The sequence below is a fragment of the Malaclemys terrapin genome, chromosome 4 (assembly GCF_027887155.1).
Source record: "Malaclemys terrapin pileata isolate rMalTer1 chromosome 4, rMalTer1.hap1, whole genome shotgun sequence".
Lineage (NCBI taxonomy): Eukaryota > Metazoa > Chordata > Testudines > Emydidae > Malaclemys > Malaclemys terrapin.
The window spans coordinates 31,658,646-31,787,725 of NC_071508.1; the positions used below are offsets into that span (position 1 = coordinate 31,658,646).

Consider the following 129,080-nt stretch of genomic DNA (forward strand, 5'->3'; position numbering starts at 1 on the left):
CGCGAGTGACATAGTTATACCGATCTAACTTCCTAATGCTGACCAGGCCTGATGTCAGAAAGGGACATGGTGATCACCTAGTCTGACCTCTTGCATAACATAGGCCAGAGAACTTCCTGGAAGTAATTCCTGTTTGAACTAGAGCAGAAAAAAACATTCCGTCTTGATTTAAAAAATGCTGGTGATGGACAATCCACCACAGCCCTCCGTAAGTTCTTCCAATGGTTCATTACCCTCACTGTTAAACATTTACACCTTACTTTCCAGTCTGGATTTGTCTAGCTTCAATTCCTAGATAGTGTAGGCAAAGGCACCAGTGGTCTCCTTGAACACTTTTTAGCTCAGTGTTTAGTATACCCTCTCCAGGATATGGGAGATACAGGTTCAATTCCTGCTTCTTCCTGATGTGGAGAAGGGCTCTGCACTTCGGTTGCCCACCTGGCAGCAGCATGCCCTAACCAGTGGGCTGTGCGCTAGTCTGACTGATGTCTTTGGACAGAAGTGTCACCATTCTGACAAGTGATGGGATGCTTTTCATCATGCACCCTGTTTGTTCTTTGCAGATTAGCCTGTGCAACTGAGCTGGTCAATTTCATTATTTTCCTAGTCAATTTCACTTCGGGCTGCTCCTGCTCTTAAACACATGCCATGGAGAGGTGAAATCAAAGCCAGGAATTTTAATTAATTTTTTTTAAAGGACAAAACTTAGTATTAACAAACACAGTCCAAATCTTTTGTCTCACCTACCTGAGAGCCTCTGTTTGAACTGTGATCAGTTTATATAATATAATATAAACTGTGATCAGTTTATATACACATTTTAAATCAGTGGCCAGACACATTTTGTATGTGAGAAGAAAACTGATATGGTTTAAAAGCTTGACATTTCCAAATAGAAGGTTGACCAGCTGTGCCTTTATCCTTAGATTGTAGCAATTTGGGGGGTAGATTCCAACTTTCCATTTCACATGTGTACGAGGCCTAGAACTATTTATTTGTTTATATCATAGTGGTGGCAGCTGTATATATTACAGATTCATAGATTTTTTTAAAGCCAGAAAAGACCACTGAGATCATCTAGTTTCACGTCCTGTATAACCCAGGCCAGAGCACTTCCCCCACTGTTTCCTGCATCAATACCAGAACTGGTGTTTGAGCTAGATCTTTTGGAAAGACACCCAATCTCGATTTAAAGACTCCAAGCGATGGAGGAATCTACCCTGTCCCTGGGTGAGTTGCTCTGGCCTCTCAAACAGAGCAGTGATTCTGGGCACTGTACATTCACACAATGACTCTCACTCCCTGCCCCAATGTGCTTACAATCTCGGGGTATGAGCTGAGATAACAAGGGCCCATGCCCAAGAAAGGGGGCTCATGGGCTGACAGACTTGATCAGTGTAGTAAGCCGCTCAGCTGCTCCCTAGACAATTTTTTTTTTTGCAGGCATCACAGCCAAGGGGGTCTCAAAGGAGAACAAAATATAAGGGCTTTGCAGGTTTTTATGAGGCACACCTTCCCAAAAGGGACGGGTCCCTGTTCCTTTCTTGGGGGCCTTTAGATGCTACTGTAAGTTCCCTCCTACTATCCCGCAGGTGTGCAGGCCGATTGGCTGGCAGGTGCATGCAGGGGGCCAGATAGGCATTCAGTTGTGCATGGGTGACACCTGACACACAGGCATGCTGGAACCTTGCTTCTGCCAACCTGCCCCCATTGGACGCACTGCGATCACAGGAGCCTAAAATGCAGTGTATGTGTGTGTGGGCGGGCGAAGGGCTAACACAAAACCTCCAGAGGGCAGCGTTCAATCTTTTGCTTCCCTTTTTCAGGGCAGTGTTGCTTTAAGCTGCAGCCGGAGAGAGACCCAAGCTAGCCTGTGCTGTAGCCAGTGTGGCGGCCAGGCAGGGCAGGAGGAAGCATTGTGGAACCAGTCGATCCTGCCTCTCTCTCTTTTCATGACCTGATACTTTATCGGATTGTTATTTTTTTGCGGTGGCTTTGGCACAGGTTTTTTTTCTTCCCCTATAACGCCCGTGCCCCTCTCCTGGCACTCCCCTCGGCTGGCCCTGCCCGCTGCTTGCACCAGCAGAGCCACACACAACTCAGAAAACAGAAGCAGTTGTCAAGGGGGTGGGAGACAAGCAAACCCTTAGCCGCATCCACTGCAAGGCAGGCCCGCCTCTCCTGCAAACACGCACAGCGCCTCAGAGAGGAAGGGGAGCCGCTAGCAGAGGAGGTGAAGCCGATCAGAAATAAGGAAGAAGTGGAAGGGGCTGTCGCCGCAAGGCATCATGTGGATCTGTTGGTGAAAGGGGTGGGGGAACAACACCCCCCTCTTTTTTCCCACCCCAATCCCCCCGGCATCTAGAGGGGCAGAGAGGGGGCTCGGTCGGCAGCTGAGGCCGGAGACTCAAAAAATTAATAATCTCTTAAGGTATTTAAAAAAAAAAAAAAAAAAAAGGAAAGGAGAAGAGAGAAGATTGCCTGGCAAGATGGCCGACCTGGAAGCAGTGCTAGCGGATGTGAGCTACTTGATGGCTATGGAGAAAAGCAAATCCACCCCTGCAGCCCGGGCCAGCAAGAAGATCCTGTTACCTGAGCCCAGGTGAGCTGGGGGCAGATGTGGGGCAGGCGGCTGGGCCTTGCTGGCCCTTTGGTTGGAAATGGACCTACTGCCCCCCCCCCCCACACACAGCTCCCTGCAAGGTGTCTTGACCTGAGCAGAGTGGGCACCCAGGTTGGGCATGGTGGGCAGCGAAGTGGCATGGTTCTGAGAGTCTGTGTTGGGGGGAGCTGTGTGTTACTGGGGAAGGCTGGCACACTCTGCCCTGTCCAGGTTGTGTCTTCCTGATTGTTTCCCCCTGTAGCCTGGATAGTTTCCCATTATTCTATTTTCTTCCAGGCTCCTGTGTCTTGCTTTCCAACACCAGGGAGATGGGAGAGGAGGGTCTTGAGTTGGCCCCCACCCCCTTTAAAACCCAGAGACCCTTCCCCACACCACCCTCTCCTCCTTTGTATCTGTCAGTTCCCAGCACCAGGGTTGTGATCTCCCTGCGCTTGGGAGGCTCTGAAGAACAGCCCCTGCGTGCCCAACATGATCCTGGCAAAACCTGTCATGGGCTAATCTGCACCGCTGGCTACATGCGGGCATGCATCAAACACAATGGTGCAGCAGGGCTGCACTAGCGCCTGTCTAATGGTTGTGAGACACACGCAGCAGGGTTCGAGATGCAATCTGTGCTGAGGATCATCTGTGCCCAGCACCCTACTTCCAACCCCATGCGCAATATCCATGCTATTTAACGAGCTAGTGGCACTTAACAAGTGCCCGGGGATCAGGGCAGCCTGTGGCACAACAGACATGTACGATGGCATGCATGGCACCTTTTTTTGGCCTTCGCCAATGCCGGGCATCAACCTGGCTTCGGGGAATGGGGCAGAGAAAGTCATCGAAATGCAGCTGACTCTGGGGTGGGAGGGGAGAGCTGCAGAGTGAAGAGCCCAGGGCCGATCCCCTCTCCTATTGGGTTGCTTTCCTGTTCTTATGGGCTGTAGATAGCACAGCCCCCTGCCCCAGCACAAAGCTCGACTCAGGGATGCTCCCATCCCCACCATCCATCTCCTGCCTGCTGAACTCCCTCTGCTCCCATGGCCTGGGGAGAGCAGGCCCTAGGACCAGCCAAGCTCCAGTCACCTGTCTCCAGCTTCTCCAAAGTGGGCAGGTGCCCATGGGGATGGTAGGGAGACCCTTTTGAGCTAGGAGTCCCTAGAAGCACCGGAGGCTGCCTGGACTCCAGATTTCTCTGTGCTGGGCCCATGGGGGGCCGTGGCTGGATAGGGCCCATGGGGGGCAATGGCTGGATGGGGCCCCCTGCCCTGCTCCCTGGAGCCAGGCCTGTCTGACCCCAGACCTCTACTTAACTGCAGATTCCCCCACCCCAACTACGCTGCCCCATGTCACTGTGTGGGAGCAGGGTAGGCCTTCTGGGGACTGGGCCTGTGTGCTGGGGTGCATTGGGGGCAGGGAGGGGCCAGGCCTGTGTCCTGGGGTGTAATGGGGTGGGGAGGGGCCAGGTCTGTGTGGTGGGGGGCGTGGGGAGCAGAGGCGTTTCCCGTAGCTATGATAAGATGTCTGGGATGGTAGCCTAGGGACCCCCGTCCTGGAGAGGGGTTACAGCTGTGCCTTACCCAGATGCCCCCTCTGGGGATGGCTGTGGACAGAGACTGCCGCTGAGTCTTGGCGCCGCAGGGAGCTGGCTCCCTGCACTCCCCTACCCCTACTATTGGGGGCTTCCTGTACTGCCCTACCCCTACATGGGATGGCCATCCCAGTGCTGCGTAGTGCCCTTACTGTGGGGGATGGACCTGGGGAGGTGCTGGGGGCTGACCACCTTTGTGCCCGAGGGAGCTTTAAGGGGTGGGGTGGGGAATGGATCTCTAGGGGAGATGTAGTCGTGGGGGTGATATCTCCTATGTGGAGGTGACCTTGGGTTTGTAAAGTGGATGGGGGGCTGGGTGAATGGGGGGTGGATTAGGGGCTAGGGGCCCCCTCCCTTTGATCCCCACAGCGCCCTCCTCTGTATTTTCCCTGGGAGCCTCTGGTGGCTCACACCTGGGCCAGCCCACCCCTCCTTCTCCCACATCCCACCAGCCAGGCTTGTGGGAAAGGCACTACCAGCTGCTGCCTCAGGCCTGGACCCTGAGGGGATGGTGCAGGGAGCCAGGGACTAGCAGGGGCGTGAGGGGCAGGGCCTGCTGCAGGGAAGGGCCATGATGGGGCCCTGCCATGCCGAACCAGCTGTGACTTCCATGGGGCCAGGAACTTGGTTGAGAGGGATGTGCTGCCTCACATCCGATCTGGCTGTGGGGTGGAGAAGTGGGTGCAGGGGCTTCTGTGTGACCCCCCCCACACACACACATCTGCACATGTCCGGTCACCTTACTCTGCTCCCCCACCCCTTTTGGGTTCGGGCTCACACTAGCCACAGAGGTGCTGGGCGGGGCGGGGGGAGGGTCGAGCCTCCTGCCCCCCAGGCACTCCTCCCCCACCGTAGGGCCCAGCCAGAGGGGTTCCTCTTTTTTGCCTGCCCCTCCGGATTGATTTGGAGAGGCTAGAGACTAAAATCCTGGAGCCAGAGCCAATCAGGGAAACAGAACCCTGCGCCATGCTGGCATTGCTCACAGCAGCTGCTGGCATGCAGCAGGGCACTGCCTGGTGTGTCTGGGCGGGAAGCCCAGGGTGAGGGTAGCAGGGGGCTGTAGGCTGGGATTGAGGGACATTGACAGAAATCAGGGAGGAGCCCAGAGCTGGGATAGCAGAGGGGCTGCGAGGTGGGATGGAGGGGCAGTGGCAGAGCCCAGGCCTCTGGATTGGGACCCTCCGTGTCATGCCAAGACTGAGGCCCTCCTCCATCATCGAGGGAACCTCTGCCCCCTGGCCCAGCCTTGGGGAAGGTTCCGCCCATCTTCCCATTGGCCTACAGGACAGAGGAGAGTTTTCGGTTCCAGGTTTTGGTGAATTCTCCCGAGACCTGGGAGGCTGGAAAGATGAGGGGCCGAGTCCCCCTGGATGTCCAGTAAGGGGGCAAGGCCAGAGGGCAGCAGTGCAGTTGATTGGGGCTGATCAGTGTTGGGGCCAGGTTTCCATTCTCTTTGGTGTCATCAAGAGCAGCCTCAGGGCTGCTCCAGTACCCCACAGGGCCTTGACACCAGCTCTGGCCACACCCTCAAAAACCCAGCAGGGAGACACACCACCCACCAACCCACGCCACCCCAGGCCAAAGGAGCCCTTGGCTGCCCCAGCACGAAAGGCCTGGCCAGGGCAAGCACCTGGTCTTAGTTCTTTGGCCCATGGTCTGTTAAAGGGTCAGAGTGCTGCTGCCCTTGGCAGGGCCAGGGGAGGATGGCACCTTCATGATCAGGGCTTCACGGGTCAGCAGGGACTTCAGAAAGGCCTGTAGCCATTCGGGCATGTCCAGAGCAGGGGCCCATCTAGCCTGGTATTCCATCTCCAACAATGCTCACGTCTGGCTGCTTCATGGGGAGGTGCAAGGAGCCTTCTAGTGGGCAGTTCTGGACCAGAGCTTTCACTTTTATCCCCCTCCCAGTAACCAACTGCAGCCAGGGCCCTGCTGTGCCAGGTGCTGCACGGACATTTGGTGAGAGAGCCTCTGCTCTGAAGCGTTCAGTCTGCATAGACCTGGCAGACCATGCCAGGGTAGTCATCCCCACTGTACCAATGGGGAATTCAGGCACCAAGAGACGACGGTCGCACGGAGTGTCTTCCACGGAGCCAGGAATAGAATCCCAGCCCACTCTACTCTAACCACTAGACCCCACTCCCCTTCCAGAGCTGGGAGAAAACCCAAGAGTCCTGGCTCTGAACCCCCCCAGCTCTAATGACTGGACCCCACACCCCTCCCAGAGAACCCAGGAGTCCTGCCCAGCTCAAGTTCTTCTCTTTGTCCTGAGCACTGTCAGGCCCTATTTGTGCACATCCCAGAGGAGTATGTTGCAAACTCCCACCCCTCCTGGTGGGTGGGAATGGAGGCAGCAGCTTCTCTCCATCTCCCCATTATCCACCAGACTTGACTTTCCTGCTGGTCTGAGATGTTCCTTGTGGCACAAGGCCTGGTGTCTTCCTGCTCAGGTCTGCCGGGTGCCAGCTGCTGTCTTGCAATGGTGTTCATGTCCCTTGGGGAGCTGCCCATGGATATGCTGGGCAGGTGGGATGTTCCCTAGGGTGAGATTTTGGCAGCCTGGTCAAGCATCGTAGAAGATCCCAGTGGGCTTTAAGACTTCAAGGCAGAGCTGCTGAGCCCCACAGGACTCCAGCCACTCTGACTGTCCCATGGCAGAGGTCTTTGGCCCAAGCCCTGCAGGGACTAGCTGGATTGAAGGACATTACACAGCCTGCAGGTCTGGCTTGGCTGGACTGGGCCTCATGTTGAACTCAAGGAACCCGCCCTGACTCAGTGGCCATGCCACTGAAAGAGGGAATGGCTCAGGTGTTAAGCTGGGGGGCAGGAGACCTGCTTTCAATTCCTTCCTCCTCCCTGTGTGATCTTGGGCACATCACTCAGCCGCTCTGCGCTTCAGTGTCCCCATCTGGAACATGAGGCTACCAGCACTTCCCTCCCTCCCAGGGGCATTGGGACACTAAATCCGTTAAAGATCACGAGGCTGTCACCTGGAGCAGCGATGGGGGCCAGATGAGCCTGAGACAGATGGAAAACGATGGAGTTATGCTGGAGACCCGGACCCAGTTTTGGCACTGCTCAAAAACAAACCATGATGCGGCCAGTTCACGTGTCAGCGTCAAGAGGCAGCGGGTGCCAGTGGGTGGGGCTGGGTGACCTTGGGCCAGTCCCTTCCTGTTTCTGTGACTCAGTTTCTGTTCCTGGCCTTTGTCCTGTGTAGCTGAATTGGGAGATCCTAAGGGTAGAAGCTATTTCTTTCAAGAGTGTACTGTGCCTGGCATGATGGGGCTCTGGTCTCAACTGGGGCCTTTGGATGACTACTTAATGGATGTGCTAGTGAGTGACTGATGCTGCCATGTGGCTGTTGTTTAAACAAACAAGGAAATTTTCACCCAAAAAACTTGGTGAAGCTGCAGCTGAAGGGAGGGAAGGGTCTTAAAGGGAGCTGAAATTTAACAAACCAATAAATATTGGAAAGTCAAAGAAGGTTCGGTTCAGGGGGAAAAGCAAATATTAAAATCCCCAACATGGGAAAGCCTGGGGTTCCGGCGGGGAGATGCCTGTTCCGACACCCCCAGGCATGTAGATCCAGAATCCAAATGGGCCCAGGTGGTTTATACTGGGGGAGGGAACAAGAGTGAGGGGTGGGTATCCCGATTAATCCCTTGTGTGCTGTGTGTCTTGCCAGCATCCGCAGTGTCATGCAGAAATACCTGGAGGACCGGGGCGAAGTGACCTTCGACAAGATCTTTTCTCAGAAGATCGGTGAGTGGAGGGGGTGGGGGTGAAGTGCTGCAGGGGATGCACAGACACACATACAGGTACACCCATGCATATCCCCCTCCTCCCAGGCCCTTGGTGTAACTGTGTGTCTGGGAGGGTTGGGATTGAGGGACAACAGCAGGATTGTGGGAGGGAGCCCAGCGCTGGTCTAACAGGGGGCTGCGGGTCAGGATTGAAGGGCACCACTAGAGCTGTGTTTCAGAGTAGTAGCCGTGTTAATCTGTATCCGCAGAAAGAAGAGGAGTACTTGTGGCACCTTAGAGACTAACAAATTTATTTGAGCATAAGCTTTCGTGGGCTACATCCAAAGAAGTGGGCTGTAGCCCACGAAAGCTTATGCTCAAATAAATTTGTTAGTCTCTAAGGTGCCACAAGTACTCCTGTTCTTTTTACTAGAGCTGTGGGGTCTCTGTGCTCACACCTGTCCCCAGGGCTGGCCGTGCTCCTCGCTGCACAGCTCCAGCTCTGGGGGAGGCAAGAGACTGGCTGTGAACACGGGTGGAGGGTGCTGAAGCGCAAGAGGAAATTCTCCTTCCTCTTTGTGTGGCTTGGGCAGTTCCTACCCTCCGCCCCCTCTCCACCTCCCCCCCCCCCCCAGGCCCAGATCCCTCTCCCGGGTCTCTGGCTGGGGCAGGGGGTGTGGATTGGAAAGGGGGGCACTTGGTGAGATTTTCCAGTTGGGGGGAGAATCCCAGGGTGGGGGTTGGAGGGAAGGGTCAGGTGGTGACCCCAATCAGGTGGTGAGCTGGGAGAAGGGTGGGTTTGGGATCGGGGGGTGGGTTTGTTGGGTGGGTAGAGCTGTGTGGCAGGGTTGGGGGTGTCATGTTTTGGTGGGGGATGGGAGGAGGCTGGGGTTCCCCAGTGGGTTTGGGTTTGGAGTTGGTGTTGGGGGCTGGGGTAGGGTGGGGTGGGGTTGGGTGAGGGTTAGGAATCCGGAGTCGTCCTGGTCAGTTGGGGCTTCCTGGGAGTGGAGGGTACCTGGTGGGTTGGGATCTTTGGGGTGGTAGTGTCAGGATTGGGAGGGGGGAGGAGTCCCAAGTGGGCTGGGTTTGGGAAGGGGATTGGAGTCAGGGGCTGGGGTCTCTGGTGGATGGGGATCCATGGGGGAAGGTCAGAAATGGGGATTGCCGGGGGCTTGGAGATAGGGGCCAAGATCCACCAGTCAGACAGGGGTTTCTAAGTGGCTGGGGGTCTCCAGTGGTTTTTTCCCCGGGCCCCCTGGCTGGCGTGGTGGGACACTTCCCCTTTCTGCCATTGGTAGCTAACGGCCTCCAGCAGGAAGCCCCTGTCACTTCCTTCCCCGCCCACGCTGGTGTTTGTGGTTTCCGCGCCAGTACGCCCCGTGCTCCCCTGCCTCCTCCCCTGTGCTCCCCTGCCTGCTCCGCACCGCCTGGCCTCTTGCCCAACTAACCCTGTGAACTGCAGCCTACCCAGCGGAGTGGGAGCTGGCAGCACCTGGAGCCGTTTAACCGCAGGGCCCCCAGTGCTAGGATGGAGACACCCAGAGAGCCTTGTGGCCCAGCCTGGCTCGGGAGAGGCCTGCTGCTACTGTCCCATTGTGGGGAATCAGCCCTCTCTGGCAGTGACCACACTAAGGGTGCTGGGCAGAAAATAGTCCACTGTTGCTACCACTGGTATAGACGGGAGCTGGATCTGAGGGAGTCAGGAGGGATTGCATGACTCGGGTGCAGGGAATGGGACATGGGGCCTTTGCCCTCTAGAGGGCACTGGCTACTATCCAGTCCCAGGATGGGGGGGCTGGCTGGCTCTGGAGATTAGGGGCCGGTTTCAGGGCTCTGGGGCCCTGACTCTCTCCCTGTTTCCCAGGGTACCTGCTGTTCCGGGATTTCTGCCTGAATCAGGTGGAGGAGGCCAAGCCGCTCGTGGAGTTCTATGAAGAGGTGAGGCCTTGTGGGGGCTGACACACCGGGGTTTCCCTATCCCCACCCAGCAGGGAGGGGAAGGGTAAATTCCCACCCTGTGGGGTGTTAGAGTGGTTGCTGGAAGGCTCCCCTGTCCTCTGGGGTGTTGGGGGCTCCCAGCCATGGCTTTGCAGCCTGCCTCACGGTGACACTGTGCCCCCTGCCTCCCAGATTAAGAAATATGAGAAGCTGGACTCAGAGGAGGATCGAGCTGCCAAGAGCCGCCAGATTTTTGACCAGTACATCATGAAGGAGCTGCTGTCCTGCTCCCACGTGAGTGCGCCACTCCGGGGGGGACCCAGAAACCACCATAGACCTTGCCGGGGGGAGACACCCCAAAAATCACCACAGACCTTGCCCGAGGGGGACCCCAGACCCTGCCCAGGGGGACCCCAGAAATCTCCAGAAGGGACCCCGAAGACCTTCAGGAACTCTGCCTCACAGGTGACCCTGAAGCAGTCACAGACCCTGCCCTGGATGGGGACCCTACACTGCTCCCCCAGCCCTCCCATCCTGGCCTGAGAGTTGGATTTCTCTTTGTTCATACAGTCCAGGGTCTCCCCTGGTGCCCCAGCCCTGCCCTGTGAGCTACCGTGGGATGGGGGTGGGGATAACCCAGCCCCCGGACCTGCCCTGACCACCCGAGAGGGGTTGTGAGGGCCACACAGGCTTTCATTTCTCCACTGCTTTCCCCGCAGCCCTTCTCCAAGAGCGCCACAGAGCATGTGCAGAGCCGGCTCAGCAAGAAGCAGGTGCCACCAGACCTATTCCAGGTGTGTGTTCCCACCCCCATCACCCTACCGTCCCCACAGGGACAGCCCCACAGGCCCTTGAGGTGCCAGGCCAGCCCTACGGGCCCCTCTAGCCCCAGGGACCCCTTTGGTGCTGAGCCAGCCCTATAGGCCCCTCTAGGGTAGCGCTACACCAATCAGTCCCATGGGTCCACCTAGCACAATATTTTCTCCTCAGCTGCACCAGATCAGAGCAATGAGCCCCTCTAGCCTGGTCTCCTGCCCCTTCCTGGTGCTGTGTGGGAGGGGGTTGCTGTCGGGGATGGGTAAGGTGGATGGGACTGCCCTGTCGGCCAGGGGAGGGAGAGATACTAAGAAGCTCTGATGCAGGGGAGAGCAGGGGGTTGACAGTCCCCAAGAGAAGGGTGTCCCATCCCACTTCCCCTGGGGGAGGATGCCCCAGTACAGGTAGGAGAGGGGAAAGGAATTTCCTGACATGGCCCATCCCACTGGGGGTGGGTGGGGTTCCCTGCTGATTCCTCTCTTCCCCGCGCTGACCCCCATGTCTCCCCAGCCGTACATTGAGGAGATCTGCCAGAACCTGCATGGGGCCATCTTCCAGAAATTCATCGAGAGGTGAGAGGAGCCACCTGCCGTGGGGGCTGGCTGTGGGCCTGTAGGTTCTCTTTCTGCAGGGACCATGGCAGGCGGGGAATGGGGAGGTCTCTGCACAGGGCTGAGGGAGTCTCTCTGGTTAGGGGGATGAGCAACCTCTCTCTGCAGGGGTCTCTCTGGGAGGAGGTATGGGGTGTCTCTCTGCAGAACTATGGGGGTCTTTCTGGGTGAGAGGGATGGGTGGTCTTGCTGCAGAGCTATGCAGGGGCGGTCTCTGCAGGCTGGGGTGATGGTGTCTCTGCAGGCCCATGGGTGGGTCTCTCTGTGGGGGCCTCTGTAGTTTTTTCTCCTCTTTCTGTTTTGTTATAGTGACAAATTCACCCGCTTCTGCCAGTGGAAGAATGTGGAGCTGAACATCCATGTGAGTGTCTCCCAGGGCATAAGAACGGCCAGACCAGTGGTCCATCTAGCCCATTATGATGTCTGCAGACAGTGGCCAGTGCCAGGTGCTTCAGAGAGAATGAACAGAACAGGGCAATTATCCAGTGAGCCATCCTCTGTCATCCAGTCCCAGCTTCTGGCAAACAGAGGTTTAGGGACATCCAGAGCAGGGGGTCTTGACTAATAACCACTGATGGACCTATATTATTGGCTGTCACAACATCCCCTGGCAAAGAGTTCCACAGGCTGACTGTGCGTTGTGTGAAGCACTTCCTTATGTTTTTTTAAACCTGCTGCCTAGTAATTTCACTGGGTGACCACTGGTTCTTGTGTTATATGAAGGGGTAAATAACGCTTCCTTATTCACTTTCTCCACACCAGTCATGATTTAATAGGCCACCAGCATATCCCCCCTTAGTCGTCTCTTTTCTAAGTTGAACAGTCCCAGTCATTTTAATCTCTCCTCAAATGGAAGCTTTTCCCGACCTCTCATCATTTTTGTTGCCCTTCTTTGAACTTTTTCCAGTTCTAACTTATAATTTTTGGATTGGGGTGACCAGAACTGCACTCAGTATTCAAAGTGTGGGTACACCATGCACTTATAGAGTGGCAGGTTCTATCTTGGGGGGGCCTGGCCTGAGCAAGGGCGGGGGCTGTAGTCCATCTTGGGGGGCTTGGCCTGGGAGGATTGGCGATTTGTATTTGGGATGTAAACTTGTCTGGAACTGCATCCCATTTCCATGTGCCCCTTGCCCAGCACAGTGACCCCCACTGCCCCTACCCCACCGCCCAGCTCCCTGTGGAGCTCCCGGGTCCCAACCTAACCCCACTGCTACCGAATCATCCCACCCCCTGGGGCTATGCTCGTTGTGGGGGAGACTGGGGAGGGCAGTAGCTGTGGGGCAGGGGCCTTAAACACATAGGGGAGGGAGGTGTCCCAGGGTGAAGGGATAAGTTTGGGGGGGTGCCACCCTTAAGACTATTCCCCAGTGCCCTCCTTTAACATCACCTCACCCTGGGATCTGTCCCACACCCTCCTATTCTGCTTGGCCCTGGGGGCAAGGGGTCTCCTCAGCCCTGCCACACTGCAAGCTGGGGCTCCCTGGCTCGTATTGTGCGAGCCCTAAAATTCAGATGCAGGTTGAGATCCAAGCCACCACTCCTCCTCCAGGGCTTAGGGGGAGCACGGGGTGGAGGGGAGGTTTCCCCTCAATTCTACAATGAAAGTGCTTGCATCGGTGGGAATGGCCAGGGAACAGGTGCTATTGTTTCGATGAATGGTTGTCATTGTGCTGGGTGCTCTGCATACATGCACACATAGAGAAAAGCTGGGTCTGGCTCCCCCACCCCCCGCGAATATACAATCCAGACATAGGACAGATTATTCTCCCTGCTTTGTATCTGAGGAAACCGAGGCACAAATGGGATGGCGGAAGGGAGAGTGACTTGCTCCACATCACCTAGGGAGTCAGTGGCAGAGCTGGGAACTGAATCCAGGAGTTCTAAGTCTGAGGCCTTAATGCCAAGCCCAGCCTCTCGCTCCCTGCCTAGGCATGGGGTGCTCTGAGAGCCCACGCTGCACTGTGCGATGTGCCATGAGTTTGCGGCAGTACAATACAATTAATGTCTGGATTCCTCCCCACCCTCACCCGCTCTCCCCATGCCGTGGGCCCAGCTGACCATGAACGACTTCAGTGTGCACCGGATCATCGGCCGCGGCGGCTTTGGAGAGGTGTATGGTTGTCGGAAAGCGGACACGGGCAAAATGTAATTAGCCAACACCAGGGGTGGGGCCCCGGGGAGCTGAACTGCGCGGGATATCTGCTGGGATTCCCCTGGGGGTGGGGTATTGTAGTCAGGATGTGGAGGGATATCTGCTAGGAATCTGGGGGGGACAAGGGGAGGGGTGGTATTATACTCGGGAGGTGGAAGGATATCTGCTGGGATTGTCTAGGCATTGGGGTGGGGGATATTATAGCCAGGAGGCGGAGGGATATCTGCTGGGAATCTGGGGAGTGTGTGTGTATTATAGCCGGGAGACAGAGGGATATCTGGTGGGGAGGGGTATTATAGCCAGGGGGTGGAGGGATATCTGTTGGGTTTCATGGGGGGAATATCTGCTGGGATTGGGGGGGGTGGCTGGAGCTGAGGGGGCTGGAGCTGTGAGAGTGAGGGAGGGTTGTTGTGGTCCTGGGGCAAGGGAGGATACCAGTGGTGCTGGTGTTGCCCTGGCCATGACAGGCGGAGGGATACCTTCAATGAGAAGGAGGGTACTGTGAAAGTAGGAGAGATGAAAGGATACTTGTCATTACTGAGGTTGCCATGACCATGGGAGAGACAGGGTTTTTTGTGCGGCAGGGGAGGGATTGCCATGGCCACAGGAGGTGGAGGGATACGGGGATTTGCTGTGGGAGGTGGAGGGATACCATGTGCAACAGGCATGGAGATTTGCCATGGGAGGCGGAAGGATACCGGGGTGAGGGAATTGCTGTGGGAGGCAGGGGCGGAGGGAAGAGGAGTGTGGAGATTTGCCTTGGGAATAGCAGCAGGGATTATTTTCTCTCTCTTGGGGCAGGTACGCCATGAAATGTCTGGACAAGAAGCGCATTAAGATGAAGCAGGGGGAGACGCTGGCCCTAAATGAGCGCATCATGCTGTCTCTCGTCAGCACCGGGGTGAGAATAGCTCTCCACAAGCCAGGCACCGCAGCCATGGGGCCTGCCTGACCAGGCCAGCCTCGCTACAGGGCATACATGGGGTGGGGGTGTGTCAGAACAGGGCAAGACCAATCTAAGGTAAAGAGGGGGCCTAGGTCTGGGGACAGCAGTGGAGGCGGTTAGCACAGGGGAGGGCAGGAGTGAGTGTGCTCAGAGCAAGTGGGGTGCAGATGAGCGGTCAGGAGCACATGAGGGGGACGGAGTTTGAGGGGGCAACATGTTAGGGGTGGGAGCACACAGAGAGGATTGAGGGGTGGGGCAGCGTGGAGGTTGGTGGGGGGCAGCCTGCAGGGGAGTATGCAGTAGGGCGGGGGCAGCACGTGGGGCAGTGTGGTGGGAGGGGGAATCTATGGGAGGGAAATGCAAGGGGGAATATAGGGGGCAGCATGTAGGGAGAAGTGTGGGGGAGGGATGGAGCATGTGGGGGGGGGAGCCTGTGGTGGTGCAGTTTGTGGGGTTCCCTCTTTTGGTGGGTGATCCATCTCGCCCTCTCGTCCCAGGACTGCCCCTTCATCGTGTGTATGTCCTACGCCTTCCACACCCCTGACAAACTCAGCTTCATCCTGGACCTGATGAATGGTGAGAACCCCCTGCTATCCTTGGGGAACACCCCAGCCCCCACACTGCCCCCCCTTACAATTAATAATACACCCGGTCTCAAGCTACGCGCCACTGTCCGGTGCTGCACATGCTTAGTGAGAGAGTGCATGCCCAAAGAGCTTGCTGACCACACAGACAAAGAGCGGGAGGGGAACCAGGGCATGGAGCGTGGATGTGATTTGCCCAAGGAGCCTGTGGTAGGGCTGGGGATTGAACCCAGGAGTTATAGCTCCCAGCCTGGTGTTCTAGCCACTAGGGAACACTGCCACCCCCTGCATGGCCCACGTTGTCTTTCCTGTGGGGCAGGGCCTTGTGTTGACCAGGATGTCGGCTGTCTCATGCAGGGGGCGACTTGCATTACCACCTGTCTCAGCACGGGGTCTTTTCTGAGGCCGAGATGCGCTTCTACGCTGCCGAGATCATCCTGGGCCTGGAGCACATGCACAACCGCTTCGTGGTGTACCGGGACCTCAAGGTAGCCCCACCCCCTCCCACCACGGAGGGGTGTCTCCCACCCTCCCACACCAGGACCTCAAGGTAATCCCATCCCCTCCTGGAGCCCTGCCCCATCCCACCATGGGTGTCCCCTCCTCCCACACTGGGATCTCAAGGTAACCCCTCCTCCTCCCACCTTGGTTGTCCATCCTCCCACACCAGAACCTTAGTGTCACGCTGACTGGAGTGGTTCACAGCCTCAGGGCAGAGACCCATGGGGGTGGGGATGTTCTATAATTATGTTTCACTAACCCCGTAAACAACTGTGAACTCCTAAAGCACTATACCAGTCTTACCATGGAGTCACAGCCAGTCCCCTTGGGCATGCCAGTCTATGTTGCCTCCAGGCCAGCTGGACTTAGTGATGGTTCGTTGCTATACACCAAAGCTCACAAAATATTCAGGTTCTTCTAGTCCCGAGAGATCAGACACTTCCCCCAAGTCAATCTGTACCTCAGATCTCACACCAAAGACAATGCCTGTAGCCAGTCCTATAGTAAACGAACTAAGGATTTATTAACTAGGAAAAAGAAATGAGTGAGTTACTTACAAATTAGAGCAGGCAAACATGTATACACCAATGAGTTGCAGTCTATGGTTCCAAAAGCTGACAGAGATGTAGTAATCTGTGAACTCTGAATGTCTTTTAGGGCTAACCCAGGTTGACCCTGGAGATCTCTGCTTCTGTTTCTTGGCTCCAGTCCTGTGAGAGGCCAAACAGCAAAGAGATCAAAAATTTTCATGTCTGCTATCTTTATTTTCTTCTTCCAGAATTCAAGCTGATGGGATGAGCCTTTTGCACATAGCTTGTGCAGGGGCAAGTAGCAGTCTTTGTATTGTGATGTCCCACAGTGAGTCATTTAGTTTTGATAGCCCTTCCTGATGGGCAAGAGGTAATGCCTTTCATAGCGATTTAGCATTTTGCACTAGGCAAAGTTTTGTTCTTGTCCGGTGAGTTACATAGTTCAGAGCAAAAATTTTATAGCTCTACAGCAAACACTTAAGTTTCACCTGACAACTTGGGATACAGACATTATAAACAGGATTAATACATGTAGCAACGTACAAGCATTTCATGAAGCCTAAATATATTGTTATAAGCCCGACACCTGTCTGACCCATACTGACACACAGGTGAGCTGGACAGGTTTCCAGCAATGAATATGTCTGTGCTTGGCTGAGGCCTAAAGCCTTGGCAAGAGCCGGCACCTGGTTTGCCAGCATCACACCCTTCTCCTCCCACCACTGGTATCTCCCATCCTCCCACACCTGGACCTTAAGGTAAACCCGCCCTGTCCCGGAGTCCCACCCCTTCCACCACGGGGGTTCTCCCATGCTAGGACCTCAGGGTAACCCTGTCTGCTCCCTCCTGGGGTTCCCATCTGCTCAGCCCCCATGGGGGGGTGCTTGGAGATCTCAGGGTGAGAGCAGAGCCCCCATTCCAGGACCCCACCTTCATGGTTGGTGAAGTTAAGGGGAGAAGGGCAGGAGTGAGGGACTGGCTTTGCCCAGCTCCCACCCACTGGCTTCCCTCCCATTCACAGAGCATTTCAGATGCTGCATTTCCCCACCATCCCCAACCTGGGTCTCCCTGTCCCATCACCCTGGCTCATGGGGCTGCTCTCCTCTCTCTGCAGCCAGCAAACATCCTGCTGGACGAGTTCGGTCACGTCAGGATCTCGGACCTGGGACTGGCCTGTGACTTTTCCAAGAAGAAACCTCATGCCAGTGTGTGAGTGTCCAGGAGCTCCCTTCACAGTCAGTGCCCCCTGCCCGCTCCCTACAGTGCCCCAGGCTGGGAGAGGCTGGGGCTGGAGTAGCTGGGAGCTCCCTTCACAGCCAGCACTCCTGCCCTGCCCCCTGCAGCACTCCCTGCTGGGAGAGGCTGGGTTTGTAGTGGTTCTGTGATGGCTCTTTGGCGCCCCCTGCAGGGAGAGTGTGGCACTTCAGCTCCTGGGCTGGGCCATGGCTCTGTTGTACTCTGAGCCCCTTCTCTGTCTATCTCTCTCCCCCCACATGCTCCCACAGTGGCACGCATGGGTACATGGCGCCGGAGGTGCTGCAGAAGGGTGTGGCATATGACAGCAGTGCTGACTGGTTCTCCCTGGGCTGCATGCTCTTCAAGCTGCTGCGGGGGTGAGTGAGCAAGCGATCTTGGGGGAAGGAGGGGGTGCATGTGGGACAGAGGCACCCATGGGGCAGAGGTATGGCATGGGCAGCGTGTGACCACCCTCTCCCCTCCCATCGCAGGCACAGCCCCTTCCGGCAGCACAAGACCAAGGACAAACATGAGATCGACCGCATGACCCTGACCATGGTGAGTGGGGGAGCTCTGGCGGGGGGGTCAGGCGCAGACAGGATCTCTGCCCTCTTCAGGGCTGCACGGAGAGGGGCCCCGACCCATCTGCACAAGCCAGTGCCCTGTCGCTCCAGGCCAGGAACAGCCCTGCTCTTCAGCTCTGAGCCCATTGTACCTGCCGCCCGTCCCTCTGGTCCTCAGCCAGGGCCCTGCCTAGCCCAACCATACACACCCCACTCCATGGACCCGAGCCTGGCCCCGCCCTTCAGCCGCTGGCTGGGATTGTGTGTGTGTGTGTACACAACTGCCCCCTGCTGGCTGGGTTTGGAACTGCAGTGTCCCTCCAGCCCCAGGAAGGGTCTGTCCTGCTCCCAGGGCTGGGAATTGGCCCCGCCCCATAAAATAATCCTCTCCCCTCCCCCACAGCCTGTAGAGTTGCCCGACTCCTTCTCGCCTCAGCTGCGCTCCCTACTGGAAGGGCTGCTCCAGAGAGACGTCAACCGGAGGCTGGGCTGCATGGGGCATGGGTGAGTCCGTGACTGGGGAGCAGGGGGGCTTTGCCACATCCTGGGGACCCAGCAAGCACGTGGCAGGAGCCAGCCCAGGAAGGATGGGTGCATTGGGCTACCGTCCCCCAACTGGAAGAGACCCATCCCTCAGCCTGAGTGGCGCTGTTTGCATAGGACCTACAGAAATAGTCACTGTGTTATTAGAACAGATAGCTCCAGAGCTCCCCCTGCTGGCGTGGCAGCCCCATCTCTCTCTGCCTCTACCGCCATGCTCCAGTCCTTCCCCTGCTAGAATTGGACCTCTTGGCTCCAGCATAGGTTGTGGCATCCTTTGCCCCTCATGTGGGGGGCCAGAGGGACCCTCAGGCCAGCTCTGCTGACCCACCTCGCCCCTGGTCTTCCTCCCTAGGGCACAAGAGGTGAAGGAGGATCACTTCTTCCAGAGCCTGGACTGGCAGATGGTTTTCCTGCAGAAGGTAAGTGGGGTGGGTAGGGAGAGCGGCTGGGGAAGGAGAGGGACAGGGGCATGTGGCGGGTGCTGCTGTCCTGTCTCCCCACATTTTCTAACGCCTCTCCTGACCCCGCAGTACCCACCGCCCCTGATCCCGCCACGTGGGGAGGTGAACGCGGCCGACGCCTTCGACATTGGATCTTTCGATGAAGAGGACACAAAAGGGATCAAGGTACCGGAGGGACCTCATGTGGGTTAGCACAGGTCCCCCGCTGGAAAGGGCAGGGCTGAGCCATGCAGGCTACTCTCCCTCTCTGGTGCAGGCTCCCATCCCCTCTCCCAGCACAAGCCCAGATCTGCTGCGGCTGGGGGAAAGGCACCTCTTCCCCCACAGCCCAGATGCTGCTGTGGGGAGAGAGAGCTGAGGGGAGTCATCTCTCCCCGCTGTAGCCACTGGGCAGCCTGCACTCCAAACCCCTCATCCCTGGCCCCACCCTAGAGCCTGCACTCCAATCCTCTGCCCTGGCCCCTCATCCCCAGCCCCACCCCAGAGAGCCCTCTCCTCCCCTCCCTCGCACCCCAATCCTCTGCCCCAGCCCCACCACATGAATTTTGTTATGTGCACCAATATTCATTCTGCACATGCATGGGAAAAATTAGAGGGGGAACATTGCTTCCCACCTGGCCCTTTACTCTCTCTGGAGCCGCAGTTCCCTATTGTGGAGGGAGAGGAGGTCCCTTCACCTTCCCACCAGCCTCCCGCCTCCCCCCTCCCCCCCAACCACCCAGCCCTTCCCTCAGAGAGCCGGGAGAGGGTGTGGGGGATACCCAGCCACCTGGGTTGGGGGAGCCCCCAGCTGCCCGCCCACCCGCAGTCTTTCTGTCCGTCTCCAGCTGTTGGACAGCGACCAAGAGCTGTACCGCAACTTCCCGCTCACCATCTCGGAGCGCTGGCAGCAGGAGGTGACGGAGACTGTCTTTGATGCTGTCAATGCTGAGACCGACAAGCTGGAGACCCGCAAGAAGGCCAAGAACAAGCAGCTGGGCCATGAGGAGGGTGAGTGGGGGAGCCCCCTCCCCATGGTGCCCCCTGCTGGGAGATGCATGCCATGGCCGGCCCCCGCTCCTCACAGTGCCCCCTGCTGGGAGATGCATTCCACGGTGCCCCCTGCTGGGAGATGCCTACTATGGCCAGCTCCTGCTCCCCACAGTGCCCCTGCTGGGAGATCCATCCTCCACCAGGGCCTACCCTGCTCCCTACAGTGTCCCCTGCTGGTAGGGTGACCAGACAGCAAGTGTGAAAAATCGGGACGGGGGTGAGGGGTAATAGGAGCCTGAATAAGAAAAAGCCCCAAAAATCGGGACTGTCCCTATAAAATCGGGACATCTGGTCACCCTACCTGCTGGGAGCTTTCCTACATGGCCAGCCCCACTCATCATCACTCCCCACCTTCTCTACAGCCAACCCCCCTCCCTATAGTGTGCCCCACTGGGGGAGGCTGAGGCTGGAGTAGCTGGAAGTACCCACACAGCAGCATTCCTGCCCTGCTCCCTACAGCGCCCCCTGCAGGCACTTTCTTGTGTGTTGACGGCTGGCTGGTGCTGCGATCTGACTCTCTCTCTGTCTCTCCCCGGCACAGACTACGCCCTGGGCAAGGACTGCATCATGCACGGCTACATGTCCAAGATGGGCAACCCCTTCCTGACTCCATGGCAGCGGCGATACTTCTATCTGTTCCCCAACCGGCTGGAGTGGCGAGGGGAGGGCGAATCCCCGGTAGGGAGCTGAGGGCAGGGCCTGGGGTCCTGGGGACGGGGGTTCTTGGTAGTGGTGGGGGGAGCCATGGTCTCTCTCTGAACCCCTGGCGCTCTATCCCCTGCAGCAATCCCTGCTCACCATGGAGGAGATCCAATCTGTGGAGGACACTCAGATTAAGGAGCGCAAATGCATCCTCCTCAAGACTCGGGAGCACAGGCAGCTCATCCTGCAGTGTGATGTGAGTGCGCCCCCTCCCCTGCCACTGGCACCCTCTACTGGGCCAGGGCTACACCATGTCTCTGTTCCCTGCCCCCCCATCCCGGTTGTCCACTCCCTAGGGCTGCTCCTTCCCCGTCCTGAGCTCCCATGGTTAATAATGCATCCTGTCCATGAGCCCAGACCCCTTTGTGGTGCTCCCATGGCTAATCTCTGACCCCTCCATGGTGCTCCCATGGCTGTGATCTCTGACCCCTCCGTGGTGCTTCTGTGGCTAACCCCGCCCCCCTGGCCATGATCTCTGATCCCTCCGTGGTGCTCCCATGGCTAACCCCACCCCCCGTCCTGTCACCCGGCAGAGCGACCCTGAGCTGGTACAGTGGAAGAAGGAGCTGCGCGACGCCTACCACGAGGCCCAGCAGCTGCTGCAGCGGGTGCCCAAGATGAAGAACAAGCCACGCTCGCCCATAGTGGAGCTCAGCAAGGTGCCACTGCTGCAGCGCTCCAGTGCCAACGGCCTCTGACGCCCGCGCCCCCCTTCTCCCCCGGCTTTAATTTATTGGGTTGGGTTTTACTCGCACCCCCAGCGGAACCGTAACTGTTAATTTGCTGATCCTTGAGACTCCCGCCCCGCCACCTGCTGGAGGGGGCGGGGCATGTGGAGGGGGTGGGACAGACTCCCCCCTCCCCTGATTTGCGGATGGATCCTGCCTTCTGGATCCATTTCTCTTCTCCTTCCCATCTCAGCTCATGGGGCAGGGGCCATGCTGGCCCTGCCCCCAGCAGGATGGGGGATACGGGATTACAGGGAGGAACTTCCTCTTTGGCACTTAACTTCCTGCTTTCTCTCTCCATTATCAAATTGCTGCTGGTGCTGGAGAGCTCGGGCGGGGCATGGCCCAGATCCCTGGCACGCTAGAGGGCTCTGCCAGCAGGGGTGTTATGGCCCAGGGCATGCCCTTCCCAGCCTGTAGAATGCAGTGAGCATTGGGGAATGGGGGACAGATTTGCCTCCAGTCCCTTCTCCATGCGTTCCCAGCTCTTACTGGAAGGGATTCCAGCCCCAGCAATGCTGTCCCATGGCTGAGGACCCACAGTGCCATCCACGAGCCTTAGGGCTCAGGATTGGCCAGGGGCCCAAAGGGGTGGGGGTTAGGTGTGGAAGGAGCTTAACTGCCTGGCAGGATCAGGCTGGAGGGCCACCGACTCCAAGAGGAAGAGTCACATTAGGAATGAACAATGAATTATCTGATGGAGGCAAACACCCATGCCTCCACACCCCAGCAGCCTCTGCCCATGCCGACAGCCCCTAGCCCTGGGCTCTTGCCCCCACTGTGCCAGTGCCCCTCAGTTCTGACCCCACAGCCCCACCCTCCCCGCTATTGCATTGCTGGGTTGCCCGTCCCCCAGGGTATTTATAATAAATTGTGCCAAATAGCAAGATGCCAGTCCCTCACCTGGCAACTCGTTTCACCCATGAGCGATGCCAAACCCAAACCCAGGTCTGTGCAGGTGGAAGTGCCCCCATTGGGCCACATCTCTGCCCTCCCAGGGAGATGGGTGCTTTGCTGGGCCCTAGCCTTGGGGGCGCCTGGGCCTCGTGCCAAAGGAGAAGGAAGAGTTGCCTGATGCCAGTGCTGTCAAGCTGGCTGGGGTGGGGGCCGAGCTTTGTGGCGGGGGGCGGGGTTGTTGCTCAGCTAGCCGGGGGGCCAGTGCCAACACCAAGTGCTGTGTGTCTGAGTGCTGCCCCTGCTGCCCCCTCCCATACATAGCCCCCTGTATTATCGCTCCAGCCAGACACCCTACTCCTCTCCCCTCCCCCATTCAGTGTTATAACCCAACCCCCCCACTCCCTCTCCCCCCAGGGGCAGGAGGCTCTTGGGGTGACTTAACCCTGGGTTCCTTTTCACCCCCTCCATGGCGGGATAGGAGAGAGGGCAGGGTATGGGGGGGAGCATTTGGCAAGGGAAGTGGGGGAAGGGTCTCCCTTCCCCTGTTCCCCCACGTCTCCATAGTCTCCTAGCCCCGAACCGCATGCAAACCTGGCTGTGCTGCATGCGCCCCCCTCCCCCACCCCGTGTGGTGAGTTCTGCCCGTTCTGCCAATGGCTCTTTTTTTCCCCCTTGGGGGGCGATTTTCTTGGGGGGGGGGGGTTGCCTCTCCCCCCTCGCAGTGTCTGTAAATATTGGTTTCTGGTCCATCTCTTCTTGGGGTTATTAATTTTTTGGTCGATTTTTTTGAATGTGATTTTAACGAGTGGAGAGGAAAAAAAGATAACTGAGTTTTTATAATAAAAAAGTGAAAAAATGGGGCTCTGCCTGTGGTGGCCGGCCTGCGGGACGGGCTGGGCTGGGGCAACTCAGAACTGGGGACCCCACCCCTTCTGGCAGCCTCCTAGACAGGGGTCACTGGGGATCCTGCTCCATGGGGGTGGTACACAATGGGGGGCTCAACTGGGAGATCCTGGGCCTTGGGGGGGCAGGAAGGGTTGTGGAGGGCTCAGTTGGGGGATCCTGGGCCATGGGGTTGTATGTGGAGGGGGGTACATGCTAGGGGATCTAGTGCTTTCAATGCTGAGCCACAGCTCCCCCAGCTGTGCCCCCCAGCTCTGCCAATGCATCCCTTCCCCCTATCAGTTTCGGTTCCCCTCTGCTGGGCCTTGTGGTTGTATCAAAGCCACGCTCCTCCCCCCCCCCCCCCCCCAGGCAGCTGTTTCTGGGCTACAGGAGCAACCCCCTGCCCACCTAATCTGGGCCCTGCTCCTGGTCTGAGAAAAGGGTCCCCGGGCCTAGCAAAGAGCCCCGTGTTTCTGCTGGGTAGGGTCAAAGTCAGTGGGTCCCAGGGGCAGCCCCTCTGTGCCCACCTCCCCCAGCATCCCAGAGCCAGCTCCACCCTGGTTTCCAAACCACCCAGTGGCTAATGAGCTGGCAGTGAACTGTTGCCATGGCCCACGCCTGGCTGGAATGGGAACTGCAGGGCTGTGTCTCTCCCTGTTCTCCCCATGCTCCAGGCCTGTGTTCGCTTCAGAAGCTGCTGGGCCCTTGTCCTGCCACCATTCCCTCCCCAGGGATTCGCTTCAAGGCAAACAATGGCTCCAAGATGCTGAATGGGGGAAGGAGGTTCCAGCTGAGAGGTGGATTTAACCAGCTGTAATAGAACAAGGCAACAGCCAGGCAGTGTTAGTCCCTTCTCCGGCTCAGGCAGCCGGCAGCACCTGCCCCAGAGCAAAGCAGACAGGCAGAGCTGGCTCTGAATGCTTGGGTGGGGGGGGGGCAGTAGAGGTGCTGTGCTGAAGGGAGCAGGGTGGGGACTCAGTAGAGGGCATTTTGTCCCCTTGCAGTCAGTGCTGACCCCAGTGTACCTGCAGGGTCTGTGCTGTGGGGGTGGGGTCTTTCTCATGCCTAGCCAATCTGTACCTTCTGCCCCTTGTGGTGGGTAAAGATCCCTGGCATGTTTGGGGAGAAGCAAGTTCACCATCCTGGCTTCCTGGCCAGCTTGACTGACTCCAGCCTACCTCCCTGCATTCCTTTGTTGGCATTCCCCGTGATTCACCATCACTGCCTTTCCTAACCTCTCATTCTCCCTGCAGAAAGTAGTGCCCTGTACACTGTGGGGGGGGCACCTCCCCAGATCCAGACGCCCTCCTGCCAAACCAGCTCTGCCTGCAAACAGGAAGCACAGATGGCAGCAGTGCTTGCATCACAGCAGCCGACCCAGCCTCCCTGAGATCCTCCAAGCTGGCCTGAAGCAGCCAGGGTGCCCAGGGTAGCCAAGTCCTGGGACTGCAGCAATGCAGGACCCCGAATGGGGAGATGCCTCAGCAAGCCCCCAGGCTGAGATGTTGTATGGTTGGGAAGCAAACAGAGCAAAACGTGACCATTCCTGCTAGCCAGACTCTTGTGATGGGTGTTGCTCTGGTCTTTTAAAACAGCCACTATGGCACACCCTAGAGGTGACTGCATCTTGTTCGGTAATGCTTATATATATGGCTGCTGCATCCCACCCCAGAGGTGGCTGCATCTCAGTGCTTGATAATATTTACATCTGCTGCTGCTGCATCTCTGTGTTGGGTATTATTTATATATATATGGCTGCATCTTAGTGCCTGGTTTTAGTTATATATACAGCTACTGCATCCCACCCCAGAGATCGATGCATCACAGAGCCTGGTGTTACTTATATAGAGAGCTGCTGCATCCCACCCCAGTGGTCGCAGCATCTCAGTGCTGGTTGACACATACATGCTGTAGCTGCATCCCACCCCAGAGGCACCTGCATCTCAGCACCAGGTGAAGGATCCCAGTGTAAACAGTTGCTGTGCCATGCCCCAGAAGAAGCTGCATCTTAGTGCTGCTGGCTTAAGCAATTCCACCCTCATGCTATGTAGCTGGTTAAAGCACCTTTTGGTCAGCCAGGATGAACAGTGCTGCAAAAAGGGGATGAGCCAATTTCACTGGAAACTACATTCCATCTCTAGCCCCCCCGCCCTCCCAAAATACCCTTTGGCCTAGGGGAAGATGCACTAGACTGGGATCCAGGAGCTCAAATCTTGCCTCTTCCGCTAACCTGTGTTAACCATTTCCGTAACCCTAAGCAAGTCCCTGCCCTAGGGAGGCAGGTCTTAGCTCTCCACCCGCCCGGGGTTCCTGTAAGTTTTCACAAGTGACCATGTAATTAGAGCCTGTAGCACAATGCACCCATGCAAAGGGGCAGCGGTAAGGCTGCAGGTATTTATTTGCATGGTGGTAGCACAGGAGCCCAGCAGTGGACCAGGATCCCTGTTGTGCTAGGTGCTGTACACACAGAACACAGTCCCTGCCTCAAAGAGCTGCCAGTCACAGGGTACAGTGTCACAGCCTGGGGAGGTGGCAGACCTATGCTAGCCCTAACCTAGCCGGGGCAGGGAAGAAAAGCCGTGAGGATATGACGGCATAGGCTAGCTACCCCAATACCAGCCTGTTTGAGAAGCTGACTACAGGCTGCAGATGCCAAGAGTCCTGGCATGGCCAAGCCTCCATGCATCTGAAGAAGTGGGTTTTTACCCATGAAAACTTATGCCCAAATCAATCTGTTAGTCTTTAAGCTGCTTGTTTTTGTGGATACAGACTAACACGGCTACCCTTCTGATAAGAGTTCTGGCATTGCTAATCCTGCCCACATGGCAATTGCACCTTCACTTTGGAGTGTATACGCATACTGTGTGCTTCCACACTACAATAAGGCCCTATTATCACGGTCTTATCACGGGGGGCAGCAGAGTTAAGGTGATCTGGGGGGCAGGCAGGGCTAAGATGCCACAAGGGGGACAGTTAAGATGCAGGGGAGACAGGTGGCCTATAGAGGGAAGCAGTTAAAATGCAGGAAGTGGGCAGAGCTAAGGTAGCCTCAAGGGAAGGGAACAAGGCTCAGATGCCCCAAAGGACGGCAGTTAAGATGCAGGGGGCTGGGCTAAAATGCCCCAAGGAGGGTAGTTAATCTGTGGCTGGGCATATCTGAGATGCCCCAAGAGAAAGTAGTTAGGGTGCAGCGGGGCAGGGTTGGGACGCCCCCGAGGGGCAGTTAAGCTGGGGGTCAGGCGCGGAGTGGCACCCCAGGCCGCTACATGGTTCGGGCGGAGCTGGGGGGGCGCCAGGGCCCAGCGAGGCCGCCCGGCGCGCTCCGCCCAGCGCCGCTCCGCCCCGCCCCACCGCCCCCGGCCGCTGCAGCGATTCCGGGCCAGGCCCCGCCGCCCGGAGCCACCAGCGCCGCGCAGGGCAGCCGCAGCCTCGGCCGGGCCGGGGACATGGTGAGGGGATGGCCCGGGCCGGAGACGCCTTCCCGCTGCACCTGCTGGCCTGGCACAACCGGCACCAGGCGCTGGAGAGCGAGCTGCGCACGGGGCAGGTGCGGGACCCCCCGGGATTTTTCACACCTCGTCGGGCATCCCCGAAACCTCCCCCACCCCGCAGGGCTCCCGCGAGACGCTCCCTTGGACCCTCCCCCCTCCGTGCTTGCATCCCTGGTACCTTCCGGGACCCCAGCGGCACCCCGGACTCTCCCGGGGAACCCCTCACTCCGCTGGGCACCTGGACCCCCCGGGATCTCCCCACCGGGCACCCCCAAAATCCCCCTTGCTCCACTAGCTCCCTCGGGATACTTCCCACCCCATTGGGCACCTCTGGGGCCCCCCCTCCCGGCTTTGCCTGGCACCCTCAGAACCCTCCCCGGGATTTACCCCACCCCGCTGGGCACTCTTGGGACTCTGGGACCCTTTGCTCCTCTGGGCACCTCTAGAACCCTTCAAGGCACCCCGGACCTTCCACCCTGCTGGGCACCCCGGGACCTCCCAGGACCCCCCCCCCAACATTCTACTGGGCATTCCCAGGACCCCCCCCACACACACACAGGCCATGGAAATCCCCTAAATTCCCAGAACCCCTCACCCCAGCACCCACTACCCTGCCAGGCATCCCTGGGCAATACACTGTGGGCACCCCCATCCTGCTGGGCGACTCCCTAACCCTCCAGCATGCCCCCCCAAACCCTGGGACCCCTTAACATTCTCCACCCCACTAGGCACCGGCCATCCCTTAACCTCCTAGCATTCTCCACCCCAGGACCTCCACCCCACTATGCACTCCCCAATCCACTGTCCCCTGTCCCACCAGACACCCTGCCCATCTGCTGGGTACCGGTCACCTGGCAACTCCTATACCCCCGGGACTCCCCAGAATCCCCCACTCCACTAGGCATCCCTACTCTGTTGCAGCCACCCCAGGACCCCCTGGGGAACCCCACCCATCAGGCACTTCTGGGATCCCCTCACACCACCAGGCACCCCTCAGGACCTCTTAGCCCACCAGGCACACTTAGGACTCTACACTGTGGGGACCCTCCTAACCTCCCCCTGGGATCCCCTAGGGCACCCCACCCCTATGGATAGCCCCACCACAGGGACCCACTAACCCCTCCCAGGACCCCCACCCCACTGGGCAAACTCCTCCCCTGGGACCTCCCCCACCCCATCAGGAACCCCCAGTGTAGGTACCCCATAACCCATCTGGGATATCCCACTCTGGCACTCCCCCACTGAGCATCCCCTCCTAACTCCTATTCCTTCACCAGGTATCCCCCATTCCTGAACCTCAATCCAGCATCTCACTAACCCTGCATCACCACTCGCCAGGTGTCCCCTAACCCCACATCCCCCCACTGGGTACCCCCTAAACCCTGGTACCCCCTAATCCCCATTCCTCTACTCCAGATCCCCATTCTCCATTTCTCCACTCTGGTACTCCCACCCCACCCCAATACCCTCGCTACTCACCCCTCTGAGTAGCCTCCATCCCTTCATCTGGTATCCCACACCAGGACCCCTATCCTCCATTCTTTCCACTCTGGTACCCTCACTAGGTACCCCCTAACCCCTTCCTTCTGGTACCCCCCAGTACCTGCACCAGGTACCCTCTTAATCCCACTTCTCCATCCAGTATCCCCTACCCCCAGCATCGCCCCACTATGTACCCTGATCCTGGTATCCCCATCCTCCATTCCTCCACCTGACACCTCTACCCAGCCTCTACCCCACCAGGTGGCCCCCACCCCAGGTCCCCCTGGTTCCTCTTTCCCTCCATCTGCCCCCCCCCCCCCCCCCGCCTCACCCCAGCATCACTCCAAATGGCACCAGGTGCTGGAGAGCAAGCTGCACCCAGGCAGCCCCCAGCCCTTATTTCCCAATCAGCTCCCCCCTGCCCCGATTCTTCTCACCAGGTCCCCACATTCCCCAGCCGGTACCAGGCACTGGAGTGTGATCTGCTCACAGGGCAGGTGTGGGATCGACCCCATTCCATAGCCCTCCCAGCCCCTTATCTCTCCTCCCCAACCAGCACTAGGCTCTGGAGAGTGATCTCAGGGCATAAACCCACATCCCCTGCCCTCAGCGCTCCCCATGATCCCATATCTGCCCGCAGCCCACTACACCCACAGCCAGGAGCTTGACAACAAGGTGAGAGGGGCCGTAGGGGAAGGGGGCAGGATAAGGCAGCCCCACGTCCCCTCGCTGCCATGGGAGGGGCATCTTTGAATGAGTGAGGCTGAGGAGCTGGGCAGGAGAGTCCCCTTGCGGGGGAAGGGGGCAGGCAGAATGGGACCCAGGATAGTAGTGCGGGATGTTCACCCATAGAGGCCCAACAGCTTCCAGCCCCAGCAGAGAGGCCAGAGCCCAGGATGGGGAATGGGACCCAGGCCTCCAGGACTGCAGTGGTACAGCTGGGGCCCTAGTTTCGCCCACTGGGGCATGGGGGGTGTACAGCTGTTAACCCCGCAGTTCCCGTTCAGCACGATATCGAGTTGATCGACCCACGGGGCCGCACGCCTCTGGAGCTGGCTGTGTCACTGGGCAACCTTGAGTCGGCCCGGGTGCTGCTGCAGCACAACGCCAACGTGGGCAGGGAGAATGCCAATGGCTGGACAGGTACTGGCGGGGGGAACACACGGAGCTGCGGGAGGGCAGGTATGGGGGGCTGGGGGGCAGTTATGGGGAGTTGGGCAGCTCTGGTGCCAGCCCCTCTGATGCACAGCTCCTGCCCTATGGCACGGAATTTCTCCCCCACTAATTCCTGGAGGTCTCAGCCTCCCCTCTGCCATGCTCCAGGGGGCTGGTGCCCATGGACCCAGGATTCACACCTGGACTTCGCCAGCAGAGGGCCCTGTATCGTGCCATTGGATACCTGGCTTTGCATGCCCAGGGCAACGGGTTGGTGCTGGCCTTGCCCGGGGGGTGTGCAGGCAATGGAATTGGCTTGGGTGCCAGTGTGCAGCGGGGACAGGCAGTGCCCTATGCCTGATGGCTCCGTGTTGCTCCCTCTCTGCCCCTCCTCCAGTCCTGCAGGAGGCCGTCAGCACCGGGGACCCTGAGATGGTGCAGCTGGTGCTCCAGTACCGCGACTACCAGCGTGCCACCAACCGCCTGGCTGGCATCCCCGAGCTGCTCAACAAACTGCGCAAGGTCAGTGTGTGTGTGTGTGTATGTGCCCCCAGCCAGCCTTGCTGTCAGGTACAGACCCCCCCTCACCGCCTGGATCCCAGCCCCCTGACACTCCCACCCTGGGATACAGATTCACCCACGCCCTGGGGTACAGACCCCCTGGGACCTCAGCCCCCTGTGTCAGCCTTGCCCTGGGATACAGACACCTGCCTCCGGGACTCCAGCCCCCTGCCAGCCTTGCTCTGGGGTACAGATACCCCACGCCAGGACCCCAGAACCCTGGCACCCCCACCCTGGGGTACAGACCCTCTGGGACCTGAGCCCCCTGCCAGCCTTGCCCTGGGTTACAGACCCCCCCCGGGACCCCAGCCCCCTGGCACTCCCACCCTGGGGTACAGACAACACACCCCTGGGACCCCAGTCCCCTGGCACCCTTGCCCTTGGGGCACAGATCCCCCCCCAGGACCCCAGTCCCCTGGCATCCTTGCCCTGGGACATAGACCCCCCCAGGACCCCAGTCCCCTGGCATCCTTGCCCTGGGGTACAGACACCCACCTGGGGCCCCAGCCCCCTGGCATTCCCACCCTGGGCTACAGACACCCCCCTGGGGCCCCCACCCTGAGGTGCAGATGACTCCCCCCACCACCACCACCGGGACCCCAGCCCTCTGGCACCTCCGCCCTGCTGGTCCCTAGGTGCCCCCTGAGAGCTAAGCCCTGGGCGCCCGCAGTGTGATGGATCCGCCTGCTGCCACTCTGGGGATCCATTGTGGATGCATCTGGGATCCCCCAGGATCTAGGACATGAGCACACCTAGGATCTCACCCAGCCCTGGGGATTCCCAGCTTGAGATTTGTCCCCCAGGATCTCTCACTTCCCCCAGGTTCCTGTTCTTACCCCCCACCTCCAATCATTACAGGTATCTCCCCTCCTCCTCAGGTCCGGATCTCTCTTCCCCTGCCCCTCCCGGATCTGATCACTGCAAGGAATCCCACCCACCCTTCTGATCTTCCCCCCACCCCCATCCCTCCAGGGAATTCCCCATGATCTCCCAGACCCCAATCTCTGCAGGGATTCCCCCCGCCCCGCAGACCCTGATCTCCCCCACCCCGATCTCTGCCGGGAATGCCTGATCTCATCGCTTTGTTGTCTCCTCTCTTCCAGGCCCCTGATTTCTACGTGGAGATGAAGTGGGAATTCACCAGCTGGGGTGAGTCCGTCCCTGGGGGCTCCCGAAGGGGGGTTTGCAGGAGGATACCCCCAATCTCCGTCCCCAGTGCCAGAGACCAGGGATATGCGGCTACGTGGAGGGGAGAGACTAGAGCCACACGGTCGTTGTCCCCACCCCGCCCCTACCCTGCCAGCAGTTGGTGCCTCCCTTTCTCGGAGTTGGGCCCTGGGGTGGGGGATTGGGGGGAATGGGAGCACTGCCTGGCGGTGTTAAGCCCAGCACCATAATGGAACCCCTGGTGGCTGGGAGGAGGAACTGCAGACATCTGGACACACCCTCCCCAGCGGGGTGCAGGGCTGGGCTGTCAGCATGCAGGTGGGGCAGACGCCCACACTGCCATGCCCTCCCCCGCTCACTCTCTGTCCCTCCCCCACAGTGCCCCTGGTCTCCAAGGTGTGCCCGAGTGATGTGTACCGGGTGTGGAAGCGCGGCGAGAGCCTGCGGGTCGACACCACCCTGCTGGGCTTCGAGCACATGACCTGGCAGCGTGGGCGGCGCAGCTATATCTTCAAGGGGGAAGGTCAGAGATGCCCCCAGCCTCTCCGGGCCGCACCCCATTCCTGTGCCCCCGGGGGAATTGGGGTCTCCTCCCCCCATGGTGTTCCTCCCCTGTTCTCCCGTGGGAATTTGCTTCTGCCCTATGCCCCTAGGGGAATTGGGCTCTATTTCCCCTCGATGCCCTGTGCAGGATGTACCTTCCCGATCTGGCTGAGTAGTAGAGCTGGGCCCCTTTCCACTCCCCGACATGAGGGGCTCTGAGAGATGGGGCTGAGACCCCAGCTGGCCCAGCCCTCGGGAGGGGAATGGGGTCACTGCCAATGGGAGTTGGCGCTCCATTGGGATATGGCTGCTGGAAAGGGCCAGGGAAGCAGTCCGCCTGCACCTAGAGTCTCAGGGGATCCTGGAGGGAGGCTGAGGTGACATCACCACGGCACCTCCAGCCTGGCCACAGGTGGGGTGGGGCTGTGGCACTGATATGTCCCCTCTCCCCCTGGCCAGAGGAGGGTGCCGTGGTGATGGAGGTGGATCACGACAAGCAGGTGGTCTACACGGAGACGCTGTCGCTTGCCCTGCACGAGCCAGAGCTGATGCTGGCTGCCATGCAGCCCACCGAGGAGCACGTGGCCAGCCGGCTGACCTCGCCCGTTGTCTCCACCCACCTCGACACCAAGAACATCGCCTTCGAGCGGTGAGCTGTTGGGGGGGGGGCACTCATGGGGGGCATTCATGCAGGCTGACCACATGGGGGCAGGCCTCTGAGAGGGGAGCGGGTGTGGGAGGCAGGGTGCACGAGGACAGCCATGAGGGAGGCAGGAGAATACATGACTGGGGAGGGAGGGCAGGGAAGGAGGCGCATGCGAGGAGTGTACAAGTGGCAGGGTGAGGTTGCTGTGCACGAGATGCCCTTGTGCTAGAGGCAGTGGACAGTGGGGAGAGGGGATGGGCACGACTGACATTTGTGTGGTCGCAAATGGTGAGCGGTGTCGGGGATCCATGTGCGTGATGGGCCCTTGTACAACCGCTCATGCTAGTGAGCAGGGTTGGGGGGTGACCAGGCCTTTCCTTGGGCATCTTGTCCTTCAGCACCATGCCCGCCCTTAGGGTTGATGATCAGAGCTAGGGCTGGGGGGTGTGCATGCCTGTAGGGTGACCAGATGTCCCGATTTTGGGGTCTTTTTCTTATATAGGCTCCTATTACCCCCCCCCCCGTCCCGATTTTTCACACTTGCTGTCTGGTCACCCTACGTGCCTGCAGCTCTTGTGCAACAGCTCTACTCACAGCTGGGCACTGAAAGGAGGCTCCAGGGAGGAACAGAGCTGGGCTTGAGCAGTTCTTGACTGGAGGGAGCCTGGGGGAGCCGCACCCAGGCATTGGGGCATATGGGGGAGGGGAGGGGTCTGTCTAGGGCGGAAATGGGGGGACGCAGCATCTGACCCGGCCATTCCCGTCTTGGAAGGAACAAGTCTGGGATCTGGGGCTGGCGCTCGGAGAAGATGGAAGTGATCAGTGGCTATGAAGCCAAGGTAATGCCCTGTTCCCCACCCTGGGAGTGCAGGGAATGGCAACCTTAACTGGGAGGGGAAGACTGGGACAGGATGGGACCCAGACCTCTGGGATGGCAGTTGTGAAGTTCTTGCCTGTAGGGGCCTCACAGTTTCCCGAGGGAGGAGAGATCAGGATGGGGAATGGGACCCAGGCATCTAGGAGCAGGAGGAGGTGCTCACCTCTACGGGCCTCATATGACCGCATGTACTAGAGACACCAAGACAGCAAATGGGACCCAGGTGTCCGGGATGGCAGCACAAGGTGCTCACCCCTTGGGGGTGCAGCTCGTGTGTGGGGGAGGGGGGACTGGGAAAGCTGATTCACATCCCATGTCGTGGCAGGTTTACAGTGCCAGCAATGTGGAGCTCATTACTAAAACAAGAACTGAGCACCTATCGGACCAGGACAAGTCCCGCACCAAAGGTAACACGCTGGCCCTAGCCAACCAATCAGAACATCCAGTCTGCAATGGCCCACCCCTTCCCCTCTGACACACCCACCCTGGATACCCAATCACAGTGCCAGTCCCACACATATGCACAGCATAGGGTTGCCAACTTGGTAATATTCAAAAACTGGACACTCCTGCAGGAGTGTCGGAACCTCCCCTGCCCCACCTCTTCCCCTGAGGCCCCGTCCCCACGCACTTCTTTCCCCCCCGCCCTTCATCCCTGTTGCTTGCTGCTTTTCCCTCCCCACCCTCCGGTCCGGCCAGAAGGGACTTGCCTGCGGAGCCAGGGCTGGGATCTACAGCTGCCCGATGAAGGCAGGAGGCAGACCTGGGTGAGTAGGGGCTGGAGCAGGTGATGACCTAGTGCCTCCCGACCTCCCACATCCGAAGTAACCGGACATTGGGCGTCCGCTCAGTAGATCTGACTGGACACTGTCAGGTCCCCTCTTCAATCGGACTTTCCAGTCGAAAACCGGACATCCTAGTACAGCACCCCTTCCCCTGCGACTGTCCATCCTGCCCCCAGCCCTCTGTTCAGACTGCCCCCTCCCCCTCTGATATACCCACTCTGGACCCACAGCACCCCAACCCTCCTCCTCTGACATGCCCACGCACAGTGCCCCTGTACTTCCCCTTGTAACAGACCCGCCGCAGCTTTCCAGTCACAGCACCTGCCTACAAGGGCCTGGCCCCACCCCTTGGCCCTTCAGTCACAGCACCATACCCATCCCTCCCCTCCAGTCACAACCCCATTGACAACAGCCCGCCTCTCCACCTGTCCATCATGTCTCAAGCCCCGCCCCCTGAGCTGCCCACTGATGCTGAGTTTTCTGTATCCACACCCACATCAGACCTGATGGGGGGAACTGGCCCTAGCAGAGTAGCCTCCCCCAGGGCACAGAATGAGCGTGGTAGCTGTTTCCTCGGGGAGGGGGGAGGTGGTGGTAGTGGTGGGGATTCATACACTTCAGGGGATCTTTGAGTCTAACCTACTCTCCCCTCTCCCCCCGTAGGCTCCAAGACACCCTTCCAGTCCTTCCTGGGGATTGCCCAGCAGCATGCCTCCCATAATGGGGTGAGTGATGGGCTCCCTCCTGCTCTGGGGACTCGAGACGCACACCTGGTGTGGTGGGGGTCAGGGCAGAAGCGTCAAGTTCCCAGCCATGATGGTAGAATCTGGGGATGGGGCTGTTTGAGGGTGAGGGGTGGGGGGAATACAGCAAGTGAGGGGGAATTTGGCAACAAGGAGCACAGCCAGAGAGCATGTGAATGGGGGATCTGACTTCCCTTCCCCATGCCTGCCCCCTCCAGGCCCCCGTGCTGCAGTCCGCCACTCTCACCAACCCCACGGCCATCACCCCCGAGGAGTACTTTGACCCCAGCTTCAACCTGGAGGCCCGCAACATTGGCCGCCCTATTGAGATGTCCAACAAGGTGCAGAGGTGAGGTGGGGGTGGGGGTCTGGGATGGCAGTAGAGGGGGAGAATGTGCTAGAGGAGCATGAAGAGTCGCTCTGCACTTTCAGCCAGTGATACTGCATGGTGTGGAAAATCCACCCTAATTCTAGCTCCCCTCTGCCAGGGAATGGCACCCACGTGTCTGGGATGGCAGGGCAGTGTGTTCACCCCTAGAAGTTCCTGCAGCTCCCAGCCCCCAGAGTGAGGGAGAGACCAGGACAGGGAATGGGACCCAGGCATCCAGGACAGCAGTGTAGGGTGCTCGCCCCTAATGGGCGCCAGGCCTGGTCCCTTGCTTTGCATAGCCAGTGCCGTGCAGGAAGAGGGACTGGGGCAGCTGGCTGTGATGCTCTCCCGGGCGTGACAGGTTCAAGGCCACGCTGTGGCTGTGCGAGGATCACCCCCTGTCGCTGGTGGAGCAGGTGACGCCCATCATCGACCTCATGGCCATCAGCAACGCCCACTTCGCCAAGCTGCGTGATTTCATCACCCTCAAGCTGCCGTCCGGCTTCCCCGTCAAAATTGGTGAGTGGGGCAGATCTGAGGGGGGGGGTGGCCTGGCTGGATTTGGAGTGCGATAGAGATGGGCAGGGGACGGGTGGAGGGGAAGGAATGGCTGGGATCTGGGGAGTCTGAGGGGCACAGAGGTGGCTGGAGATGTGGTGGAAATTGCGGGGTTGGGGGAAATGAGGGCCAATTGTGGGAGTATGAGGGTTGGCAGGAGTCCCCCAGAGTGGGGAGAGTTGGATTGGGGGCAGGGGAGTCGGGAAGTGTGGCAAGGATCATGGAGAAGTGTGGCTGGGATGATGGGCAAGGAGTGGCAAGGATCATGACAGGGAGGGGTGGCTGGGGGCTGTGGGGAGCTAGGCTGGGGTGGCTGAGGGCTGGAGAGGATGAGGAAGCTGGCAGAAGGGGTGGTTATGGGGCAGGGGAGGGGCAGCAGGGATCATGAGGGGGAGGGAGGCTGGGGGCCAGGAAGGATGGGGGAGCTGGGGAGTGGGGTCTGAGGGGCAGAGGAGGTGTGGCTGGGATCATGATGGGGAGAGGTGGCTGGGGGTTGTGAGGAGCTGGGCCAGGGTGGTTGGGGGACCTGGGGAGGGGTGGCAGGGATCATGAGGGGGAGTAGAGGCTGGGGGCCAGGGAGGATGGGAGAACTGGGGAGGGGGATCTGAGGGGCGGGGGAGGTGTGGCAGGGATCATGGGGGGCGGGGTGGCTGGGGGCCGTGGGGAGCTGAGCTGGGGTGGTTGATGGGTGAGGGGCATGTCTGGGGGCTGTACCATCTATTGCTCCCAGTGTCTCACGCTCTCATGTTCACACACACACACACACACACACCAGAGATCCCCCTCTTCCATGTGCTCAATGCACGAATCACCTTCAGCAACCTGTGTGGGTGCGATGAGTTGCTGAGCTCCGTGCGAGTCTGCGGCCCTGCCCCCAGCTCCTCCCCAGGGGATGCCAGAGAGCCAGCTGCAGGGGCAGAGGCGCCCCCCAACCCCAAAGGTAGGGGAGCCTGCAAGGGTGGGGGGGCTGGGCACACCAGGCATCCCACTGCAAACCCACAGTGACCCCTATTGACCCCAGTCTCCATGGGGTCGAGGGCCAAGGCAGTGTGTGTGGGGGGTGGGTGTCTCTCTGGGCGGGGCAGACTCCTACAGGTGGAGCAGTGTGTCTGTGATCCCAGTGGGGTATGGCCCCCCCGACACTCACCCCATCCCCCTCTCCCCAGTGTTCCCGTTCCCCTGCGAGGTGGACCCAGTGGTGTTCGAGGTGCCCCAGGGCTACGCTATGCTGGGTGCTGGCCGCAATGAGCCCATGCGGGACGAGGATGATGACCTGCTGCAGTTTGCCATCCAGCAGAGCTTGCTCGACGCTGGCACCGAGACCGACCAGGTGAGATCTGGGCAGGGCCTTTCTCCTCTCAGGGCACCAGCTCCGATCTGGCCTCAGGGTAGGGGGGACTGGCAGGCTCAGGGGGACAGGGAATGGGACATGGGGCCTTTCCCCTCTCGGGGCACCGGCTCCAATCCGGCCCCAGGGTGCAGGGACTAGTGGGCTCAGAGGGGCAGGGTATGGGACATGGGGCCTTCCCCCTCTAGGGCATGCCAGCTCCCTACTTTCCTGTCGGTTGATGTGGGGAGCTGTCTGGCTGGTTCAGGGGTGTGGGATTTGGGGTCTCTGATTCAGCAAGGGGGGGGAATATTCCTATGTTCTGATTGGTGCCCTGGATTGCAGGTCACTATCTGGGAGGCGCTAACCAACACACGTCCAGGCTCCAACCCCCCTTCCTATGACGAAGAGTTGCAGCTGGAGCGGTGAGTGCTGGGGTGGGATGAGCTTCATGACAGGACCTCCATGGGTAGCAGGCCCCTCCCTTCCTTCCCTGGCCTTCCACATAGCCATTTTCTGGGCTGGCAGGGTGAGGCAGGGGCTGGTCAGTGGGGATGGGGCTGTGAGGTGGGGGGGCGGGGCTGTGGGGTGGTGAGAGGCAGGTGGTGGGGGTGGGGCTGTGAGAGGCAGGTGCTGGTTGGTGGGGGGCAGGGCCATGAGGGAGGATGTTGGTGGGGGGGCGGGGCTGTGTGGGAGGGGCTGGTAGGTGGGAGTGGGGCTGTGTGAGAGGGGCTGGTGGGTGAGCGGGTGGGGCTGAGAGAGGCAGGTGCTGGTCGGTGAGGGGATGGGACTGTGAGAAGCAGGTGCTGGTTGGTGAGGGGTGTGGCTGTGGAGAAGGGGTGTGGCTGTGAGGGAGGGGCTGGTTAGTGGGGGGATGGCTGTGCGGGAGGGGCTGGTTGGTGGAGGCAGGGCTGTGAGAGACAGGTGCTGATTGGTGGGGGTGAGGCTGTGAAGAAGGGGCACAGCTGTGAGGGAGAGGCTGGTCTTGAGGGGCGGAACTGTGAGGGCAGTTGCTGACACGCATCTCTCTCCCACAGCGCCATCCAGGAGAGCATGTTCCTGCAGTCGGGGCAAGGCCTGGCTGCGACTGAGTCTGGTGGCGGAGGCAACGGCGACAACAGCATCGTCCCTCCTGATGACAGCCCGGCCCCCAGCACCAATGGCTCCTCCTCCTCGGCCCTGCCTCCCCCGGCCTACCCCAGCTTCGACGAGCAGCTGCGCCTGGCAATGGAGCTGTCGTCGCGGGAGCAGGAGGAGCAGGAGCGCCGGCGGCGTGAGGAGGATGAGGAGCTGCAGCGCATCCTCCAGCTCTCTTTGACGGAGAAGTAATGCCCAGCCTACCAGCAGGGGGCCCTGAACCCAGTCTCCCCCAAGACTCCCAGGGGCTCCCCAGTGCCCTGGCTTTGCTGTTGTATTTTTAACCTTGAGGGGGTTACCCGTCCCATTCCCCACCCCCTGTCTTGCAGGGGGCAGGACTGGACTTGACGAGACACCCTCTGCCTTTCCCAGGGCTCTCAGTCCTGCTGCCTCTTGGGTCTTATTTAATTTAACTCTTTTTTTCTTTTTTTTTTTTAATGGTTATTCTATTCCCCCTGCCTGGTGGAGGAAAGTTTTGTATGGCTAGCAGGAAACAGAAGAATGAGGGAACGGAGGAGAGGAGCAGCAACAGAGTGGCAGAGGCTAAGGAGAACCCGCTGCTGTAGAGAAAGCAGTTTCCAACTGGACTCTTAATTCATGTTGGTGGAGGTAGTGAGATTCTGAAACTGGGCATAAAATATATAATACACAAACACACATGCTGACCGTGTCCTGTCAGCCCATGTGGGCAATAGGGGTGAGGGCAATGAAGGGGGTGGGGCTAGAGGTGATGGGGCAGGGCCAGAAACCTGATGACTAGGGTGGTGATGCTACATTGGTGGGAGCAGTGGAATGTGGCACTCAAATAGAAGCAGGGCCAATAATTTTCAGTCCTATGTTTCGCCTCCCGAACCCCCCCCTGTGCGTAGCTGCCATGTCCTCTCCTGCCTGTTTAATTTATTTTATTTATATCTCTGCAGCTCTAGAATGGGGAGGGTGAAAGGTGGGTTTTGGTTTTTTAACTCAACTCCAAAGGTTGGAAAGGGATCAGCTGCATGGAGCAGCTCCTCCTGGCACCCGCAGGGGCCAGGTGCGGGCCTCTGTGCAGCAGGAACCATGAAATAAAAAGGAGAAACCAACCAACCCCCTGGCTCTCTGGCTCCCTTCATTCTGCATGTCGCACTCTTTGGCCTGGGCCTTTACTGGTGTATCAGCTGCCTGAGGGAGGGAATGGAGCCAGTATCCTGCTCGGAGCATCCCCTCTGCTCTGGGGCCCTCTCTGGCCAGCTTCCCCCAATGCAGACAGGATCCCCAAGGGGGCACTGTGTCCTGCTGATACTGGGAGGTCTTTCTGCTTATCTGGGGGCTTGGTTGCATCTTGCTTCTTTACAGGACAGAAACACCTGGGTGTGCCAGGCCTGGCTATGTGCCCACTGCTGCTCTGGGTGGGCTCTTGTGGTTTCTAAGATGGAGCACAGTGAGTGCTGCTAGAGGGCTCACATGCTATTTAAAGGGATACCACTCTATTCCTATCCACTACAGACTTGGACATGCTCAACAACCAAGCAAGACCCAGCTACGCCTGTGCCCAGTGGGCAAGAGGGCCATGCCTGAGAGTCTAGAGCAGAGAAGGGGCCAAGTGGCTGCACTGGCTTTCATTAGCTCCATGAATCCCTGAGCTGCAATCCCCATGTCCACCCTCTAGCTTACCCCCTTCTTGCCACTCCCCTCCCATTAGTAATGTCTTAAAAAGAAGAATTTCTGCTCTAATTTGGGTGCTCATCAGTTGGAAAGAACAGCGGAGAAAGACATGCCTGTACGAGATGATCACAGGATGACAATGAGCCACCAATGTGATATGGCTGTGCAAAAGGCAATTGGAATCCAAGGATGTGTCAGGTGAGGTAATTCTTGTACAGGTAGGGAAGGGTTCGTGCTGTTGTACAAGGCACTGGTGAGACCTCATCTGGAATTCTGTGCGCAGTTCTGGGCACCAGCGTTCAAGAATTCAGAACTGGTGCAGAGAAAAGGGTTTCTAGGATCTATGACACGGGAGGTAACTGTCCCACTCTACTTAGCTCTGGTGAGTCCACACCTGGAGTCCTGTGTCCAGTTCTGGGTGCATGCTGTGGGAGGGATGTGAGCAAACTCGGGAGAGGCCAGAGGGGAGCAAGAAAAATTATTGGAGATTTAAAAAAACTGACCTATGAGGAAAGGTTAAAAACGGGGCACATTTAGTCTTGAAAAATGATGGCTAAGGGGGGGACCTGATAGGTCTTCAAATACGTTAAGGGCTGTTATAATGAGGCCGGGGATAAATTGTTCTCTGTGTCCACTGAAGGCAGGGTGAGAAGTAATGGGTTAATCTGCAGCAAGGAATATCTAGGTTAGATGGTAGGAAAAACTTTCTAACTCTAAGGATAGTTCAGCTCTGGAACCAAGAGAGGTTGGAGGATTTTAGGAACAGGTGGGACAAACCCTTGCCTGGGAATGGTCTAGGTTTACTTGGTCCTGCCCCTGCATGGGGGGCTGGACCTGATGACCTCTCATGGCTCTTTCCAGCCCAACACTTCAATGGCTTTATGAGCAGGGGCCTGTTAGACGAGAAAAGACGGAGAGTTTGGTTTGTTTAGCTCGGCAAAATGAAGATGGAGCGGGGCTGTCTCTATCAGTACAGCAGGGAGGGAGACGAGCGATTTAAAATGAAGGACAATGTTGGCACAAGAATGAAGGGGGAGAAAGTGGCCAGGAATAAACAGGTTGGGAACTAGAAGGTTTCTACCAACCAGCGGAGTGTGGGGCTGGCCCACCTCCCACTAGGAGTAGTGGGGCAAACAACTGGCCTGGTTTTAATGTAGAGCTTGGTACATATATGACCAGGATTATATGCTGGGGTTAAATGGGAGAGCAGGGGACTGGATGTGATCACCTGGATGGTCCCTACTAGTTCTGTGTCCCCATGGCAAAGTTTTTCATCTCCCCATCAATTTCCCCTCATTAGATCCCAAGATGACAGGTTTCAGAGTAGCAGCCGTGTTAGTCTGTATCTGCAAAAAGAAGAACAGGAGTACTTGTGGCACCTTTTTGTAGATCCCAAGAGTTGCTGTCAACATGGCCTTGAACTGGAGCAATCACAGCACCCCCACAGATGGACGGCTGCTGCCTGGATGGGGACAGGGTGTTATGCCACCGCGACAGAGAGCTGCTGCCCTGGCCCATCCGGCTTCAAATTCCAAAGCACTGCACTCCCAAGCAATGGGTTTGGTGGGGCTCCCGTCCCAAACCCCGTGCACCTGGGAATGCAGGCCTGGGGAATAGGCAGGGGCAAGAGCCTAGGACAGGAATAGCAGGTTCAGCAGCTATTCGGGATTGAGATGTATTAACATAGCGTGGGGTGGGAAGCGTGGGGCTGGGATAGCAGGGGTCTGTGGGGCAGGACACAGGGGCACTGGATGAGCTGTGGGGGGCAGCCCAGGGCCGGGAGAGCAGGGGTCTGTGGGGCAGGACACAGGGGCACTGGCAGAGCTGTGTGGGGCAGCCCAGGACTGGGAGATCAGCGGCTGCGGTGGAGATTGAGGTGCACTACCCTGAAGGGCACTAACAGGGGCTCAGCTCACCCCACGTCGCCTTCTTGGCAGCCGCTGTCTCCCGGGGAAGCCCTGGGGCCGAGCTGTCCCTTTAAGAGCCGCCCTCAGGGGAGGCGCCTGGCGCTGCAGGCTCCCGGCTCTTCCTGGTCCAGGCGGCGGCGGCGGACGGCCAGGGGCGCCCGAAGTTTGTGGCAGGTGGGGCCGGGGGGCGCATGGCGCTGGTCACCGTCCGCAGGTCCCCGGCCGGTAGCGGCCACGGCTTCCCCACCGGCCGCAAGGTGAGTGCCTGCTCCGGCCCAGCCGAGACCCTTGCCAGGACCCATCCGTGCCCCAACCGGGACCTTTGCCAAGACCTCCCTAGGGCCTCCTGCCCGGCCCCAGCTGGACTCCCGAGCCGGACTCCCCTTTCCCTGACCCAGTCCCTGTCCCAGCTGGGCTCCCCCTCCTCCCTTCCCATCCTCTCCGTGCCTCGGCGCTAGTTCCTGCGCCGGCTTTGGGGCTGTCTCTGCTCCCTGCTGAGCTCCATGGCTGGGGGAAGGAAGCTTGTGGAGTGGTTAGTGCCCTGCAGCGCTGGCTGTGGGGGTGTGCCCCACTGCTCCAGCCCCAGCTTGTCCCAGCAGGGGGCGCTGTAGGGAGCAGGGTGGGAGTGCTGGCGAGGGGAGAGCTCCCGCTACTCCAGCCCCAGCCTCTCCCAGCAGAGGGCGCTGTAGTGCACGTCAAGAGAGCTGCCATTACACCTGGGTGCCCAGTGCCTGTGGCTGGCTCTAATTCCCCTTGTGCAGCCTGCGCTGCCCTGTGGTTTATCGGGCACTGGTACTGACTTGTCATTAAGTTTCACAAACGGACACTTCCTTCGGAGGCTGCTTCCCCTTCAGTTAGTGTCTTGCAGTCTGCAAAGTCATGCTGAGTGCAGTGGGATCTGGGGCCCCAGCGCCTGGGTTCACCCCCCAGTGCCCCTCCAGCGGGATCCACACCCCAGGCACTAGCACTAGGGTTCACCCCCCAGTGCCCCTCCAGCGGGATCCACACCCCAGGCACTAGCACTAGGATTCACCCCCCAGTGCCCCTCCAGCGGGATCCACACCCCAGGCACTAGCACTAGGATTCACCCCCCAGTGCCCCTCCAGCGGGATCCACACTCCAGGCACTAGCACTAGGATTCACCCCCCAGTGCCCCTCCAGCGGGATCCACACCCCAGGCACTAGCGCTAGGATTCACCCCCCAGTGCCCCTCCAGCGGGATCCACACCCCAGGCACTAGCGCTAGGATTCACCCCCCAGTGCCCCTCCAGCGGGATCCACACCCCAGGCACTAGCACTAGGATTCACCCCCCAGTGCCCCTCCAGCGGGATCCACACCCCAGGCACTAGCACTAGGATTCACCCCCCAGTGCCCCTCCAGCGGGATCCACACCCCAGGCACTAGCACTAGGATTCACTCCCCAGTCTCCCTCCAGCGGGATCCACACCCCAGGCACTAGCACTAGGATTCACCCCCCAGTCTCCCTCCAGCGGGATCCACACCCCAGGCACTAGCACTAGGATTCACCCCCCAGTCTCCCTCCAGCGGGATCCACACCCCAGGCACTAGCACTAGGATTCACCCCCCAGTCTCCCTCCAGCGGGATCCACACCCCAGGCACTAGCACTAGGATTCACCCCCCAGTGCCCCTCCAGCGGGATCCACACCCCAGGCACTAGCACTAGGCTTCATACTCCCAGCTCCCCCCCAGCAGGATCCATGCCCAGGGGCACTAGTGCCAGGATTCACACTCCCAGTTTCCCCGTGTACAGCAGTCTCCCGACTGCGTGGGCTTGTGAGTGTCGTGTTTGGTTGCACGCGCTCTTGCTGGGAGCTGCCGCTCAGGAAGGGCCGGGATGCTGTTAATTTTATTTTCCACACTAAAAAATGTCAGAGGAAATTGTTGCTGGGCTGCGAGTCCCGTTCCGGCTCTCAGGACGGAACAAAAAGGTCCTGATACGTAGGCTGAGGCCATGGATGGTGCCCGAAAGGGCTCATGGCCCAGTCGATGCTCTAAATAGATGGGAGGCGTCGGGGTGACGCCTGTCCCGAATGCGGTCATTTCCCCGTTGCAGCCTGACCGTGGGTGGCAAACCCCAGCCAAGATCAAGGAACTCCAGCTTCCTGTGCCAGCGACTGTGACCTCGAGCGAGTGCCTTGCAGGCTGCAGGGATACGCAGTACCTTCAGGCACCATTGGAGTAGAGGGCCCAGGGTGCAGGAGTCCCTGACTCTGCTGCCAAGCCTGGCTCCTCTGTAACATCAGCCACACTCCCCTGCTGTCCCTTCAGCTCTCTGTGCCCACTCCTGGGAGGGGCAGGAGTCAGGTGACCCCTGCAGGCTGCCAGAGCTGAGCAGGAATCCTCCTGCAGGATGCTTCTTGGACACAGGGGGGTGCTGCACTGAGGGCAGGGTTCTCTCCTATCCTGTCTGCTCCCCCCTGCTAGGGCTGCTATCTCTGCTTTGTCTGCAGCTCCCCCCCAGGCTGCTCCTTCCCCAATTACATGCTCCCAGGAGCCCTTCCTCATTGGCTCTCTGGGCATCCCTGGCTCCCCTTGCTCTGTTGCTGGGGGTGGGGGCTTGAAACATACACCCCTAGGGAGAAATGGCCAGTAAGGGTGGGTGAACCAGGCCACTGTTTCAGACTCCCAGCAACGCTGCTGTTCCATTTACATCCTTCACAAAGTATTTTTGCTGGGGAATTTCTCTGGTTGTTTAAAGGAAAGTATTCGAGAATGAGATATGGGGACTGTGATCCTCCCCTGACTCCAGCTTCTTGTTTTTAGGTCTGGGGCACTAAGGGTGACACAATACAAGGTCACCATCTCTGAACTGAGAGCTCTGCTGGCAGAATGTGAGAACCCTTCGGCACCACCGGGGCCCCTGGCAGGGTGATCAGTGGGCCGGCTCCTATTCAGACATCTGCTGGCACTAGCTGCTGCCCAGCACTGCTGCTCAGGAATCTCCCTGGGGCCCTGCAGTGCCAACTTGTTCCCGGGGGTCCTGAGGTGCCGCTCACATCCCACAGGGCCGGAGGAGCTGCCCCATCCTTGTGCCTTGCTCTGGACCTGCCCCGCCTGTGCTGGCGCTTGGGGGATGGTACATCCTCATCTCTGGCCCCAGCTGGGTGCCATGGGGTCATGCCCCATATGCCCACCCCCTGCTGGGGAGCAAGTCCTGCACCCAGCCTGGGGCTGATCTATCTGTCTGTGGTTCTTTTGCAGGATGAAGAGGTTTCCAGGAGGAGCCAGCTGCAGCGACGGTGAGGTGCCACCCCCATAAACTCCCCCCCCAGCCAAAGGGGAGCTGGTTTCCAACCCGCCCCCCTCCACCTGCTTCCTGGTCCTTGGCGGGAGATGGAAGGCAGGCAAGGTGGTCCCACCATGGAGGAGCAATGACCGTGCACCCTGCTGTTTGGAAGGAGGAAGTGGTGCTGGGATTCCCATGCTGGGCCCTCCCTGTTGCATTTGAAGTCCCTGCCCTATAGCTGCTGGATAGGAGAAGGGACTCTGCCCCATATTGGCCCCCCAAGCATGTGGGCTGCTGAGGGGGAGGGTGCTCCTATCAATCCTCCACCCTGCTGACTTTTGAATCCTGCCCCCATTAATCACCTTTGCATCTGCTCAGAGCCCCAGGGTGAAACTAACCTGTCCCTGGAGAGTTTTACCTCTGTCCCCTGCGGGCATCTGATCATCTGCTCTGAAATTGGCCAGGGGCTTGTTAGTGGCCAAGCTCTGAGCAGCTGCTGAGGCACAGGAGCCGCCTGCCCACAGACTCAGGCAGACGCCTCACGTCTGGGAGGTTGTCTTCACAGCCCTAAGGGTTAGCGACTCAGTTCTTTTTCTCAGTGGAAGCTGGCGTGCTCAAATTTGACAGAGTGGGTCCCTCCCCTCCCCCAGGGCTGGCTTCCCTTGTAGTTGCAGGATGTTCCTCTGTCTCATATCTATGTCCCCTCTCCCGCCCAGCCACAGCTTCGTCATGGTCAAAGGGGCTGCCCTGCTCCTGCCGGAAGAGGAAAAGCTGGAGACGGTGCAAGAAGCCCCACCCTCTCCGGACCAAATGCAAAGCCAGCAGGAGCAGCACCTGCAGCTGATGATGGGGCTGCTGCGGCAAGAGGATGCCATCCGCCTGGTGAGACAGGGAATGGCTGGCCCACAATGGCTCCCAGGAGAGAACAGACCGGGGGCGGAAACAATGGGACAGGGGGCGGAGATGAGTGAGGCGGACAGTCGCCACATCAGATCATCAAACCACTGGGTTCATCCAGCTCAGGATCAACCCTTCCCTTCACCTCCCTCCCTGCCAGCCTGCCCCATATCAGCCCGATGGGCCCATCCAGTCCATCATTTCCCCACTGTGCCCCAGATCAGCCCCATGGGTCCATCCAGTTCCGCATCTCCCCCCCTACCCCAGATCAGCTCCATGGGTCTATCCAGTCCAGTATCTCCCCACTGTGCCGCAGATCAGCCCCATGGGTCCATCTAGTCCAGCATCTCCCCCTCCCCCCCCCCGCCCCAGATTAGCTCTATGGGACCATCCAGTCCAGCATCTTCCCGCCATCACCCCCTACCCCAGATTAGCCCAATAGGCCGATCCAGCCCCCCAGGCTCCAGTGCTGCAGGAGCAGCTATCTCAGTGTACCCACAATGCATTGCTCCCACCCCACCTTGTCCTGGCGCCTCCATTCAGGGGGCCTAGGTTCCCAGCCCGTGCCCTGGGCGGGGTGGGTGAGAACAGCTTGGAGCAGCCTAGTGGATTTGATCTTGGTGCTCAAGGGGGAAGCAACAACTGTAGCTGGGGAAGGGAAGGGGCAGACTGCGCCCCCCATACCTGTGTCTCCCTGCACTCCTACTGCCCCTCAACTGAGCCCTGTTACTCACTGCCCCGCCCCCTCCCTTCTCTCCACTCCCAGCTGCAGCTGCCCCTCCCCATCCTGATTGCACCAGCCCAGTTCCTGCAGCGCCCCCTCCCCCCCATCCCACTCCCCACAGCCCTGCGTGCACAGACTCCCTCCCGGGAAGGCTGGCTCAGGGTTGCAGTCCATCCATTGCATGAGCATTATTCATTGTTTGCAATCCCAGGCCTGGTCCCTCCTTCCCCCCTCTTCCCCGTCCCTGGCTCTGGCCCAGCCTGATTGGAGAATTGTTAACCACTCCAGCGCGTGGGCTGCTCCACCCACTGGCTGGGTACAGGATGTCATGCCAGGTTGGAGAGAGTGGGGCTGGGTAGTGCAGGCTCTTTCCCCTCCCTGGTGTCACAGTGCCCCTTGCTGGGGAGGGCATGACTAGTCCGTGCAGACTCCTCCCCCTCTCTGGTGTCACAGCGCCCTCTGCTGGGGAGGGGCAGGTGGGGTGCTGTCTGCGTGCAGTGTGGAGGTTGTTGGGGGAGGGGATCCCTGCCTGTGGAATCTCATTTCTGAGCAGCCAGTTCCCCATTTATGGATGCAGGGCTCTTGCTCTCGCCTCCTGGGCTGGCAGCCAGAGCCAGCTGCACAGTCCAGCCCAGGGGACTCTGCAGGGAGCTTCCCAGGGTTGCTCAGAGCTTCCCTTGCTTGCAAGGTTGAGTCATGCTGCCTATGCCCCCAGGGGCCCCCCAGCCCTGAGAGCTGTGTGTGGATCACTGACCCCCCCAGAGCAGAACAGAGACCCCGGGGTTCATCTCTTAACATCTCCCTTACAGAGCCCTGACACTGAGCTGGGAAACCACTGCCCAACCCCACCCTCTCCAGCAGGGTATGCTGGGAAATTGGGGAGGAGCCTGCACTGCCCAGCCCTGCCCTCCCCAGCAGGGGGTGCTGGGAAATTGGGGAGGAGCCTGCACTGCCCAGCCCTGCCCTCCCAGCAGGGGGTGCTGGGAAATTGGGGAGTGGGAGGAGCCTGCACTGTCCACGCTACCCTCCCCAGTGAGGGTGCTGGGAAATTGGGAAGGGGGAGGCACCTTCACTGCCCAGCCCTGCCCTCCCCAGCAGGGGGCGCTGAGACACCAAGGAGGGGGCGGAGCCTACACTGCCTAGCCCCGCCTTCCCCAGCAGAGGGCACTGTGACACAGAGGCAGGGGCATACTGGGGCACCGGGAGTTCACATGGAGAGGAAGGTCTCAGTCTGCCTCTGGCTTTGTCTTCAGGCCGTGCGGCTGGAGTCAACCCGGCCCCACCGGATCCGGTACCTGCTGCTCGTGTCAACAGAGGAGCTGGAGGGCAAGAACGAGACGGTCCTTCTGGGCGTGGACTTTCCTGAAGAGGGGTGAGGAGATGGGGGGGCACAGTGAGGAGCGGGGAGGAATGGGGGATGCAAGGGGTGTGTTGGCGAGTGAGGCATGGGGAGGGGGAGCACAGAGGAGAGCAGGAATTAGGACAGGAGGAGCAGGACTGAGGAGTGGGGGGGGTTCATGCCCCACAACCTGTGGGAGGAGCTGCCTGAACCCTGAGCTCTCAGCACCAGAGTGGCCAAATTCTTTGCTCTGCCCTTGGGCTGCCCCCCAGCCCCAGAGCAGAACCCTGGACAGGAGCAGGGAGCTGGAGTCTGTGGGGTCCTTGTTCCAAGTCTGTAACCTCCCCCACGCCCCAGTGGGGACCCCTACACTCCCTCCCCCATGCTGTGTGCTCTGACCCCTCTCTCTGCCCCTAGGTCGGCCAGATGCACCCTGGGGATGGTGCTGCCCCTCTGGAGCGACACCCAGGTCTTCCTCGACGGGGATGGGTAAGAGACCTCAATTGTCTGTGCTACCCCCAAGGGGAGATCTCCTGTGCGGGGATGGGGGGGAAGAGAGGGAAATTCTGCCTTATGTCCAATCAGGACTGTGTTTCGCCACACACACTGCCCCCAGCAAGAGCCTGTCCTGCCCTCTGCTGGGCAGAGATGGTAGTACAGGCTCCAGACTTGTTGCCTGAACTGCTGCCTGGCACACAGCTCCCCTCCTCTCTCCGAACAGGGTCGTGGGGCTCTGAGAGCCATGCCAGCTCCCACAGCAGCACCACCAGCCATGGCCCACGCAAGGTGCTCAGGGTCCCGTGCGCTCTGCAGGGGCAGCTGCATCTTAACCAGCCATCACCAGCCTAGTCAGCAGTGAGAAATTTTACCAAAATGTTGCCTAATGTAGGAAACTTTAATGGGCCATCCTTAGGTTTCAGAGTCAACATCACAAATTGATACACATTTGTACCACTCCCAGCTGTTGCTCTGAGCTGCCTGCATATTCAGACAGATGCCACTGTGGTGATCTAAGGAATAACAATACTTGGCTTCTATCTAGGGTTTTTCATCAGTAAATCTCAAAGCACTAGACAAAGAAAGTCAGGATCATTAGCACCATTTTATAGATGAGAAAACTGAGGCACAGAGCGGGGAAGTGACTTGCCCAAGATCACCCAGCAGGCCAGTAGCCAAGCCGGAAGTAGAACCCAGGTTTTCTGAGTCCTTGGCCAGTGCTCTACCCACTAGCCTCACAGACCTCCTTAAACAGGAGGCATTTATTAAAGGAAACAGCTACAGCCTTCTGTCTTTCAGCTTGAGTCCCAGCTTTGAATCCTTTGTTTACCAGGGTCCTTGCACAATTTGGAGCTCTTTAATGCACATTGTGACCTCTGGTGGTTGTATGAAGTACTGCAAGGCCCAGATGTCACTTTTTCTAATGGAAGCTGAGAGTCTGTGTGGGGAGGGGCTTCTCAAATGGGCAGGGCTTGGTTTGTGGGCGGAGGTTGGGAGAATACCAACACACTCTCCTCCCTCTGCAAATGGCTCATGTGGATCAGGGATGCTGGTGCTGCTGTATGGAGCAGAGAGAGCCCAGCTTGACTCTCAGATCCCAGACACTGCAACCCGCCCCACCTCTGCTCATGCATGTGATCTGACTTGCAGGGAGCTGCTGGGTTGGTACTAGGGTGACCAGATGTCCCGATTTTATAGGGACAGTCCCGATTTTTGGGTCTTTTTCTTTCTATTACCCCCCATCCCCATCCCGATTTTTCACATTTGCTGTCTGGTCACCCTAAATGGCACTGCGCATTCACTGAGCCCCTCAATCCAACCCTGTGTGTTAAGGGTGAATGTCCTCCTTCTCTCCTGCATCCAGCCCCCTCTCCCTGCCCAACCCCCCTGTGAAATCCCTGCCTTCCTCTCTCTGTCTCTAGGGGCTTCAGTGTGACGTCCTGGGGGCAGACACGCATCTTCAAACCCATCTCTGTGCAGACCATGTGGTGAGTGACCCCCATACTGCCTGTCAAGTGCAGCTGGTGGGAGCTGTGGGATTATGCGGGGGATGGACTATCACTGTGGCTGGGACCCACTAGAACAAGGGTTTAGGGACAGAGTTGGAGAGATGGGATTTGGGCTGGACTGTGAGCTTTCCATTTGTTCCCCCCCATCAGACTTGGAAAGCAGGGGATATCTGTGGGGATAGCCCCAGGGAGGAGGTGTCATGGCTGCAGAAAGTAGAGGGATACCTCTGGGGTTTCCTTTGAGGGAGTTGTCATGGCCGCTGGGGTGGAGATATGGTGGCCATGGGAGGAGGAGGGATATCTGAGGGGATTGCCCTGGGGTGGAGGTATGGTGGCCATGGGAGGCAGTGGGACAGCTGTGGGGATCTTACACCCCCTCCCCCCCCCTGCCCGTGTATCCCTGCGCCAAAGCCCTGCAGTCAATGGAATAGGGTGTCAAGGCTGATTCCCCACTCTGGCACTTTGAGTGCAGAAAGTGGGGGCCCGCAAGGATTCTAAAAATTAATACTTGCCACTCCAGGCTGGTATTAAACTCCCAAACAGTTAAACAGTTTCGCTCTGACCTTGGATGGGTAGATGCTGCCACCACCCAACTGCAAAAAACCCCTTGGGACCCAGGAAGGCTCATTTGGGAATTCCTTCCTGTGGGATACCCTCAAGCCCTTTAACACACACTCACGGAGCACCCACGGAGTCAGTGCCTATGGGTTGAGGTATGATTTGATGCTTTTTCATACCTGGTATTAAAGCTGCGTACAGCATTGCTGCTCTGTGTCTCCACTCTTTCCCAGAGAACCACATAGGGTGACCAGATGTCCTGATTTTATAGGGACAGTCCCAATTTTGGGTCTTTTTCTTATATAGGCTCCTATTACCCCCACCCCCATCCTGATTTTTCACACTTGCTGTCTGGTCACCCTAGAACCAGAACAGACACAAAGGGAAGTTTTTTCTCCATTTTAAAAAGTTCTAGCCCTCCCATTGGCTCTTTTGGTCAGGTGCCCACTCCTTTCCTTTTATCTGTGGGCTTGTTAACCCTTTACAGGTAAACCAAGTAAAGAATAACTACTAACAGGGATTTTGTAGCTAACTGGTTGGCTGGGTGTCCACAAAAGGGAGCTGCACCCCCCTGCCCCCCGCTCATTTATCACACAGGGACTGTTATAGTAAAGTAGTTCTAGTGCAGATGCCCTGTTCCCAGGCACTAGCCAAGCAGCAGGGGAGCAGGTGGGGTGCCATATGGGGAGACAGCCCCCCTCCCCCCGCCAGTCCCTGTGGGCAGGGGTCAGTGCCTCGCTCTTGTTGTGTCTCCAATCTGACATCCATCTGCCTGTCTGCTCCCCTCCCCCAGGTCAGTGCTGCAGGTACTGCACAAGGCGTGCAATGAAGCCGTCCAAAACAACTACTTCCCTGGGGGCAGCGCGCTGGGCTGGGCTGAGTGGTACCAGCGCACCATAGCCTCAGAGCAGAGCTGCATCAACGAGTGGCTGGCCATGTCCGACCTGGAGTCCGTGCGGCCTGACTCCCCTGCCCTCTTCTCTGACCGGTCAGTACCAGGCTGGGAGCGCCATGGGCGGGGATGGGGAGGATTGGCACAGGGTGGGGGATTGGGGGGCTCCCCCACCAGCTTCATTCAGCGAGCCACACATGTACCCGTCCCCCTGGGGCATCACCCACCTCAGCAGCCAGTGAGGATCTGACAGGGCAGGGCTCCACGTAAGAGCCTCGAATGCTGGATGCCGACTGGCTGGAAGAGAACTCCCACCCCCTTGCTGGAGCACCAGATTCGAATCCTCCCTGGAACCTGCAAATTGGTTGGATCTAAGCCAAAGTGGGGCAGGGTCTGGGGGCAGAATGTGGGAGCCCTGTGGACTTTGACACCCCACCTTTTCCTGTGCCCCAGGCCAACGGAACGTGAGCTTATGGAGCGGAAGATCCGGGCCAAACTGCGTGAGCTGATGGCCACGGCTGATCTGGAGAGCATCACCTCCAAGGAGGTGGGGTGTATGGGGAGGAGGGAGAGGCAGAGGAGGCGGGTCAGGGTGGAAGATGGGGATGGGCATGCATTTGTGGGTAAAGGCGGGCCTGGAAAGCGATTGGCTGGGAAGACGGGAGGGAAAAAGGGGCAGGATGTATGGGTTAGGGGGAAGTGGGAGTAACAGCCAACCTCACCTCCCCCCCCCCCCCCCGGGGCCAGAGTGGGATCTTCCCTCTGATGGTCTGTTCCCCTTGCAGATCCGCACAGAGCTGGAGCGCCGCACTAGCTGCAGCCTGAAGGAGTACAAGGAGTTCATTGACAACGAGATGCTGCTCATCATGGCCCAGATGGACCGTCCCTCCAAGATCTTTGACCACCTGTACCTAGTGAGGAGCTGCCGGGGGCTGGGGAAAGCTCTGTCCTGGCCTCTTCCAGGAGGGGCCACTGCAGGGAGTGGAGCAGAAGTGCAGGCTGTGGGGAGAGCTATCAGCTACTCCAGTTCTGGCCTCTCCCAGCAGGGGGCACTGTGGGAAGTGGGGCAGAAGCACTGGTTGTTGGGGGAGCTCCCAGCTACTCCAGTCCCATCCTCTCCCAGCAGGGGGCGCTCTTGCAGTTACTCAGGGCTGGATGTGGCCCTCTGGGGGTAGGACTTTTCTTGAGAAGGCGCTAAGGGAGCAGCTGCAGTTGCTGCCCCAGATTTCCCCATTCGTCCATTCACTCTGCTGTCCCCCTCTCTGCCTGTCTCTAGGGCTCCGAGTGGAACGCAGCCAACCTGGAGGAGCTGCAGCGCAACAGGTGTGTGCTCCGGCCCTGGGGGAGGGTTGGGGGAAGATTCCCCACCTAGCCTGTGTTGACCCAGGGCAACTTTCCATCGCCCTGCAGTGGCCAGATGGTGTAGAGAGATTAGTGAGTCTGCTGCTGCTCCTAGGGCAGGATCTGTCCCAGCAACCATCCTGACCAGGGTGCATACTGAAACACCGGAGCCCAAGTGCTGGGGGAAGGGCAGCTTGGAGCGACCCTGTCCCTGCCTGCCTATTGTTCTCCAGGCTGCAAGGGGCTGTCTGAGCTGAGTTTGAATCCTGCCTCCTGCACTGCCTCACCATCCTGCTTGGTGCTCCTAGTGGGGGCAGGGCAGCTTGTCTCCAAGGCTACCTGCTGGGATGGGCACTGGAAGTAGGGTATTTCGGGCTATGGTAGTACTGGGGAGCCCCCAGCACCTCCCTGACTCCTCCTCTGTATCAGAATCAGCCACATCCTCAATGTGACCCGGGAAATCGACAACTTCTTCCCGGCACATTTCACCTACCTGAATGTGCGGCTCTATGACGAAGAGGCCTCCCAGCTGCTGCCCTACTGGAAGGAGACATATCACTTCATCTCAGCTGTCCGGTAAGTGGGAGGCTTTGGGGGGGGAATCTCACATGTGCTGATAACCGGGCGAATCACCCCACCTGTCCCCAGGGAGCTGCTGCCCCATCAGCTCCACACACCCTGGCCTCCGTCACTGGAGCTAAATGAGATCCCGAGGTGGTAGCGGCATTGGTCCTTTGTCCTCTCTGTGGCTGCACTGTGGGCTGCAGCCTCTAGGTGGCGACATAAGCTGCCTCTTGCAGAGTGTATTACAAAAGGAGTGAGTGTGGGGGAGACATGTCCAAAGACATGCATGGGAAGGATCATATGTAACCTGGATCACTTGTGGGCACTGGAAAAGGGAGCGTGGAGGGCATCTCTGAGATAATCATCATAGCTAATCATGCCAAAACCGCAGCCATGACCTGGTGGTGTCTCTTATCTCAAATACTTCCTCAAGAGGGCGGGGGCAGCATTCAGGTGTTTGCCTAGGCTCTCCACGTTCACATCTGGGCCATTCCTCAGCTTCCACTTGATCGTATTGTCACCTGTCTCTGCCACCTGTCTCTGCCACCCCGGCTCTCACTTGATTTAGAATACATCTGTGTGTGACAGAGCGGATATTTTCTGTAGTATTTTTACGAGCCCTATGTGTGCCTCAGTTTCCCCTATATCTTGCATGGCGACCTGGTGGGGGGGAAAAGGATTAAGTTTACTCTCAGTGAAGGCTGAGACATAGGGGTGTGTGTGTGTGTGTGTTTGTTCGTATGGCCTACCTGTCAGAGCGGACTGAATGGGTCGTTAAAAAAGACTGGCAGAACATCTGAGAAGACAATGGAAAGCCCACTCTCCAGGACAAGGAGAGAAGCTGAGCAGAGAGCCCATCTCCAGAACAAAGGACTGGGAGGTGTGGGAGGCTGCTGGAAGAAGCTTGGAGCTCTCACCTCGGAACTGACTAAGGAAAGAAGTCAGAGAGAGACAGCGAGCCTGAAAGTGAAGTTCGCCACGACGCCACAGCGTGGCTGGGATCTGGGTTGACCACAGTAGATCAAGTTTCAACCTTCTTTTCTCTGCGCCAACCTAAGGCCTTCCTCGGCTGGGTCGCAGCTGACTAATAAACCTGATTGTTCTGCCCACGCTGTTTGGTGTCACTGCAAATGCTGGATGAGGTGCATTAATCCCTGAAGAGAGGATGAGTCTCTACCAGGAGTCTCTCTCAGCTGGCCTCACTGAAGAGAGCTTTCGGTGTAAAGCAGGAGGGCTGGAGCCCCAGAGATACAGGCCCAGGAGGCCACATGGCCTGCCCTGTGCAGGAAGACCACTTGGGCACCTGGCACCCCAAGAGACTGTTCAAATTTGGGGGTGTTGCACCGCCCCTGGGGAGTCGCAATGCAGAATTTTCATTCAAGGTTGTGCCCGGAGGGAGTGGCTCTGAAGGAATCAAGTTCTCCTGCTTCTTTGTTACTCTGGAGCTTGCCACAGAGGTATTTGGGGTAAGGGATTTTCAGAGACAAAGCTCTTTTGGGACTTCAGCCTCCTGGATGTTGGAATGTGTCCGTGCAGTGGGTATCTGGGATCCTGCACCTGTTCTGGTCTCTCCTTTCTACCTCACTGACGGTGGCGCAGTCCCTGCAAGGCAGTATAGCTACAGTTTAAAAGTGCCTGTGATGATCCTGTGGGATTGATTGACTTCAGTAACAATTTTGTGTGCATAACTCGTGCTGGACCAAACATGACGCAGTACTCTGGAGCTAGGGCAAGACTGCTTAGCTGGTATGTTTTGGGGTCAGCTCCCCTTTTATGTGGGTCAGTTTTTGGAGTACGCAATTCCTGGAATTCACTTTCTTTTTCAGCTTCTTGATGTGCTCTTTGAGTGACAGCGTTCTGTCTAATGTGACCCTTAGGTACACTGGATATTCATAGAGCTCACGTGTACCTGCCCACGATAGTTTTGCTTGGCCTGATCAGGGCCGGCTTTAGGAAGGGTGAGGCCCGATTCGAATACCTGGCGGTGGTCCGGGTCTTCAGTGGCACTTCAGTGGTGGGTCCTTCACTCACTCTGGGTCTTCTGCGGCACTGAAGGACCCGCCGTCGAAATGCCACCGAAGACCTGGAGCGAGTGAAGGGCTCTCCGCCGACGTGCCGCCGAAGACCCGGACCGCCGCCAGGTGAGTAAAAAAATTAAAAAGGTGCTTAAATTAGGCACTCTTCTTTAGGGCGCGGGGCCCGATTTGGGGGAATCGGCCTAAAGCCGGCCCTGGGCCTGACGGTGTTTCAGGTGGAAGGTGTAAGCTGGTGTCTTGCTAGGGCTGGCATTCAGGATCCATGTGTGATAGTATTCTCCAAGTACACTCAAGGAGCCAGTTAGAATGTCCTCCAATCTTTCCAATTGGGTAATGACGCAAAGATCATCTGCCTAAATGAATCTTCACACATCGGGAATTCCAGTTGGTCATTTGTGTAGACATAAACCAGAAAGGGTGACGCCACGGAACCTTGGGGCAAGCCGTTCCACTGAGTACGACATCAACTTTTCTGACCATCTATCACGACAATAAAAGGTCATTTTTTGAGCAGGGAGATGACTTGGGCCGCCTTGCTACTTCAGTAGAAGCACATGATAGTTCACAGGGTTATAAGCAACCGACAGGTCAACAGCACAACTTCTGTAATTTTACAGGCTTCGAAGCCATCTTCGATGTATTGAGTTAGGTTTACAACTGGGCCACAGGCAGGAAGGTCCTGGGCATTGTCATCAGTCAACTGGCCTTCTACTGCTGGCGCTATTCCATCTGCTATCCTCAGTTCGTATAGCTTGTAGGGCAGGGGTGGGTAAACTTTTTGGCCCGAAGGCCACATCTGGGAATAGAAATTGTATGGCAGGCCATGAATGCTCACAAAATTGGGGTTGGGGTGTGGGATGGGGTGAGGGCTCTGGTTGGGGGTGTGGGCTTTGGGGTGGGGCCAGAAATGAGGAGTTCAGTGTGCGGGAGGGGTTCCAGGCTGGGGCGGGGGAGTGGGGTGCTGGGGGGGTGAGGAAGCTGGCTGGGGGTTTGGGCTCTGGGGTGGGGCTGGGGATGAAGGGTTTGGGGTGCAGGAGGGTGCTCTGGGCTGGGATCAAGGGGATTGGAGGGTGGGAGAGGGATCTGGGCTGAGGCAGGGGATTGGGGCGTGGGGAAAGGCTCGGTTTCAGGCTCTGGACAGTGCTTATCTCAAGCAGTTCTCGGAAGCAGCGGCATGTCCCATCCGGCTCCTATGCGGAGGTGCAGCCAGGTGGCTCTGCACGTTGCCCCGTCCACAGGAATCGCTCCTGCAGCTCCCATTGGAGCACCAGAGGGGGCCATTGGAACGCATAGGAGCCGGAGGGGGGCCATGCCACTGCTTCCAGGAGCCGCGTGGAGCAGCCCCCAACCCTGCTCCTCGGCCAGAATGGGGCAAGCCCCAGACCCCGCTCCCCAGCAGGAGCTCAAGGGCCGGCTTAAAATGGCTGTCGGGTCAGACCCAGCCTGCGGGCTATAGTTTGCCCACCCCTGTTGTAGGGTAAGCAGAATAAGGCTATTGAGTAGTAATGTTACAGAGTTTAGGGTCTTTATGTGGTTTGAATAGTGCGACCACTTTGGCCTGGCTCCACAGCCTGGGTACCTCCATGCAGGAATCAAAGAAGTCAAGCAGCCATTTCTGTGCTCCCTCCCTGAAGCAGGTGTGCTGGAAAACAGTGGGCCAGGGGGCCATGGCCCCATCAGTTTTTATTGGCTGTAAGGGTGAGCGATGGGGGGCGGGATCTTGGGAGGAAGAGGTAGCACGAGGACAGAGGCTCAGGAAGAAGGGGCGGCACGGCAGGACAGGGCTAAGAGTTAATTCGATCTCCCAGAATCCAGCTGCCTCTCCATGTTCCAGTGTTTTTGTGGCTGTTTCAGCTCTGGGTGTCGGAGCTGCTCATTGCGGACTTTGCTGTCTCCTACTTGACTTGTTCCATTCGGCACGTGGCTGTGTGGGCGGGTTTATGGGTTGCAATGTGTCGTTGGGTGATTGCGGCAGTGCACTTTGGTTGTAGTCCATGGGGGTCAGCTCGCGAATGGTGGCCTGTGCTTTTTTGCTGTCAGGGCAAAGTTTGTTGCCAGAGGGATCCAGGTCAAACAGGTCTGAATTTCTCCTGTATTGCTGGTTTGTCTGTTCTGAAGCCCTGGTACAGATAGTGTCCGATGTCCCTGGGATGCTTCCCGGCGGTACCCAGGATTGTGCAGCTAACTACCACCTGCCCTTAGCATGAAAGAGCCTTGTCTGCGCCTGCCAGAGATCAGCTCCCTGACTCCACTGGCAACACAATCGTCCCCCTCTCAGCCTGAGCAGACACCACTATCCATCTGCAGATGAGCGACAGGCACATTCCAACCCCCGAGTCAGGGCCAACTCCAGGCACCAGCTTCTCAAGCAGGTGCTTGGTGTGGCCGCTCGGGAGAGGGGCGGCACGTCCAGGTATTCGGCAGCAATTCAGCGGACAGTCCCTCACTCTGCCTGGGAGTGAAGGACCTCCCGCCGAATTGCCGCCGCAGATCGCGATTGCGGCTTTTTTTTTTTGTTTTTTTGTTTTTTTTGTTTTGGCTGCTTGGGGCGGCCAAAACCCTGGAGCCGGCCCTGCCCCGAGCGTCCCCCTGGAGCATCCAGCCCCTGCTCACTGGACACTCGCAGTATGTACCGATCCGTTGTTCATTTGGGACCATGCCCCTCAGCTTCCCACTTACATCTCAGCTCACTGCACTGTGATACGTTTATAGGGAAAACAAGGATAAGGTTATTTATCAAAGAAAAGAGACTGAAATAACAGCAAGTACTTAGAAGCTCTGGAAGCAGCTGGTTACCTCTAAAACAAAATCATAACCTGCCTTCTAGAGCTTACACACCGTCCTGTCTCAAAGAGGCTTAGCTCACCCAGGGTCATTCTCCCAGCTATTAACCAGGCCAGCTGTCGCCTCCATAAGACAAGCTGCCTCACAACTTGTGCTCTAGGTGAAGGAATATTGATGTCTCTCTGCATTCTCCCCATATACCACACTAATTCTTTGATCTTAGTCAGAACCTGTCCGCCTTCCTGCCGGGTGTTGCTTCCTGTAGACATTATGAGCTCTTGTCGCCCTCATGGTTTTGATTAGCTGGTGGCTCCATACGCAGATTGATTTATATTGTAAGCCACACACGACACAATGGTCAGCCAGGGAGAGAGAGAAGCATTTCCTACCCCCTGCCTGAACAGAACCTGTTCCTTCCCTTCATAACTTACATACCTGACAGAACAAGAAGCAATGGTCTCAAGTTGCAGTGGGGGAGTCTAGGTTGGATATTAGGAAACACTATTTCACTAGGAGGGTGGTGAAGCACTGGAATGGGTTACCTAGGGAGGTGGTGGAATCTCCATCCTTAAGAGGTTTTTAAGGACTGGCTTGACAAAGCCCTGGCTGGGATGATTTAGTTGGAGTTGGTCCTGCTTTGAGCAGGGGGTTAGACTAGATGACCTTCTGAGGTCTCTTCCAACCCTAATATTCTATGATTCTACCTTAAGAATGCAGTGTTCAGTAGATACATCCATACATCTCACCATGATTAGGGCAACCAGCAAATTACTGGTTGTTGGTAGAGGCCTCACGTGCCTCCCTTCGGTTCACTATTATGTAGACGTTAGACCCAGGGGATACCTGTAAAACCCTATGTCCGTTTATGCCCTCTGCCAGTTGGCACCAAAGGGTCTCCAGGTCGCAGTTCCCCAGGGATGTGCTTTTGGGCAGTCTTCCACATCAGGAGACAAATTCTCCCCAGCACTCACATGTCGGAGTGATACTACTAATGGATTTATCCGCTTCCAAGGTAAAGCAGCTGCTCTGTAGGTGAATCTCGGCCGGTACTTAGCTTTCCAGGATTGTACCACAGCCTCTGTTGTCACTTGCGCCGGCCCATGCTGCGATCTTGGGCTCACTGCTGTGAGCTCCCTTCTGGAGTTGTCTGCAGACAGCTGGGAAGGGGAGGTGAAGAAGGTGCACTGAGCCCCTTGTGCCTGCCTCACCAGCCCGTATCCCCCAGCAGGGCCCAGAACTTGCGGGTGTTGGTGCACTGCAAGATGGGCGTAAGCCGTTCAGCCTCCACGGTGATTGCCTACGCCATGAAGGAGTACGGCTGGGCGCTGGAGCGGGCCTACCGGCATGTGCAGGAGCAACGCCCCATCGTGCACCCCAACCCCAGCTTCATGAAGCAGCTGGAGTTCTACCAGGGCATCTTGGACGCCAGGTAACTGCAAGGAGGGGGAGAAGCCTTCACTGCCTAGCCTTGACCCCCAGCAGGGGTTCTGTGACATCGGGGAGGGGGAGGAAACTGCCCAGCCCAGCCTTCCCCAGCATGGGTTGTTGTGACAACCCCAGTGCCTCATGTTCAGCTCAGTGTATCTCTGCACAGCCGGCACAGCAGCCTGTGGGAGCAGAAGGCAGGAGACAGCCAATGGGAGGACACGGTGAACGGGAGTGACACTGGCAGCGACCAATCGGAAAGCGAGGGGAGCCTGTGCCAGGAGATACTGAGTTCAGAGGAGGAGCCAGGGCGGCAGGAGGAGGAGCCAGTCACGACGCCCCAGTATTGTTTCCGGCCCCTGCGGGAGCCCCCCGAGGAGCCAGCCCAGCCCCAGGCCCCGGCAGGGGGCGAAGGACCCCAGATCTGGGTGCAGGAGGCAGAGGAGCCGGGGGCCTCAGATGACTCAGGGGCTGAGGAGGTCCGGGGGCACCTGGCTGTGCTGCAGGTGCCAGAGACACCCAGGACACCGCGCGACCGGCGCATCAACCTCTACGCCGTGATGAGGAGCATCAGCGAGATGGACAGCCCTGATGCCACCACCCCACTGGGGGGTGCTGCTGAGGGGGAGGTGAGTGGCACAGCCAGGGGGCATCATGGGGGAGGGGGAAGCCCGAGCTGGTGGGATCCAGGGGTATGGGAAGGTGCTATGCAGCCAGGGCCGTCCCTAGCTATTTTGGTGCCCTACGCGGGGGGGGCTGTGTGGGGCCCCGCCCCAGGCTTCCGTGAGGGGGGGGCTGACCACTTCCTGCAGGAAGTGGTGTGACCCAGCCCAGCTTGCTCTGCTCCCCTGGTTCACAGGCTTGGGGATTAGGGGCATAGACGCCAACTTTCTCGGCGCCAGTGGGTGCCCATGTCCCCCACCCCAACTCCACCCCATCCCTGCCCCCATTCCAACCACATCCACAAAGTCTCTGCCCTAACTCCGCCTCCTCCCTGCCCCATTGGATCTCTTCCCCCAGCATGCAGCATTCTACCTCCTCTCCCCTCCCTCCATGCCCCGCGAATCAGCTGTGTCGCGGTGCAAGTGCTGGGAGGGAGGAGAAGCAGGAAACAGCAGCATGCTAACGGAGGAGGCGGAGGCGGAGGTGAGCAGGGGGTGGGGCGGGGCCACAGGGAGCTGCCGGTGGGTGCTGAGCACCCACCATTTTTTTTTCCATGGGTGCTCCAGCCCCGGAGCACCCCCGGAGTCGGCGTCTATGGTCAGGGGGGAACCAACCCCCAGCACTCGCCAGCAGTGTGGCTGGGAGCCGGGGAGCAGAGCAGGCTAGGGCTGGGTTGCTCTACTTACCGGTGAGTGCAGGGAGCCCGACCGCTTCTGAAGTCCTCAGGGGAAGGGGCGGAGCAGGGGTGGGAAGAGGCAGGGCTGATGCAGCACGCAGCTGCGCAGGGCACCAGGAAATTTGATGCCCCAAATTTCCTGGTGCCCTACGCAGCTGCGTACTTTGTGTATGGGTAAGGACGGCCATGTACGCAGCTAGAGGTGGGGCCCATGTGTGGGGCAGGAGGGGAGGGATTGGGGCCCAGCAGAGAGAGAGCCTGAGTCTATCAGTGCCCCGAGCAAACCTGTTCTCTGCTCGCCTCCTTTCCTCTTTCCTGCAGGTGTTTGCTGCCTCAGAGCGCGAGTCCCCTGTGGAGTGCCCCCCCCCGGAACCTGCAGCCTCACTATCACCCCCACAGGACCAGGAGGAGCCGGGGGCAGCCGTGCCAGGCTCCAAGGCCAAGCAGCACCCACCGCAGGCCCCAACAGACAAGACAGGCAAGCGACGGGGCCAGCAGCGCAGCCGCCAGGTCCCCCGAAGCCATGCCCAGCCGTGCAAGCAGATCTCCTACCACCCGGCACCAGGCAAGGTGCACAAGGCTGTGAAGCACGTGGAGGGCCCCAGCCCCAGGGCCCCGCCTCCACGCCGGGCTCGTGCCATGGAGCACCGCTACTCTGTGGCCCAGCTCATGGATGCCGCCCTGGTGCTCAGCCGCACCAGAGAGTTCGAGGAGCGGCTGGAGACAGCTGGCTGGGAAAGACCCCCCAGGGAGGAGCCTGCTAGCCTCCCGCCCCCATCACAGGAGCCCCAGACTAGAGGAGGCACCCTCCCCCCATCACGACCCAGGAGGATGGTGCGGCAGGCCAGCGTGGACCTAGAGCCTGGCTCGGGGTGAGATTCCACCCCCGTAGCCTTGCCTCTGACTGTGGCTCTGCCCCCATAGCCCAGGGTACTGCCATGGATGGTGCTAGGGCCCAGCAGCTGCCCTATGCCAACGTCTGGGGGCAGGGCATTTGATATCGGGGGCCTCAGTGCAGATCACCCTTGGGGGGTGGGGCCTGAGTGCTGCTGGGGGCAGGGCCAATGGAAGGGATGGACTCTATGGTGGGAAAAGCCCCTCCCCCAAGTATGCATCCTCTCCACCCCCTGCAGACCTGGAGGAAGGATGGAACATGCTCCCGTGGGGATTGCTCTGTCTGCCCTTCACACTGCACAGCCCCATGCTGCCCTGAGGCTCCTGCCCTGCAGCTGAGCAGGTGTTACTGGGGGAGGATCGGGGGCATGATGCCCTCTGTTGTCCCTCCCCACTAGCCCTTTGCTTTTGTGCCATTGAGCACTGCTTTGGTCAGTTGGGTCAAAGGATGCCAACCCCATCACTGTGACTGAGGAGAGAGTGGGTGAACCCCTCCTCCCCTTCCCCAGCTCTGCACACATAGACACCATGCCATATCTCTCTGTGCCAGCCTCACTCCGCCTGTAAATAAAGAGTTAATTCACTTTGCAGGTGGCTCTGGGCTCCTCCCTTCCCTGGGGTCCCCAGGCCCACGGGGGAGATGGGCTCCTGTGCCCTCTGCTGCCTCAGGATGGGACAGGAAGCAAGGAGCAGTCACCTAAGCCAAAGCCCTGGAAGGTGGGGTCTGTGACCCAGCCACCCAGGGGAGAACTAGGGAAAGGTGCTGGCTCAACAGCCCTGTGATCTGTGATCCCTGATGCCCCACAGATCAGGGGCACTGGTGGTTCCCCTGTCCCTGCCAGTCGATTCCCACCCCACCCCTGGGGGACAGAGGGGCTCTTGGACTCCTCCTCAGATTGAACTTAAAGCAATTTACACACATGAGTGCTGGCTCCAAAGAGGGAAACTGAGGGCGGGAAAGCCTTGCCCGCCTGCCGTGGCTGAGATGAGAACACAGGCTCCCGACTCATGTGCTCTGACCATTAGCCCTCTCCTGCTCCAGAATGAATCGGCTCAAACCCAGGAAATGCAGCATGAAGGGGACACTTCCCTGTGCAGCCCCCCATCCTTCCCTCTGCCCCACAATGGAAGCACAATGACTAACCCCTCCTTGGTCTTTGCCAGGGAGATCTCTGCCAGCTTGCAGCAAGTCCCCACCTGCATCGATGGGCCCGGGGTATGAACACAGCCCAGATCTTGCTGGGGGGCAGGGATAGTGCAGTTTGGCTCAGGGAGGTTCTGCCTGTTGGGGTCTCTGTGGGGCAGCACTATTGCTGGGTGAGCGATGCCATGGTGGGAGCTGGGTGCATTAATGAATTATGCTTGTTCCCTGAGAACTGGCCCTCCCTAGTTGGTATCAGTGCCTGCTTAGCCCCACAGCCCAGGGGGTGTGGCCAGAGTGCACAGCAGCTCAGCTGGGCTCTGCTTCCTAAAGGGAGCAGAGTGTAACTTAGAGCAGCCCCAAGGCCACCTGGCCACCGACGCAGGGAGCACAAAGGTGGCTTGTAACATAGGGGTAGCCATGTTAGTCTGGATCTGTAAAAAGCAACAGAGAGACCTGTTCACCCACGAAAGCTTATGCTCCAATACATCTGTTAGTCTTAAAGGTGGCTTAAAGCCCTGTCCCAGGCACAGGAATGGATGAGCTGAGTCATGGCCTGAGGAGGTTTGAACATCCCCTGTCTATCATAGAATCATAGAATATCAGGGGTGGAAGGGACCTCAGGAGGTCATCTAGTCCAACCCCCTGCTCAAAGCCAGTCCAGTCTCAATCCCCTGATGCCTCTCCCATCCACCACCAGGTTCTGTGTCCATCACCAGAGCGTCTGGCCCTAATAGCTCATCCCTCTGCCATTCAGGCCAATCTCCTCATCAGAAAGGGGGGCACAAGGTAATTAGTGCCCCTGCCCCCCCAAACCCTCTGGTGCCTCCCAGGCTATGACTCAGCATGGAACCAGCTCTCACAGGGCAATGAATTGGGCTGAAATCAGAGGGCAGGAGTGATGGATCCACAAGATCTGGGCTATGCCCCAGCTTTTAAACTGTCCCAGAGGACCCCTTTCAGTGTGCCAGTCCCCCGAGGGGGCTCACTGTTCCTCCAGGGCTGGCCACACGGCCTCAGCGCCTCCAAAACAGAGCCACTGGACTCCAGCCCTCCTGCTTTGAGCCGTGAGCTCTGCCCCATGAGTCCAACTGAGCCAGATGCCTGGTCAGAGCTATTCATTCTCTCCAGGGCCCTGGGCACCACAGCCAGTGTCTGCAGGGACACCAGGCTGCCTTTTCCAACCATTAGGCTGCTGGCACACAGCACGGGGAGTCCTGAGGGACAAAGGTTAAGACATCATCCATCCTGGCCAAGCTGGTGCTCCACCCAGCCAGCCTGCTGTGGAATCCATGGTTGGCTCTCTCCCTCTGTGTGTGTGTCAGGCCCACATGAGAGCTGCTGAGTCTCCAACAGGTCAGCGGGTCCCAGTGCCATTGTCCTGCAGAGCCATGCTGAGTTCACGTCTTCCCCATTGTTAGATGGCAGTCGTGCAGCCCTGGGGGTCCCCGTTGTCTTTCTAGGCCCTCTGTAGATAGGGGTCGCTTTCAGCCAGGCCTTATCGACCCTGCATTCCAGCCTGGCCTGGTTATGTGACATGAACCCCTCGTGGCTCCTGCTCCACCCCAGTCACTGTCAGGCAATCCATTCATAAAGCCACTGCAGGAAATTCCCACTCCATCCCAGCAGGGAGCCGGGTACCTTGGCCTGGGCAGGCTGGCTGATGCAGGCAGTTGCCTCCCTCAGGGACACCAGCTGTCTGGCTTGGGTTTCTGCAGCTGGCTGGGAGTTTTCTGCCAAGCCTGGTTTTCAACAGAAAATTGGATTTTCCCAATTGGGAGCGAGGAGGCACCTAAATACCTTTGGGGAAGCAGAGTCAGGCACGGATCTCTGCCCCTAACCTGTTCCTTCTGCATTCAGGGACGCTGCCTCAGCTGCTCCTGTCTCTGCACCGGAGCGTAGCAGCTGGAAAAGTCAGGCTGGCCAGATGACTGTGCCTTTCCAGAGTGCAGCCACACTGACAGATGGGAACAGGCCCATCATGTGCAACAAGGCATTACTAATATAATAATAATAAATGGAGATATACCTATCTCATAGAGCTGGAAGGCACCCTGAAAGGTCATGGAGTCCAGCCCCCCACCTTCACTAGCAGGACCAATTTTGCCCCAGATCTCTAAGTAGTCCCCTCAAGGACTGAGCTCACAACCCTAGGTTTAGCAGGCCAATGCTCAAACCACTGAGTTATCCCTTCCCCCTCACAATTACTAGCAGCCATGTTTGCCAGCTGGGATAATCAAGGCACAGAGAGGCAGGGGGTAGGCGCTCTAGCTTTGGGTTGCATATTGCTGCCCCTCACTGGGGTATCTGAGCCTGCTCTTGCTTTGAGAACAGATCACCAGACTGGAGCTGAAAAGACCTGGGTTTTTATTCCTGGCTCTGCCTCGGTAAGTGAGCTTGGGCAAATCACTTCCCTCCTGTATGCCTCCATGTCTTGTCTATTTAATCTGTAAGCTCTGTGTGGCAGGGGCCATCTCTATCCGTGCATACAGCACAGTGGGATCTTGGGCCATGCCTGGAGTGCCTAGGGTCTATAGTAATACAACAATGAATATTTGTAGCATGTCAGACACACACAATGCAGCAGGGCTTGTTATAAGAAATGCCAGCACTGCTCACTTCTTTGCTTTAATAATCTAGTGACTCACCCTTTCCATTCATTTCATTTTTTAAAAAATGTGTTTTATTTACCTACACAAAAGGAAACAGTGAAAGATGTTTTACAAAAAAAACTCCACCCGCACACATACCTGGGAAATGCCCAAAACAAAACACTTGGTTTCAAAACCAGTTATGATTCTTGCTAAGTGTCGCCAATCTACTTCCTTCTCTTTTCATTTGCCAATATTTAAAAGCAATGCAATTAATGGTTAAAACCACACCTCACTCTGATGCTACCCACGCACTCAACAGCAGCAGTCTCACTAAGCATGAAGCAATGCATTTTTCAGCACAACCTTAATGTCTAATGCATCAGGTATTATTAAATATAGATAGGCTTGGCCAGCCTTTGGTTTGTATTTTTTTATAATTTTGATGGATAATTACAAAGTTGATTTTAAGCATTTTTTCTATTTTTAATTCATTTAAATTTTCACGGTTGTATAAAATTAGGGGTTTTAAGCATTTTTTTTATTATTTGTATCTATTTAAATTTTTTTAGTGGTAGGAAATAATTGTGGGGTCAGACAATAATTCAAACATGTTAAAGTTTTCTATGCAAGGAAGATTTAGGTTAGATAGTAGGGATAAGTTTTTGACTACATGTTTCAGAGTAGCAGACATGTTAGTCTGTATCCGCAAAAAAGAAGAACAGGAATACTTGTGGCACCTTAGAGACTAACAAATTTATTAGAGCATAAGCTTTCGTGGACTAAGGTGCCACAAGTACTCCTGTTATATGTGCATCCGAAGAAGTGGGCTGTAGTCCACGAAAGCTTATGCTCTAATAAATTTGTTAGTCTCTAAGGTGCCACAAGTACTCCTGTTCTTCTTTTTGTGACTACATGTTGTTTGCCGTGTTGTTGTAGCTGGGCTGGTCCCAGGAGCTTAAATTCACAATTTTGCTAGATGCTAAAAATAATGGATTTAATAAAGACTCTGGATTTATGATTTAGTCCAAAAATCTGTAATCCACTACCCCTCCCTCTCTCTCTCTCCTCCCTCCCACCTGCTTTTTCTCCTGTGACTGGAGGGGTGTTAACAGGCCACTTCACCTTGAATGGTCTCTTATAATATGTGGTAAGTACTTATGCTAAACAGTCTGTCTCACCTTGTATTTTGCTTTGACCCTCTGAGTAGCTCAAAAGTTTGTCTTTTTCACCAAAAGGAGTTGGTCCAATAAAAGATACTACTTCACCCACCTTGTCTTTCTAACTGCAAAGGTAATTCAGCTCTGGACTAGGCTTCCAAGGGGGTTGTGGAATTCCCATCATCGGAGGTGTTTAAGAACAGGTTGGACAAACACCTATCAGGGATGGTCTAGGTACACTTGGTCCTGCCTCAGCACTGGGGGCTGGACTTGACGACCTCTTGAGGTCCCTTCCAGCCCTACATTTCTATGATTCTATGAAAACAAAAATTGTCAACATCACATGTCAAAATATATACACTAAATATCCTTACATCAAACTCTAATCAGGTCTAAAAAGCAACATTTTTCTTACGTGGCCTATCTATGAATTTTCATGATTATCGATGGAAATAGGTTTTGTTGTTTTTTGTGTGCATGGTGAAATTGACATTTACTGATAAAAATTTAATCCTTCTAAGCCTAAATATATGTTAGTTTCATTAATAACCTCAAAATCTAAATCACAGGTCACCTGCAAATGAAATATAGGTGAATGATAGATGCTAAAGCCAGAAGGGACCCTTGTGATCATATAGTCTGACCTGCATAACACAGGTCATAGGGACTTCTCTGAATTAATGAATGAATCAGTTACAACAGAGGGACACATTAATTACACTGATTGGCCATTCTCAGATATGCACCCACTTATGTTCAATATTTTTACCATAAATTGATAGAAATCAGATCTTCTTATAAAACTATATAAAGCAACAAAGAGTCCTGTGGCACTTTATAGACTAACAGACATATTGAAGCATAAGCTTTCGTGGGTGAATAGCCACTTCGTCGTATGCATGTAATGGAAATTTCCAGAGGCAGGTATAAATATGCAGGCAAGAATCAGTCTAGAAATTTATACCTGCCTCTGGAAATTTCCACTACATGCATTCGACGAAGTGGCACCCATGAAAGCTTATGCTCCAATACGTCTGTTGGTCTATAAGATGCCACAGGACTGTCACTGCTTACAGATCCAGACTAACACAGCTACTCCTCTGATACTCATAAAACTATATGTACAACATGATTCTTGGGACGCAGCAAATGAGCGTATTGTACCAACAATCGATAAGCCTAATGACTGATCGTCTATCCCCATTGAGCACATTGAGCAATATCATTTGCAGAGCCATTGGCCATCATCTTTGAAAACTTGTGGCGATCGGGGGAGGTCCTGAACAATTGGAAAAAGGCAAATATAATGCCCATCTTTAAAAAAGGGAAGAAGTAGAATCCAGGGAACTACAGCCTCACCTCAGTCTTTGAAAAAATCACCGAGCAGGTCCTTAAGGAATCCATTTTGAAGCACTTGGAGGAGAGGACGGTGATCAGGATCAGTCAACAGGGATTCACCATGAGCAAGTCATACCTGACTAACCTGATTGCCTTCTATGATGAGATAACTGGCTCTGTGATTATGGGGAAAGCGGTGGATGTTATATATCTTGACTTTAGCAAAGCTTTTGATACAGTCTCCCACAGTATGCTTGCCAGAAAGTTAAAGAAGTATGGATTGGATGAATGTACTATAAGATGGATAGAAAGCTGGCTTTATCATTGGGCTCAACAGGTAGTGATCAATGGCTCGATATCTAGTTGGCATCCAGTATCAAATGACATGCCCCAGGAGTCGGTCTTGGGGCTGGTTTTGTTCAATATCTTCATTAATGATCTGGATGATGGGATGGATTGCACCCTCAGCAAGTTCACAGATGAAACTAAGATGGGGGGAGTGATAGATACACTAGAGGGTAGGGATAGGGTCCAGAGTGACCTAGGCAAATTGGAGGATTTGACCAAAAGAAATCTGATGAGGTTCAACAAGGACAAGTGCAGAGTCCTGCACTTAGGATGGAAGAATCCTATGCACTGCTACAGGCTGGGGACCAACTGGTTAAGCAGCAGTTCTGCAGAAAAGGAGCTGGGGATTACAGTGGACTGGAAGCTGGATATGAGTCAACAGTGTGCCCTTGTTGCCAAGAAGGCTAATGGCATATTGGGCTTTATTAGTAGGAGTGTTGCCAGCAGATCGAGGGAAGTGATTACTCCCGTCTATTCGGCACTGGTGAGGCCACATCTGGAGTATTGTGTCCAGTTTTGGGGCCCCCCACTACAGAAAGGATGTGGACAAATTGGAGAGAATCCAGCAGAGGGCAATGAAAATGATTAGGGGGTTGGGGCACATGACTTATGAGGAGAGGCTGAGGGAACTGGAGTTATTTAGTCTGCAGAAGAGAAGAGTGAGGGAGATTTGATAGCAGCCTTCAACTATCTGAAGGGAGGTTCCAAAGAGGATGGAGCTAGGCTGTTCTCAGTGGAGGCAGATGACAGAGCAAGAAGCAATGTGGGAGGTCTAGGTTGGATATTAGGAAAAGCTATTTCACTAGGAGGGTGGTAAAGTACTGGAATGGGTTACCTAGGGAGGTGGTGGAATCTCCATCCTTAGAGGTTTTTAAGGCCCAGCTTGACAAAGCCCTGGCTGGGATGATTTAATTGGTGCTGGTCCTTTGAGCAGGGTGTTGGACTAGATGACCTCCTGAGTTCTCTTCCAACTTTAATCTTCTATGATTCTATGATTTAGATACCAAAACTGAGATAATTCTGTCTTTGTGCAACAGGGTCCTGGCCCATGACTGGCAGGGCTCCTAGCTGCTATGTTAGCACAAGTAATAAATAACAATGCTCCATAGCAACTGTCAGCACTAGGTGGGTCAGAGTTGAGGCTGTCATGATGAAATATGCATTTCTTTGCACTTAGTAAGAATTCTGTCTCTCAGAAAGCGACTGTAGGATTTAACAGGTGCTTGATGGTTTCCTAGCTTTGAAGCTCTGGTGCTTTCTAAATGAAGGGGTTGCTGTTTGTATTGTGGTCACATAACAATGCTAGCTGCTTTTGAAGATGAAGCACTCTGTGAATGGAATAGCCATTAGAGAAATACACAGACCTTGTAGGGTTGCCAGTTTTGGGTGGATGTATTTCTGGAGGTTTCATCACATAACATCTTTAATTAATGATTAATTTTTAATTCCTGGAGACTACAAGGCAATCCTGGAGGGTTGGCAACCTGAACTGGCCTTGTGAATGTGATCATGATGCTGGTTCAATAGAGTATACAACTGCTGGGCACAGTTACTAATAGCAGAGTAACTCTTTAGGTCAAAAACAATGAAGAGCCCGGTGGCACCTTAAAGACTAACAGATTTATTTGGGCATAAGCTTTCATGGGTAAAAAATCCACTTCTTCAGATGAATGGAGTGAAAATTACAAATGTAGGCATTATTATACTGACACATGAAGAACTCAAAAGGACAAAGCCCAAGATTTTGGTGCTGAAAGCCACATGTTTGACCTCCCACCCCCACCCCACTGAGTTCCATAGCAAACCAAGGTTTAAATAGTAGAGCTAGGCCAGGTTGGAAATTTCCCATCATAACTGTTCTTTGGTGGAAAATTGGGGTTTTTAATAAATGATTTTTTGTGAAAAGTGTCTGCAGGAAATGCGGATTTTTCATGGCAAATCTGACCCTCTAAGCCCCAAAATATTTCATTTCTGAAATGCCACCGTGATGCCTCATGGGAGTAGTCGGTCAGATGCCTCATGTCCCCGTACAGGGGGGATTCCCTAGCTGGACTATATTTCCCATGGTGCACTGTGGTTTCCATGTTGTGCCACCTCCCTTATCATGTATCAGAGGGGTAGCCATGTTAGTCTGGATCTGTAAAAAGTGACGAAGAGTCCTGTGGCACCTTATAGACTAACAGACATATTGGAGCGTAAGCTTTCGTGGGTCTGACAATGTGGGTATTCACCCACAAAAGCTTATGCTCCAATACGTCTGTTAGTCTATTAGGTGCCACAGGACTCTTTGTCACTCCCTTATCATGAGGTGCATCATGGGAGATGTAGTCCAACAAGGAAGCCCGGCCTACAACTCCCATGAGGCATCGGGGTGGCATGTCTGAACCAAAATATTGGATATCTAACAAAGTTTTCCCCACCTGCACATTCCCCCTTGCTCTTGTATGCTATGCCCAGCACCAGCAGGGTGTGTCATGATGAGACCACAGTTCCCAGTCCTCCCTGGCCACGGGGAGATTCGCCCTGTGTGGGGCAGGAGCTGCGTGGCTCCTCTCAGACTCACAATAACCTCTATGCATGGGGACAGGAATCACCCTGTGTGGGCCAAAAGAAATCCGATGAGGTTTAACAAGGACAAGTGCAGAGTCCTGCACTTAGGAAGGAAGTATCCCATGCACCGCTATAGGCTGGGGACCGACTGGCTAAGCAGCAGTTCTGCCGAAAAGGACCTGGGGATTACAGTGGATGAGAAGCTGGATATAAGTCAGCAGTGTTCCCTCGTTGCCAAGAAGGCCAACGGCATAGTGGGTTGTATTAGTAGGAGCATTGCCAGCAGATTGAGGGAAGTGATTATTCCCCTCTATTTGGCACTGATGCAGCCACACCTGGAGTATTGTGTCCAGATTTGGTCCCCCAACTATGGAAGGAATGTGGACAAATTGGAGATAGTCCAGCGGAGGGCAACAAAAATTATTAGGGGGCTGGGCACATGACTTATGAGGAGTGGCTGAGGGAACTGGAGTTATTTAGTCTGCAGAAGAGAAGAGTGAGGGGGGATTTGATAGCAGCCTTCAACTATCTGAAGGGGGGGTTCCAAAGAGGATGGCGCTAGGCTTTTCTCAGTGGTGGCAGATGATGAAACAAGAAGCAATGGTCAGTAAGGGAGGTCTAGGTTGGATATTAGGGAACAGTATTTCACTAGGAAGATGGTGAAGCACTGGAATGGGTTACCTAGAGAGGTGGTGGAATCTCCATCCTTAGAGGTTTTTAAGGTCCGGCTTGACAAAGCCTTAGCTGGCATGCTTTAGCTGGTGTTGGTCCTGCTTTGAGCAGGGGTTTGGACTAGATCAGGGGTGGCCAATCTTTGAAGAGAAGTTAATATGCAGCTGCTTGTATAGGCACAGCCTCTGGGGCTGGAGCTACAGGCGCCAACTTTCCAATGGGGGGGGGTGCTCACTGCTCAACCCCTGGCTCTGTCACAGGCCCTGCCCCCACTCTATTCCTTCCCCTCAGCCTGCAGTGCCCTCACTTCTCCTCCCTCCCTCCCCCACCCAGTCTCTTGCACACCACAAAACAGCTGATTGGGCGGTGCGAGGAGGGAAGGGGAGGCGCTGATCGACGGGGCTGCTGGTGGGCTGGAGGTGCTGGGAGCAGGGGAGCTAATGGGGGGCTGCTGATGTATTACTCTTTGGCAATGTACATTGGTAAATTCTGGCTCCTTCTCAGGCCTAGGTTGGCCACCCCGGACTAGATGACCTCCTGAGGTCTCGTCCAACCCTAATATTCTATGATTCTATGATGCATGGGTGAGCAGTTCTCACTTTACCTAGCAGGGGGTGGTTGTGATGTGCCTCAGTGTTATCTGCACCCCCTGTTCCAGCCCATGGCATTGTCCACTCTTGCAATTTGGTCATGATTCTTGCAATTTGGGGTGTTTTCTTACCCCTCTTGAAAGGTGGCTAAGGCACAAGTTTTCCCTCATTCAAAATGGCTGCTGTCTCCTATTACTGTCAATAGGAGGTGTAGGAGGTGAAGCCAGCAAGATGGCCACAATTTTCCCTACAATCTATTGCATGTGCAAGGGAGGTGGCCCTTAATAAAGACAGCTGCCACCTTGCACTGGTGTCAGTGAGACTGAAGCCATGCCCACAGGCAAAATGACTGCCATTCTATGGTGGGGGAAGGGGCTAGAAAGGACACAGGGACTGTTAGGAGCTGCAAAGATGCTGTCAACAGGGGATGGGGAGCAGGAGGCAGCTTTAGGGAGTGTGGGGGACAGGAGGAAAGCTGAGGGGGTGCAAAGGATAGCAATGGGGGTGGGAAATGGAAGTGATAGAATGGCAGCTCCACCAGCCACAGGGTAGCGGGGCTCTGCTCCAACTAAGGTTGCCTACTTTCAAATCGCACAAACCCGAACACCCTTGTCCTGCCCCCTACCTCGTCCCTGGCCCGCACTTTCTCCAAGGCCCTGTCTGCCACTCACTCCATCTGCCAGTGTAGAGCCCCCAAGCACCCCCACACCTGCTCCTCTGCCTGAACCCTCTTTACTAGATCCCCATCCCTTTCTGGGTACAAGGTTTGAGGGTTAGTCCCTATGCCTTCCATGTGCATTTGGAGCACTAAAGGTGGGGTTGCGGGGGATAGGGGGTGGTGAGATTTATACTAAAGTGAAATAAAAATAGGAGAAACGGTTTGATCCCCACTGCAAGTGTAAATGGGGATTGCTGTGGTGAATGAGGAGGTCACGTTTGGGGGGGGGGGGAGCCCAGGGCTGGGGTGGCAGGGGGTGGGGTGGGGGGAGCAGCCAAAAATGTTTTTGCTTGGGGTGGCAAAAAAACCTAGAGCTGGCCCTGGGTGTATAAGGGGCTGAGGGCTCCGGCTGGGGGTGCAGCCTCCAGGGTGGGGCCAGAAATGAGGGGTTCAGAGTGTGGGATTGGGCTCAAGGCTGGGGCAGGGGGTTGAGGTGCAAAGGGTGGGGATGAGGGTGTGAAGGCTCCAGGCAGTGCTGACCTCAGGCGGTTCCCAGCACGTGGTGACATGGCCCGCCAGCTCCTAGGCAGAGACACAGCCAAGGGTCTCTGCGTGCTGCCCCTGCCTGCAGGCGCCACCCCTGCAGCTCCTTTTGGCCATGGTTCCTGGCCAATGGGAGCTGCAGAGCCAGTGCTCAGAGCGGGGACAGCATGCGGAGTCTAGGAGCCAGAGGGACATGCTGGCCACTTCCCAGAAGACATGCAGAATCAGGCAGCGAGCCTGCCTGCCCACTGCGCCTCCAAGCGGACTTTAAACGACCCAGTCAGCAGTGCTGACCAGAGCCGCCAGGGTCCCTTTTCGACTGGGTGTTCCAGTTGAAAAACGGACACCTGGCAATCCTAGCGCTGACCAGCCAGGGAAGGCTGTGTTTGCAGTGTTGCTAACTCTTGCAAGCTGACCGCGGGTGACATGATTTTGATGCCTGCAGGATGTGCTGTCATGATGACACAAGAAGCTCCTCCAATCCCATGGTTTTCACAGCTGGGCATTTGGGCAGAGCGCTGTGCAAAAGCCTCAGGGCTGAGAATGCAGCGCAGCCACTGAGCCCTATCTGCATGGATGGCCTAGAGTGGAGAGCGGGTCCTGGGGCATCGGGAGGCACAGGAGCGGGGAATCAGGGAAGAGGGCCTGCTGGGTCCCAGGTAAAGGAGATGCCATGGGGCCGGAGAGCAGTGGGAATCGAGGAAGTGGTGCCACTGGCAGAGAAGCCCCAGGACAGCAGGAGGCAGGGAGGTGTTGCTGCTGGGTCAAGACAGTAACAGGAAATGGCTGGCAGCTTCCTTCACAGCGGGGTCAGGAAAGGGTTAGTGGAGTTGCCATCTAAGGAGCCAGGGAAAGGTGTGTATTAAAGGTTGACTTTTCCACCTGAAATTATCACACACATATTGGCAGCGGAGTAAAGGGAAGTTAAAAAGACAAAAGAGAGACTAAAAAACATAAATATATTTCAGAGTAGCAGCCGTGTTAGTCTGTATCCGCAAAAAGAATGAGGAGTACTATAGCTCACTTCATCGAAAGCTTATGCTCAAATAAATTTGTTAGTCTCTAAGATGCCACAAGTACTCCTTGTTCTTTTTATAAATATATTTGTAACCCTTCTGCCAGTCAGAGTTGGGTTCAGTGTCTAGTGGTTTCTTTTCAACACTAAAACACACAACCAGTTCGAGCTTTCATCCAGTGACCTGGGACAATTACACACCACCCCCTCGGTGCCTCTAAGAGGAAATATTTCCCCTCTCACAAGCACGGAGTCTGAGTGTAGCAAAAAACTTTTAGGAGGAAAATAATGCGGCATTAATTTGGGGAACACCACAAACAGGGTTTGTAAACATAAACCATGATCAAAAGACCCACCACCAAGTACGTTGCGCAGTATCCTTTCCCCCTCAGGTTCTTAAGTCCAGCAACCCAAAAGTCCCTTTAACATGCCCTTCCCTTCTCTGCACCCACACTTAGTTGCTGTCCTTGGACAGTGCAGACCCAGAGTTCAGAGGTACATTTACCTCCCACCCTGGGGGGGCAAGGAAGCACCTTATTTACTGTGCTGTTTGGGTACTCATTCGCCATCGCTCTCTGCAGGGCTCTGCTCATCTCTGCCAACTGCCCTACTGGCCACTCACCACACCAAGATGTCTTCAGGACACCTCATTTAACACATCTCTGTAATTTTAGTTGTTAGTGGTGGAGTCTTATTGCTAGTACATACTGTCCTAGAGCAGGACTAATATTTAAACCTAGGTATTAGTGATTTCAGTATTGAAGCATATAACAAAATTCTCAACTGAGTCTTAATTAACTGTATTATTACACAGTGGAGAGGAGAAAAAAAAGCTCAAATAGTGTTTAAGAATCCTTAGACACCACCAAGTACAAGTACCTGTTTTCCCCTAGACTTTGGAACCCATGTCCCCTGCCTAGCGAGAGTCATTTAGTTGAGGGTGCGTCCTTCAATCGGGAAATGCCAAGTACAGGTCTGCAGCCCTTGGTTCACACAAGGATAACAACCTTTTATTACTCCTGCCCCCAAAACAAGGAGACCGAGAAATCCCACACCAGCCAAAAGTGACAATTTGGGCAAGCAATCCCATCATGCTGAGCACCTAGGCCAGGTGGGTGTGCCCATTCAAACGAGATTGGCGCCTGAAGTCCTTTTCCATAGCTCACCACTAGATGTCAGGGGAGAGCTCATTCAGACACTGCTTACATATTTTTTAAATCTCATGATTTTGGGGGCAATCTCATGATTTCTGAGCTCTTGAGGGGGTCTGACTCCCGGGTTTTGATCTCTGAAGGTTGGCAATACTGAGCCAGCGTGTCTAGCTGGCAGCCGGTTTCAAGTGGAGTGCCCCAGGGGTCAGTCCTGGGGCTGCTTTTGTTCAATATCTTCATTAATGATCTGGAGGATGGTGTGGACTGCACTCAGCAAGTTTGCAGATGACACTAAACTGGGAGGAGTGGTAGATACACTGGAGGGTAGGGAAAGGATACAGAGGGACCTAGACAAATTAGAGGATTGGGCCAAAAGAAACCTGATGAGGTTCAACAAGGACAAGTGCAGAGTCCTGCATTTAGGATGGAAGAATCCCATGCACTGTTACAGACTAGGGACCGAATGGCTAGGAAGCAGTTCTGCAGAAAAGGACCTAGAGGTTACAGTGGATGAGAAGCTGGATATGAGTCAACAGTGTGCCCTTGTTGCCAAGAAGTCTAACAGCATTTTGGGCTGTATAAGTAAGGGCATTGCCAGCAGATTGAGGGACATGATCGTTCCCCTCTATTCGACATTGGTGAGGCCTCATCTGGAGTACTGTGTCCAGTTTTGGGCCCCACACTACAAGAAGGATGTGGGAAAATTGGAAAGAGTCCATTGGAGGGCAACAAAAATGATTAGGGGTCTGGAGCACATGACTTATGAGGAGAGGCTGAGGGAACTGGGATTGTTTAGTCTGCAGAAAAGAAGAATGAGGGGGGATTTGATAGCTGCTTTCAACTACCTGAAAGGGGGTTCCAAAGAGGATGGATCTAGACTGTTCTCAGTGGTACCTGATGACAGAACAAGGAGTAATGGTCTCGGGGGGAAGGGATAGCTCAGTGGTTTGAGCATTGGCCTATTAAACCCAGGGTTGTGAGTTCAGTCCTTAAGGGGGGCCACTTAGGGATCTGGGGCAAAATCAGTACTTGGTCCTGCTAGTGAAGGCAGGGGGCAGCAGGACTTGATGACCTTTCAAGGTCCCTTCCAGTTCTAGGAGATAGAATATATTCAAGTTGCAGTTGGGGAGGTTTAGGTTGGATATTTAGGAAAAACTTTTTCACTAGGAGGGTGGTGAAGCACTGGAATGGGTTACCTAGGGAGGTGGTGGAATCTCCTTCCTTAGAGGTTTTTAAGGTCAGGCTTGACAAAGCCCTGGCTGGGATGCTTTAGTTGGGAATTGGTCCTGCTTTGAGCAGGGGGTTGGACTAGATGACCTCCTGAGGTCCCTTCCAACCCTGATATTCTATGAGCATCTCTTCTTTGGCCCATAAAGGTTCCTGTGACTGCAGCTCCACAGACAACCCACCTCCAAGGGTGCTACATTCTTCTGATCCAAACCTCTGAGGGAGTTACTCCAGACACTCCTCCACTTGGAGATGCAGTCTAACACTTGGCTAGTCTCAGAAAACAAGATCAGCTGGAAGGGAGATGGTAGCCAAACAGGAGAATTGATTTGCATAACAGAGATAGATGTAAAGGTCTCGTCACCTACCATAGATAAATAAGCAAGAGAAGAAAAATTGTTTGCCTGTCTGTGCAGTCTCTGTGCTTTTGGCAGTGAGATGGAAAAATGGCATGAGAAACAGTAGGTCGTGGGATGGAACAGAGGGCAAACTCCCACAATCCACTGAGAGGAGTGCTGATATTCAACAATATGCTGCAAAACTTTCCCACAAAGAAGTGCACCAGATGGGAGCATTGGGGACATTGGGATGTCTCCCTGTCAAGGTTCCTTCCCCACTCTGAACTCTAGGGTACAGATGTGGGGGACCTGCATGAGAACCTCTAAACTGAATTAACAGCTTAGATCTGGTTTTGCTGCCACCACTCCCAAATGCTAACTCCCTTCCCTGGGTAGCCTTGAGAGACTTCTTCACCCACCAATTCCTGGTGAGTCCAGAGCCAATCCCCTTGGATCTTAAAACAAGGAAAAATCAATCAGGTTCTTAAAAAGAAGGCTTTTAATTAAAGAAAGAAAGGTAAAAATCATCTCTGTAAAATCAGGATGGAAAATAACTTTACAGGATAATCAGATTCAAAGAGCCCAGAGGAACCCCCTCTAGCCTTAAGTTCAAAGTTACAGCAAACAGAGGTAAACCCTCTAGCAAAAGGTACGTTTACAAGTTGAAAAAACAAAGATAAACCTAACACGCCTTGCCTGGCTGTTACTTACAAGTTTGAAATATGAGAGACTTGTTCAGAAGATTTGGAGAGCATGGATTGATGTCTGGTCCCTCTTAGTCCCAAGAGCGAACAACCTCCAAAACAAAAAGCACAAACAAATGCCTTCCCCCCACCAAGATTTGAAAGTATCTTGTCCCCTTATTGGTCCTTTGGGTCAGGTGTCAGCCAGGTTACCTGAGCTTCTTAAACCTTTACAGGTAAAAGGATTTTGGAGTCTCTGGCTAGGAGGGATTTTTTAGTATTGTACACAGGAGGGCTTTTACTCTTCCCTTTATAGTTATGACACTCCCTACAGTGCCATGTCTTTTGTCATAACAGCCTGATGCTGCCAGGATGCACTACCCTGGCAAAGGCAGCCAAATGTGAATGTCCTCTGCCCAAATAGCTGTGTTAGTAGCTGTAAACCATCCCAACTTTTGCCAGTAAAGCTTTCTAGTGTGGACAAGGTCTTAGTCATGCAATAATCTTTAGGACCCAGCTCCAATGGGAGGTAAGTACCTAAACACCATTGAGGATCTGGGCCTAGGTGCCTTCTTATGACCCTTTCTTGCCAAAGACCTGCACTCAGCTGCCTACCTCCCTTTTGTCTCTGAGGGCCTCTGCTCAATCTCCCAGGATGTGTTTTGCAAGATCAACATCTAGTCCATCTCCAGATCATGGGTGTTTCCGGAAATCATTATAGATTCACAGATTTTGAGGCCTGGACTACACTACATGGTTAGGTCGACGTAATCTGCCTTGCATCAACCTAGCTGAGAGAGTGTTTTCACTCAAATTTGGTTCCTGCCAATGTAAGTGCCTCTGTATGCCCATTTAGTAACACAACCTCCCCGCGGGGTGTAGAGTCACAGTTGATGTAATTAGGTTGATACAGTATCAACGTAGACACTATGTCAACTGTTACTGGCCTTCACAAGCCGCCCCACACTGAGAATACAAATTGATACAAGCGCTCCACCACTGATACAAGGAGCCATGTGTGCACATACACAAGCGATTTAATAACTCCGGTGGCTGTATGCCATCCTAAGGTAGGTTGACATAATTTTGTAGTGTACACATGGCCTATGTCCAGAGGGGAATCACTGAACTCCTGTATAACGCAGGCAAAACCATTCCTAGAGTAGATCTTTTAGAAAAACATCCAATCTTGATTTAAAACTTGCCAGTGATGGAGAATCCACCTCGACTCTCGATAAATTGTTCCAGTGGTTAATTACTCTCACCACTAAAAATTGACATCTTATTTCCACTCTGAATGTATCTAGCTTCAGTTTCCATCATTGGATCGCATTATACCTCTCTCTGCTAGATTGAAGAGCCCATTATTAATATTTGATCCCCATGTAGGTACTTACAGACAGTAATCAAGTCACCCCTTAACCTTCTCTGTCTTAAGTTAAATAGATTGAGCTCCTAGAGTCTGTCACTACAAGGTATGTTTTCTAAGCCTTTGATTATTCTTGAGGCTCTTCTCTGAGCCGTCTCCAATTGATCAACATACTTCTTGAACTGTGGACACCAGAATGAGTCACAGTAATCGAGCAGTGGATGCACCAGTGCCAAATACAGAGGTAAAATAACCTCTCTATTCCTACTCAAGATTCCCTCTTTATGCATCCCAGGATCACATTAGCTCTTTTGGCCACAGCACCATGCTGGGAGCTCATGATTTGCTGATTATCCACCATGACCCTTAAATCACTTAGTATCACTATAGAGTCTAATAGTTCCTATTATGACCAAGCATGCACTGTTGTTGTTATTTATTTGTATTAGTGTAGCTCTTAGGAGAGCTAGTGTGACTGGGTTCCCGGGGGAGCCAGCTGAGGTCACTCAATTAGGGTGAACTGCAAAGAGTGGGGCAGACAATCCCCAAAACTGGTGGATATTCCAATACTTAGATTTACCAAGCCAGAACAAAACAGCTTCTAAAATAGCTCACTGGTTACCCAGAAGTCAACAACACAGTTCCCTTAAAGTAACCCAGCCTCAGGCCTCCACCTAGACACCCAAGTCAGACATGATGAGGATTAATTAAAGTCTTATTCGCCATATAAAAGAAAAGGTTGTACCAATCCCAAAGGATCGGACACATTACCTCCCAGGTTAATGAATATTCCCAGATCTTACCCAAATACACACTTGCAGCCAATTCTTATTAACTAAACTAAAATTTATTAAAAAAGAAAACAGAGAGAGTATGGTTAAAAGATCAGTATACATACAGACATGAGTACAATTCTTGAGGTTCAGATTCATAGCAGAGATGGTGAGCTTTGTAGTTGCAAAGAGTTCTTTCAGAATTAGTCCCTAGGTTATAGTCCAATGTCCAATATCATATTCAGGGTGTTCCAGCTTAACTGGGACCTCAATCTTGCGACTCAAATTTCCCCTGATGAAGCTTAAGCAGATCTTAGATGACAGTATCAGGACCCCAGGGTCTTTTATACAATGTTCTAGCATCCACTTGATTATAGAGTCCTAGGTAAACAATGGGCAATCAGGGCAACTTTGAAGTAGGTCTACTTCCTAAGCATCCCTTGTAATTATTCACACAGATTAACATAAGGCAGGGGTCCCCAAACGCGGTGCCCATGGGTGCCATGGCTCCCATGTACTGGCCGGTGAATGAGCATCCGCCGAAATGCCGCCGAGAAGCAGCGTCATCCAGAGGTGTCACCGCCGAAATGCTGCCGATTTTCAATTTTCGGCGGCATTTCAGTGGCGATGCCTCTGGAGGATGCTGCTTGTCGACAGCATTTCGGCGGATGTTCGTCCACCGCCATGGTCCTCCGTGGCTCATCGTCTGGCACCCTCCAGACAAAAAAGGTTGGGGACCATTGACATAAGGCAATTGCCTGTTTTTCCACCATTCGCAGATGATCGGCTATACATTTCAAAGAGAGATGAATACAGCGATATCCCGTGTTTACAGCAACAAAGAGTCCTGTGGCACCTTATAGACTAACAGATGTATTGGAGCATAAGCTTTCGTGGGTGAATACCCTCTTTGTCAGACGCATGGACTCTGTGTTGCTTTTTACAGATCCAGACTAACACGGCTACCCCTCTGATACTTGACCCACTGTTTACAGTTCATTTAAATGCTAAGATGTTCGTTTGCTCTCTGAATTAACAGAACACAGCATAGACAGGGACTGTTGATTACATTGTTGACCACTACCAATATATATGTAAATACAGAAAAACACAAAGATTATCTCCCCATATGTCTTTAAGGGTTGAATTTGAGTCATTCATCCTGCAGGATACTTAACCCTTTCTGGTCGTGTGTCACAGCTAGTCATGGAGCAGACGCCTTCTGTGCTTGGAGCTGGACAAACACAGAACAAAAAGAAGGGCCCTGTCCCCAAAAGCTCACAATATAAATTTAAACAAGAGACAACACGTGGAGACAGACAGACCAATGGGGGAGCACAAGGAGACGACAGCAGTCAGCTCAGCACACCAGTAGGCTAACTGTTGTCAATTGTTTTGCAGCCATTGTGGCTAAGGATAGTTTGAGGGAGGCTAATGAAATAGGATGCTCCTCCAACACTGGAGGGGCAACATGGGAGAAACTGCTTCTTGGAAAATTGGGCTAGACAGTTCCTGCCCCAGAGAACCTACAAACAAAGGGAAACTGAAGCACGGAGCAGGGGAAGTGACTTGCCCAAGGTAATCCACAAGGTCAGTAGCAGAGAGGGGAATGAAACCCAGGTTTTCTGACTCCCAAGTCAGTGCTCTAGGCACTAGGCCCCACTGCCTTCCATGCCATCATCTCCAGCCTCACTTACAAAAGGTGTTTTCTCTGTTGTTCTCCTCACCTGTCTAGTCTTTTGTGGTTTACAGACATCAGTGGTGGATTTTCCTAGCCTCAGTGTGGGAGGGGCATAGTTGGAGGAGAAGGTAGGATGCTAATAAGCCTCCTTTGGAATGGTTCTGATCCTGACACCAAACTGACCGAGTCTAGCCGGCCATTCCACATCTCTGTCTGCCATTAGTAGGGTTACCATATTTCAGCGAGCAAAAAAGAGGACGGGAGAAGCCCCGCCCTAGCCCCGCCCCTGCCCCTCCCACTTCCCGCCCCCCCGACCTCCCAACCCTCCCCCCGTTCCTTGTCCCCTGACTACCCCCTCCTGGGACCCCTGCCCCTAACTGCCCCCCAGGACTATCTAAGCCTCCCTGCCTCTTGTCCCCTGACTGCCCCAACCTTTATCCACACCCCCACCCCCAGACAGACCCCTGGGACTCCCACGCCCCATCCAACCACTCCCCACCCCCTGACAGCCCCCCCCGAACTCCCAACCCATCTAAACCCCTCTGCTCCCTGTCCCCTGACTGCTCCGATCCCTCTCCGCACTCCTGCCCCCTGACAGCTCCCCCCCAGAACTCCCAACCCATCTAAACCCCTCTGCTCCCTGTCCCCTGACTGCTCCGATCCCTCTCCGCACTCCTGCCCCCTGACAGCCCCCCCCAGAACTCCCAACCCATCTAAACCCCTCTGCTCCCTGTCCCCTGACTGCTCCGATCCCTCTCCCCACTCCTGCCCCCTGACAGCTCCCCCCCAGAACTCCCAGCCCCCTACCCCCCCGCTCCTTGTCCCCTGACTGCCCCCTCCTGGGACCCCTGCTCCTAACTTCCCTCCAGAACCCCACCCCCTACCTAAGACTCCCTGTTCCTTGTCCCCTAACTGCCCCCTCCTAAGACCCCCCCCCCCAACTGCCCACCAGGACCCTACCCCCTACCTGTACCCTGACTGCCCAAAACTTTCTCCACTCCCCCCAAAAAGCCCCCCCCCGTTTCTTGACTGCCCCCTCCAGAACCTCCTTCTCCTGCCCCCCTTACCCTGCTGCTCAGAACAGGGTGTTGGGCTCTGTGCGAGCCGGACACGTGGCTGCGCTCCCCAGCACAACAAAACCCGGTCCCTGGCCCTGCACAACAAAACCCGGTCCCTGGCCCGGACCGGGTTGCAGGGGAGAGCTGTCCTTGTATCAGCACAAAGTGCTCTCGCTCCCGTTTTGCTACGCTGCATGGCAGTAACCGCTCCCAGTTGCAAAAGGGGAGGGCTGCACTTTGTGCTGAGACACTTGCTGGAATGCAGGGCGGAGCTCCTCTCCAGCTGCTCCGGAGTCCAGCCCGGGACTTTCCTGCAGCCCTCCCAGCCGCTCCGGGGGAGGGGGGAAATCCCGGACATTGTGAGTGCTTTACAAATTCCCCCCGGACGCTATTTTTAGCACAAAAAGGAGGACATGTCCGGGTAAATCCGGACGAATGGTAACCCTAGCCATTAGGGATGTAGCTCATGGACTCTTCTCACTCACTCTGAGGCCTTGTCTACACTACAAAGTTAGGTTGACATAAGTGGCCTTGTGTCAACCTGTTTGTGTATGTGTCTGTAGTGAGGCGGCCTGGCTCCTGGTCGCTCCTGCAAGGGACAAGCCAGAACAGCTGCCAGAGTGGGCGGAGTCACTGCCACCTGGTCCCGTCCCCCAGAAGTCAAGGGGCGGGACAGGAAGTATAAAGGCCCGGCCCCAGCACTCAGTTGGCCGCCGGCCGCGGGATAGGACAGACGCTGGTGCCCGGGCTCCTGAGCAGGACTGGCCGAGCCTGCCCCGAGCCTGGTATGCTGAGCAGGACTGGCCGAGCCGGCCCCGAGCCCGGTATCCTGAGGAGGACTGGCCGAGCTGGCCCCGAGCCCGGTTTCCCGAGGAGCGGCCTGAGTTTCCCCTCGCCGAGGGTCCGGAGGAGCCACCCAACCTACCCAGCGCTCGGTCCCCTGAGGAGCCCATGGTCTGGGACACGGTGGAGGAGACTGAGGACATGCAGGGGGAGATTGGAAGTGGTCCGGGGATAACAGACCCCGAACCCATGTCAGTGTGTTGCGGTCAGGATCCCCAGACCCAGCAGCAGATGGACTGCTGCTGTTAGGGTCCCGGGCTGGGACACAGTGGAGTGGGTGGGCCTGTGTCCCCCTGCCATCCCACCCCGGGTGGCAGCCTCTCCCCCCCACTACCTTCACGCCAAGGCTCAGGTGTAAGGGCCTGAGCCCCTGAAGTACTGTTTGTTTGCTCAGCCCCTGCCTGAGGGCCTGAGCCCCTGAAGTACTATGTGTTTGCTCAGCCCCTACCTGAGGGCCTGAGCCCTGAACTGCTGGTTGTTTGCTGCTCCGCCCCGGCCTAAGGCTTGGACTTGCAAGACTGAACGGTTTCCCAGCCTCGGGACGTGAGGCGGCCTGGCTCCCGGTCGCCCCTGTGAGGGACAAGCCCCACCCCAGATGCTTACATGTGCTGCCTTCTCTGAGGAGTTCCGCCCAGGATGTGGGAGCGAACTCTCGATCCCGGGGAGAAGGGGGCAGGGGGAGAAAGATCCCCCTCCCGAGAGATGGATCTGTCTCAGCTCTTGGCTCTTATGACGGAAACCCAGGAGCGACAGCAGGCAGCCCAGTCGCGACAGCAACAGGAGCAGCAGGCCGCCCAGCAGCAACAGCAGCAGCAGCTCGTTGAGCAGCTAGGAACCCAACAGAGTCAGCTCATTCAAGACCTGGTGACTCAGCACCAGGACTTCCAGCGGCAATGTCTCCAGCAGCTCGCAGTGGCACTGGGCCGACCTGGGGAGGGCCAGCTGGGAGGCCAGGCCGGGACCCCACGGCCCAGCCCCCCGATCCGGCTGACGAAGATAGTACCCGGCGACGACCCTGAAGCCTTTCTCATCACCTTTGAGCGGTTGGCGGTCGTCACGGGGTGGGCCCAGGACTAATGGGCTTCCATCTTGGCCCCGTACTTGACCGGGACAGCGCAGACGGTCTATCGAGGCCTGTTGGTGGAGGCAGCCCAAGATTACAGCCAAGTAAAGTTCGTGATTCTGGACGCTCTAGAAGTGCATCCAGAAACTTTCCAACAGTGGTTTAGGAGTCTGGCCTATCCCACTGGGGCCCGGCCTCGGAGGGTGGCCCAGGAACTCCGGGAGACCTACAAGCGGTGGTTGCAGCCCGAACGCCGAACGTCGGAGGAGCTAATGGAACAGGTGGTACTGGAGCAGTTCATCCAGGTTCTCCCACCACGAAGAAGAGCCTGGGTCCTCCGCCACAGGCCAGCGACCCTGGCCGCCGCTGTTACCTTAATGGAGGACTTCCTGGTGGCTGAAACGCCAATGGGCCCGGCGGTCCGCGTAGCCCCACCAGCGACGGAGCGCCCTAACGCCGAGAGGAAGGGGGCGCCAGCCCGAGGGGACTTACGGGTTTCCTCCCGGGGGGCCGAGGCTGGGACTTGTGCCCCGGGGGCACCCGGGCGATCCGCTTGGACCCCAGCTCCCGCGACACGCCAATACCACCGGGATCCTCCTGGGGGCAACCCTGGCCCACGGCTACGGACGGGACAAACAGCCCTGGGCCCCTGTTTTTCTTGCAGGGAATACGGCCATTTCCAGCGGGATTGCCCGGGGCTGGAATGTACCTTTGGCCCGGTCTGCTAAGGCAAAGCTCGTGCCCACCTTGCACAAGCTGCTAAGATCACCATGCCCGTGGTTATTGAGGGATACCCGATGGTGGCCCTCCTCTATTTGGGCTGCGGACAGATGCTAGTCCGCCGACGCTTAGGTCCCCAGACTGATGCCCGATTGGAAGAGATTTGGCTGCAGTACATCCACAGGGACATATGGCCCTACCGGAGTGTCCAGGCCCAACTGACAATTGAGGGGGTCACCCGGCCGATGGTCGTGGGCCTCACTCCACGATTGGCATACCCAGTGATCCTGGGTCGGGACTGGCCAGAGTTTCCTGCAGTCCTCCGCCGCCACGCAGGGGCAGCCCGCAGGCCGCGCCAGCCTTGGAAGGGGAGGCCCCCGAGAGCGAGGGAGAGGAGAGGGAAGACCCTGAGCCTCCCAGTTCGATGGCGGAACCAGAGGATGGTCCCCCGGGAGCGGTGGGCAGGCCCTCGGCACCCATGGACTTTTGCCAGGATCAACGCGCCGACCCCACACTCCAGCGGGCATACGAACAGCTGGCCACGGTGGATAGGATTGTACTTGACCCCGGTCGAGTGGCCCACTGGCCACACTTTGAGTTGTGGCAGGAGCGCTTGTATCGCGTCGAACGGGACCCCCACAGGGGGGAGACCCGGTCCCAACTCCTCGTTCCCCAGTGTCATCGGCAGGCCGTCCTGCAGCTGACCCACGACGTCCCCGCGGTGAGACACCCTGGTCATGAGACGACTCTGGCCCGGATCCTGGGGTGCTTCTTCTGGCCGGGGGTGTACCAGGAGGTAAAGCATTACTGTAACTCCTGTCCAGACTGCCAGTTGGCTGCCCCCGCGTGGACTCCCAAGGCCCCGTTGGTTCAGATGCCTTTAATCAAGACCCCCTTTGAGCGCATGACCATGGATCTGGTGGGGCCTCTTCCCAAGAGCAGTGCGGGATTTCAGTACATCTTAGTGATGTTGGACTATGCCACCCGGTTCCCCGAGGCAATCCCCCTCCGGAACATCACAGCCCGCACCATCGCCGATGAACTGCTGAATGTTTTTGCCCTCGTCGGCCTGCCCCGTGAGATCCTTACGGATCAGGGGACCAACTTTACTTCACGGCTGCTCCGGCAGGTGTGTGAACTTCTGGGGGTCAAGCAACTGCGAACATCAGTCTATCATCCCCAGACTGACGGGCTGGTCGAAAGGTTCAACCGGATTCTAAAGGATATGCTCCGTAAGTTCCCCCAGGAGGACCTTCGTTGATGGGACCAGCTACTTCCACCCTTGCTCCTGGCGGTCCGAGAGGTTCCTCAGTCGTCGACCAAGTTCTCGCCATTCGAACTCCTGTACGGCCGTCGACCCCGGGGCCTATTGGACCTAATGAGGGAAACTTGGGAGCAAACCCCATCACAGGCTCAGGGCCTCTTAAAGTACGTGCTCCAGCTCCAGGAGCGTCTTAAGCAGGCTGGGGCCCGGGCACGAGAGAATTTGAAAGCCGCCCAAGAGGCGCAAGCACAGACTTACAACCGGGACGCACAAACACGGGACTTTCAACCCGGAGACCGGGTATTACTCCTCCTCCCCTCCAGCGAGTCGAAGATTCTGGCTCGCTGGCAAGGGCCGTATGAGGTGGTCCGGAAGGTGGGCCCAGTTACATATGAGATCGACCAGCCCTATCGGAAGAAGAGGATACAGAGGTACCACGTCAACCTTCTCAAGCCCTGGCGAGAACGGGAAGGGCTTCTGATTAACCCCTACCCGCCGGAACCTGAGCTAGGACCCCAGATAACCCATACCGAGGACCCAGAGGGACCCCAACTTGGGGAGACCCTAATGGAGGACCAACTCAAGCAGGCCCGGAGCCTCCTACGAGCCTTCCCCCACACCTTCATGGCCCAACCGGGATCCACCACCCTGGTATACCGTAGGATTCAGACTGAGCCGGAGGTGGTGATTCGGGGCGCAACCAGGCCCTTGCCATATCACCGGAGACGGGTCGTGAATGAGGAGGTACGGGCGATGCTGGACTTGGGGTGATTGAACCATCGCACAGCAAGTGGCGTAGCCCAGTCGTGCTGGTACCGAAGCCCGACGGCTCCCAACGGTTCTGCATCGACTTCAGGCACGTGAATGCCATCTCCAAGTTCGATGTGTACCCCATGCCCCGGGTAGATGAGCTGTTGCCCCGCTTAGGAGAGGCCCGCTACATCACCACCCTTGACCTTAGCAAGGGGTATTGGCAGATCCCCCTGGAACCTGCCTCCAGGGAGAAGACTGCGTTCGCCACCCCTACGGGCCTCTACCAGTTTACCCAAATGCCCTTCGGCCTCCACGGGGCCCTGGCCACATTTCAGCGCCTGATGGACCGCCTCCTCCAACCCCACCAAGACTATGCTGCGGCCTATCTGGATGACGTGGTCATTTACAGTCCTCAGTGGGAGAACCATCTAGAAAGGGTCGCAGCAGTCCTGAGGTCCCTGCGGGCGGCCGGATTAACAGCCAACCCGAAGAAGTGCCGCATCGGCCGGCAAGAAACCACCTATCTGGGAGATACTATTGGACATGGACAGGTAAAACCGCTGGTGGACAAGGTTCAGGCCATTGCAACCTGCCCCCCGCCCGCCACGAAATGCCAGGTATGCCAGTTTCTGGGGTTGGCGGGGTATCATCGACGCTTCATTCCCCAGTTCGCGGCGATTGCCGCCTCCTTTAACGGGGCTCTTGACCAAGGACAGCCCGCGAAAACAAGCCTCTGCCAGGAGCCGATCTTGTATAGCCCCGATTTCAACCAGACCTTTGTCCTGCAAACAGACACTTCAAAGGTGGGACTCGGGGCGGTCCTCTCCCAAGAGGTAGACGGGGAAGAGCATCCAGTCCTCTACATCAGTCGGAAGCTGTTCACCGGAGAGAAAAACTATGCGGTGGTGGAGAAGGAAGCCCTAGCCGCGAAGTGGGCTTGTGACGCCCTGTGCTACTACCTCCTAGGAACTCCATTCACCTTGGTCACCGACCACTCTGCGCTCCAGTGGTTGGCCCGCATGAGGGACCATAATATGCGGATGCAGCAGTGGTACTTGGCGCTGCAGCCCTATGCCTTCACCGTTTGCCATCGGGCAAGGAAGGACCACGCGAATGCTGACTTCCTTTCCTGCCTGGGGCGTATGGAAGGGTCTGGCCCTGTTGCCCGGGAGCCAGCCTTGGGGGGGCGGGGGGGAAGCCGTGTAGTGAGGCCGTATTGGCGAACCGGGAAGTGGGCGGGCTCAGCCGCCCACTACTAAAGGCCCTTCCCCCAGCCTAGCGGGAGGGACCACTGGACCCAGTACCAAATGATTACGTGGGACAACTAATAAAAAAACAGGGAGCGAGGTGACGGTCAAAGGTTCAAAATCAGGGAACCAGATGGGGACACCGAGCAGAGAACCCCAGACAGCGCCCACTGCTCCTCGAAGGTGGCAAGGGAGCCAGCGGACGCTGCCCAGTGAAACTCCGCACGGAGATGTGAGACCAAAAAAGTATAAAAGTAGGCCCCACAGTCGCAAAGCACCCCCTCGTCCAACATCTTCTCCCTGGTATTATAGATGGTGAGTTTGGCCAGGGCCAGGAAGAGGTTGACGAGGAGGTCTCGTGACTTAGTGGGGCCACGAATAGGGTGTGCATAAATAAACAAGTGCGGGGAAAAGTGTAGCCAGAACCTCAACAAGAGGTTCTGGAGAAGCCGAAAAAGGGGCTGCAGCCTGGCGCACTCAAGGTAAGCGTGCGCCAGGGTCTCCCTAATGCCACAAAATGGGCAGGCCTCAGGAATAGGGGTGAACCGCGCCAAGTACACGCCCGTGCTCACGGCCCCATGAAGGAGCCGCCAACCAATGTCCCCGGCAGGCCTTGGAACTAAGGTGGAATAAAGGCTGGCCCACCGGGGCTCCTCACCCTCCACAGGTAACAGATAGTCCCTCCACTTGGTGTCGGAACGGGACACGAGGGTGAGGTGATGCAATGTGTGAAGCACGAGCGTGTACAGGTAGTCCCTAGGCGCGGTTCGAAACCGGACCGGCTGCAGGGCGCGCAGCCTGCTCGGATTATGGGAGCGGGGGAGCCGGGGGGGCTCACGGAACAGGGGCCCGATAAAAAGGTCCGGAGGGCCCGGGGTGAGGGGTGGGCGGGGAACGCCCTCCCTCAGGGCCCGCCACAGGAAGCTGAGAGCAGGAGGTGACAATGCAGCGCCCACCTCCTGGAGTACACGCAGAGGGGTCGCGAGGGTGGAGAGCCCCATGCGCCGACCAAGCGCACGGGGATCCACCCAGGCCCCTCTGGTGTAGTCCAGGAGGTCTCCGACCCTGGTGGTTTCCACCAGGACCAACCTCCGGCCCACCGAGGGTGACTCCGCCACCTGCACACGGAGATCGGGATTGTGCAGCAGGGGCTCCGCGAGGAGATCCGCGCCCTCGGTGGCCACAATGGACCTGGTCGCTGAGAAAAGCTTCCAGGTCCGGAGAAGGTCCTGGTAGAAGACCGGCAGCTCCGAAAGGTCTCGCGGAAGACCTCTCGGATGAAGAAAAAGGAGCTGCCAGTCGTATCGGAGCCCTCGGAGGCGGCGGAGGAAGGCGTGCGCTAACGTGCTCCATGCCGGACTACCTTCACCATAAAGGAGCCTCTGCAGGGCCTGGAGGCGGAAGACATGGACCTGGCTACGAAGGCAGACCAGGCCCTGTCCCCCCTCCTCCAGGGGAAGACTCAAAACCCCTGCAGAGACCCAGTGCAGCCCAGGCCAGAAGAACTCCAGGGCTATCCTCTGGAGCCTGGCCAGGAGTCCCAGGGTTGGGCTCAGGGTGTTGAGCCGGTGCCAGAGCATGGACAGGACGAGCTGGTTCAGCACCAGCGCCCTCCCCCGCAGGGAGAGACACCGGAGCAGTCCCGTCCATCTCCGCAACCGCTCACGCACCCTGGCCTCCAAATCCAGCCAGTTCTCCGGCGGAGAGGGATGCGTGGCGGAAAGATAAACGCCTAGATAGAGCAGCGGACCCGCGCTCCACCGAATGGCTTGAAGCGCGGGTGGGAGGGAGCCCGCCTGCCAACCGTCCCCGACCACCAGGCCAGAGCTCTTGGCCCAGTTGACCCGGGCGGAGGAGGCGGTCGAATAAACGGCCTGGCAGGCCTCCACCTGCACCAGATCCTCAGGGTCCTGGACCACGAGGAGCACGTCGTCGGCGTACGCCGACAGGACCAGCCGCAGCTCCGGCTCCCGGAGCACCAACCCTGCTAACCTCCGGCGGAGGAGGCAGAGGAAGGGCTCGATCGCCAGAGCGTACAGCTGGCCCGAGAGGGGGCACCCCTGCCGTACTCCCCGCCCAAAGCTGACCGGCTCGGTCAGGGTCCAGTTGAGCCTGACCAGACACTCCGCCTCAGCGTACAGCACCTGGAGAAAGCCCACAAACTGGGGCCCGAAGCCAAATGCCCGCAGAGTGCCCAGGAGGTACCCATGGTCCATCCTGTCGAACGCCTTCTCCTGGTCCAGAGACAGGAGGGCGAACGACAGACCATCCCTACGTCCCAGCTCTAATAGGTCCCGGACCAAGTACAGGTTGTTAAAAATGCTCCGGCCCGGGACGGCGCAGATCTGGTCGGGGTGGACCACGTCTGCCAGCACGGACCCCAGCCGCAGCGAGATGGCCTTCGCTACGACCTTATAGTCCGTGCTGAGGAGCGAGATGGGACACCAGTTTCGTAAATCGCGGAGGTCCCCCTTCTTCGGCAACAGGGCGAGCACTGCTCGCCTGCACGAGAGAGGGAGGACCCCGCTCTGCAAGGACTCGGCCCAGACGGTGACGAGGTCTGGGCCGAGGATGTCCCAGAACACGCGGTAAAACTCCACGGTCAGCCCGTCCATGCCTGGAGATTTGTTAGTGGGCATGAGCCGGAGGGCCGCCGAGAACTCAGCCAGAGAAAGAGGCAGCTCCAGCCGGTCTCGGCCGCCCGCGCTGACCGTCGGGAGCTCGGTCCAGAGCACCCTGCAGGCCTCGGCGTCGGTCGGATCTGGGGAGAAAAGAGCGGCGTAGAAGGCCCTGGCCCTGCCACGCATCTCCTCCGGATCCGTGAGGGGGGCGCCGTCCTCTGCCAGGAGGCAGGTGACATGCTGTTTGGCCCCCTTCCGTTTCTCCAGGGCGTAGAAGAAGCGGGAGCCGCGATCCATCTCCCGAAGGAGACGGATGCGGGATCGAACAAACGCGCCCCGGGCCCGGTGGTCTTCCAGGGCCCGGAGCTCCTCCCGCTTCTCCCGGTACGCCGCGCGGAGGGGTGGATCCTCGGGGCCGGAGGCCAGACGCCTCTCCAGCTCCAAAACCTCCCGCTCCAACTGCCCTAACAACGCATCCCGCCGCCGGCTGGCGCCCCGGGTGTAGTTCCGGCAGAAGAGCCGCGCGCGGACCTTCCCCACATCCCACCACCGCCGCGCCGAGGGAAAGGCGCGCCGCTGCCCCCGCCAGGCCAGCCAGAACTCCCGGAAGGATGCCACGAAGCCCACGTCCTCCAGCAAACTATTATTAAAATGCCAATAGGCCGGCCCCGGCCGCTCGGAACTGAGAGAGGCCGTCACGGTCACCAGGTGGTGATCTGAGAACGGGGCCGGCCGGACGCTGGAGGCATGGGCCCGTGCCAGATGAAAACGGGACAGATAAATGCGGTCCAACCGGGAGTGGCGCGGCCGGTCGTCCTCCACACGGACATAGGTGAAGGTGGTGTCGTCGTCCGGGTGGTGTTCGCCCCAGACGTCCACCAGGGAGTGATGGTCTATGATCTCCCTGAGGACGCCCGCGGCTGCCTGGGAAGACTCAGGCCCGGAGCGGTCCCGGTCCTCGAGGGTGGTGTTAAAGTCCCCGCCCAGGACCAGGCACTCGCGAGAATCCAGAGTGCAGAGGAAGGCCGCCGCCCGCTGATAGAAAGGCACGCGTTCCGAGCCCGTGGTCGGGGCATAGACGTTGACCAAATTCAGAACCAGCCCCTCCACACGGGCCCGGACGTGCAGCAGGCGGCCTGGCACGACCTCGGCGACCCCCAGCACCTCAGGCTGCAGCCCCGGGGAGAACAGGGTGGCCACTCCAGCCGAATGGGCGCTGAGGTGACTAAAATAAACCCCGTCTCCCCATTCCAGCCGCCAGCTAGCCTCAACGGCCGGAGCCGTGTGGGTCTCCTGCAGGAAAATCACAGAGTACCCCCCCTCCCGAAGGAAGGAGAGCACCTGGCTCCTGCGGAAACCCACCCTACAGCCCCGGGCGTTCAACGACGCAAAGGTGGTAGCTGTCATACGGAGGGCTGGGGCAGATCCTCATGGGCGGAGGGATCATCGGCCCCCAGCGGGCCCCGCAAGATCCCGGTTTCGACTCCGAAGGTCAAAAGGGAGTCGCGGAATCTGCGGGCCCGCCGATAGGCCGCGATGTCCCGCCGACCGGACCCCCGGCCCTCCCCCAAAAGCGCCTTCACGGCCCGGAGGACGAGATGGAAGTCCCCCCAACGCTGAAGGGCGAGCTGCACCTTACCCTGGGAACCACGGGAATCCAATAGAAAGAGGCGCAGCTCATCCCACAGCGCGGAGGGGGAGGCAGCGGCCAAGCCGCCGCCATCCTCCGGCAGGGCCCCTGAAGGGTCCTCGCGGCCCACGGTGACGGACAAACAAGGGGCCGAGCTCCGGCGCTGCTGCGCTAGGCAGCCCGTCCCCATCCCCGGCAAAGGAGAGAGCGGCTGAGGGAACAACGCAGCCCCAACAGTGGCAGGAAGGGGAGACACGAAAACCGCCCCCTGAGGGTTGTCTGCAGGCAACGGAAATGCGACAACCCCGGGGGCGGCAGTAACACCAGAGGTGGCAGAAGGAGACACCTCGGGGACAGGATCTGGGGCAAGGGCGGGAGTAGGGGCGGGGCTCGAGGCGGGAACAGGGACTTGGGCAGGAGAGGGGACAGGATCAGGGACGGGAACGGGCTCCCCATCTCCCGCTGCCAAGGCGCTAGACTGCGGCTCCCCTCGGCCAGGGTCTGCATCCGAGGGGACGGGGGCAGCAGGGACAGGGGAAGCCGCAGGGGCAGGGACGGCAGAAGGGGCAGGATCGGGGGCAGGAACCGGCCGCTCAGCAACAGCTGTCGCCCCAAGGGGCTCGGCGGCCATGCACGAGATGGGAGTCGCGGCCGGGCTGGCAGGTAGGGCTAAGGGTTCTCCCAGGACTAAGTCGGGAGCGGCAGAGTGGGGCGAGGAACCGGGAGCAGGAGAAGGGGGCGGGACTAAACCAGCACCCGGATCGGGGCCCGCTGGCGGAGGGTCGTCCTCCCCCTGGGTAACCGGGGTCAGACCCAGGGCCTCGATCTCATCGAAGATGGAGGCGAAAGCGGTCCCCTCGGCCCCGGCGACCTCCCCGCCAGTCACGGAGACAAAGGCCGCCCCGGCATCGGCGGCGGCGGCGGGGGGCACGGACGGAGCAAGGGCCGGGAGAACCGCTACGGAAGCCTCCTCAGGTGTGGGCTCAACAAAGGGGACAGAAGTTTCCCCAGCCACTGCCACGGCATCCACGGTCTCCATGGCCGGCACCTCCTGCTGGGCACCGTCCGGGGGCGCGGAAACAGAACTAACAACGTCGGCCCCCCGCGGCATCTTTCGGGGGGCCTGCTCTCCCTCCTCATCAGAGGGGAGGGAGAGAGCCCGCGACCTGCGGGCGCCGCGCTTCCCCCGGACGGTCACCCAGCCCCCCGAGGTGGAAGAGGAGGTGGAGGGCCGGTCAGCAGGGGCAGGGCCAGAGGGCAAGGGCGATGGCTTCGGGGCTCGGGGCGGCAGGGTCGGAGGGACAGCAGGGGTGAGGGAAACCTCCCCCTGGGGCGGGCCCTTCCCCGCGGCCGGCGGAAGCCGCCCCGCCCTCTCCTCCACATGCCCCGCCGATCCAGGGTCGGCGACAGCAAGGCCCGCCCGCCCGGCCGTCTCCGCGGCCAGAGCGGGAACCGCGGCAGAAGGAGGAGGGGCGGCGGCAGCAGCAGTGTCCGAACCGCCAGGGTTGCCGGCGATGACAGGGCCGGCACCCTCCCGGGCCCCGGGGGTCTCGGACGCCCCTCCAGGCCGGGCCAGGGGACAGTCCCTCCGGACATGCCCCGGCGCCCGGCAGAGGAAGCACCGGGCCTCCCCCGTCGAATAGTGGACCCGATAATGGACCCCCCGGTAGGGCACCAGGAAGGACCCCTCGAGCGCCACTCCGGCACCCGCCGCCGGTGGCAGCTGAAGCTGGACCTGCCGGCGGAAAGACAGGATGTGCCGGAGGGCAGGGTCCTTACAACCCAATGAGAGAGAGCTCAGAATGGAAATGGGCTTCCCCAGGGTGGAGAGGGCCGGCAACAGGGCGGCATTGGGGAGGTAGGGCGGGACGGAGGTCAAGAGCACCTGTACGCCCAGGTCCTCCAGGGGTTCCAAGGGCACAAACACGCCTCCCACCGCCAGGCCTCGTTCCACCGCCTCCTGCGCGGCGGCCACCGACGCCAGGAAGAACACGGCCTTCCCGTACATCTTGGAGGCTGCCACGATGGCCGTAGGCCCCACCACCCTCGCCAACGCCCGCACATAGGTCTCAATGTGGGGCGAGGCAGGCACCAAATGGCAACGGACGCCATGCCTCCTAGTCAGCGAGGGGAAGGGGCCGTGGTCACCAGGGACGGGTCCAGAGGCGGCGGTCGGGGTAGACTGCGCGGCGGCACGCAAAGAGGCAGCGGCCACCTGGGCGTATGCTCTGGGGGCCGGAGGTGGAGCGCCACCAGAGCTGGTGGAAGGGACGGCAGGAGAGCGAGGGGCCGCGGCCGGTGTCGGGGCCGCAGCGGGGACCGTAGCCCCGCCCGCAGGAGGTCTGGCTCCACGGGCGGGGCCCTTGCCCTTCTTCCTCCCTTGGCCCTTTCTGCCGGTGGAGGGGGCAGCCGTGGCAGCGGCGGTATCCGGGACAGGGCCAGCCGAGGGGCCGGCCACTGGGGTGGGCGGGGACAACAGGGCAGGGGCAGGGGCAGAGTCCCCCGCCATTACAACCTGCAGCCTCTCCTCCCCTCTAGGCAAAAGACAAAACGAGGGAAAGGCAACCACTCCCCCCGCTAGGCTGCAGGCTGGGGAGGAGGGCGCCAATGGAGAGGGCACACAGGAGCGAAAAGAGAGGGGTGGGGCACAGGTGCCAAAAAAGAAAGCTGGCTCCCCCGGCTACACTGGGCGGGGGGGGAATACAACAACAGTAAAAGGGGGGGTGAACAGTGCAAAAGGGTGGGGGCAACAAAACGGAGGCACAAGCGCGCGCGGGGGGGCGAAGGGAGGGGGGGTGCACCGGAGCAGCGGCTCGGAAACAGAATGAAATGTCCAGCCAGCTGCAGCCCAAGGACAAGGAGGGGTAGGAGGAAAAACTCCAGCCAGCCGCAGCCCAAGGACAGGGCCGGGAACACAGCCAGCAGGCTAGGAACCGAGGGGGGGGCGGAAAATGGGCACCAAAAAAATAAACCGAAGGGGCTCAAAAGGAGGGGGGTAGGGTAGGGCCAACTAATACAAAGGGGGCTACAGGGAGGGGACCCCACCAGCGAAACGTAGTTGGGGGGCAGGAGAAGTCCAGGGCGGGGGAAAAGGTGCACCCACAGCGTTCGCGAAGCGCAGGCTCTGCCGTTCACTGCTGCAAGTAAACAGTCCCGGACGATGGAAATGGCGGGGGGAGCAAACAGCCCCGCCGAGGGGCGAAAAGCAGGTCCAGGTGGCACGCGGGGCGGTGGAGGGGTTGTCGGCAGCTGTCGGCGGTGGGGGTGGTGGTAGAGGGGGAGCAGATGGACGAAGGGGGGGGCACCGCACCCCCCCCGCACCCCTTTCAACAGTCCGCTACGGGGGACGGGACAGCAGGATCCCAAGTCGACCTCGGAGCTTCCTGGCAAGCGACGGCTTCCAGTCCGAGGAATTACAAACGAGAGGCTCAGTACCGTCCACACTCCTAACGCGACTGGGGGCACCACCACCCCAGGAGCAAAGATGGCAAAGTCACTCAAAACACAGTCCTCAAACAACCCCCTCCACAATCTCCCGAACCAGGGACGCAGTCTCTTCGCACTCCGCGACGGAGGCAGCGGCTCCCACACAGGAACATCAGCAGCAGCGAGCGGCAGTCAGCCGGCCGGGCAACCGGCCAGGCAGGCAAGCAAGCAGGCAGGTGGGCCCCCAGATGGTATCGGTGTTGGCGTTGGGGGGCCGATGCTTCTCCCTCCGGAGGCGAGGGCGAGGGGGGGGGCAGGCCGGCAAGGCCCCCCCCTCCGCACTCACTCACTCACGCACGCATCAGCAGCGGCAGCAACAAGGAGAGCAGCAAGCAGCAGCAGGAGAGGGCCAGGAAAGACCAGAGGGAGAAGGGAGCACAGAGAGCTCCTGCAACCTGTAGTGAGGCCGTATTGGCAAACTGGGAAGTGGGCGGGCTTAGCCGCCCACTACTAAAGGCCCCTCCCCCAGCCTAGCGGGAGGGACCACTGGACCCAGTACCAAATGATTACGTGGGACAACTAATAAAAAAACAGGGAGCGAGGTGACGGTCAAAGGTTCAAAATCAGGGAACCAGATGGGGACACCGAGCAGAGAACCCCGGACAGCGCCCACTGCTCCTCGAAGGTGGCAAGGGAGCCAGCGGACGCTGCCCAGTGAAACTCCGCACGGAGACGTGAAACCAAAGAGGTGTGAAAGTAGGCCCCACAGTCGCAAAGCACCCCCTCGTCCAACATCTTCTCCCTGGTATTATAGATGGTGAGTTTGGCCAGGGCCAGGAAGAGGTTGACGAGGAGGTCTCGCGACTTAGTGGGGTGTGACGTTATTGACATAAACTGGGACCGTATAGATCATTGTTGCAACCAAGGTCCTGTAGTGGCACCCAAATCTGGTATAAAGGGGGTCAAATGGGGTGTCTAAGACAAGGTTATGGTTTACTGGTTATGATTATGCTGTCTATATGTGTGTATCAGTGTTGTAGTTGAAGTTATGAATATTGGCTCTATACTGTCTGTATGGCAAACTTATGCTATGCTTCTGGGTGACATCCCAGACAAGCTGAGATTAGCTCTGCCTAGCCTGCTTGATGGCCCATTAAGGACCATCAGCTATACAATGGACCCATTGAGAGAAGGCAGATACGCCTTGTAACTCAGCAAAGTATGCAGGGACTGGCCCATGTGACTCCAGACTCCATCTTGCTGTAATTTTCCACAGTAAGAACAAAGAGGTGTTCTTACACCTGGGAAAAACTATATAAGGCTGATGCCTCATCTCCATCTGGTCTTCAATCCTGCTTCTTACCTCTGGAGGAACTTTGCTACAAACTGAAGCTCTGAACAAAGGACTGAGGACCCATCCCAGCAGGGGATGTATTCCAGAGACTTGATTTGACCCTGCAGTTTATTCCATCGCTGCTGCAAGCCTGAACCAAGAACTGTGCCATTACTGTATGTAATTGATTCCATTTAACCAATTCTAACTCTCATCTCTATCTTTTTCCTTTTATAAATAAACCTTTAGATTTTAGATTCTAAAGGATTGGCAACAGCGTGATTTATGGGTAAGATCTGAATTGTATATTGACCTGGGTCTGGGGCTTGGTCCTTTGGGATCAGGAGAACCTTTTTCTGTTACTTGGGTACTGGTTTTCATAACCATTTGTCCCCGTATGAGTGGCACTGGTGGTAATACTGGGAAACTGGAGTGTCTAAGGAGATTGCTTGAGAGACTTGCGGTTAGCCAGTGGGGTGAGACCGAAGTTCCCTTAGTCTGGCTGGTTTGGTTTGCCTTAGAGGTGGAAAATACCCCAGCCTTGGGCTGCAACTGCCCTGTTTAAGCAATCTGTCCTGAGTTGGCACTCTCAGTTGGTTTCCGCCAGAACCGCATTGTCACAGTGGCGTAGTCGTGCTTGGATCCACAGAACCAGGTCAATTAAGCTTTGGGTCAGAACCCCACGCTATCCAAATTTGAATTTTGGGATTGAGAGTTTTGTTGGTTAAAGAGCTGCTGCAATGGCTGAGCAAAGAGCATATGAGGGACTTGGCAAAAAAGCCCTGGAAAATTTGTGTTCAGAAAAGAGGATAAGCTTTAGAAAGAAAGCTACAAAGGAAGAACTGAGAAATCTGTTAATAGCCAGTGATCAAGGGGCAAGAGCACAGCCCTTACCTGAGGCTGCAGAAGATGCAGAAAAAATTAGGATGCAAAGGGTGACAAGTAAACTGCAATTTGAGCATGAACAGAAGCTAGCAGATCTTCGATTGCTGGAGAAGCAAAAAATAGCAGAGTTAGAAGAGAGAGCTCGTAAGGGGCGTCTAGAGCTGCTCGCTGCTGAGCAGGAGACTCACAGGATGGAGCAGGAGACTCACAAGATGGAACAGGAGACGGCCAGACTTCAGCTCCAAGTAATGGAAGAGCGGAGAAAGTCATCCCCACCTGGTACTCCACTTCCCCCCCGCCATGAGAAAAACTGGGAAAGGATGTGTCCCATTTACAATGATACTGAGGATATAGAGGAGTTTTTGTCTACCTTTGAACGCCTCTGCAATCTGTACGAGATCCCTGAGGGTCAGCGAATGCCTGTCCTGCTGACCAGACTGACTGGAAAAGCCAGGGAGGTATTCAATGACTTGGGGGAACAAGAAGCCTTAGATTATGAGCGGTTTAAGGATTCTGTGTTAAGGCGGTTCAAGGTTACTCCTGAATCTTACAGAGTTAAGTTTAGAGAGTTTAAAATGTCTAAGGATTGTACTTTTGTAGAATGTGCTCATAAGCTGATGGGTTTTGTTAAAAAGTGGGTTATGGGAGCCAAGGTTCATGGGAGTTTTGAAAAACTGCTGGATTTAATAACTTTGGAACAGTTCTTAGACATTGTGCCTGACAATGTAAGAGCAGCTGTGTGTGACAGGGACCCTGAGTCAGTCCTACGGGCAGCGGAGATTGCGGATGCCCATACCCAAAACAGGGCTCGAGAAGGGTATAAAACCCCGGGGAAAACTGATCACCATTCTCCCCAGTTCAAGAGGAGGGAAGGATTTAAAAATAAACCTGACTTTTCTAAAGGAGTTCAAGGGGGCCCGGAGGGTAGGAACTCACATCCCAGGACGGAACAGGTTACATGCTATCACTGTGGTATGCTGGGCCACATGAGACCAGACTGCCCGACACTGAAGGGCAGCCCAAAACCAGCAACCCCAAATGCCACGGCCAATGCTAACCCTGTTGTTGTAAACTCACGGGCAAGCTACACAGAGCCCAGCATTGGTGCCCTGTGTGCAAATGCTGTTTCTGTGGTCTCTGAAGAATTTGACCTTAAAACTCACATTAAAGCTAAATATGGGGGAAATAACGCAGAGTTTATTAGCAGTGCAGAAGTGAATGGAGTGAGGTGTATGGCATGGAGGGACACCGCAGCAGATATTACTCTGGTTAAAGCAAGTCTTGTCAGGAAGGAAGATTATTTGCCAGGTGAAGATGTAACTGTTGTAGCCTTATCTAAGTATTTTGTCAGGGTGCCTTTGGCTAAAATCCACCTGAAATGGAAGGGATTGGAGGGCACCATGGTTGTGGGAGTAAAAGACATAATCCCTAAGGATATTATGATTGGAAATGATATTAAAGCTATGGTCAGTCAAGTTAATACAAACCAGGCACAAGAGAGGATTGATCCTAAGGTTGTGCCTATGGAGGGCTTCTCCAAAAGTTTGTCTTTGGAAAGTAGCTGTTTAGCTGTGAATGAAGTTTCTGAATGTCTATCTAATGTCTCAGAAGTAAATCTGGAATTAGATCAAGCGAAGGGAGATGAGGACAAGGAGATTTTGGATGAGCCTAGGCAGTCTTGTGAGCTGATGGCTTTATCTAGTCAGCAGTTTGGGAAGGCAAGGAGAGTGGAAGATGAGTGTCCCTATACCTTACCTGTTTCCTGTGCGAAGAATAGTGACAGTGAAGGAAATGTGCCTGTGTCTGTCAGGGGTATTGACTTGCCTATGGAGGAAGCTACCCCAGTCTCCAAGCAGTTGTCTGTGAACAGCCTGGGGTGCTGGGACAAGGGAAATGAAATCCCAAACTGTATGTCTAGTAAAGGAAAATGCGTCTCCAACTCTTTTTTGTCTGTGGAGCAGATAGAAGGTGCCTTTCGGCCTGTGATGGTTGAGAGTAATTTAGTTGTCTCAGAGTTGGTTCTGGATTCAAATAAAGCCCAGGAAGGGAATGGTCCTAAGTTTGCATCTGCTGGGGAGAATGGCACCGTAACTAGGTTGCATCCAGTTAGTGTCTTAGCAAAATCCCAGAGACCAGACAATTCTGGTGCTTGTATTTTGCCTGGTGCTCATGTGTGGTTGGAGAAGGGTGCAACAACTCTGTCTGATCAGGGTGATACCCTAGCCAGGGCACAAGGAGAGAGGAAAGGTAATTTGGTTGTGGTACCTACGGACAGTTTAGCAACTTGTAGCAAAAAGGAAAAAATTCCTAAGCTGGTGTGTGGCAAAGAGAAGGGAAATATTTCTAACCTTTTATCTAGGAAGTCTATGGGTTTGCCTGAAAGGGGATTGTGTAGAGATCTGCCTGATGGGCCAAAGGTGATCCTGAATGCAAGTAAGACCCAGACAGAGTCTGTCGTGGCTCAGGAAAGTGTTCCTTTAGAGCAAGCCCTAGGTGAAGAGGGTAAGGGCAGAATTTCTGTGAGCGGTGAATTGCTGCTTAGAAAAGCTCCAGGGGAAAGGAATCCTCATGGTAATTGGTGCAAGCAGTTCCCTGCAACTGAAGGGTGTGAGAGTGATTTAATCAAGGAAGTTTCAGTTCCTAGCAGCCAAAAATTGTCTGTTGTGAATGGATCCACTGACTGTCCTTTTAAAAGATCCAGTGTGGGTAGCTTTGAGAAGGTCTCAGAGGAAGTAAAAGTTGTTAAGGAATTGAGGCAGCCCTATAACCAAGTGGCTGTGTTGGACCAACTTGTTGGGGAGACAATGGTGTTGGAACAGGAATGTCTCCTTTCTGATTCTTTAAATGAGCAGTTTGTGCTTCAGGGTTTGAGGACAGATTTGGTTACTGATGTGTCAGGGCAGAGCAGTTTTATGGCTAAATGCTTGAGGATGCGGGGGAGAGCAAGCAAACTCTCACCAGCAAACTCTTTGGATTTGTGGGGTATCTCTTTAAGACAGAGCCCAGCCTTGGAAATGATAGCAGGTACGAATATGAAAACTGGTGGACTGGCTCTGGTCTGGGGTAGTGCAAATTACTTGCCTAGCTGGGAAAGGGAGGACTTGCTAATAGCTGTTAGCACAGAGAGCCCACCCCATCAGCCAGTGAATTCTGTTAAGCAAGAAAAATCAGGGTTTGATCCTGCAGGACAAGGAGGAAAGAGAAAACTGAATTTTGCAAAGGGAAGCCACGGGTTAACCCTAAAATGCCCAAACTCCAATGGTATTGAGTCAAAGGTGTGGCATGACAAACATGATTGTAGATGGACACTTGCAATGAACTTGTTGTTATTGTTAAATTTTGTAATGAATGTGTTGCTATTGCCACAGACTGTAAAAATGTACAATGTGCCTAATCTTTTGGAGAATCCCTTGAACATGTTAAAAGGAATACATGAGAACACACGTTCTGTTAAAAGGCCTTGTTACACTGGTGTTTCACAGTTCATGCCTATAAACAATATGGGAACTTTTCACAGGGGAAAAGACATTCCAGACCTAATGTGCTGTATGAAGAGGAAGACTGAGGCACACTACCATATTGCTTTCATGGCTAAATGCCAAGATTCCTGTACTATGAAGAACATTAATATCTGCATTTATTCGATGTTAATTGGGTTCCAAACATTTGCCCGAGCTTGTATGGATAAAGTAACGGTTTTCTTTAGCTCTTGGAAAGATCACATGAGACATACAGGGACGATGCTGCCAGAGCAGATCCAATCCACTATTGTTCTAACTAAGTTTTACCTTGAGTTTGTAAAGAGGTTCAATCATGTGGTTGAACATGATTTTGATAAACCATTTCTGTTATACACTGGTATGGCTTCTAACCCAATACTAGCTGTAGTGGGACAGAACCCAGGATGGGGAGCTCTTGGGATGCAGTCAGTGATGTTTGTGTCATCCCTTCCTGCATTAATTTTGCGTTGGGGGTGTGACGTTATTGACATAAACTGGGACCGTATAGATCATTGTTGCAACCAAGGTCCTGTAGTGGCACCCAAATCTGGTATAAAGGGGGTCAAATGGGGTGTCTAAGACAAGGTTATGGTTTACTGGTTATGATTATGCTGTCTATGAGTGTGTATCAGTTTTGTAGTTGAAGTTATGAATATTGGCTCTATACTGTCTGTATGGCAAACTTATGCTATGCTTCTGGGTGACATCCCAGACAAGCTGAGATTAGCTCTGCCTAGCCTGCTTGATGGCCCATTAAGGACCATCAGCTATACAATGGACCCATTGAGAGAAGGCAGATACGCCTTGTAACTCAGCAAAGTATGCAGGGACTGGCCCATGTGACTCCAGACTCCATCTTGCTGTAATTTTCCACAGTAAGAACAAAGAGGTGTTCTTACACCTGGGAAAGACTATATAAGGCTGATGCCTCATCTCCATCTGGTCTTCAATCCTGCTTCTTACCTCTGGAGGAACTTTGCTACAAACTGAAGCTCTGAACAAAGGACTGAGGACCCATCCCAGCAGGGGATGTATTCCAGAGACTTGATTTGACCCTGCAGTTTATTCCATCGCTGCTGCAAGCCTGAACCAAGAACTGTGCCATTACTGTATGTAATTGATTCCATTTAACCAATTCTAACTCTCATCTCTATCTTTTTCCTTTTATAAATAAACCTTTAGATTTTAGATTCTAAAGGATTGGCAACAGCGTGATTTATGGGTAAGATCTGAATTGTATATTGACCTGGGTCTGGGGCTTGGTCCTTTGGGATCAGGAGAACCTTTTTCTGTTACTTGGGTACTGGTTTTCATAACCATTTGTCCCCGTATGAGTGGCACTGGTGGTAATACTGGGAAACTGGAGTGTCTAAGGAGATTGCTTGAGAGACTTGCGGTTAGCCAGTGGGGTGAGACCGAAGTTCCCTTAGTCTGGCTGGTTTGGTTTGCCTTAGAGGTGGAAAATACCCCAGCCTTGGGCTGCAACTGCCCTGTTTAAGCAATCTGTCCTGAGTTGGCACTCTCAGTTGGTTTCCGCCAGAACCGCATTGTCACATGGGGCCACGGACAGGGTGTGCATAAATAAACAAGTGCGGGGAAAAGTGTAGCCAGAACCTCAACAAGAGGTTCTGGAGAAGCCGGAAAAGGGGCTGCAGCCTGGCGCACTCAAGGTAAGCGTGCGCCAGGGTCTCCCTAATGCCACAAAATGGGCAGGCCTCAGGAATAGGGGTGAACCGCGCCAAGTACACGCCCGTGCTCACGGCCCCATGAAGGAGCCGCCAACCAATGTCCCCGGCGGGCCTTGGAACTAAGGTGGAATAAAGGCTGGCCCACCGGGGCTCCTCACCCTCCACAGGTAACAGATAGTCCCTCCACTTGGTGTCGGGGCGGGACACGAGGGTGAGGTGATGCAACGTGTGAAACACGAGTGTGTACAGATAGTCCCTAGGCGCGGTTCGAAACTGGACCGGCTGCAAAGCGCGCAGCCGGCTCAGATTATGGGAGCGGGGGAGCCGGGGGGGCTCACGGAACAGGGGCCCGAGAAAAAGGTCCGGAGGACCCGGGGTGAGGGGTGGGCGGGGAGCACCCTCCCGCAGGGCCCGCCACAGGAAGCCGAGAGCAGGAGGTGACAATGCAGCGCCCACCTCCTGGAGTACACGCAGAGGGGTCGCGAGGGTGGAGAGCCCCATGCGCCGACCAAGCGCACGGGGATCCACCCAGTCCCCTCTGGTGTAGTCCAGGAGGTCTCCGACCCTGGTGGTTTCCGCCAGGACCAACCTCCGGCTCACCGAGGGTGACTCCGCCACCTGCACACGGAGATCGGGATTGTGCAGCAGGGGCTCCGCGAGGAGATCCGCGCCCTCGGTGGCCACAATGGACCTGGTCGCTGAGAAAAGCTTCCAGGTCCGGAGAAGGTCCTGGTAGAACACCGGCAGCTCCGAGAGGTCTCGCGGAAGACCTCTCGGATGAAGAAAAAGGAGCTGCCGGTCGTATCGGAGCCCTCGGAGGCGGCGGAGGAAGGCGTGCGCTAACGTGCTCCATGCCGGACTACCTTCACCATAAAGGAGCCTCTGCAGGGCCTGGAGGCGGAAGACATGGACCTGGCTACGAAGGCAGACCAGGCCCTGTCCCCCCTCCTCCAGGGGAAGACTCAAAACCCCTGCAGAGACCCAGTGCAGCCCAGGCCAGAAGAACTCCAGGGCTATCCTCTGGAGCCTGGCCAGGAGTCCCGGGGTTGGGCTCAGGGTGTTGAGCCGGTGCCAGAGCATGGACAGGACGAGCTGGTTCAGCACCAGCGCCCTCCCCCGCAGGGAGAGACACCGGAGCAGTCCCGTCCATCTCCGCAACCGCGCACGCACTCTGGCCGCCAAATCCAGCCAGTTCTCCGGCGGAGAGGGATGCGTGGCGGAAAGATAAACGCCTAGATAGAGCAGTGGACCCGCGCTCCACCGAATGGCTTGAAGCGCGGGTGGGAGGGAGCCCGCCTGCCAACCGTCCCCGACCACCAGGCCAGAGCTCTTGGCCCAGTTGACCCGGGCGGAGGAGGCGGTCGAATAAACGGCCTGGCAGGCCTCCACCTGCACCAGATCCTCAGGGTCCTGGACCACGAGGAGCACGTCGTCGGCGTACGCCGACAGGACCAGCCGCAGCTCCGGCTCCCGGAGCACCAACCCTGCTAACCTCCGGCGGAGGAGGCAGAGGAAGGGCTCGATCGCTAGAGCGTACAGCTGGCCCGAGAGGGGGCACCCCTGCCGTACTCCCCGCCCAAAGCTGACCGGCTCGGTCAGGGTCCAGTTGAACCTGACCAGACACTCCGCCTCAGCGTACAGCACCTGGAGAAAGCCCACAAACTGGGGCCCGAAGCCGAATGCCCACAGAGTGCCCAGGAGGTACCCATGGTCCATCCTGTCGAACGCCTTCTCCTGGTCCAGAGACAGGAGGGCGAACGACAGACCATCCCTACGTCCCAGCTCTAATAGGTCCCGGACCAAGTACAGGTTGTTAAAGATGCTCCGGCCCGGGACGGCGCAGGTCTGGTCGGGGTGGACCACGTCCGCCAGCACGGACCCCAGCCACAGCGAGATGGCCTTCGCTACGACCTTATAGTCCGTGCTGAGGAGCGAGATGGGACGCCAGTTTCGTAAATCGCGAAGGTCCCCCTTCTTCGGAAACAGGGCGAGCACTGCTCGCCTGCACGAGAGAGGGAGGACCCCGCTCTGCAAGGACTCGGCCCAGACGGTGACGAGGTCTGGGCCGAGGACGTCCCAGAACACGCGGTAAAACTCCACGGTCAGCCCGTCCATGCCTGGAGATTTATTAGTGGGCATGAGCCGGAGGGCCGCCGAGAACTCAGCCAGAGAAAGAGGCAGCTCCAGCCGGTCTCGGCCGCCCGCGCTGACCGTCGGGAGCTCGGTCCAGAGCACCCTGCAGGCCTCGGCGTCGGTCGGATCTGGGGAGAAAAGAGCAGCGTAGAAGGCCCTGGCCCTGCCACGCATCTCCTCCAGATCCGTGAGGGGGGCGCCGTCCTCCGCCAGGAGGCAGGTGACATGCTGTTTGGCCCCCCTCCGTTTCTCCAGAGTGTAGAAGAAGCGGGAGCCGCGATCCATCTCCCGAAGGAGACGGATGCGGGATCGAACAAACGCGCCCCGGGCCCGGTGGTCTTCCAGGGCCCGGAGCTCCTCCCGCTTCTCCCGGTACGCCGCGCGGAGGGGTGGATCCTCGGGGCCGGAGGCCAGACGCCTCTCCAGCTCCAAAACCTCCCGCTCCAACTGCCCTAACAACGCATCCCGCCGCCGGCTGGCGCCCCGGGTGTAGTTCCGGCAGAAGAGCCGCGCGCGGACCTTCCCCACATCCCACCACCGCCGCGCCGAGGGAAAGGCGCGCCGCTGCCCCCGCCAGGCCAGCCAGAACTCCCGGAAGGATGCCACGAAGCCCACGTCCTCCAGCAAACTATTATTAAAATGCCAATAGGCCGGCCCCGGCCGCTCGGAACTGAGAGAGGCCGTCACGGTCACCAGGTGGTGATCTGAGAACGGGGCCGGCCGGACGCTGGAGGCATGGGCCCGCGCCAGATGAAAACGGGACAGATAAATGCAGTCCAACCGGGAGTGGCGCGACCGGTCGTCCTCCACCCGGACATAGGTAAAGGTGGTGTCGTCGTCCGGGTGGTGTTCGCGCCAGACGTCCACCAGGGAGTGATGGTCTACGATCTCCCTGAGGACGCCCACGGCTGCCTGGGAAGACTCAAGTCCGGAGCGGTCCCGGTCCTCGAGGGTGGTGTTAAAGTCCCCGCCCAGGACCAGGCACTCGCGAGAATCCAGAGTGCCGAGGAAGGCCGCCGCCCGCTGATAGAAAGGCACGCGTTCCGAGCCCGTGGTCGGGGCATAGACGTTGACCAAGTTCAGAACCAGCCCCTCCACACGGGCCCGGACGTGCAGCAGGCGGCCTGGCACGACCTCGGCAACCCCCAGCACCTCAGGCCGCAGCCCCGGGGAGAACAGGGTGGCCACTCCAGCCGAATGGGCGCTGAGGTGGCTAAAATAAACCCCGTCTCCCCACTCCAGCCGCCAGCTAGCCTCGACGGCCGGAGCCGTGTGGGTCTCCTGCAGGAAAATCACAGAGTACCCCCCCTCCCGAAGGAAGGAGAGCACCTGGCTCCTGCGGAAACCCACCCTACAGCCCCGGGCGTTCAACGACGCAAAGGTGGTAGCTGTCATACGGAGGGCTGGGGCAGATCCTCACGGGCGGAGGGATCATCGGCCCCCAGCGGGCCCCGCAAGATCCCGGTTTCGACTCCGAAGGTCAAAAGGGAGTCGCGGAATCTGCGGGCCCGCCGATAGGCCGCGATGTCCCGCCGACCGGACCCCCGCCCCTCCCCCAAAAGCACCTTCACGGCCCGGAGGACGAGATGGAAGTCCCCCCAGCGCTGAAGGGCGAGCTGCACCTTACCCTGGGAACCACGGGAATCCGATAGAAAGAGGCGCAGCTCATCCCGCAGCGCGGAGGGGGAGGCAGCGGCCAAGCCGCTGCCATCCTCCGGCGGGGCCCCTGAAGTGTCCTCGCGGCCCACGGTGACGGACAAACAAGGGGCCGAGCTCCGGCGCTGCTGCGCTGGGCAGCCCGTCCCCATCCCCGGCAAAGGAGAGAGCGGCTGAGGGAACAACGCAGCCCCAACAGTGGCAGGAAGGGGAGACACAAAAACCGCCCCCTGAGGGTTGTCTGCAGGCAACGGAAATGCGACAACCCCGGGGGCGGCAGTAACACCAGAGGTGGCAGAAGGAGACACCTCGGGGACAGGATCTGGGGCAAGGGCGGGAGTAGGGGCGGGGCTCGAGGTGGGAACAGGGACTTGGGCAGGAGAGGGGACACGATCAGGGACGGGAACGGGCTCCCCATCTCCCGCTGCCAAGCCGCTAGACTGCGGCTCCCCTCGGCCAAGGTCAGCATCTGAGGGGACGGAGGCAGCAGGGACAGGGGAAGCCTCAGGGGCAGGGACGGAGGAAGGGGCAGGATCGGGGGCAGGATCCGGCCGCTCAGCAACGGCCGTCGCCCCGAGGGGCTCGGCGGCCGTGCACGAGATGGTAGTCGCGGCCGGGCTGGCAGGTAGGGCTAAGGGTTCTCCCAGGACTAAGTCGGGAGCGGCAGAGTGGGGCGAGGAACCGGGAGCAGGAGAAGGGGGCGGGACTAAGCCAGCACCCGGATCGGGGCCCGCTGGCAGAGGGTCGTCCTCCCCCTGGGTAACCGGGGTCAGACCCAGGGCCTCGATCTCATCGAAGATGGAGGCGAAAGCGGTCCCCTCGGCCCCGGCGACCTCCCCGCCAGTCACGGAGACAAAGGCCGCCCCGGCATCGGCGGCGGCGGCGGGGGGCACAGACGGAGCAAGGGCCGGGAGAACCGCTACGGAAGCCTCCTCAGGTGTGGGCTCAACAAAGGGGACAGAAGTTTCCCCAGCCACTGCCACGGCATCCACGGTCTCCATGGCCGGCACCTCCTGCTGGGCACCGTCCGGGGGCGCGGAAACAGAACTAACAACGTTGGCCCCCCGCGGCATCTTTCGGGGGGCCTGCTCTCCCTCCTCATCAGAGGGGAGGGAGAGAGCCCGCGACCTGCGGGCGCCGCGCTTCCCCCGGACGGTCACCCAGCCTCCCGAGGTGGAAGAGGAGGTGGAGGGCCGGTCAGCAGGGGCAGAGCCAGAGGGCAAGGGCGATGGCTTCGGGGCTCGGGGCGGCAGGGTCGGAGGGACAGCAGGGGTGAGGGAAACCTCCCCCTGGGGCGGGGCCTTCCCCGCGGCCGGCGGAAGCCGCCCCGCCCTCTCCTCCACATGCCCCGCCGATCCAGGGTCGGCGACGGCAAGGCCCGCCCGCCCGGCCGTCTCCGCGGCCAGAGCGGGAACCGCGGCAGAAGGAGGAGGGGCGGCGGCAGCAGCAGCGTCCGAACCGCCAGGGTTGCCGGCGATGACAGGGCCGGCACCCTCCCGGGCCCCGGGGGTCTCGGACGCCCCTCCAGGCCGGGCCAGGGGACAGTCCCTCCGGACATGCCCCGGCGCCCGGCAGAGGAAGCACCGGGCCTCCCCCGTCGAATAGTGGACCCGATAATGGACCCCCCGGTAGGGCACCAGGAAGGACCCCTCGAGCGCCACTCCGGCACCCGCCGCCGGTGGCAGCTGAAGCTGGACCTGCCGGCGGAAAGACAGGATGTGCCGGAGGGCAGGGTCCTTACAACCCAATGAGAGAGGGCTCAGAATGGAAATGGGCTTCCCCAGGGTGGAGAGGGCCGGCAACAGGGCGGCATTGGGGAGGTAGGGCGGGACGGAGGTCAAGAGCACCCGTACGCCCAGGTCCTCCAAGGGTTCCAAGGGCACAAACACGCCTCCCACCGCCAGGCCTCATTCCACCGCCTCCTGTGCAGCGGCCACCGACGCCAGGAAGAACACGGCCTTCCCGTACATCTTGGAGGCCGCCACGATGGCCGTAGGCCCCACCACCCTCGCCAACGCCCGCACATAGGTCTCAATGTGGGGCGAGGCAGGCACCAAATGACAACGGACGCCATGCCTCCTAGTCAGCGAGGGGAAGGGGCCGTGGTCACCAGGGACAGGCCCAGAGGCGGCGGTCGGGGCGGACGACGCGGCGGCACGCAAAGAGGCGGCGGCCACCTGGGCGTATGCTCTGGGGGCCGGAGGTGGAGCGCCACCAGAGCTGGTGGAAGGGACGGCAGGAGAGGGAGGGGCCGCGGCCGGTGTCGGGGCCGCAGCGGGAACCGCAGCCCCGCCCACAGGAGGTCTGGCTCCACGGGCGGGGCCCTTGCCCCTCTTCCTCCCTTGGCCCTTCCTGCCGGTGGAGGGGGCAGCCGTGGCAGCGGCGGTATCCGGGACAGGGCCAGCCGAGGGGCCGGCCACTGGGGTGGGCGGGAACAACAGGGCAGGGGCAGGGGCAGAGTCCCCCGCCATTACAACCTGCAGCCTCTCCTCCCCTCTAGGCAAAAGACAAAACGAGGGAAAGGCAACCACTCCCCCCCGCTAGGCTGCAGGCTGGGGAGGAGGGTGCCAATGGAGAGGGCACACAGGAGCGAAAAGAGAGGGGTGGGGCACAGGTGCCAAAAAAGAAAGCCGGCTCCCCCGGGTACACTGGGGCGGGGGGGGGGACTACAACAACAGTAAAATGGGGGGTGAACAGTGCAAAAAGGGGGGGGGCAACAAAACGGGGGCACAAGCGCGCGTGGGGGGGCGAAGGGGGGGGGTGCACCGGAGCAGCGGCTCACAAACAGAATGGAATGTCCAGCCAGCTGCAGCCCAAGGACAAGGAGGGGTAGGAAGAAAAACTCCAGTCAGCTGCAGCCCAAGGACAGGGCCGGGAACACAGGCAGCAGGCTAGGAACCGAGGGGGGGGGGGAAATGGGCACCAAAAAAATAAACCGAAGGGGCTCAAAAGGAGGGGGGTAGGGTAGGGCCAACTAATACAAAGGGGGCTACAGGGAGGGGACCCCACCAGCGAAACGTAGTTGGGGGGCAGGAGAAGTCCAGGGCGGGGGAAAAGGTGCACCCACAGCGTTCGCGAAGCGCAGGCTCTGCCGTTCACTGCTGCAAGTAAACAGTCCCGGACGATGGAAATGGCGGGGGGAGCAAACAGCCCCGCCGAGGGGCGAAAAGCAGGTCCAGGTGGCACGCGGGGCGGTGGAGGGGTTGTCGGCAGCTGTCAGCGGTGGGGGTGGTGGTAGAGGGGGAGCAGATGGACGAAGGGGGGGGGCACCGCACCCCCCCCGCACCCCTTTCAACAGTCCGCTACGGGGGACGGGACAGCAGGATCCCAAGTCGACCTCGGAACTTCCTGGCAAGCGACGGCTTCCAGTCCGAGGAATTACAAACGAGAGGCTCAGTACCGTCCACACTCCTAACGCGACTGGGGGCACCACCACCCCAGGAGCAAAGATGGCAAAGTCACTCAAAACACAGTCCTCAAACAACCCCCTCCACAATCTCCCGAACCAGGGACGCAGTCTCTTCGCACTCCGCGACGGAGGCAGCGGCTCCCACACAGGAACATCAGCAGCAGCGAGCGGCAGTCAGCCGGCCGGGCAACCGGCCAGGCAGGCAAGCAAGCAGGCAGGTGGGCCCCCAGATGGTATCGGTGTTGGCGTTGGGGGGCCGATGCTTCTCCCTCCGGAGGCGAGGGCGAGGGGGGGGGCAGGCCGGCAAGGCCCCCCCCTCCGCACTCACTCACTCACGCACGCATCAGCAGCGGCAGCAACAAGGAGAGCAGCAAGCAGCAGCAGGAGAGGGCCAGGAAAGACCAGAGGGAGAAGGGAGCACAGAGAGCTCCTGCAACCTGTAGTGAGGCGGTCTGGCTCCCGGTCGCCCCTGCGAGGGACGAGCCAGAACAGCAGCTAGAGTGGGCGGAGTCACCGCCACCTGGCCCCGCCCCCTGGAAGTCAAGGGGTGGGACAGGAAGTATAAAGGCCCGGCCCCAGCGCTCAGTTGGCCGCCAGAGAGGACAGATGCTGGTGCCCGGGCTCCTGAGCAGGACTGGCCGAGCCTGCCCCGAGCCCGGTATCCTGAGCAGGACTGGCCGAGCCGGCCCCGAGCCCGGTATCCTGAGCAGGACTGGCCGAGCCGGCCCCGAGCCCGGTATCCTGAGCAGGACTGGCCGAGCCGGCCCCGAGCCCGGTATCCTGAGCAGGACTGGCCGAGCCGGCCCCGAGCCCGGTATCCTGAGGAGTGGCCTGAGCTTCCCCTCGCCGAGGGTCCAGAGGAGCCGCCCAACCTACCCAGCGCTCGGTCCCGCGGAGCCCATGGTCTGGGACACGGTGGAGGAGACTGAGGACATGCAGGTACCCATGGAGGGGGAGATTGGAAGTGGCCCGGGGATAACAGAGCCCGAACCCATGTCAGTGTGTTGCGGTCAGGATCCCCACTGACCCAGCAGCAGACGGACTGCTGCTGTTAGGGCCCCGGGCTGGGACACAGTGGAGTAGGTGGGCCTGTGTCCCCCCTGCCACCCCACCCCGGGTGGCAGCCTTTTCCCCCCCTACCTTCACACCAAGGCTCAGGTGTAAGAGCCTGAGCCCCTGAAGTACTGTTTGTTTCCTCAGCCCCTACCTGAGGGCCTGAGCCCTGAACTGCTGGTTGTTTGCTGCCCAGCCCCGGCCTAGGGCTTGGATTTACAAGACTGAATGGTTTCCCAGCCTCGGGACGTGAGGTGACCTGGCTCCCGGTCGCCCCTGCGAGGGACGAGCCCCACCCCGGACGCTTACAGTGTCTATGCTCAAATTTGTCCCTGGCTGACATAAGCACCTGGTTATGATGATGTAATAAAACCACCTCCCCGAATGGTGGTCAACCTACTGAGCTTGACACAGTGTGAGTGTAGACGCTGTCCAACCCGTGTAACCCTAACAGTCCTCCAGCGACTGTCCAACAAACGCCCCATTCCCTGTGACAGTGACCGCTCTGGTCACAATTGTGAACTCCACTGCCCAGAGATCATGGAGACCAAAGGCCACACCCCAGGTATTTTTGAAATGCCTTTTCCTGATTGCCCAGCCTGGCAAGCACACCTAGCAGCTCTCCCTTCTTGGGTGCAACTGCCCAACCAACCATGCTGGCTCCATGCACTCCTCGCACTTCTGACTAGAGTAGACTGAAGGTATTGGATCTCCTGGGCCTGTGGGGAGAAGAGGCTCTGCAAGCACATCAGCCAAAGAAATGTGGACATCTACGAAAACAGTGAGGTGGAGACACGGGCAAAGGAATGTGAAGGATCAGCAACAGTGCTATGTGAAAGCGAAAGAACTGCACCGCAAGGCCAGGGAGTCAATCTGCTGAGCTGCAACTTATAACAAGCTGCATGCCATACTTGGTGGAGACCTCACCAGCACCTTGCAGACCACTGTGGTTAATGTGGAGGAGCCCAAGACAGAGACCCCTGCTATGAACAGCGATGAGGAGGAGGTAAATACAGCAGGGGGCTCTAGTCATCCCACAAGCTGGGACCTGTTTGAAACTCCACCACAGTCTAGCCAGTCAAGGCAGCTGAGCATAGACGAGCCCAACGGAGGGGAAGGAACCTCCGCTAAGTGTGTGCATGCATTTTCCCTTGCAGTGGTTAAATTTAAACATGGGTCCCCACCCCATCCCCAAGCCAACGAGACACAAGTATTGACTTTTCATTGTTTTACTCATACAAAAAGAGGTAGCGTTACTAGAGAGGTAGAGTTGATATCTGCTTTTCATTCCCCAGTAGGGTTAGGTGGGGGCATTTGGAGTAGTTTGTTTATGAACAAAGGAATGTCTCCTGAGAGATCCTGATGAAATTTCATGGAGATACTCTGCAATCCTCTCCCAAAAGTTTCTAGGGATGGTGGTAGGTCACTTTTCCATGCCACTTTGTGAGGAGTTTGGCTGGCACTATTGCAGAAACAGGCTAGTGGCATACAGACCTGAATAGCTTTGGTATGCCAGCAGTGCCTGTGCTCTCTGCAGCCTTGTTACCCTCTGGAGTGAGATATCAGCTAAAATCACCACCACCTGAAGAAAAGTGCCAATATTCAGTGCCATTGTCCTATACTTGTATCCATGGACTAGGGACTGCAATTTTATTGTTTAATGCAACGGAAATTCCTTCCCCCCGATCTTGCCCCTTGATGGGCCGTACTCACCAGGGCTAGGGCTGGAGAGGTGCTGTGGAGAGGCACTCCAAAACTGAAGTGTCAAAAAGCATGTCTTATCAAAAGTTTTTATGGGAATAAAGGAAGGAAGTTTTGAAACTTATCTTCCCCTTTCTATTGTGACTGTAAATCCAATGATGCATCTATCTGTTTTTATCAGCAGCTGCTGCCATGGCAGCCTTGAGGAGTGTCCCCTCCATAGCTGCAGAATGCCGGACCCTGAGGAAGAGGAGAAAGAAGAGGGCTAGGGAGGACATGTTCAGTGAGATCCTGCAAGCCAGTGCTGCACCAGACTGCAGACAAAAGGCCTGGAGGGCTAACATGGCAGATGGCATGAAGAAGGAAAGAGAAAACAGGAGAAAGGCCCAGGAATCCCAGCAGCAAAAGGAGATGGAGATGCACCAGGACATAATGTATCTTCTCAGGCCCCAAACCCAAGTGCTGCGGACTCTGGTTGACCTGCAAGTTCAAAAATCCCAGGTTGCCCACCCTTTGCAGTCCTTGGAGAACTCCATGGTAGCAGCTTCCTACACCAGCGGTTTTCAAACTGTGGCTCGTGACCCAGTACTGGCTCGCGGAATGTAAGGCACTGGGTCACGGCGGCTCTACTCAGCACCACTGACTGGGCCATTAAAGGTCCCGTCAGCGGTGCTGCCCTTCTAAGGCAGGCTAGTCCCTACCTGTTCTGACACCACACTGCACCCCGGAAGCAGCCAGCAGCAAATCCAGCCCCTAGGCAGGGGGGCCACGGGGCTCTGCACGCTGCCCCCACCCCAAGCACCAGCTCCGCACTCCCATTGGCCGGGAAAGGGCCAATGGGAGCTGGGGGGGAGGGGCGTGACTGCAGGCGAGAGCCATGCGGAGCCGCTTGCACACCTCTGCCTAGGAGCCGGACCTGCTGCTGGCTGCTTCCAGGGCGCAGCACGGTCCACAGCGCCAGGACAGCCAGGAAGCCTGCCTCTGCACCCCCTGCTGCGCCACTGACCGGGAGTCGCCTGAGGTTAGCCCATGCGCCAACCCCATGCCCCAATCCCCTGTCCCAGCCCTGAGACCCTCCCAAACCCAGAACCCCTTCCTGCACCCCAACCCCTCATCCCCGGCCCCACCCCAGAGCCTACACCCCCCAGCCCAGAGCCCTGACCCCCTCCCAACCTCCTGCCTCAGCCCAGAACCCCCTCCCCCACCCTGAACCCCTCATTCCCAGCCCCACCCTGCAGCCCTCGCCCCTGCACCTGAACCCTCTGCCCCAGACCTGAGCCCCTCCCACATCCCAAACCCCTCATCCCCAGCTCTGTTGGGTCGCAGTCATCAACAATTTTCTTCAACTAGGTCGCCAGAAAAAAAAGTTTGAAGAGCATTGCCCCACACCCTCCAACATACCACATGGCATCAAGGGCCGTATCCCTACCCCTACCACTCCATGCCAGGGGACAGCAAGGAAAACCACAGCTTCACATATGCCAACCATGGTTCTCACAGGTCAGTGTATGTGTAGCCACAATGGACTATATTTGTGCACTAAATGTACAGAAATGTTTGCTGCCTTTCCAATTTCAAAGTCCTATTCCATTAATTTGTATTTAAAGTTTGTATGGCATTGCCTGTTGTTTTTTGCACATTGTTTTTCAGCACTATTTTTGAACTCAGTACATTTCTATTTATGGAGCATAAAATTATCTTTTTTTAGTTCACCACACATACTGCCAAATGTACAGTGGTACTCAAAGCACATAGTTGTTGTAAATATACAGCAAGCACCACACAACTCATAGGGTTTGGAAAAGTCATATTTGTAAATGTACAGAGAGTGCTAGGCAGTTCCTAATGGTCCAGGGCCAGAGAACAGCCCAACACAGAACACTAATTTGGCTGACAGTTAAAGGGCTCTTTCAAAGCCTCTCTCACCTGCATGACTCCACGTTGAATTCTTCTAATGGCCCTTGTCTGGCTGTTTGAAGTCAGCAGACAGATGCTCCACCACCACCCCCGATTCTGGCAGCAGCTTTTCCCCCTTTGCCTCACAGATATTGTGCAGGACACAACAGGCAGCTATAACCATTGGAATATTTTTCTCATTGGTATCCAATCTAGTGAGCAGTCGTGAGCTGGAGCTGGTTCGCATCGGTTCGCGGGAACCGGTTGTTTACATTTAAAAGCCCTTTTAGAACTGGTTGTCCTGTGCGGGACAACTGGTTCTAAAAGGGCTTTTAAATGTAACAACTGGTAAAGATCCGGCAGCTCCCTGCCCCCGGCCCCAGCTCACCTCCGCTCTGCCTCCTCCCCTGAATGCTCCGCCCCGCTTCTCCTCCCGCCGCTGCTTCCTGCGAATCAGGAGGACTGAGAAGCAAGCAGCGGCTTCTGGCTTCGGCCATGTGGAGCAGGGAGGGGGTGCTGGATAGAGGGCAGGGGAGTTCGGGGGAATGGGGGGGTGGATAGGGGTCGGGGGGGGTCAGAGGGCAGGGAACAGGGGGATTGAATGGGGGCAAGGGTCCCTGGGGGGGCAGTCAGGAAGAAGCAGGGGTTGGATGGGGTGGTGGGAGGCAGTCAGGGGACAGAAAGAAGGGGTGGTTGGATGGGGCAGGGGTCCCAGGGGGCCATCAGGAATGAGAGGAGGGGTTGGATGGGGCGGCAGGGGGCAGTCAAGGGACAGGGAAGGGGGGTGGATGGGGCAGGGGTCCGGGGGGGGGGGGAGCGTCAAGGAATGCAGGGGGTTGGATGGGCCATGACCCCCTCGTGGGGTGGGGAGGGAACCGGTTGTTAAGATTTTGGCAGCTCATCACTGCTAGTGAGTAAACACCACCTGCATCTTTTCAATCTGCCAAAAGCTCATTCAGCTATCATTTTGCACCTACTGAGCCAATAGTGGAATTTTCCTTGGTGTTGTCCAGGTGGTCAGTGTACAGCTTCTTGAACCACAGGTAGGCTGGATTCCCCAGGATCACTATTGGCATTTCAACATCGCCAATAGTAATCCACCAGTTTGGAACGAAAGTCCCTGCTTACATCTTTTTGAACAGTCCTGTGTTCTTAAAGATGCGGATGTCATACACCTTTCCTGACCAGCCAACACTGATGTCAGTGAAGTGTCCCTGGTAATCCACCAATTCTTGCAAAACCACAGAAAAGTTGATATACTCTGTTGATATATTCTGTGGTGAGGTGGTCTGGTGCCAAAATAGGGATATGCATGCTGTCTATTGCCCCACTGCAGTCTGGGAACCCCATTGCTGCAAATCCATCCACTGTGTCCTCATTGATGAGAGGTGCAGTCAGGACCAGATATAGGTGCAGGTGACCCAGGTGACTGCCTGGGGTGCTGGGCTTAGGGGGTGCCAGACTTGGAGTGCTGTTTTTGTTGTTAGTGACTGTGATGGGGTTCACTCACCACTGTGGTGCCTCCAGCTGGATGTCCTGGGAATTAGCTCTGTTCACCAATACACTCTCCTCTGATGGTGCCTCGCTGCCATCACTTTTGTTTCAGGACCCGTGCCACTCCCAGGACTATGGCGTCCTCTTCAGCAACTCTGGGCTCTCCCCTTCCGGGGGACAGTATCGCAGTCCCTCAGTCCAGCCACTACCTCAGTGGTGAGTTGGGGCAGGAGGGACCCAGGCCCGCCCTCTTCTCCAGGTCGAAGCCCAGGGACCCTGTAGATGGCCCCACTTGCTGCATCCCTTCCGACTCCTCTGTAGACCTCCCTGGGCCACTTCCCTGCAGCCCTCCAGCAGCCTCTTTGCCCTTGCCTCAGGGCTTCAGCCTGCAGATTCCTGCAGCCCGCCAGGAGCTGCCTTTATCTCCCTGGGTCTCTGCCTGCAGCACTGCTATGTCCAGGGTGCTTGCTGCCTTCCACATGCAAGACAGCCAACCCTACTCTCTCCTCAAGCTCCAGGAAGTGACTGAGGCTGTTCTGTACTGCAGCTCTTCTTATATGGGCCTGCCCAGCCCTGATTGGCTGCTCCTATAAGCCCTTCTCTAATTGGCTGCCTCCTGCGCAGCCTCCCTAGGGCTCTATTAAGCCCATATGGGCCAGTGTGGGGCAGAGGCCCCATCACAGTGACAAAAGGGAAAATAGAATGTTTGAAGTAAAATGTTTCAGGTATTCTGTATGTGGATTAATTTTTCACTAACCTCCTAAAATGTTCTGCACCTTTGTTGAATCTTGTTCAACCTTCCAGACTTTCTGAGAACTACATTTTCCTTGAACCTCCTTGAATGTTGTCAGCTATGCCCTTGCAGGTATATAAGGGGCAGAGCATTGCCTCTCAGTCAGTGAGATATAAGAATGAAGTGAAGTGAAAGCCCAGCTTGTTATACCAATAAAAACTAGCAGGATCTTATTAAAGGGGACAAGATAAAGATGCCACATATATTATGATAACAATTTGATTTATGACCAATAACTAATATCTTAATCCCTATACACAGACATTATACCTAATACCTATACACACATTTACACACACACACCCATCAGATGTTCTGCAGCTGCTGCATAGTTACCAGTCCTGCTTGAGTCTGTGGCTTGAGTTTGCAGCTTGGGTTCGTAGCTTGTGGCGGCTAACTGGCCAGGAAAGCTGGGCACAAGGACGAGCTGGGTCTCTGTTGGGCATGCACCGATGCCCTTCCATGTTGGCAGCAGAATGTTACCCTCCTCCAAAGTTTTCCATCTCACCCATCCTTTTTGTAGGCTTTAGATTGGATCCAGAGTCTATAGGTCTTGCTGTGTCAAGCTGCCTCTGGGTTTGGTGATTGATCACCCGTCAATTGCAGACATGACTTTCAGCCTGGGACCTGGCTTTGATCTTCCTTCTATTGTACCTTTTCTTTTTAGGGTGGATTCTTCTTACTTTGTTAGGGCTTTTGTCTGCATCTTCAGCCCTTGGTGTTTGAACTTTATTTAATCAGAATAGGCTGGGGCTGGAGGTTGATTCCATCATCCATACATACCTCATTCACACATCTAAACTAAACTAATAAGATTACAGCAGGGTTTGCAAAAATGAAGGTTGCAGCAAGCCATTACAAAATGGAGTAAGCGTTTTAAAATGGGGTTTGAATTACAATATGGCAAACAGTGAACAGAAGTTACAATATAGACAAGTATAATGGATGGCAAACAGTGAACAGAAGTTACAATACTGAAGTTAGTGTAATAAATGGTGAACAGAAGTTACAATACTGAAACAGTGCAAGTCTCAGTGATTTAAGCAGGAATTGGATTGATAGTGAAACTTACAAAGGCAGCTGACTGAACAGCTATGGCTCTTAACAAGCATCTTAATTGTTAATTAGCCAGTTATTGGGGTAACCGGTTTTATGAATGAATATTGTTTCATTCATAAAACTTTACTTATGAAGTTACATTAATAAAGTGAACAATTAAAAACAATTTCATTCATCAGTTCTACATTGTCCCCCTTTTGACCCTTCAATCCAGGGGTATTGAATGGGTCACACTTTATGTAATTGTTTTAAGGCAGAACTAACATAACAGTTAGGATTACTAATAGGACAATGATGGGATGAAAAATTATATTTAGAACTGCTGACCAGGTGGGCTGCTCTACAACACTATGCCCCTTTATTTATGATTATTACAGCAGTTGTTATTGTAGGGCACAGGTGATCTGTTGCAAACAAACCAAACAATCATAATTATAATAATTGGGAATACAATAAAACCATTACCATTACAATAATTGGGTACATTGACAAACAAGATGAGGCCCAAGTTTGATGCTGCAATAGCCATCAAACAATAAAAATCACTGAGGTCAGGACCTTCTTAAGCGCACACAACAAATAAGATTTTGTAGGAGTACCACAGTTGTCATGCAAGGTTAAGCTGATTTGGACTTAAACTAACATTTAGTTGCTAAAATTTTGCAGAATTTCCTATTTTTAACAGTTGTTTTCAAGAGGTTTCTGGGGACCTGAAAGATGGGGCCCTACAATCATGGGCCAAGGTTTTACAGGTTATGGGGGCCCAAGAATTACCCTTTAGGCCTTGGGGAAGTAGAACCAGACTGCATAGAGGAACGTGTGTAATTAACAATACAAGCAAATGTAACTAACAATACAAATGTATTAATAACAAAAATTAACAACAAAATGACTGTTAGAGAACCTAACAAAAAATAAACCTGATGCACTGAGGACCAAAGTCCTTTGGACACAAGTGGTGATTGATAAATTGGATGGACATGGGGGAAGTAGAGAGAGGAAAAGACATTTGCCCTGTCTAGTGTAGTATCCCCTCTTTTTCTGGACCCAATGCTAGCACAGGACACCACTAGAGTAGGGTTACCATCTTTTAATTTTTAAAAAGGAGGACACTCCATGGGGACCCGCCCCAGCCCTGCCCCTTCCCCGCCCTCAACCCTGCCCCAACTCTGCCCCCTCCCCTGAACGCTCCGCCCCCTGCTCCTCCCCCTCCCCTGCTTCCTGCGAATCAAATGTTCGCGGGAAGCCTGAAACAGGGAGGCAGCAGGTAAGCTGGGGCGGGATGCAGCACGGCCCAGTCCGGCCCCCCTGGCCGAGCGGCTCCCTCTGGCGGCCAGCCCCGGCGTCTCCCGCCCGGCTTGGCTCGGGCCCTGGGGCACTGGCCCCCGGCCCAGCACCGCGCCCCCGGCTCCTGGCCCGGCCCCCGGCCCAGCACCGCACCCCCGGCCCAGCACCGCACCCCCGGCTCCCGGCCCGGCCCCCAGCCCGGCACCGCACCCCCGGCTCCCGGCTCGGCACCGCGCCCCCGGCCCGGCCCCTGGCTCCCGGCCCCGCGCCCCTGCGCCCCGTGCCCCCGGCCCAGTCCTGCGACCCCGGTCCCCGGCCCGGCACCGCGCCGGCCCCGGCCCCGCACCCCCGGCTCCTGCTGAGCACCGCTGGCCCTGGCCCGGCCCCACACCGCCGGCCCCAGCCCCAGCGGCCCCGGCCAAGCACCGCCGAGCCCTCCCTCCCTATTTTCCCGGACGTGTCCGGCTTTTTGGGATTTCCCCCCGGACGGGGATTTGAGCCGCAAAAAGCCGGACATGTCCGGGAAAATCTGGACGTATGGTAACCCTACACTAGAGACAGACACAGAACATGCAACACTGAACACAGACTTTGTCATGACACTATAACTATGGTATTTTATAACTCTTCAGCTGGTACCAGCTCTCCTGATGTTCTGGTTCAGAGCCTGAAAGATAGAAGCTTGGAAACAAATTAGCGCAGTGCTTCCACCATGGCAGAACCTGCTTAGTCTCTGCCACAGTATGTTTGGTACTTGGGGCTGCACAAATGCTAATTAAGTGGTGCATTTTTTGAGAGTGTAAATCCTCCCTTTCTCTCAGTAAAAGGGCGTTAACACTCCATCTAGAAAAAAATTTCTGTTTTAAAATCTCCAGCCATTTTGCCATGGCCTGGAGATCTGAGGCAGAAGCAGGCACTGTTGTTAACTGTTTCAATGGCATTTTGGCTCTGGGAGGAGGAATTTACCCAAATATCCCAAATATCCCCCTTCCCAATCTCCAGAGGGGTCCCAAAGCTCTGCCCCCTTCTGGGGTCTCAAATGTTTCTTCTCCTGATGTTACTGCTGCTGTAAGATTTGAGAGTACTGTTTTAACTCTCTGTACCCAACCTGTTTTCCAGTTTCTCTATCTGTTACTTGCCTGGGCCCAATCCTGCTTTTTCCAATAAACAGTTTCTTTCCATGGGCACAAGCCTTGTTCCACTACCAATTTAGCAAGGAGGGTGGGCTTTTCAACTAGCCCCCACCCTTCCTGGTCCCGTTTCTTAAACATTTTCTTTAAAATTGTGAAATTACCACAATATTACTTGCAAAAAACCAAACCAAACCAAACAAACATAAACCACACTACACTGCCCAAACTCCTATATCCTTCAGAGTTTGGTTTAACAGAATGTCGGGGACTCGAACCCAGACGGCACGGTTTGATGTCTGACCGCAGAGAGACAGGCAACACCAGCAAGGTCCAAACACAAGCTCTTTATTGAAGAGTGCACACAACAATAGAGAGCAGCCCGTCTCCAGAGAGAACCAGCCCCGATTACAATAACTAGTAAGGTTATATAGACAGTTCCATCGCATTATAGCTAAAACAACCCAACCCTCCTTTATTAGTTAGAAAGCTTCTAATATTCATGCATATCTATCTTCTTTGACACTACAAACAATTCGTGATGCCTCAGCAACTTCTTATGAGCTTTGTTGTCATGCACCAGAAACTAGGAGAAAGGAGGGAGTTGAGTACAGATGAAGAACAGAAACAGGGAGTGGAGACTGCAAGTCTCCATATGTCCAAACAAACCGTTCCTAGTACATCTGGTACAAGAATGCGCCCCTCCCCCCTTATCTCATTCTTTGAAGCCCAAGCAAGCATGCCCTCATGTTTCACAGAGAGACAGGAATGGCCCAGCAACTACAGTTAGCCTAACTTTGGCTAAGCTGGCCAAACAACCTGTTCTATACTCCATTTTCTTGGGCCTAACAAGAACAAGATTTGTATCTTATGTTTTTAACCCACTCTGGGCCAGAGGGAGAGACGCTAAGCTTCCCTCTGTATTGCTCGGCCTTCTACCACCGAGGGTTCATACACCAAAAATAAAAACCCCTCCCAGGGGCAGAGCGAGAAACCCTAAGTTCTCCCCTTATGCTCAGTCATGCTACGACTGAGGGTGTATGCACCTTTTCTTGAACATTTTTAAATTTGTTCAGTGAGCAGCACTGTCTGGGCCCTGGGACCCTCTTGCTGCCCCTGATTTGATTTTTTTCTCTTTTTCTGCTACCTCTTCGGAGGCCAGCAGGTTTTGTTAACCGAGAATAGAACCGTGCTCTGTAGAGCTGGTTGTGTGCACACAGATTGGTTTACAATAAGTGAGGCAAAAATACCAATAATCCCCCTTTCGCTATTCTCCCCCAAAATGTTATACCAATAAAAACTAGCAGGATCTTATTAAAGGGGACAAGATAAAGATGCCACATTTATTATGATAACAATTTGATTTATGACCAATAACTAATATCTTAATCCCTATACACAGACATTATACCTAATACCTATACACACACACACACACATATCCATCAGATGTTCTGCAGCTGCTTTAGTTTGGATCCAGAGTCTATAGGTCTTGCTGTGACAGGCTGCCTCTGGGTTTGGTGATTGATCACCCGTCAATTGCAGACATGACTTTCAGCCTGGGATCTGGCTTTGATCTTCCTTCTATTGTACCTTTTCTTTTTAGGGTGGATTCTTCTTACTTTGTTAGGGCTTTTGTTTGCATCTTCAGCCGTTGGTATTTGAATTTTATTTAATGAGGACAGGCTGGGGCTGGAGGTTGATTCCATCATCCATACATACCTCATTCACACATCTAAACTAAACTAATAAGATTACAGCAGGGTTTGCAAAAATGAAGGTTGCAGCAAGCCATTACAAAATGGAGTAAGCGTTTTAAAATGGGGTTTGAATTACAATATGGCAAACAGTGAACAGAAGTTACAATATAGACAAGTATAATGGATGGCAAACAGTGAACAGAAGTTACATTGTAGGCAAGTGTAATAAATGGTGAACAGAAGTTATAATACTGAAACAGTGCAAGTCTCAGTGATTTAAGCAGGAATTGGATTGATAGTGAAACTTACAAAGGCAGCTGACTGAACAGCTATGGCTCTTAACAAGCATCTTAATTGTTAATTAGCCAGTTATTGGGGTAACCGGTTTTATGAATGAATATTGTTTCATTCATAAAACTTTACTTATGAAGTTACATTAATAAAGTGAACAATTAAAAACAATTTTATTCATCAGTTCTACAAGCTGCGAGATTGTGAACCTTGTTTTATTGTGTAATTGTGAATGTGTACTTGTGTTTTGACTTGAAGAGTGTAAGTAACAACTAATAAAAGACATGGTTAATGAGATGCCAGAGAACCCCTACAACTTTGATGAGAAGCTGCCTTGACTTAATTGTGGCCAACAGAGATAACAGATTTCAAGATGCCATCTCTGATGCCAAAGAAATTATGGAAAATTTAGGAATTGAGCCTGTCTTCAAAGAAACTCGTATTCATCAGAAGAAGAGACAGTTTGGTTACGAGGGCAGAAATGGGGTGATAGGAAGCTCAGAAGAAAAATTCAAGAAGGAGTTTTTTTGCTCGCTCACTGACACTGCTTGAATATCCATTGAAGAAAGGTTTGGCGAAATGAAGCACCATAAAAAGACCTGAGGTGAAAGGGGGTTGGGGGGGCATGGTTGTATGACCTTAGTAAACTGCTGGTGGACAGGAAAACACTCTTGAACAATTGACACATTGGGAATGTTTGGATGTAAATGATAAAGACCTCTATGTCATATTGGACAACATTCGTCACATTTTGTAACTCAGGAAGCACTCTCCACTCCAGGTTCTCCAATTCATTCAAGATGCAGAGCTGAAGGACACTTTTCTTAATGTGTGGATAGCTTTGAGGATTCTGCTCATGCTGCTGGTCACAGTCGTGAGTGGTGAGCGCAGCTTTTCGAAGCTCAAGCTCATTAAAACATATTTTCAATCAATGATGGCTGATGAAAGACTGACATTGCTTGCTATTTTATCGCTTGAAAATGCCATTGGCCAGTCTTTGGATCTTTCTGATGCTGTGCTTCTGTTCACAAGGGCAAAGGTGAGAAAAGTGACTTTTGAACTAAAGGACACTAGGGTTAACATTCTGTCACCTACTGTAACACTATTTAATACTGGTCCACCCAATGTTGGTGCACAGTTCAATTTCTTGATATTAGTACATATCGGTTATTCTTAAAATTAAAAAGTTTCTACAAGCATAGAGGAATCAAAATTTTAAATTGCTTATATATGGCATGAATAAATACAAATGTACAGATCCTAACATGCAAATTTATCATCTTATATGATAGGGATACATCATTCATGTGTAACGCTGACAGACCCCGGTCATTGGCGGGTGGGATCAGACCTGGGACCTCTGGAGCTTAGTGCATGAGCCTCTATCACATAAGCTACAAGCCAACTGGCTCTTAGCTAAGGCTGTAGAGCAGACTCATTAATCTCTCTCTAAGTGATCTCCGTGCCACTAGATGGGACAGAACACCACACCCAGGAGGTGTGCAGGTTACACATGCAAATCTTGCATCTAAGTCACGAAATAGACTACAAATGCATAGACAAAGGGGTGAAGGTGTTGGCTGGAAAGGGCTGTGAAAGGGGGATAGTCCCTGGTTACTGCACCCCTGAACCTGGCCAATAACTCCAGTGGAGCTATGGCCAATTGACACCAGCTGGGGGTATGGCCCAATGTCCCTCTGTGATGTTTGGCTGGGTTCTGTCTTTGCATGTGGCCCGTCCCACAGCAGGCAGTCTTTGTTGGCCATTGGTGGACTCCAGCTGAGCTGAGCCTGTCGAGTTCAGTTCTTGGAGGTTTCCCTTTCATTTACCATTCTCTGGGGAAGACAGCACTTGAGAGCTGGTGACTGACCTTCCAGATATCATGGTCAACCTACCCTGCCTACCGCAGTCTGTGTCTTTCTAAGGAGTTCTGCCCCAAACCCCTTTCATTCCAGCTCTCCCCCACTCACCTCACCGCTCTTCTCGGAAGCAACTCTGGGACCCAATCCTGCAATGTGTCAGGCACCCTCAGTGACCTCAAGGCGAGGAGAGGGGCCCACAGCAGGATGGGAATTTGATCCCAGGAAGTGTGCACCCAAGGAGCACTGGATTGGTTTGGTCTGGGCAAACAGGGCTATTAAAGGGGACGGGCTTTCTCCCGGACCCTTTGGGTGCCAATCAGTACTTGCAGGGGTGTGTGAGATGGGTAGGAGTCTACCAAATTCACAGTCAATTTCATGGTCATAGGATTTTAAAAATCATAAATTTCATGAAGTTGTTGTAATTGTAGGGATCCTGACCCAAAAAGGAGTTGTGGAGGGGTCGCAAGGTTATTGTGTGTGTGTGGGGGGAGGGGTTGCGATACTGCTACCTTTACTTCTACTTTGCTGCTGGCAGAGGCGCTGACTTCAAAGCTGCTCAGAGCCACTGCCAGCAGCAGGGCAGAAGTATTGGTACTGCCATCCTTACTTCTGCACTGCTGCCTGCAGAGCTGGGCCCTCAGTCAGCAGCCGCCACTGTCCACCCACCCAGCTCTGAAGGCAGCAGCGCAGAAGTAAGGGTGGTAAGGTATGGTATTGACACCCTGACTTCTGTGCTGCTACTGGCGGGGTGCTGCCTTCAGAGCTGGGCATCTGGCAAACAGCCACCGCTCTCTGGCCACCCAGCTCTGAAGGCAATGCAGAAGTAAGGGTGGCAATACTGAGACCCCCCTTGCAACTCCCTTTTGGGTCAGGACCCCCAATTTGAGAAATGCTGGTCTCCCCCGTGAAATCTGGTCTTGTGTGCTTTTACTTTGGGGGGGACAGCTCAGTGGTTTGAGCATTGGCCTGCTAAACCCAGGGTTGTGAGTTCCATCCTTGAGGGGGCCACTTAGGGATCTGGGGCAAAATCAGTACTTGGTCTTGCTAGTGAAGGCTGGGGGCTGGATTCAATGACCTTTCAAGGTCCCTTCCAGTTCTAGGAGATAGGATATCTCCATTAATTTTTTTTTTTTACCCTATAGTCCAGGAGTCTCCCAAAATTGGGCTCGATCTCCTGGAGGCTATTGAAGCCAAACCGGAAGATTTTAGGCCGCTGGCTCCACAGACCTACCAGAAGTGCCTGGCATGTCCCTGCGGCCCCTGACGGGGGTGGGGAGAGGGGGCAGGGGGTCTCAGCATGTCCCAAGCGCTGACTGTGCAGCTCCCACTGGCCGGGAACTATGGCCAATGGGAGCTGAGGGGTGGTGCCTGCGGGCGCAGGCAGTGCGTGGAGCCCCCTGCCCACCCTCAAGGAGCTGCAGGGACGTGCCGGCCACTTCCGGGAGCGCCGCGGAGCCAGGGCAGGCAGGGACCCTACCTTAGCCCCGCTGCGCTGCCACAGCCAGACCTCACGCCCCTCACCTCCACACCCTGTCCCAGGTCGGAACCCCTCCCGCACCCTAACTCCCTCCCAGAGCCCGTACCCCCACCCCAACCCCTGCCCCAGTCCTGAGCCTCCTCCCAGAGCCAGCATTCCACACCCAATCCCATACCCCAAACTCCCTCTCACATCCCAACCCCCTGCCCTAGCCCTGAGCCCCCTCCTAGAGCCAGCACCTTGCACCTCCTCCCACACCCCAAACTCCCCCTCACACCCCAACCCTTGCCCCAGCCCTGAGCCCCATCCAGCACCCAAACTCCCTCCCAGAGCTTGCACCCCACACCCCCTCCTGTACTCCAACCCCCTGCCCCAGCCCTGATCCCCCTCCTCCACCCAAACTCCCTCCCAGATCCCACACTCCTCACCCTTTCCCGCACCCCAATGTCCTGCCCCAGCCCTGAGCCCACTCCCAGAGTCCACACCCCTTCATGCATCCCAACCCCCTGCCCCAGGCTCAGCTCAGAACCTCCTCCCACACTCCAAACCCCTTGGCCGCAGCCCAGATCCTGCACCCCTTCCCGCACCCCAACCCTCTGCCCCAGCTAGGTGAAAATGAGTGAGGGTGTGGGAGAGCGAGCGATGGAGGGAGAGTGGATGAAGTGAGCAGGGTGGGGCCTCGGAGAAGGGACAGGGTTTGTGTGATTAGACAGTTGGCAACCCTACACATGGAGGGGGGAGACCAAATTTTACAGTCTGTGACGTGTTTTTCATGGCCATGAATTTGGTAGTGCCTTAGAGATGGGACATGAACTGAGCATGCTAGGGCTCAGCCAGTACACCAATGTGATTATCAGGGCTGGCTCTTGGTGTTTTACCACCCCAAGCAAAAACATTTTTGGCTGCCCCCCCCACCCGAGCCCTGGGCTCCCCCCCCACCCCACCCCCTGCTGCCCCGGCCCTGGGCTCTCTCTTCCTCCCCCCACCCACACCCCCTGCCGCCCCAGCCCTGGGCTCCCCCCTCACAAACAAGACCTCCTCATTCACCACAGCAATCCCCATTTACACTTGCAGTGGGGATCAAACCATTTCTCTTATTTTTATTTCACTTTAGTATAAATCTTGCCCCCCCCATCCCCCGCAACCCCACCTGTAGTGCTCCAAATGCACATGGAAGGCATAGGGACTAACCCTCAAACCTTGTACCTGGAAAGGGACGGGAATCTAGTAAAGAGGGTTCAGGCAGAGGAGCGGGTGTGGGGGTGCTTGGGGCTCTACACTGGCAGAGAAGCGGGGTGTGATGTACTCGTGGAGGAGGGTGGAGGAGGAGAGGAGGTATCAGGAGGGTTGTGGGAGAAGAGGTGCAGGGGAAGGGGGAGGTGCAGGAGGAAAGGGCTGGGGGAGGGTACAAGGGGAGAGGTGCGGGTGAAGGGAGAGTACAAGGGGAAGAGGTGTGGTGAAGGAGCGATGCGGGGAGGTACAAGTGAAGAGGCTGCGAGCGGGATGGGGGATGCATGGGCTGAGAGGGGCAGGCGCTGACAGCTGCTTCCCCAGCCCCGTGCAGGCAGAGCCGAGAGGACGGACACTGACCCCTAGGTGCCCGAGCCGCGGGGGTCCCCTGGCGCTGTGGGGTCCCGGGACAAACAGCGCAAGGCTGAGGCAGGGGAGGTGTGAGGTGGGCTGGGTCCAGGGGCAGGAGGGGGCAGCTCCTTGGCAGCTCAGGCTGCCCAGCCACTCGCCCCATCAGTGCGCGAGCCGGGATCCGCGCCCCCGCTCAGCCCGGCAGCACCCTGCACAGCCCACTTGGGTGGGGAAACGCCACGCCGCCCTGGGGAGACTCAGAGCAGCAGTGGTGGCGGCAGCAGCAGGACCCCTCCTCCCTCCCTGCATCCCAGGCCCTGCTTCCCTCCCTCCCTGGCTCCTCACACACTCCGGGAGCCCCTCTCACCGCCACAGCCTGGGCTTGGCTCCAGGGGATGATGCTCTGGCTCGCCAGCGGCAGGGCTCTGGCCAGGGCCCGCTCCCAGCTTATTGCCGCCCAAGCAAAAAAAAAAAAAGGGGGCGGGGGCTGGAGTGCCGCCCCTTGGAAAGTGCTGCCCCAAGCACATGCTTGGAGCGCTGGTGCCTAGAGCCGGCCCTGGTGATTATAATGCAGACATGAATAGAGTAAACCCCCAAGGATCACTTTTGGGTGAGGAGGGGGGAGGGGCAGGTGCCATCATCGGGGGCCAGTAATAGTACATGTCTGGCAATGAAGAACTGGAGAGAGGTCACTAATTCGTGTCATGGAGAGGCCACCAAAGTGCAATTTGTGGTCACTACCAATGAGGGAGGGAGGGAGCAGGGGATGGAGGAGAGTGTGCTGGAACTGGTGAGAGATTGGCATAGACAGAGAGTTGAAGGTGCAGGCTGGAAAAGGCTGTGAAAGAGGGAGACCGAGAGAGGGGCAACATTTAAAAAGGAAAATTTAAAAAAATCATTTTGTTCTAAGCAGGGAAGGGGGCATTAGTCTGCTCCTTATAAGAGGTGAATCTGGGCATAGCTGGGACTCAGCCCTGCTCCCTGTCCAGCCATGCAGGGTCTGCCCCCCTGCAGCCCCTCCTGGCTAGTCAAAGCTGTGGCCCCACTGAAAGCACTCAGGTTTTGGGAGGTGGTCCCGAGTCCCTGAACCCCATCAGCAAGCAAGTGCAGATGAGCAGAGTGTGGGTGGGGAGAAGCCGCTAGTCCAAGTGCTCCTGGCCTGGGATTTCGGGAGAGTTGAGTCACCCCCTA

General features: G+C 56.5%; 3 protein-coding genes across 7 annotated transcripts; all 3 read left to right on the forward strand.

The window, feature by feature from the left end:
- Nucleotides 1-1,836: 1,836 nt before the first annotated feature.
- On the forward strand, nt 1,837-23,045 carry GRK2 (G protein-coupled receptor kinase 2). Its single transcript, XM_054026870.1, has 21 exons — nt 1,837-2,602; nt 7,885-7,961; nt 9,807-9,880; nt 10,073-10,174; nt 10,600-10,674; nt 11,207-11,268; nt 11,617-11,668; nt 13,364-13,455; nt 14,264-14,363; nt 14,906-14,984; nt 15,350-15,480; nt 17,138-17,232; nt 17,529-17,636; nt 17,751-17,817; nt 18,226-18,326; nt 18,718-18,784; nt 18,896-18,991; nt 19,654-19,816; nt 20,400-20,536; nt 20,643-20,756; nt 21,094-23,045. Exons 1-21 carry the CDS (start codon nt 2,490-2,492, stop codon nt 21,256-21,258), a joined length of 2,070 nt encoding a protein of 689 aa, XP_053882845.1. The 5' UTR covers nt 1,837-2,489; the 3' UTR covers nt 21,259-23,045.
- Nucleotides 23,046-26,443: 3,398 nt separating this feature from the next.
- Nucleotides 26,444-38,995, forward strand: ANKRD13D (ankyrin repeat domain 13D). 3 transcript variants are annotated; one of them, XM_054027327.1, is made up of 15 exons: nt 26,444-26,617; nt 29,051-29,186; nt 29,596-29,720; nt 30,863-30,908; nt 31,306-31,449; nt 31,929-32,118; nt 32,888-32,954; nt 33,318-33,399; nt 34,441-34,502; nt 34,739-34,869; nt 35,252-35,409; nt 36,224-36,388; nt 36,615-36,778; nt 37,121-37,200; nt 37,813-38,995. In XM_054027327.1, exons 1-15 carry the CDS (start codon nt 26,528-26,530, stop codon nt 38,102-38,104), a joined length of 1,932 nt encoding a protein of 643 aa, XP_053883302.1. In that variant the 5' UTR covers nt 26,444-26,527; the 3' UTR covers nt 38,105-38,995. The 3 variants fall into 3 exon arrangements, with proteins under 3 accessions (XP_053883302.1, XP_053883303.1, XP_053883305.1); XM_054027330.1 differs by having other exon boundaries at nt 26,601-26,617; nt 29,040-29,186; XM_054027328.1 differs by lacking the exon at nt 29,051-29,186 and having other exon boundaries at nt 26,543-26,617.
- Nucleotides 38,996-41,584: 2,589 nt separating this feature from the next.
- Nucleotides 41,585-62,096, forward strand: SSH3 (slingshot protein phosphatase 3). Of its 3 annotated transcripts, none has more exons than XM_054027740.1 (14): nt 41,585-41,717; nt 44,685-44,722; nt 45,426-45,591; nt 47,584-47,702; nt 48,087-48,158; nt 49,589-49,654; nt 51,027-51,221; nt 51,579-51,672; nt 51,911-52,039; nt 52,402-52,448; nt 52,896-53,042; nt 59,076-59,279; nt 59,445-59,904; nt 60,936-62,096. In XM_054027740.1, the coding sequence occupies exons 1-14, from the start codon at nt 41,652-41,654 to the stop codon at nt 61,488-61,490; spliced, it is 2,358 nt and encodes a 785-aa protein (XP_053883715.1). In that variant the 5' UTR covers nt 41,585-41,651; the 3' UTR covers nt 61,491-62,096. The 3 variants fall into 3 exon arrangements, with proteins under 3 accessions (XP_053883715.1, XP_053883716.1, XP_053883717.1); XM_054027741.1 differs by having other exon boundaries at nt 59,079-59,279; XM_054027742.1 differs by lacking the exon at nt 41,585-41,717 and adding an exon at nt 44,176-44,314.
- Nucleotides 62,097-129,080: the final 66,984 nt, after the last annotated feature.

What these genes read in the sequence shown, in the direction of transcription:
- ANKRD13D (XM_054027327.1), top strand. Translation starts at nt 26,528, where the DNA reads ATGGCCCGGGCCGGAGACGCCTTCCCGCTGCACCTGCTGGCCTGGCAC. An exon ending in TGCTCAACAAACTGCGCAAG is followed by an intron (nt 29,721 to 30,862) that starts GTCAGTGTGTGT and finishes CCTCTCTTCCAG; the next exon opens with GCCCCTGATTTCTACGTGGA. An exon ending in GTGGGAATTCACCAGCTGGG is followed by an intron (nt 30,909 to 31,305) that starts GTGAGTCCGTCC and finishes CCTCCCCCACAG; the next exon opens with TGCCCCTGGTCTCCAAGGTG.
- GRK2 (XM_054026870.1), top strand. Translation starts at nt 2,490, where the DNA reads ATGGCCGACCTGGAAGCAGTGCTAGCGGATGTGAGCTACTTGATGGCT. An exon ending in TGGTGTACCGGGACCTCAAG is followed by an intron (nt 15,481 to 17,137) that starts GTAGCCCCACCC and finishes CTCTCTCTGCAG; the next exon opens with CCAGCAAACATCCTGCTGGA. An exon ending in AGGACACAAAAGGGATCAAG is followed by an intron (nt 18,992 to 19,653) that starts GTACCGGAGGGA and finishes GTCCGTCTCCAG; the next exon opens with CTGTTGGACAGCGACCAAGA.
- SSH3 (XM_054027740.1), top strand. Translation starts at nt 41,652, where the DNA reads ATGGCGCTGGTCACCGTCCGCAGGTCCCCGGCCGGTAGCGGCCACGGC. An exon ending in ATCTCTGTGCAGACCATGTG is followed by an intron (nt 49,655 to 51,026) that starts GTGAGTGACCCC and finishes CCCCTCCCCCAG; the next exon opens with GTCAGTGCTGCAGGTACTGC. An exon ending in CACTTCATCTCAGCTGTCCG is followed by an intron (nt 53,043 to 59,075) that starts GTAAGTGGGAGG and finishes CGTATCCCCCAG; the next exon opens with CAGGGCCCAGAACTTGCGGG.